Consider the following 137,755-nt stretch of genomic DNA (forward strand, 5'->3'; position numbering starts at 1 on the left):
CATGGATGATCCTTGAAATTATGGTTCTAGTGAAAGAAGCCAGTCTCAAAAGACCACGTATTATATGACTCCATTTAAATGAAACTTCCAGAATAGGCAAGTCTATAGAGACATAACATAGATTAGTAGCCAGCTATGTGGACTGGGGGCGCTGGGGTTTCAGAAATGGGGAGTAGCTGCTAATGGTTATAGCGTTTCCTTTTAGGGTGATGAAAATGTAAAACTGACTCCGGTGACGGTTGCACGATTCCTGTGAACTAAAAGCTAATGAATGATACTCTTTAAATGGGTGATTTTTTTTTTGGCTGTGTGGCGCAGCTAGGAGGATCTTAGTTCCCCAACCAGAGACTGAATGTGGGCCCTTGGCAGTGATAGTGTGGAGTCCTAACCACTGGACCACCAGGGAGTTCCCTAAATGGGTGAATTTTATGGTATATAAGTTTTATCTTAATAAAACTGTTATTAAAAAACCCAAAAAAACCCCACACTGCTCTCTCCTGTCTCCGAGGCCCAGCACAGTCCAGCCTTGCCCATGGCCCGGGTGTGCCCTGATCACTTCGGTCTGTGCTTCCCCTATCACAGGCCTAATAATTCTGCCTGTTTCCCCATCTCAGCTCTGACCACTGTGCCCCCAGGCTTTCACCTCAGAATTGATCCCTCTGGCCTCCACTTCCTCCATCACAATTCAGGTCATGTGGCCTCTGCTTCCCACTTCCCTGCCGTGAACATACCAGGCTGTCAGAGTTAGCCCCTGGGTCCGTCTCCCTTCCTGGACTGAGATCCCCTTGAGGGCTGGGTCCCCAGCACTGCCCACCTCAAGGCAGGACACGAGGCCCCGGTGAGCCACGTACCTACATACATGACGGTGCCCCGGCGAGGGGGCTGCCCAGGCGCCTGCACCTCACAGCGGCTGCCCACGGGGATGGCACTGGCCTGGGCCTCCTCCTCAGTAAGGCGCTGGGAGCTCTCGGCCTCCTGCTGTGCCCGCTCTTCTTCACTGTATCGACCTAGCTTGTTGCGCTTCAGGAAGGAGCGGACTGAGTCTGTGGGTGGGGTAGGGGGTGAGGGTCAGACATGGGAGACCACCTGGGAGACCTCTGGCCTAACGAGATAATCTGCCACCCGCACGGGGCCAACACTCCGAGGGAAACGCTTCCGTGCTAGGTGTTGAAGGGCTGTCACCCAAGCCCCCCAAGTCTCCCACCACAGCCCTGGCCTCTCCCCAGGACCCCTGGGCCTCCCCACAATCCCGAAACTAAAAGGAAGGTGCCTGCTTGCAGTCTTTCGCGGCACCCCATCCTCCCGTCCCTTCAGTATCATGCTTGCCTCCACCCAGGCTCGGAAACCTTCATCTTCCCCACCACACATTCTCACCTGTCCCCACATGCCCGCACCCCATTGTCCTGTCGGTTCCACGTATTCTACCATGCTCTGTCCCCTACACCGTGCCCCCAGCGTGACCCTGACCGCCCCCCTATCTGACCCCACATACACACCCCAGACCTTCCTCTCAGGCCCCCTCTACTTTCTCATGGCCCTGTCTGCCTGCCTGCACTCGGCCACACCCCCCAGCCTCCATTCACACCTCATGCCCGTCCACCCCTGACTGTTCTCCCATGAGCCGTCTGTCCCCACGCCAACCTCACCCCGCCCCCTCCACTCCCCCATGCTTGCCTGCCCCACTGCCCACACCACCGACTCGCCCTCAGTGTCCCCGTCTATCCTGTCTGCTCCCCACCCCCTCCCCTAGCCCCCACCCCTCCTTGTGCACCCCGTACTTTGCCTCTGGTCGTAGGCTTCTTGTGAGATCTCGTATTTCTCCACCTTGGACATGTCCTCATACTCCCCAAGACGGGCACCGCTGTGGTCAATGACCTGTAGTGAGGGGAGGGAGGTCAGTGGGGATCAGGGTCTGGGCAGAGAGGCCTGGGATGCTGCGGGGGGCGAGTGTGGCTGCACGTTGGAGCGTTCCGTAGATTTAAGTCTCTCCTGTCTCGGAAAAACCACATTACTCTACCCTCACCTTTACCCCAGCCTTCTTGCCTGCCCTGAGCCCAGCCGAAGGGGTGAGAGCAGGTGTCTACAATGGCCATCTCCCTCTCTACCACCCATCCAAGGCCCTGGAGGCTGCATCTGCTTCCAGATGACCCCTACATACTGACATCCGCATCACTGATGGCCCCAGGACACTGGAACCGAAGGGCAGAGCTCGGGCCTTGCTCATGAACCCTCCGGGCAGTGTGTCTATCCTCTCTGGACCTCTGGGACCCTCCTAGGCTGACCCCAACTTCCAGATCCTGGTGCATCTCTTCTGTACCACCCCCAACATTTATTCACTCATCACCTGATGAGCTCCTCCAAGGCACCCAGCTGGGCCCCGTGCTGGGTACTAGGGACACGGTACAAAAATAGATCAATTCCTGCCCTCAAGGAGTGCTCATTCTGCTGGGAGGCCAACCAGAAACAAATGCACAGAGATGGGTATTAAACACCAGATGACGACAAGGTTCTATGCAGACAAATACAACAAAGAGGCTTCTGGAAGGAGGGGATGTCTGAGACAGGCCTGAAGGAACAAGCACAAAGTCCCAGATGTAGAAATGTCTTTAGCTCCTGAGAAACAGCAGGGCCAGCACGGCGGCAGTGGAGTGAGCCAGGGGGAGAGTGGGAGACACAATAGATCACTGCAGACTTTGGCTTTTACCTAGAATGAGATGCAGCCAGGGAAGGGCTCAGCCAGGAAGGCTCTGATCTGACACAAGTGTTTACACGCTCCCTCAGCTGAGTGTGGGAAGCAGATGGAGGGGCACAGGGATGGGAGCAGGGAGACGGCTTGTGTGATGGTCCAGGAGGGAGAAGATGGAGGCTGGGCCAGGGTGGGGGCAGTGAGGGAGGAGAATCTGGATTCTGGATAGATTTTTGTGGGTGGAGCCCATGGATCTGCGGACAGATTAGATGTGGGTGTGAGGGAAAGACAAGGGTGAGGAACACCCTAAAGCATTTGGCCTGAGTCACTGGGCAAAACTGAAACGGCCCTTATTTCTGGCTAACGATCACTAAGAAGTTCCACTTTCTATATCAGGGGTTTTTCTAAGTTTGAGATTGCTGTCATTCGTTGTTGCAAGAAATATGTGTGAGGGCTTCCCTGGTGGCGCAGGGGTTAAGAATCTGCCTGCCAATGCAGGGGACATGGGTTTGAGCCCTGGTCCAGGAAGATCCCACACGCCGCAGGGCAACTAAGCCTGTGCACCACAACTACTGAGCCTGTGCTCTAGAGCACACGAGCCACAACTACTGAAGCCCGCGCGCCTAGAGCCTGTGCTCCGCAACAAGAGAAACCACCACAATAAGCCTGCTCACTGCAACAAAGAGTAGCCCCCCGCTCGCCATAACTAGAGAAAGCCGCGTGCAGCAACGAAGACCCAACGCAGACAAAAATAAATAAATAAATTTAAAGAAAAGAAATATGGGTGATATTTATAAACAGAAAAAGAATTTTAGAAAAAATACAAATTCTCCAGAGGCTCCACCTCTGGGAAACTTTCCTTGTATGGCCTCAGAAGTCAGCACCCTGTCTATACCTGAATCCATGTGTGAAACCCTCCTGTTTGAGGAGGCCACTGCCCTGCCTGACCCCCCAGCATCCCAAGGCTGAGACTGCCCAGGTCAGTCCAAAGTCAGTCCTATGGGCTCAGCACAGTCCCAACCTGCTCCCACAATGGTCCAGGACCCATAACCTCAACTGGACTATGGAAGCAGTCTCCTCCTTGGTCTCCCTACTCCTCTGTCCTCCACTGTCTGTTCCCCACATGCAATCAGAGGGAGCCTGTGAACACCTGAGTCAGACCAGGACCCTCCTGGCTCAGAGTCCTCCCCTGGCTTCCACTTCCCACCAAAACAGGACAGGTCACTCTTCAGCCCCTGTACCCCACTCTGCTCCCTCCCACCTCAGAGTGTTTGCACATGTTGTGCCCTCCTCCTGAAGCACGCTTTCCCCTTCTTCAGTTAACTTCAGGTCTCTGTTCAGGCAGCACCTCCTCCAGGAAGTCCTCCTGGATCTCATTGATGGGTCAGGTTCCCCAGTATAGGATCTCCCAGCTCTGTGATCTCCTCCTGCATGGCCCTCATCTCACTAACCCTTTACATTTGTTCCCGTGAATATTTAGCTAACGCCTACCGCACTCACTGGACAGAGCTAAAACACAGACCTTCTCAGACTTGATTCACAGCTATATCCCTGGCATAATGCGGATGCTTAGTGAACAGTTATGAATAATTGAAAGAGACAAAAAAGACCCAGTTCTCTGGGTACACTAACTTCTGGAGCCATGCAGACTGAAGTAAAAATTCTAGCTATGTCTCTCCTCAGGAAAGTAAATTCCATACTGAAACTAAGTTTTCTCTTCCGCAAAATAGGGTTAATTACGCCATTTTCCAAGTATTATTTTATGCATTCAACTCATCATTCAACAATGTTTCACTGAGCATCCTCTCTGTGCCAGGCACTGTTCCAGGTATTGGAGAAAAATACACAGTATGCCACAGGTGATTAGTGAGAAGAACAAAAATCAAAGAAAGTGGGAAAGGGAGGAGGTTTAAATTTTATACTGAGGGCAATGAAGCCCTCACACCCGGAAGGTGACATTTAAGTAAAGACTGGAAGGAAGGAGTGAGCCATGTGGGCATAGAAAAAAGAAACATTCAGGCACAGAGAACAGCACATGCAAAGTTCACCTGGGATGCTAGGACGTCTGCAGAGTTTTGGGGGGGCGGGGAAGACTGAGGACAGAGAGGATGATGTGAGCTGATGCATGCAGAGGTCCTCTGTGTTCTGGCTTCTCCCAATATGTGAGCCTCTTTGCTCACCCTGACCCACCTCACACTCTGTTCCCTCTGCCTGGAATGCCCCTCCTGCCTCTTCTCTTAGGTCATCCTTCAGATCTCAACTCAGGCATCCCTAACTTCAGGAAGTCCCTTCTGATACCCCGAGGTGGGGTCAGGCACCTCTTCTGGATGCCTCCAGTCCCCTAGGCTTTTCTCAGCCCAGTCCAGACCAATCTGGCTGCCAATGTCTGGTGATGGGTCTGTCTCTCTCACTGCTGGACTGGGAGCTCCATGCGGTTAGGGCCTATTTTGGTTATCACACAGCGCAAAGCACATCAAGCATCTATTGAATAAATAAATGAACGGAGGGGAGGGATCCCAGGTAGGGAGGCCTCACATGGATGCGACAGCCGTCATCTACGGGATAAGAGCCCAGCAGTGCATCCTCCTGATCCAGCTTGCTGTAGAACTTGTCGTCAGGTCCATACAGCTCCAATTCCATGCAAGAAGCAGGGCTGCCCACAACCAGCTGTAGTTTACACTGTGGGGATAACAAGATGGGGAGGCGGGGACGAGGTGGAAGGCTGTCAGTGGCCCCACTCGCTGACCTGAGGCTCCGCCCTTTGTATCAATAACCATCACCCATTCCTCGCTCCTCCAAGAGACCTACCATTTAGGACCCACCTGGTTATCCCTGGCCCCACCTCCTCTGGTCTTGCCCCCACTCCCTGAAACCTCTTTTTTTCTCTGGCCCCGCACCCATTCTCTGGAACCTCAGGTTCCCTCTGGCCCCGCCCGCTGAGGTCCAGTCCAGAACCTCTGCAACCTCGGCTTATCTCTGGCCCCTTCCCTGCGCTGGGGAAGACCCTCCATTTCTTATTGGTCCCGCCCCCTCAACACTAGCCCCGCCCCTCAGGACCCCGCCCCCACGGCCACACCTTGAACTCAGCTATGGTGAGGCTGCGACTGTACCGCTTCTGGGAGCGAAAACTGTTGAGTGAGCTGCTGATGAAAATGTTCACTGTAGGCGCCGACAACCCCGTCACCTCCATCTCGCCGCGCCCTGCGGGGTCCCGCAACCCAGTCAGCCGCCTCACACCGGCTCCGCAGCCGCCGCCGCCGCCGCCGCTTCTGGGATATCAGCCCCTCCCCCTGCTCCCGGACCTGGCCAATCGCCGCGTCTCTTCGCCGCCGCCTGGAAGAAGTCCTGGGTAGGCCCAGCCAATCCTGAGAAGTCTCTCACAGTGCACAGTTCTTCCAATAGCGTCACGGGAAACGGCCTGGCGGGCGAAGGCTGAAGCCGAGAGGAAGGACTGGCAAGAGCTACCCCTGTCCGCGCATGTGCACTGGCCTTCAACCTGCAAAGAGCCAAGGCCTCTCCATTTACACTCAGCACTTTGAGGGTTACGTGACGCATCATTTTTCCCGGTTCTCGTACCACACTATTCTGTAAACTGGGGAAGAAAGGCCCAGAAGTTGGAAGCCATATTCTAGGATATCAAACGATTGAAGCAAGTAATTAATCAAACCTCAGCTCAGATCAGCCAGCACAAAGCCACTGGGAGCCATTACATGTGCGCAGCTCCTCCCCTCTTTTGGCGAAGCTAAGAGATCTGACCCTTCCCGCGACCTGTCGCGCGGCTGAGTAAACGCTGAAGGCTAGGCGGGCAGTGAGTCGCCATGGAACCCGATGGGACCTACGAGCCGGGCTTCGTGGGTATTCGATTCTGCCAGGAATGGTGAGACCCGGCCAGCACTGTGGAAGGGGAGCAAGTAGTGGCCCCAGTACTGACCTCAGACCTCCCCCCTCCCCACAGTAACAACATGCTTTACCCCAAGGAGGACAAGGAGAACCGCATTCTGCTGTACGCGGTGAGCGCGAGCCAGCCGGGCGCCCCGGTGTTCCGTGACCGGCCCACAGGTTCCCAACGTGGCCCGGCCCTACTCCCAGTGCCGCCCCATCCTGGTATACCCTCCCAACTGTCCCCCTAGTGAACCCGACTTTCTCGTCTTGCCCATCCGCGACGTGATTCTCGATTACACCCAATGATCCCAACCTCAAGACTCCATCCCCTAGTCATCCCCTCGGGGGAAGGCCATGCCCTCCCAGTCCCATCGGGGATCTCTCTGTGACCCCCTTCCCGCCACTCTCGCCCTCTCGCAGTGCCGGAATTGTGATTACCAGCAGGAAGCCGACAACAGCTGCATCTACGTCAACAAAATCACGCACGAAGTGGAGTGAGTGGCAGGGCCCGAGCTCGGAGACGGGGTTGTTGGCTTGGGAGGCCCGGTCTAAGCATACTTATTCACCCTTTATTCCCTCAGCGAACTGACCCAGATCATCGCTGACGTGTCCCAGGACCCCACGTTGCCGCGGACCGAAGACCACCCTTGCCAAAAGTGAGCGCGCAGCTGGTATTGGGGAGGGAAGGTGGCTCATCCTCACCGGACGGAGAAGGGAGGAGGGAAGGGTATGGCAGGCTCTGAGTGGCTGACTGTCCTCTCAGGTGCGGCCACAAGGAGGCGGTGTTCTTCCAGTCACACAGTGCCCGGGCCGAGGTGAGTGGTGAGAGCAAGGCTTTAGGAGTGACCTGGGCCTGGTCCTTCCCAGGGGTGGGGATACCAATATTGGGGAGATCCTGCCCTTCCAGGCATCTCGAGCTGGACCTTTAGTAGTGGGGAAAGCCCCCTAGTCTGTTCTTTTGGGGTGAGGCTTCTCTGGATGGAGGTTCGTGTTGTACCCAGCCCTGTGGATCCAGACCCTTCCTAACCGTACATCCTTTCTGCCAGGATGCCATGCGCTTGTATTACGTGTGCACAGCCCCACACTGCGGCCACCGCTGGACCGAGTGAACCACTCTCCCCCTTGTGTAATAAATGCTGTGTTCTATGCGTGCCTTTCCTCTGTTTATTTCCCTCTCATGGGTTGGACACAGGGTTCCCAGTCTCAAGCAGCGTGGTGCAGGGTGCGGTGCTGCGCGTAGGCGTCAGGCCTCGAACTGGTGAAGCCGCAGTCCTCACACACATGCAACTTCTCACGGCGCTCACGATAAGCGTAGCTGGCCAGCTGTCCGTGTGCCTTGGCAAGATGCACTTCAAGTGAGCAGCGCTGCGTGAATGCTTTCCCGCAAGCTCCGCAGCGGAATGGCCGGATCCCTGCGCAGGTGGGCCAGAGGGAGAGAGGACAGACAGGGCAATGGCCCCCAGACCAGCACCCTCCGACCTCGCCCTCCGTGAGCATTCCCCCTTTCCTACTCCAGGTTCGCCAGACCTCGGCCTGCTTCCCACCATCTGCTACCTCCACCCCGTGCAAACGTGGGAGCTGTGTGTCCCCACCCTCCTCACCAGGATGTTCCTTCCCCTGGAGAAGGAGGGAGGCTTTCCCTTGCACCCTTCAATATGCGACCTGAATCCTGTAACCAGTACCTGTTTTCTCTTTGTATCCCTCAGCAGGCCCCCACCTTGGCACCACCCCAACACCCACTGGCTGGGAGCTGAGGTGCATGGTATTCCCAGCCTCCTGAAGGCTGAGTCTCTGCCCCACTAACACATGCCCCACTTGTGCACGGAACTCAAGTGCACAGAAACTCCACATCCCATGCACCTCCCTCCATTTCGTTCCATCCCCCCCCCAGCAGCGCCTCCCAGTCGGTCCCTGCCGCCGCTTACCCATGTGAGTCCTCACGTGCCACTTGAGGTCAAAGGCGTCGTGAAAGCCCTTGCCACAGTAGTGGCACACGTGGTGGTGGGCAGGGCTGTGGCACTTGAGGTGCCGGGTCAGCATCCGCTGCAACGGGAAGCCTTGGGGCAGAGGGGGCAGCCAGGCATCCCAGGGCCCCTAGGAGTGGCAGTCAGTGTGCCCTGGGAGGGCTGTGGGAGGGACATGGGAGTTAGGACCCCACCCCACCCCTCCACTGGACCAAATGGAGCACCTAGAACTGGGAACCAAGGAGGTCTGGGAAGGCTGGAGACTGCAGTTTGTGCGTGCTTATGCCACCCTCTCCCCAAGGTCTTCACTGACCACCCTGCCCCCCATCGCCCTTTGTTTTCTATTTCTCCATAGTACATACCATCTTCCAACATAATATTTTTTTCCCCAATTTTATTATCTATACCTGCAGCTCCCACCAGATTATAAGCTTCAGGAAGGAATGAGTTTTTGTCTTACTCCTCAACACCCATTGCCTAGGACAGTCCTGGCTCCCAATAAAAACTGAAATAATCTCCAGCGCATTTACATCCCGCCTAGGGCTTTCCTTCTTCCAGTGCACGCACAGCTGAGTATCCCTTCTGAGAGACCCCAAAGCTCCTCCCCCATCCCCCATCCAGCTCCTGTCACCTTGTCTGATTCTCTGACGTAATGCAAACCACCACCCATTATTGGTTTGAATCCTGTTCTTCTGCCCCACTGGGCAGAGAATCCCTGGGGGCAGGGGCTGTGGCTGCCCACCCTGGGGAAAGGGTACTTGGGGTGAGGGCTAACAGTGAGCCCACTACTAAAAAAGAAAAGGCATTTCCAGCAGAGAGGACAATGGGTGGGAAGGTCCCGAGGCTGGAGTGGCACGAGGGGGTAAGGGGCAGGCAGGTTCTCTGGAGGCTGAGAGCGGGCAGGGGTGAAACTGAGCAGGGTCTTGTGGGCCAGCTGCAGACTCACCGCTGCCCAAGAGTCCCGGAGGCCAGAAGACTGGTGTGCCAGTGGCCCCCCCAGCCTGCTGCAGTCTGAGGAGAGAAGCCAGATGATGATGCTTTGTGTCTCCCCTGCCCCTCACCTCTAGGCCCAGTGAGGGGCCCACCTGGGACATAGGCATGTCCCCGGAGCTGGTCAGGCAGGTGGCCCCAGTTGGGTGGCTGTGGACGCCAACTCCTGACCAGGAAGGCGCGGGGCATCACCACCGGGAACAGCTCCCCCCCACACAGGGCTGCTTCCTCCACCTGCTGTCAGACCTCAGGCCCAGGAGGACTATTCCAGGTGGGAAGGGAGGGGGAAGTCACAGAGAGGTCTCATTCTCTCCATGCAAATTTTGTGACAGGCCCAGGAGGCAGACTTAGCTGGCTCCAGTTACCTCTGCCTTGGGCCCTGCCATTCCTCCGCCTTCTCCTCTGCCAGGTTCCTGAGGGTACTCTCCAGCCTCCAGGGGAAGACAAGCACTAGGGCCCCCCGGGAGGTCAAGCAAGGGCAAGACTGGAACCTAAGCAGCCCTTGGGGGTGGAGAGAGGAAACAGAGACCCCAGTGGGGCTGAGTGTTTTTCCATATTACCAGCAGACCTGAGGGTCTGTTTGCCAAGCAAATCAGTCACTACCTGACATCCAACAGCCTGCTTGGTTATTCAAATCACAGCAGCTGTCTGAGGAAGCAGAGGAGGGGGTGACTGTGATTGCTTGCTCCAGAGGGTGGAGAGACAGCAGGGTCCAATTGGTAAGGTCAAAGTGAGGATCCAGCCTGTGCATCTTCAGGCGGGAAACTCTACCTCTCTGATCCGCAGATGCCCAGAGCTGACGTTCAGCCGGAAGCACTGTTCAAGTGTATGGGGTATCACAATACTGGTTTGTGCCCAGAGCTGACGTTCAGCCGGAAGCACTGTTCAAGTGTATGGGGTATCACAATACTGGTTTGTTACTAGTGCAGCTCCTAGTAACTCCCTCACTCTCCTACGGTCCAGGAACTATAAGGGGTCACCTGACACAGCCAGGGGCTCCCAGGACCCTTACCCCAGCACTCTGGCCAGGCTCCGTTCTAGATTGGTCATTGGCTTCTTAGCCAGGGGTTAAGGATTTTGAATATTCCCCATGCAGTTACTTTCACTTATTCACCCAACAATTTTCTGATCTCCAACTATAGGCCTGGCCTAGCTCAGCACTGAAAATGACATAAAGGTCCATGGGGGAGACACACCAGTGACAGTCCAGAATGACCAAGGCTGTGATGGGGGAAGCACAGGCAGAGTGACCCAAGCTTCAATGGGGAAAAGCCAGGGGGCTCAGGGGACCCAGAAGAGGCTCCTGATCCAGTCTAAGGGTTCAGGGATGACTTCCTAGGTGTGAGCCTTGAAGGAAGAAGAGGTTTCTGGTAAACAGGGAGGGTTTTCCAGGCAGAGGAACAGTCTATAAAAGGCTTGATGGTGAAAGAAGCAATACTTATTCATTTCTTCACATTCCCTGAGAGTCAGTCCGGCTAAATTCATTTGCGGAAGCAACAGGGGAAGCGCTGGAAGCCTGCTGGCCCAGAGCTTTGCCACTTTCTCTCTGCAGGACCTGGGGCAAGTCACATCTTGTCTTGCTGAGCCTGTTTCTTCATCTGGAAATGGGACTGAGTCTTCCTAGTTTGTGTTGAAAATCCATGTAGATCATCCAGGGCGAGGATCTGGCATGCAGCAGACATATAAATGCGGGTTGTTCAAAAGTCTTGAAGGGTGGGGTGGCTAGGCAAGCATCTGAGTTTCAATCAGCCCATGTAAAATGGGTTTTTTTTTTTGGCTTCACTGCATGGCTTGCGAGATCTTAGTTCCCTGACCAGGGATCGAACCTGTGCGCCCTGCAGTGGAAGGGTGGTGTCTCAACCTCTGGACTGCCAGGGATGTCCCTGTAAAGTGGGATTTTAAGTGTCTCCATCTCCCAATTGTTGGACTTAACGCAGCTGTGACTGGTGTGCCTGGCCTGGGCCGGCAGCCCAGTATCTAGGACCTGACCGACGCAAGGCCAGATGCACTGGGGCCAGAGGCACTGAAGAACAAGCCAGTGAGCAGGTTATGGGAGCCATTTTGTTTGTCTCAGGTGCCCAGTTCTCCATGCCCAACACCACATCTCTTGGGACAACTGGTTCCTGAGTTGTTGCTGAAAACACATTAGGGAAAAACCCTGGGGCCGGCTATCTTTACTTGTCCCCAGGTCCCTTTTCTGTCCTGCTCTATGTCCTGGGAAGCTGACCTGGGTGGTCAGTATCATTTGGGCTCCTGGGCCCTCTGGCTTCCAGTGGGGTTTAGACAATGGGGAGCCTGGCAGAAGATGGGGGAGGGGTTCCCCCAACTCCCTCCCTGTGGGGTTGCCAGGAACACAACTCCCCTCAGGGCAGCTGTCTCCAGGATTTGCTCTTCTGGGTTCCACTTTGCTCCCTTGTGCCTTGTGTGGGGAGTAACACCTCTCCTCTGTTACCAGTCTAGGGTCATGCACTGGCCCTGAGGTTTCCCTGTTCCCTGTCCACTTCTCTGCAAATGATCCCTCTGCTAAGCTCTCTTTCAAATATCCCACGTGAGCATGCTGTCCTCTTGCTGCTGGCGCACTGTCGCATGCACACACATTCATCAGCTGTGGTTTCTTAACCAGTCGGTTTGTCTGAGGAAAGTCTGGTCCTTCCAGGGCTGAAGAGCTTGGCATTACGAGGTGGAGACTGGCAGACACACTGGATCCTACCAGCCCACCTTCCTTTTGTGCTGAGAGAACCCAATTTTGTTGCAACAGTAACAGGCCCAGGACAGGGGAGGTGGCTGGTCCAAGCAAATTAAAGGCATCTCCAATCCTGTTGCCTGCAACTGCTCTGAAAGCAGAGGCATCTAAGAAGGCTTTGCACTTTTTCCCCACTATCCTGGTGGCTGCCCTGCTTTGTGTCTTTGCTCCTGGTTGGGTGAAGGTGTACTGCTGGGAGCTATGGCAGCCATGTTGCCACCATGAGGGCCTAAGCTGGAGAGTGAAACTCAGACTCACAGAGGGTGAAATACAGCAGGAACAGAATCAAGAGTAACAAATGTCCCTTTAGCTTGGGGCCCCTTAAGCCAGGTGTTTGCTACCTGGAGTTGAAGAGTTAACTATGATACGGAGTGGGAGGAGGGGTAAAATCAATGAGGGACCGAGGCTCAAGGTGGTCCCCTGGGTGTCCAGGGTCCTGGAAACCAAACACCTCAGAGATCTTAGGCACCTGTGGCCGAGGCAGGCAGGGGCAGGTCAAGTGGGTCTCCAGTCTGCAGGGGTGGCCAGTGGGCCGGGGCAGGGAGAGGGAGCCTTGAGAAATAAACAATACTGGGCATCTTCCCAAACACCAAGATCAGGCATTTTATTTAGGGGAAAAAAACTGTATTGTGAATGTGTCTTGGACTTAAATGTCATGAAGCAACAAGGCCCTGCCCAGTGGGACCCATTCTTCCTCCCACCTCCTCTCCTACCCTCGCCCTGAGCTCACTCCATTCCAGCCTCCTGGCTTCACTGCTATTCCTTTCATGTACGTCTGAGCTTGCCATGGGGCCTTTGCACTGGCCTTTGTCTGCCTGGATACTTGCCCCAGTGTCCACACGGCCTGTGCCCTCTATCAAGCCTCAGCTCCAACATCACCTAAGAAAGTCCTGTAACCAGCACAGGGAATGCCCTCAGTTTACCTACAGTTAGACAGTTATTTTAATTTCTGTCGTGTTTCACTTTCTAGAAGGTGAATGCCACGAGGGCAGATGCTTTGCTTGTCCTGTTCCTTGATCTACCCCTACCGTGTAGAGCAGTGACAGCAGCTGGGACCAGCAATTCCTCGGGGCTGGTAGGATTTTTTTCAACAACTGCATGATTGGTTCAGTGTTTACAGGGCCAACAGAGAGCCACGTCCTCATGTTAAAGAGTCTGGCTCTACCACCAGGCAAGCCTCATTTGACTCTCAACTCTATGGGACCCGAGGCAAGGCACTGGATCTCTCTGAGCCTGTTTCTGGTGGGCCGTGATCACCAAACAGAGCAGTGAGGAACTCACAGGCAAGTGGGGGTTCAGGCCAAGCAGGCTGCACAGTACGACTGTGCTCTAGGAGGGTTCTGCTCCTGCCGGCTTCCTTTTTACAGACTTGGGACAGTGAGGGCTTTTGTTGTCACAAGAGTGTCCTTCTTAGCAGACATGACACGTGGCTAGATGCCTGCTGCCTAGGGAAGCTGGTACCAGTGCTGGGAGCTCATGGGATGTTGAAGCTGGACACAGTCTTGCTGGGGAAGAAATTACTGGTCCCCGCTGCTGGGTGGCCTAGGTATGCTCCCTGGATTTGTCCTTCCTCACTTTACCCTGCTGCAAATGGGAACAAAAGCCTGAAGCTCATAGGATCCAGCATGGGACTGGCCCAGGGGCCGTGAGCCAGTGTTGTGGCAGTATGTGAACTGGTGGCCAGGGTCTGGGACATGGTGATCACAGTGGCTCCAGTGGGTTCTTGCACATCAGTAGGGGGCAGAGAAGAAGGGCTGGTCCCTCCCTAGAGTACAGCTGAGCCCCACTGGGCAAGGACCACACGTGACTCCACAGCAGCTCAGTGGGCTGGGGACAGGTGACGTGGGAGCCAGGTGCTGGGGTCATCATTATTGCAGCTCCCCAACAGTCCTGTGTTGCCCACGACAGAGTCCTGGAACAGGGCCTGGCACTGGGGCATCTGTGAGTTCCCTGGGCTCTCTACCCTCTCTCCCTGCATCCATCTGAAGGGGGCTTTGTGGATGCGCCAGAACAGGCACCAGGAACCACTCCTCCAAGCTGTCAGTTTATTTGCGTAAAGTAACTATTTCTTCAGAAGCAGCAGGGCTGCGGTGGAGGGGGCTGCTGGCTCTCAGTCCCCCCGTGCCTTCCTCCGCACGGCCTGCACCAGCAGCTCTGAGTAGTGTTCCAGCAGGGCACGCAAGTCTGGGCTGGCCAGGGGGCACAGTGTAGGTGGGGAGGGGGGGCCTGGGTTGGGCAGGGCCTGGGCTGGGGCCACATCGGTCCCAACCAGCCAGTCGTTGGCCTCTAACTGGCTGTGGATCCAAAGGAAAGTGGAGGCCAGCTCAGTCCGTGCCTGCCGCTGCTCGGCGCCCACCTCGTCACTGGAGACCATCTGCAAGGGGCGCCCATCTTGTTAGGGGCCACCTGGGCCAGGCAGTGCCAGGGAGCCCCTCAGTCCTTTCCCCTGACCCTGGGGCTTGGCTCACCAGGTGGTAAAGGTCCAGGGCTTCTTGGAAGGTAGTCTGCAGTCTGTGCACGACGGTCCCCACATTGCTCAGCTCAAGGGGATCTGGGGGCAGTACCCTGGCTGGCCCCCTCGGTTCCCCGCAGTGTCCAGGGCAGCCCTGGACTGGACTGAGCGCATCTGGGGGTGGAGGGGACGAAATGAGAAAGACACTTCTTTTTAGCTGGTCTAAAGAGGCCAGTGTTGCTGGGCCGACCACAATTGTTGTCCCTCTGCCTGGGATGCTTCCCTCAGTCCCCAAGGCTACCTTCCCACCCCTTCTGCAGGTCTCTGCTCAAATGCCACCTTCTCCCTGAAGCCTTTTCTCATCATCCTGTTTAAAACTAACCACTGCTCCCACCTGTCACTCCCTAAACCCTTTCTTTCTCTTTTTCTCAGCACACATCGCTTTGTGATACACTGAACACTTTCCTTATTAGATTTAGTCTGGGCGTCTCCCCCAGTTAAGGTGTCAATTCTCTGTAGTCTTGTTTACCACCAGGTCCCACGTCCCCAGGGCCCAGAACAAAGCCCAGCACAAACGAGGTACTCACTAAATATGTAAGGCAATGAATGAATGAGTGGCACAGCGCCTGTGGCCAGGTCAAGTGCCCACCTTTGGAGCTGAGCCAGCTGTTACAATGGGATGAGCTTAGGGGACAATCCCTTGTCCCAAGGATGGTACTCACCAGGGGTGGGCTCCAGGAGGGAGGTGATGCTGCCAGGGACCCCAGGCCTGGCCTCTGGAAGTGGGGGGCTGTTGGGATGGGAAGGGGTATTGAGGGACTCGGTGGCCAGGAACCTTGGGAGAAAGGTGGCGTTGTGGAGTCTTGGGGCACTCCCATCCACAGGGCTGGGGGCCAGGAAGCTGGCTGTTGTGACCATGACATTGGGCTGGATGGCCACAGGCTCCTGGGACCAGACACACGTGGTGGGAGGCTCCAGTTGGGGTGGGGGCAACACGAGCTTGTCACAGATGCTTGGCAGGGTGAGTTTCAGGCTGGCGCGGGCCTCATGGTTGCCCCGGGAGGGCAGGGCAGCTTCTTGGCCCTCACTGTCAGAACTGGGTGTCACTGTGGTGGTAATGACTTGGAGCTCCTGGCCCAGGGAGGCCAGCTCCCCCAGGGACGAGGACCTGCACAGAGGCCTGGCCAGCTCAGCCAGGACAGGGCCCTCACTGTCCTCAATGGAAATGCTGTGTGGTATCCTGGCACAGGAACTGGCAGTGGCCTCCATGCAGGAGCGGGTGGCGGGGGTGTGGAAACCCTGAGCCAGGCCTGGAGTGGGTAGAGCTGTGGGTGTCGGAGGCTTCTTCTCTGTGGGCAGCACAGAGGAGGGCAGGATGCAGGGCGCCAGGCCTGTGAGGCAGGGGGCTAGAAAGGAAGAGGCAGCTTACTCTCACACCCCAGCTCAGAGCTGATGGACAGGGAGCCCCAGCCAGGGTGGCTGCAGGGTCTGAGTGGATCCTGTCCATCCCCACCATGGCTCAGCTAGGCACCCAGGGCCATTTGCTGAGAAGGCTAGGGCTTTTCACCTGGGGGTGGGGACACTCACTCAGTGGGGACCAGGCTTCCAGGGTCTCGAGGGGCTCCTCAGCCTTTCCCCCAGAGATGACCTGCAAGCATAGCCTTGAGGTGAGGATAAGGCCACCAGGCTCCCAGCCCTATGTCTCGAGGGAAGCGGCCCCAGTACTCACATTGGTCCTGCCTGGGCAGGTGTAGCCAGTACCTGCTCTCAGGGGCTCTGCTCTGGGCGGGCTCCCCCTGAGATCCATGAGTTTGACCTCTGGGGATTTCACGAGGTGCAGGGGCAGCCGGGAAGGGAAGGTGTGGGTGAACCTGTAGGGGGGAAAACAGGTGGTTGTGGCTGCCTTGGGGGCGCCTGAGGGCACACAGCCCCTTCCCGCGGAGAGACAGAGAGCTGGAAGGCGGGATGGGGTTCACTAGTTCACCAGCTCCCACCTGGATGTCTTCTGGAGGCGGGAGAGGAACTGGCCTGAGATGCTCAGCCGGGGATTGAAGAAGTTGTCCTCGGCCTCAGAGGCCTTCAGGTCTCTCAGGGATCCGTGGAAGGGCTCTAGGGTAAGATGCCGAGGGCGCCCTCAGAATCCCTCCAGCCAGCCAGCCCTGGGCCCAGGCAGACCCACAGACCAGCAGACAGTCCTCAGAAACCCCCATCAATAGACAACACACACTTTGGGAGCAAATGGAGCAGGCAGAGAAACCATACAGCTGGGCCCCCAAGTAAAACACACGCCCTCCCACCACCCTCGCCAGTCCTGCCAGGGAAAGCCTAGCCCCAGAGAAGCCCACACTGAGCTCAGCCCTGGATGCTGCCCAGGCACGGGTCAGAGAGGGGCATGGTCTACCCTCAGGGTGGGCGTCAGTAAGTGTCTCGAAGTGGTGGCGGAGGAACTTCTCTTGCTCAGGGGTCTGGGGCAGGGAGCCGTTGGATATGCTTGGCACCTCGGGCTGGGACAACTCTTCTGTGGTACCTGGGCATCCTGGGGAGAGGAGAAGGGGGTCTGGGAGAGGGAGTGGGCAGGAGAGAACCATCAACACCATGAATCATGGCAGATGCTCTGAAAAAGCCACTGGCCACTTAACAATGGAGAAAGCTGGACTTGCCCATCACACACCCTGTTGCCACCCGGCGGAGAAGGAAGGGCTAATGCGTCTGTCTTCCAGGGGAGGAAACTGGTGCTCAGTGGCCACCAAATGCAGGGTTGATGTTGGGCCAGTGGTTATCTATCGTGACCAGCCCCTGGCCAGGCCCACACACTGCCCTTCCCCACATCTGGCCCCTACTTACCTGGTGTAGGGGGCGTCACATCAAACTGAGGGTCTGGGTCTGGCTGTGGAGGGGAGGAATGGATGGTGGTAAAGCTGCACTCCAAGTCGGCCTCTGACTCCCCTGAGTCTGGAAAACAGGGTGGGAGGGGTCAGGAGTCCAAAGCTGGGCCCTGACTGACTCAGGTAAGGCGCTCTGGGTCTCAGGGCTTCAGTTTCCTCATCTGCAGAAAGGGGATGATAAGACCGCCCCCTATTTTTATGGACCAGCAAGGCTACACTTCGAGGAAGGTGCAGAGCTGGGCTCCCACTGGTGGGAAGTTGGGCTCCAGAATTCTAGAGTGACAATAGCAGGGACCATGCCTGTCTCTGTGACAGACTCTGGGCTTCAGAAAGGCTTGGTCAAGGTCACCATCAGTGCCCAGAAAGGGACCTGGCCACATGAACAGACTACTGCAGGGTGTACTGCCTGGTGCTCACTCACCCTCAGGTGGCCTCTGGTCCTTCGAGTCGATGGAGGGGGCCCTGAGGTAGGAGTCACCTTGCTGGTCTCCTGGCGCCCTCTCTACTTCTTCCGCACAGTACTTGCTGCAGTGCCCGTGGGCGTGGGGCGAGGGAATGATAAAGTACTGGTTAGTAAACAAGTGGCCCCCACCCAGAACGCCTAGACATCTGCACCTGCTCCTGCTGGGAGTACAGCCTCACCTCTCCTGCCGCCTCCAGGGGCCCCTGCACCTTCTCCTGGAACCAGGAAGACAGGCTGCAGCAGAGGCTGCAGGGCTGGGCTCCTGCACCATCCGGGCTTCACCCCCCGCCCGCCTCCCTCCCACAGGCCCACTGGGAGAGTGGTTCTTCCACGGCGTGCCTACCAGCTGAGGCTTCCTCTCTCCAACTAAGGTTCTCATTGGTGCAAAAGACACCCACCTGTCTGTCCCTGTGACTGTCACCTCTGTCTCCAGGGGGTAGATGATGAGCTCGCTGGCCTCAGAAGACTCCCTCTGTAGGGGTGGTAAGGAGGGAGGCCCACAGCCATTGTCCTGGGGACTCTCTGACTGGGGGGGAAGACAGCACAGACATCAGAGGCAGCTGTGGCAACCAGGGCCCTCCCAAGCTGCTAGGTGTTCCGCCAACACCGACGGTAACGGTAAAGATGTAGGTAGTGATGGCAGCCCTCACTGCTGGATGCTCCCTGTGAGCCAGGGCCTGGGCTGGGGCCATGAGGAGCTCACTCTGTGCTGCCCCTGCATTATCATCAGCCCCTTTACAGATAAGGAATAGGTATGGCTCGAACCCACTAAGAGTCTATTCATATGAAATCCAAGAACAGGCAAACCAATCCATGGTGAAAGAGGTCAGAATGCTGGTTACCAGGGCTTCCCTGGTGGCTCAGTGATTAAGAATCCGCCTGCCAATGCAGGGGACACGGGTTACAGCCCTGGTCCGGGAAGATCCCCCGTGCCGCGGAGCAACTAAGCTGGGCGCCACAACTACTGAGCCTGCACTTTAGAGGCCGTGAGCCACAACTACTGAAGCCTGCGCGCCTAGAGCCCGTGCTCCGCAACAAGACAATCCACGGCAACGAGAAGCCTGTGCACCGCAACGAGGAGTAGCTCCCACTCGCCGAATCTAGAGAAAGCCCGCGTGCAGCAACGAAGACTCAATGCAGCCAAAAAAAAAAAAAAAAGAATGCTGGTTACCTCAGTGGGGGTACTGATTGGAAGAGACACAAGGCGGTCCTCCAAGATCCCCTTCCAAGAGGTAGAAAATGCTCTATATTTTGACTTGGGTGGTGGATACATCTGTGTGTACACAGGTAGCAATTCATCAAACTATATATTTATGAGTTATGCACATAACTATTTATATTATGCCACATAAGCAAACTTATATAATAGAATAAAAAAGAATTTTGTTTGAAAAATAATAGAATAAGAGCTAAAGTTGCTTCAGCACCTTTTAGGGCCCAGACCCTGTTTCTAGAACTGGATTACTGTAAAAGGCCCCTGTGCACTTTTTTTTTTATGACCATTTTTAAAAATGACCTTTCTGAAATCTTTTCTTAGTCACTGTTTTTTTTTTTTTAAATGGTTTTATTTATTTATTTATTTTTGCGGTACACGGGCCTCTCACTGTTGTGGCCTCTCCCGTTGCGGAGCACAGGCTCTGGACGCGCAGGCTCAGCGGCCATGGCTCAAGGGCCCAGCCACTCCACGGCATGTGGGATCCTCCCGGACCGGGACACAAACCCGTGTCCCCTGCATCGGCAGGCGGACTCTCAACCGCTGCGCCACCAGGGAAGCCCCAGTCACCTTTCTTTTTAAAAAATATTTATTTATTTATTTGGCTGCGCCGGGTCTTAGTTGCCGCGTGCAGGATCTGTAGTTGCAGCATGCAGGCTCTTAGTTGCGGCATGACCAGGGATCGAACCCGGGCCCCCTGCATTGGGAGCACGGAGTCTTAACCACTGGACCGTCAGGGAAGTCTCTCTCTCTCTTTTTTGTTTAAATGACCATATTTTTGAAAGTCAAAGCCCAGAGAATCAATCCTTGCTGCAGGTTACAGAGCCGGGAAGGGGTAGGTCCAGGGCTCCACCTGCTCAATTGCCCCCAACTCAGGCACAGGCCTGCCCTCGGGCCCAAGCTCTTAACCCCCGAGCGACCCCATCTTTCCGCTTTCTGGTCTGCCCTGGGAAGTTTCACTGTGCACCAGGTCCGAGGCTCACCCTCCTGCCCTCTACCATCTCATGTAACCCTTTCGCACCCCTGGAGTGGGACAGTCAGCTTTATCTTTAGAACGAGAGCACTGAGGCCCCAGGTCCTGCGCCAGCAGTCATGGTGCAGGGGCTGTAGGCCGGGCTGGGGCAGGCAGTCTATACCTCACTCAGCAGGCCCGCCAGTCTCTGCGGCTCCACTGTATCTAGAACAGAATCCTCTAGGCTCTCGGGCTTCATGGGGGTAAAGTAGCAATCCAGGTCCCGGGCATCCAGGATGGTCTTGAGAGGCTCCTGGTCAGCCCGCTCCGCCCAGCGGCCATGTGGCTGGTAGCTGCGCTTGGCGTGGAAGGCCGAGCTGTCTGCCACATCATCATCTCCTAGCTGAGGGTGACAGGGGACGGTCAGGCAGCTAGCCAAGTGCTCACCAACTCCAGTGAGGGCCCGGGACACTGCATGGACCTGCATCCAGGCTCGTGGCTTTAAACATCAATCAGAAACAACTTCCAGATATTTGTTTCCAGCCTGAACCTTGTTCTTAAACTTTGGAAGTGCACATGCAACTGCTCCACATCTCCACATGGATGTTTAGTGATCTTTCAAAGCAAACATGTTGAAGACAACAACTGACCTTCCCCCTAAACCTATTCCTCCTAACGCCTTCCCTGTCTCAGTGATTCTTTGCAGCTGCTCAGGCCCCAAACCTTGAGGTTCTCCTTCATTCCTCTTATTCTGTCCCTCACACTTCCCATTGTATTTCTTCAACTCTGCCACCCAAACACATCCAAGATATGGCCACTTCTCTTCCACGGTCCCTAACCCTAACCCTGGTCCTGCCCACCACTGCCTCCTACCAAGACTTGCTTGAGAGACAGTGGAGGGTGGGTGCTTGACAACTTAGGCTCTGGAGTCAGCCTTCTAGGGTCGACCCCACCTCCCCTAATTCCTAGCTTGACCCCAGATAAGTTACTTAACCTCTCTGGGCCTCAGTTCCCTATCTGTGAAATAACAGGGGATATGAAAAGCCCGTACATCCAGGAGGATTAAACAATACATATAAAAGACTCAATAGAACCTGTACAGAGTAAGTGTTCTGTGAATATTTGTTGGATGTAACTCCAATTGTAATATGCACTGATAAGGGAAAGCTTGGGGGCCTGAGAGAGCACAGCCACATGCCTGACCTGGTCAGCAGTGCAGGGGCTGATAACAGGGAGGATTTCCCTGAAGAGCTGACATTTAGGCTTTGATTTGAAGTCTGACATTGTCCCTGAAATAAACCCTTCAACCTGGGGTTTAGGATTCTGCTGCCAACTTCTAACCCACCAGTGCCTGGCCTGCCCCTCCCTCAATTAATGATCACTCATTCAATCCTACCTTCATCTTGGTCCCTCTCTTTCTCTCACATCCAGTTGTTTGGCTCCACTTTCAAAATCCATCCAGAATCTAACCACTTCTCCCCTCAGGTCCAGCCTCCAACCTCTCCTGCCAGGATTATCACAGCAGTCTCCTCCCTGGTCCCCCTGCTTGCCCCTCAAGGTCTGTTTTGCCCAGGCAGCCATAGGGACCTGTTAACACCTGAGTTAGAACACGACCTTCCTTGGCTCAGAGCTCTCCCTCCTGTCCATCTCACTCAGCGCTACAGGGGAAGAAATAAGTGGAGAAGGACAATAAGGGGTGTTGAGGGGACACAGCAAGCCCACATGGTTCCTCACCACCTGGCCCCCACTGCCTCTCCGAGCCCTTCTCCCCCATTCTGCCCTCATTCACCCTCGACCCAGGCATCGGGCCTCCCTGCACTTCCTGGAACATGCTAATAAGCATGATCCCGCCTCACGGCCCTCACCCTTGCAGACTGGTCTCTCCGCCTGGGACATTCTTTCCCAGGATCTGTATTTCTCACTTGCTTTAATTCTGCTCAAGTAAGTGAAGTCCTCCTAGTGAAGCCTTTTCTTTTTACCCTAAAACTGTCACCACCCCCAACACTTTGTATTTTCCTTCTCAACTTTTTTGTCCTCCATAGCACTGATTATCAGTTCCCCAAACACTATATAATTTACCTGTTTAATGTGGCTATTGTCCACCTCCCGAAGTAGAGAATGAGCCTGTGAAGGCAGAGATTTCATCTGCCCTGCTGGTTGCTGTATCTAAGGGCCACAGCAAGGCCTAGCCCAGGGTAGGCACTCAGTAAATATGTGTTGCATGAAAGAAGGACTGTCTAAGCGGAGAGTAGAAGGATGACAGGGGTTCTCCAGGGAAAGGAGACATGTGGAGGGGAAAAGTGTTCCCAGAAGAATGAGGAACATGGAGGAGGGCACCCCTTCTTTGTCCGCTCCTAGGCGTCCCACTCTCCGGGCAGACTCACCAGCCGCTTTGCCCAGAGTGGCAGCTTGCCGTTGGTCAGCAGGCACCGAGGATCTGGAGAGACACATGGAAACCATGCAAAGAGAATAAGCAACCCAAGAGACAATGGGTAACATAAACAGCAGTTCTCCAGAGACAACACAGGAAACGACAGACATCCAAAGATGGTCAACCTCACTAACTGTCAGGGAAGTGCGAATTTAAACAGTGGGATATAATGTTTTACCCTAAGACTGACCAAAATTAAAATGCTTCAAACTATCAAATGTTGGCAAAAGTGTGGGGAAACAGAGGGCTTAACACTGACTGCTGGGTGGGGCAGTAACTGGATTTGGAGGGCCGCTGGGGTTCTCTTTTAAAATAAAAAGTATATCCGACTTCCCTGGCAGTCCAGTGGTTAAGACTCTGTGCTCCCAATGCAGGAGGCATGGGTTCAATCCCTGGTTGGGGAATAAAAATCCCATATGCCACATGGCACAGCCAAAAAAAAAAAAAAAAGTGTATTAACCCCAGGATCTAGCAATGCCAGTCCTTGGCCTGAGGCCGAGGAGTGGTCAGCACAGCCTCATTCACAACAGTGTAAAGTTAGAAAACACACAAGTGCCCACCCAGAGCAAAATCACTGGTTATGCTTCTGGTTAAAAGAGGGAGGCCTCTGTTTTGTATTCACCAACCTACAGGTCAGTAAGATAGTTTTGAGAAGAAAAAGATACAGAATGATATCTGCAGTATAATACGATTTGTGGACACAGATGTTTCCTATGGATATGCACACGTGTATATTAATGTTCAGGAAAAGGCCTATAAGGGTTCACACCAAACTCATCAAAGTGGCCACCTGGGAGAGGACGCTGGATTGGATGTGTGGGTGGTGACAAAGAGAATGAGCTTACTGTCTATTTGATTGTTTCCCAAGGCTGAATTGAATCCTCACACTGCTGTTGCCTACTAGTCAGCCATCCAGTTGGCCCCTGCCTGTTTCCTCCTTCTTGGCAGCCCACTACCCTCGCTAAGAGCACCCAGTACTGGTCACTGTTCCCAGCCTCTCTCACAGCTGGAGCAATCATGGTCAATGGGACCTATGAGAAGCCTGCAGGGGCTTCTGGGAAAGAGTTTCCTCTGTACAGGAGATTCCAGGAGGGAATGTCCTCTTTCAACCATGTCTCTGAGGACACAGTGGGGGAAGGGGAAGCTGGGACAAAGTGACAGAGTAGCACTGACATATATAAGCTACCAAATGTAAAATGGATAGCTAGTGGGAAGCTGCTGCGTAGCACAGGGAGATCAGCTCAGTGCTTTGTGATGACCTAGAGGGGTGGGATAGGGAGGGTGGGAGGGAGGCTCAAGAGGGAGGGGATATGGGGATATATGTATACATATAGCTGATTCACTTTGTTGTACAGCAGAAACTAACACAACACTGTAAAGCAATTATACTCCAATAAAGACGTGAAAAAAAAATGTCTCTGATGCCTGGAACTTAAGCAGCCATCTTGTAACATGGGTCTAAGCCAAGGCGATATGCAGAGGGGCAGAAATTTATAGAGCGCCTGGCCTCTCATAAAGTCGCTTAGCTACTCTCCCTTCTGCCTGAACAAGAGAATCTGGTCTGTCTTCTGGTGAACATCACCCTGTTTTACCCCTGGGACACCCCCTTACACCCACCCCTCGCCTTTGGTCAGGTGGTTCAAGTGGAGCTGACTAAAGCCTCCTACCCTCAGGGATGACCACATGACTCAGGCCTGGCCAATCACAGTGCCTCAGAAATGGGCAGGTGACTCACAGCAGGAACATGAGTCATGAACACAGGACTTTGAGCTATTAGGAAAGAAGTGCTCTCTTTTCTAGAATGTTATAACCTTGAGCTGCTGGGGATACTTTGCCCCTTGTACAGGGAGATTCTGCCTGAGAGCAAAGTCAACATGGAGAAAAGCAGAGCCAGGAGACAGAGATACATCTATTTCTTTAACATCACCTGACTACCTGGATCCAGCCATGCCTGAACCAATACTCTCAAATTTTCATTTACAAGAACGAATAAATTCTCTTTCCAAATTAAGCCAGTGAGAGAGTCTAGGTGAAAAAAGTCCTGACTGATATGATTACTGAGCTTCAATATGTGCCAGGCTGTGAAAACAGAGTAGTGGTCAAAACCCAGCAACGATCCCTACACTGAGAGGTCAAAATAGGGCCCCTTTCCCAACCTGGATCCAAACTCTCTTTTGATGGTGTCTTTAGTAACTCTTCAGGTTCACATTCTTCCTCCAGCTTATCCTCCGTCTGCTCTCCAGGGCTTAGGGAGCAAATCTCGTTGGGCATGGATGCATATGTCTCCTGCCTGAAGCCAGGAAAAAGGACAGCAAGGAGAGAAACATAGGTAAATGGGGTGGTAGAGGGGACCTGCCTAGGGCTGGGCCCTGTGCTGGGGTCCATGTGAACATACTCTTGGCTTCTGGTCAAGACGGTGCTGGAAGGTCTCACCTGCCACACCCCCTCTGCTAGAAACATACTGCCACAAAAAATGAGATGTAACAAAGGCTGGGCTCAAGAAATACGACAAACTCTTCAAGGGCCACAGCAATGGAACAAAAAGCAAAGCAGATGATAGTAGGGCATGAGTCCTGAGCTGCTGGCTTCTGTTCTGGGAAGTGGGGTTAGCAATGAGGTTTTAGCTCCACAAGCCAAAGAGCTGCCCACTCTCTTGGTGCCTAGATCTGCATTACCTCAAGATCACTGCAAAATAGATGGCCCATGTCAGGCCTGGTCCCCGTGGGGAAGCAATGCAAAGCCTCAAGACACAGAGAGAGAGATAGGGACAGCTCCAGAGGCGGAAGAGAAGAAAATTCAAAACCTCCCACTCCAACTGAAACTTCCAAACCAAAATCCCAAATCAAAAACCAGAACAGGAATTCACTCCAAATAAAACTGGTCTTGCAACATAAAGACTTAAGAAATACGTTTAGGAAACTCAAAGATATAAGTGAAGGAATAACTTACATTAAAAGATTAAGAAGGGCTTCCCTGGTGGCGCAGTGGTTGAGAATCTGCCTGCTAATACAGGGGACACAGGTTCGAGCCCTGGTCTGGGAGGATCCTACATGCCGCGGAGCAACTAGGCCCATGAGCCACAACTACTGAGCCTGCGTGTCTGGAGCCTGTGCTCCACAACAAGAGAGGCCGCGATAGTGAGAGGCCCGCGCACCGCGATGAAGAGTGGCTCCCGCTTGCCACACTAGAGAAAGCCCTTGCACAGAAACGAAGACCCAACACAGCAAAAATAAATTAATTAATTAATAAACTCCTACCCCCAACATCTTAAAAAAAAAAAAGATTAAGATAGGACTTCCCTGGTGGCACAGTGGTTAAGAATCTGCCTGCCAATGCTGGGGACACGGGTTCAAGCCCTGGTTCGGGAAGATCCCACATACCGCAGAGCAACTAAGCCCGTGCGCCACAACTACTGAGCCCGTGTGCCACAACTACTGAAGCCCGCACACCGAGAGCCCATGCTGTGCAACGAGAAGCCACCACAGTGAGAAGCCCGCGCACTGCAACGATTAGTAGCCCCAGCTCGTCGCAACTAGAGAAAGCCCGAGTGCGGCAATGAAGACCCAATGCAGCCAAAGATTAAAAACAAACAAAAAAAATACCTTAAAAAAAAAAGATTAAGAAGACATCTCTGCTCCACCAGACCCTTCTCTGATCTCCTCCCTCCCCACCACGGGCTGGGTGGGCTGGGTCTGGGGCCTCCTCTGGTCCCCACAGACCCCTGGGGCTTCCCACCAGAGTGCTCATGGGCTCACCAAGCACTTTTGCTTTTACAGTTCAAAACCCTTCTCATATGCATTATTGTAACTTCCTATTCAAAGTACATCTCCCCTTCTAGGCCCCGAGGGCACAAAGGGCAGGGCCGGGGGCTGTCTGGGCCGTGGTTGCTTCCCTAGCCTCACTCCTCACGGGGCCCAGGGCAGGAAGACATCCCTCTGGTGAATGGACAGGTGGCTGCCAGGACCTGGGGTGGCTGCTCCAGTTCCTGCCCTTCGTGTTCTCCTGCTGCTGCTCACGGTGGTCAATCTCCAGCAAGTGCTGCTTCATGCAGCTGGTGATCTCCGGGCCCAAGTGCCAGATGAACACGCAGCTGCAGAGGCCAAGGAGGGATGTGGAAGAGGGAGGAACAGTGAATATGGAAGCCATCTGACCCCAGAGCCACCTGGTTCATCACTGCCAAGACCTTATTTCCTGGCCCGGAAAACAACCCTCATCAGCTTAGCACAGGGCTCCGGACCAAGTCAGGTCTACACCCTGGGAGGGGTCCAGGGCATCCCAGCAAACCAAGGCTGCTCTGAAGACCCTGAGACCCAAGGAAGGGGGCTGTGAGGAAGGAGTGTAGTATTGATAAACTGAGGAGAGCGTCAAAAGGGACTTCCTTGGATACCAACCATGTGCTAAGGAACTTATGTCATCTCATTTGACTCTCACCATACGATTTTCAAGGTAGATGGGGTCATCTCTCTTTTACAAAGTCAGAGAGGGGAAATATAAGTGGCAGAGCTAGGATTTGAACTCAGGGCTGGGCACACACTATCTGAGGAGAGTAAGCTGGCATGCTCAGAGAACTCTCTGCACAGGCAGGCTGTGGGCATGGGGTTCCGGTGTCTGAGCCCTTGCTCTCCCAGCAGGATAGGTCCCACCCACTCCCAGAGGGAGGCCCAGCTGGGGCAGCCTCCAGGCCTTTCCCACCTGTCTCCGGATACTGTGATCAAGTGACGACAATCGTAGGTGAACTTCATGCCGGTGACGATTTCTGCAAGCAGAGCAGAGAAGCCGTGCTGGCCTTCTGAGCCAGAAGGCTGGGCTGGGGTAGGTGGGGAGGTGTCCCAAGCAAGGAGGCAAACCCACCTGAATGGCCAAACATCTTGGCAACGCACTCCCCGGAGTAAAAATCAATCACGGAGATGCTTTTGTCAGAGCAGCTTGTGGCCAGGAAGGTGCCTGAGGGGTCCACATGGACCTGCCGAGAAGAGGACCCACGTGACACTTGGGCTGCCTCCTTCTGGAATAGTCCTGGGTCTCAACACACAACTCCACTAACTGAGGAACACCTTGTGCTGGGCGCTTGGCACATGGACTCAGGTAACCCTCACGACACACACCATGGTAGGCAGAAGCTCCTGCTCCCATTTCACAGGTGAAGAAATTACCAACCACATCAATGGTACTAATGGCAGCCAGGCCCTGTGCTAAGAGCTGTACGTGTGTGAACTTATTTCCCCCACAGAACCCTGTGATAGAGGCAATTTTTATTTGCATTTTACACATGATGAAACAGGTTCGAGAGGAGATGACATTTGCCCAAGGTCACAGTCAGCCCGAGGCAGAGCTGTAAGAGGGTCTGACCCTGGAGCCTGAACTCATAACTCCCCCAGTCCAGAGGCTCTTGAGAAGGTCCCCACCTCATCCTGGATAACATAGACAGGGGCAAGCCTGGAGAGGCCTCTCTGCTTCCTCCCACCACACTCTACTGCCACTCACAATGGAAGCCACTTAAATGTCCCCACGTGGGGAAGGATTCAGTAAGTAAAGGTAGAGCAGTCAGGGCCAGCCCTGGCTCCCAAGCACCCTTGGTCAGCCAGGCCTGAGTAGATGCTGGCCGGCATGTGATCCTTTCATCCCTCTCATCAGGTGCCAAGGAGGACCCAGGTCTCAGGAGGCCCAGCAGGGCAGGAGACAGACAGGGGGGCCTTGTGTGTGGGTGTCTGTGTACGGTTTTCACCCGGGGCCCCAGCTCCTCACCTTCAGCAGGGACCCTTCATCACCCTGGGAGCCCTTGTAGCACTTCTTCTGCTTCCCGTTCATGGTGTTGTAGACTCTGGGAAGGTGAGAGCAGAAGTGGCTAACATGGCCCTGCCCACCGCCCTCTCTTGCTCCCTTGTTCCAACCTTACCTGCTGCCCTCCTCTCCCCTGGAAGCCCCCAGTACCTCCTGTCCCCCACCCGATGCCTGGACTGAAACCCCGTATCAGGGAATGAGACCCTGTCTTGGGCTGAGGTCACAGAGGTTACGTCTTGGGGTGTCCACTGAGCTAACGTCCATCTCCCTGCCACACAGCGAGCTGAGTGCCTGGCACCCAACTTGAATGAGCAAATGAAGGAGATGGAGAACCTCTCTGCACATGCTTATTCCTCCACATCCTTCCCAGTTTAAGCTCAGATGTCCTCCCAGGGCCCCCCAAAGCCCCTGGGTTCTCTGCATCCCAGCCCTGACCACTCTGTGCTGTCACTGTCTGGTCAGTCTGTCTTCTCCTCCACTGCACTGTGAGCTCCACGAAGGCAGGGCCTGTGACTCCCCCACTGTCCCTCCCAGACAGGAGCTCAGGGAACGAGGATGAGTGAGTTTATGAGCCACATCAGCAGCTCTCAGTTGCCCCACACAGGCTCCTGAGATCTAGGAGAACCCTCTGTTTGACCTGGAGACTAGGCCTGGGTGAACCCAGCTCCTAAGAAACACCCACTGGGTCCCACCACTCCACCCAGCTTCTCAGGGACCAGGTGAGCAGGGGGAGGAAAGCAGAGCTCTCATGAGAAGACAGACCCAACCAGGCCCCACTTAGTCTGGCTGACTAAGAGTCCAGTGCAGTTCCTCACCTTACGTTGCGGTCCTGGCAGGCCACAGCCACGTACTTCTGGGTAATGTCAATGTCCATGTCATACAAGGTGGTCTTCTCTGCCACGTGGTGGGTACGGACAAAGTGTAGTCCATCTGAGGCCTGGCAGGGCAGGCAGGGCCTTCAGAGGATACCCCTGACAAGCCCCCTACCCAGCTCCCAAGGAGGCTGCCCCACTCTACCTGCTGGGCACTGCGGAAGTAGATGCTCTTGTCTGCCCCACAGCTGATCATCTGGATGTCCTTGTGGCCTGGAGGAGGAAGCAGTGCCTTAGGCAGGGCTGGGCCACTGCTGGGCCCAACTGGGGCTGGGGATCCTAGCTAGGGAACTCTACTATAAGGGCACTCCGCTGGGGGTCAGAGAGGGTTTCCCGGAGGAGGTGAGGTGAGTGCTGGGTGCCGGTAGGACTCTGTAAACTGTGAGCTCTGTGTGAGGGGGGCACAGATGGTGCAGTGGGCAAGGCAGGAATCTGCAGAGCAAGAGCAGACAGGGAAACAGAAGCCAGGGACACAGCAGGGGCACCATGTTTAATTTGGGATTTGGAGAGGTGACTCTGGCCTCACAATGGAGGCGTCAGTGAAGCAGGGAGCAAGAGGAGACAGGCAGCCCACTGGGAGGCTCACACCATCAAGAAGGATCAGAATATCCACACAGGGGCTTCCCTGGCGGTCCAATGGTTAGGACTCTGCACTTCCACTGCAGGGGGTACAGGCTCGATCCCTGGTCAGGGAACTAAGATCCCGCAAGCCATGCGGTGCAGCCAAAATAAAAAGGAATATCCACACAGACTTCGGGCCAGGTCCTGTGCCACATGTGCCTCCCCTTCCTGACTGTCACCAGCCACTTGTACAAATGTGAACCCAGGGGCTCAGAGTCACACAGTCCTTGTCCCAGGGTGCAGAGAGTCAAGATGGGGCCAGGGCTGATCCCAGGCATTCTGTGGTTAAACACTGTGCTCTGAAGCCAGGCTTCCTCTCCGAGCCTCAGCTCCCGTCTGTTCAATAAGCCTGTATCAGCCACTGCCCCATGGAGCGGTATGAAGCCCTTGGGACAGTGGCTGCTACCTGGTAAGCACGATCGATGTTCTTACTTTTATTCTTCTTTCTTTATAGAGTAAGAATAATCACAGCACAAATACCTTGCAGAGTTGTGGTGAGGAGGAAGAGACAGAACAAATATAAAACATGTACAACCTTGGTACAATAGACACTGCTCCTTCATGACAGGAATTTGAGAGCACCCAGGCCCGACATACAAGTTAAGATGTTACTCGAGCAGAAGTCACTGGTTTATAGAAGGGAACGAGTCCTATGTTGGTGAGGAATCCAGAGAGGGCCTGCAAGTTACTACTGGTAATGTTTTGCTTCTTAACCTGGGGTGGTGAGTCCAAGTATTTAGCAATATTAGGACTAGGACCAATCAGAACAGGTGCTGGCTAGAAACAATGGGTGTGTCTAGTTCAGACCTACTGACTATGAACCTTGATGTGGATATTCATTGTATTATTCTGTATACTATTCACAGATTTTTCTGTTCACTTTTTTTTTTTTTTTTTTTTTGCCGTACGCAGGCCTCTTACTCTTGTGGCCTCTCCCGTTGTGGCGCACAGGCTCCGGACATGGCTCACGGGCCCAGCTGCTCCGCGGCATGTGGGATCTTCCCGGACCGAGGCAGGAACCCGTGTCCCCTGCATCGGCAGGCAGACTCTCAACCACTACGCCACCAGGGAAGCCCCTGTTCACTTTTTTGGATATATGTTTCATAAAAAAGAATTAAGAGACTGATTCATTCTTTAGCTGGATAGCTTCAGACAGTTTCCGACTGGCTGGTGCCCAGTTTATATGAACTATCAATGTTTTGAGTGTAACGCCCAGTTGAGTCAGCCCAGCCAGAGCAGGGCTCACAGGACTGGTTTTAGGATGTGCATCCTCTCAGACCGGCTGGGGCTTTAACAGAGGCCCATGCCTTCAGAAGGTGACCTAAAGGACCGACTCCTGGGCCATCCCCTTGGCCAGTTATCACCTCTCCTGGATCCAGACCATTCATTAAAGGTGAGGTCACTGCTGGCCAAACTGCTAGATTTACCAATCTATTCTAACTACCTGTACACTGTGGAATGGGATGGTCTGAACAGTTTTTTACAGGTGTCTGAGAAGTTTGAGCTGATCAGCTTTTGTCAGGTCCTCATCAAGACATAGCAAACGTGTTAACCTGTTTTTGCCCAGCTCCCGACCACCTGAGTTAGACAGAGACAGGGCAGAAAGTGGGGAAGACCAAGGACATTAATACATTCTCAGCCACAAGATTATATGTACAAAACACTTCATAGTCAAGAACTTGGAGTCAGTGGACGTATTTCCTCCATGAATGGATTCTTCTTGAATATAGTTTTGAACATGTTCTTGGGTTCTGATCAGTTAAACCCCCACAGGGCCTACTTCCCCTCCTCTTGGAATCCCTTAGGGCCAGGGATCTCCGTACTGGATCTTTCGAGTCTTGGAGGGATCCCTTCAACTGCCTGGTTGAGCGAGGGCTATAAAGAAGGACAGCCTTATGCAAAATACCAGGCCTGCACCTACTGGCTGTGTGACTCTGGCTGTAAAGTACAGTAACTGCTGGGGCAGTGCAAGGATCACATCACCCAGCACAGAATTAGTCTCCAGCAATTGTCACCATCATCTATTTTTCGGCCAAGGTCACCCAAACCCATTCCACCTTGGACTGGCATTCTGATTTCTTTCTGCGGACTAGCACTCACCTAATGTCAGTCCTCATGGATCAGGGGTGGAGGCAGGTGGAGGCTGGGGGCACACAAGTCACACCCAGCCCAAGAGGATACTCCAAAGCTCTGGCACCAATAACTGTTCTGGAAAGGGCAGGTGCCTCAAGCCAGCACAAGGTAAGTCAGCTACCAATTTCTGCCAAAATTGACAGGAAGAGGGGAAATCTCTTTCCAGCGGCACAGTGACCACTGAGATCCTGCCCACGAGAGAAAGGCACAGCTGACAGAGGGAGAGAGTCCAGGTAACTTTAAAAAATTCAACCTTTGGGGACTTCCCTAGTGGTCCAGTGGTTAAGACTCTGTGCTTCCACTGCAGGGGGCACGGGCTCAATCCTTGGTCCAGGAACTAAGATCCTGCATGCCAAGTGGAGCGGCCAAAATAAACGATACTCCAAAAGCATTAAAAAAATTAGTCTAAAAAAATTTTTTTAATAAATAAATAAATAAATAAAAATGCAATCTTTGGATCCAGCTGTGCCTGAATCCAGAGCTTGCCTCTCCCTTTCTTCTCTAAGCTAAAGGTGGCTTTCGCTGTTACGTGCAGTCAAAGGAGCCCATCTAATGAGGCACAGGACGCAGAAGGAAAGGGCTCACCAGCAAACTTGATGGCTGTGATGGAGGAGGAATGGTCATCCAGGGTCTGCTCCAGGTTGTAGTTCTTCTCCACGTTCAGCACGTGGATCAGTCGGTCCCGACTGGCTGAGGCCAGCAAGCTCAACCCTGTGGATGGAAAGGTTGCCACTGGGTCTCTGGGAGGCTGTTTGATGGCTTGGCCTCCCAGAGAGCGGTGTGACCGAGCTTTCCTGGCCTTGAAGAAGGAGTTCGGTTTCTTAACTGCAGTCAACTTGCCACAAACCCGGAAAGGGGCCACTCCCCCACTCTGTGCAGTCTTTCCCCAGAGCCCCAAACCCTGGCATTTCACATCCCTTGCCACCAGCTCCTGCAGGATGAATCTTGATGTACACGTGGACACTCCTCCACTTGTGCCCACACCAGACATTCCAGCAGAGCCCAGCATTCCTCCCTACCAAGTCCAGCTACTTGGCAGCCACGTGAGGCCCTGCCAACTTCTCAACCTCCCCAAAACACTGCCCCCTCACTCTCTGAGCTCTGGCTACACGAGCCTCATCTAGGCCCTACTGACCACATGCTGCCACCTTTCCTTCAGCCACTGGATCTTCGTGCTGGCCCCCTCAGACAGTGCCTAGCCGGGACACCTGCTATGTCTGAGGCCTAACACATGACCTGAGACGGAGCGGAGCTCGGGAGAGGTGTACTGAATGAAAAGAAATTTAAAGAAAATTTGGTGGGGCAGAGGGTGTGGGGGAAGGAAGAGCATGGGAACGCACATTAACATTATCAGGACATAACTCCACCTACATTATATTCCTGCCAAAAATGTATCATCGGAATCAAATCATGAGAACAACAAACCCAAATTGAAGGAAATTCTATAAAATGACTGATCTATATTCTGCAGAAAGCCAAAGTCATAAAGACAAATTAAATAAGGCTGTGGAAATACTCCAAAACAAAGGTGACAGGAGAGCCACAACAACTGAAATGTGAACCTGGACTGGATAAACAAAGGTGCTATAAAGGACAGCATTGGGACAACTGGCAAAATGTGAATAAGAACCCAAGACAGATGACAGATTTGATAAGATGCACATTTGATAAGTGCACTGTGGTCATGTAAATAGATGTCCCCCTTCCTAGGAAATGCTCACAGAAGCATTTAAGGGTGAAAGCGCAGCATGCCTGCAACTTACTCTCAAGTAGTTCAGCAAATAATAATAATAATAATATACATGCTTTAATAATAATAATACACATGCTATTATTTTATTACAAGTGTATATATACACAGGTGCGCAAATACACAGAAATGGAAAGAGGGGAAGCAGATAATTCTGTCACAGGTCAGACAGGATTTAAAAGAAAAAACTTGGGGAGCCTGGGTGAAGAGGCTACAGATATTCATTATAATATTCTTGCAATTTTTCTGTAAGCGTCAAACTTTTTCAAAAGAATATGTTTGACTACTGATCTATCTTTATCTTCTCCAGCAGAGGAGGAGCTCATTCATATATTCACTCATTCAACCTTCACCTCTTTAGCCTGAGCTCTGTTCGGGGCACTGGGGACCAGGGTAAACAAGTCGAGTCTTGCCCTGTCATTTACGGTCCCACCAGACACCAACTACTCCTCCCTGTGGCTCTGCCAGGCAGGCTGCTCCCCTGCCATGGGCTCACCTGTCTCAGGCTTGGAGTACTCCAGGCACAGCACCTCAGCATCATGGGCCTCCACCTTGACCAGCTCGTCCATGAAGTGCAGCTCGTGGATCCTGAGAGATACACACTGCCTGCTGTACCCTGCCTGGCGCCCCCACCCCTCAGCTCCAGGTGCTCTGCCACTACCAGAAAAGGTCAGAGCAGCCAGGTAGGTGACGTGGAGAACACCCTACCCTGGCCAAGTAGTCTACAGGTGCCCAACCAGTTTCTCATCTAAAAACCTGCCAAGCCTGCGAGAACCTCAGCGGGCACCCCGCCCCTTCTGGTTCCATGGGTAACACCTAGGATGGTCTTCTGGGGGAACAAAGGTTAGGATAGGGATATATCAGAGGTGATTCCTGGGGCTGGGGCAGGGGTCAGAGGTCATACTCAAGGATAGGACCCATGGGTGGGAACATTTGATTCCAATCTCTCATTCTTTTTTTTTTCTTTTTTCTGGTTGCACTCTGTGGCTTGTAGGATCTTAGTTCTCTGACCAGGAATTTAACCCAGGCCCTCAGCAGTGAAAGCGTGGAGTCGTAACCACTGGACCCCCAGGGAACTCCCTCTCATTCTTAAAGAGTCTCAGATCCAGACTTTCCTCACATTCTTGCCAAATGAAATCAGACAACAGGTCATCCAGGACTGAAATAAGAAATAATAATTCCAGCTTCTCCACTCTCTACCCGTGTGACCTTAGCCAAGCCACTTGGCCTCTCTTTCCTCAGGGAACCCATCTGAAAGTGGAGTGAATAACAGCACCTACGCCAAAGGGTCGGTGAGAGGATTAAATCAGTCAATACCCATGGTACTCAGGCCAGCGGCCAGCCTGGGGGAAGATCGCTATGCCCACGTTACCTCTCCTCACTGTTTTCACCGTTGACAGCCAAGTGCTGTCAACGGGAGCAGCCCCCTGACACGTTCAGTTTGCCTCATGCAGTGACTGACATCACAACAGTTGCCAACATTTAAAAACCATGGAATTTCACAGAAAAAGTCTGCACTTTATGTTCTTCTTAGACAATGGGAAGATATGACAACTTGGAGGCTATACTACTGGTGCTGCGTGGTGGCTGCCCCGTTATGGGGCACATGCTCTTCAGTGCCCCAGTCCCTCCCATTCTGCAACAGCTCCACTACCCAGGGGGTCATAGCTGACATTCGCCACCTTAAACCTGATCCCTGTGACAGGACTCATATTCTGTCAGCACCTATTGGGCCTGTCACATCTTGAAAAACCTCTGCAGGGTGGTAAACAGCCCGAGCCCTCAGATGTCCCATCCTCTGGTCCCTCTCTCAGGGCCACCAGAAATGCCAAGCTCCAGCTGGCATCTTCTCTGATGGTTCAGCAGTGGTACCATGTGGCTGAGAAGGTGTCACCATGCCCGAGTCATGCAAGTTTGCCTGTCCACCCTGCAGGCAGAGTTCACATGGTCCAGCTGCTGAGGCCCCGGTAGCTACCCTGATCTACCCTGAGCTAGCCCTTCTGGAAGCCCCTTCTCAGCTTATGTTCCCAGGGGTGGCTGGCTACCAGATTGCTACTCACAGTCCCTCATTCCCAACAGGCAGCTGGAGGTGCCAAGGCCAGGGCTCCTCCCCACTGCCCTTAGTACCTGAGCCCAAGCTGGGAGATGTACACTAGACAACGCCAGGGCCCACTTGCCTCAGATTTCCACTTCGGTCGCCTGAAGCCAAGTGTTGGCCATCAGGACTGACCTGCATGACTCGTACCCCAGCTTTCATGTCCACAGGCATCCCATTCTCACTCCCCCGGTCTGGGAAGTGTGACATGTTCTGCAGGTGCTGGATGTCATTCTCCACATACACAACCTTCAGCAGGGTCTGCAAGCGGGAAAGGACTTAGGTCAGTGCTATGAGAAGCTCTGGAGCACCTCTGCAATTTTTTCTCCTGATAGTCTCCCATTCTTCATTAGTAACAGAATTCCAATTCTGACCTGGGAGCTTCACCACTCAGAATAATAACTATGTTTCCCAGACTCCCTTGCATCTAGATGAAGCTGTGTCAATAAATTCTGGTCAATGAGGTGTAAAGCAAGTGAAAACTCTTCTGCTTCTTTCCCACTATCCTGCTGCCTGGAACTTGGATGTGATGACTGGAGCACCAGCAGCCAACCTGGACCACGATGACAAGGGCCACTCCTTCAAAATGGGCAGAGTGGAGAGCTGGACAGCTCTTGGGTCTCTAAGGGCTTCCTACAGCTGCCAAAACAGCCTGGACTAGTTACCTCTAGGCTATTTTTACAAGTCAGAAAATCAAACTTTTACCTCGCTTCGGGTTTTTCTATTGTGTGCAACCAAATATAACATGGTTATCACAGATGCAGAAGAGAAGATGTTAGTATGGCAGGGGGACGTGGGGCGCTGGTGAGGGGAGTCGTAAAGGAGCATTTGCTATACACACCCTGCATTAAGAGCTTTTTTTGTTCCAGCCACACTAACCTCTTTTGGGTTTTCCAACTCATCAAGCTCTTTGCAGCCATAAGGCCTTTGTCCCTTGGTGTAGAACACTCTCTCCTCCCCTCTTTACTCCTCCCAATCCTCCATATCTCAGTTCAGTTATCTCCTCCTCCAGGAGGCTGCCCCTAATGCCACAGATAAAATCAGATGACTGACTTTAGATATATCTTACTCATACCTTACAACTTTCTTTCATGGTGCTTATTATGCTTGTGATTATATCATAATTTGTGCAGTTATTGGCTGGCTGCCTCCCCCTACTAGACTGTAGGTGTCACGGGGCCAGGAGAAGGGTCTGCCTTAGTCACTGATATGTCCCCAGCATGCAGCACAGCACCTAGCACTGACCTTAATAACTATCTGTAGAATCAGTGAATGCATGATTCAGGCCTCAGCTCCTCAGAGAAGCTCCTTCACTGACCTAGCAACACCAACCATTTCTTCAGTAAAGTGTTTCTCCCCAGCCTCTCATCATGGCTCTCTTTGGGATCCTGCCAGCACCTCCACCTCAGGCTTCACCGCGTGGCAGCTAGCTAGACAGGAGACACCCCTGCCTGGTTTGGCCCATCAGGTGCTCTCCCAGGGAGTTCTAACTCAAGACTTGGGGAGCAATTTCTTCTTTGTTGAGTATGTCGGGTTGCCTGGAGTGGCTGTGTCCACACACACCGAGACAGCAGGAGCTGAGTGGTAAAGAAAAGCAGAGAGGACCACAACCAAGACCCGACACAGCCAAAAATAAAATAAATAAATAAATAAATAAATAAATAAATATATATATATATATTTTTTTTTAAAAAAGCAGACAGGAAAGACCATGTAACCTAGAAAGAAAGAGAGGGAGAGAGAGAGAAATGAGATAGGAGACAGAGAGTGACCAGCCTTGGTTCCTGGTTCCTGTCCCTAGTGAAGCTTAACACTGAGGTTCCATAAAACTCCCTCCTACCCCCCTATCCTAGATTCAAGTAGGCCTTTGTTCCTCCTAAAAGATGGTTCACAATGAAGCCCCTTACATTACTGAAGATGTTCTTCTGCCAGTGAGAGTCAGGGCTGCCGTCCATGTTCCAGAAGCGGATGGTATTGTCTGAGGAACAAGTCAGAAAAGATCCTGATGGCAGACAAGCTCTCTGATCTTCAAACTCAGGATACACCTACAGTCCCCAGAGAACAAGGCAAAGGAGATTCATTACAAGCACTTCAATGACAGCACTATGATATACTATTGCATGGTGAAATGAAAGTAAGTTGCAGATAAACAGCCTTAGTGTAACGCCTTGCAAGAAAAAAAAGACACAAAATGCTACCATATATTACCATGCCCCATCTTCAGTCCAGTCCATAAAACATCCCCACAAATCAATTTCTAAGGAAAATGGGTAGCGCAAATCACTAAGCACAAAAGGAAACAAGGTACCACGAGCAAGAAGCAGCAGAAACAACAGAGTCTAGCTTCAAATACTGGAATTATCTAACAGACTCTAAAATGACTATGTTTACTATGTTTAAAGAAATAAAAGAACTTTGACAAGATTAAAAGTATGAGTAGCCAACCAGAAACTATAAAGAACAACCAAGCAGAGCTGAAAAGGAACAAAATAGAACTACTCCTAGAAATGAAAAATAAAACATATTAAAAACCAAAGATTTGACACAGTTGAAAAGAAAATTAACTGAATTGAAAGACAGAACTAAAGACGTTATTCAGAATGCAACTCAGAGAGACAAAGAGATAACATATAAAGAAATTTCAAAATATGGAAGCCTGGATTCTGAGATGATGATGACAGCAGCATCACAGATTTTTAATTCAAAATTCCCACATGAAAAAGAGAAACCTGAAGGCAAAACCAAAACCCCATGGACAATATTTATAACAAAAGTAGGTGAACAAGATATTCTCATAACTCCCCAAATACAAGCAGGTAGGAACAAACTACCTCCAGTCATAAGACCTACATGTTCTCAATATGTATATGGGAGAAAGCAGAGAGGAGCAATGAGGCATTCTAACCTCAAAGTAGCCAGCAGGTATTCACTGGAAAGCACAACTGGCCAAACTGAACAGTAGTTGAACTTGGCACGGTGGGGGTGGGGGGTCATCCACTCCAATAGTGGTTGAGTGCAGGGCTCAGCAGTAAGGCCTGAAGCGGCTGGAGAAATCAAGGCCTGGTGAGCTCTCAAAACTAACCTACCAGGGCTCCTTTCAGGACAAAGGCCTATACTGAGGAGAAACTGCTGGGAATGGAAACAAAATTGATCAGGGTAGGGACAAGAGAGACAAAGTAAAGAAGTACAGATAAAAGTAAGGATATAACAGGGCTTCCCTGGTGGCGCAGTGGTTAAGAGTCCGCCTGCCGATGCAGTGGACACGGGTTCGTGCCCCGGTCTGGGAAGATCCCACATGCTGCGGAGTGGCTAGGCCCGTGAGCCATGGCCGCTGAGCCTGCGCGTCCGGAGCCTGTGCTCCGCAACGGGAGAGGCCACAGCAGTGAGAGGCCCGCGTACCGCCAAAAAAAAAAAAAAAAATCCAACTATATGTTGCCCACAAGAGATTCACTTTACATCCAAATATACATACAGGTTGAAAGTGAAGGTATGGAAAGATATTCCATACAAATAGTAACCAAAAGGGAGCTTTGCATGTCTATAGTAATGCCAGACAAAACAGACTTTAAGTAAAAAATTATTACAAGTGACAAAAAAGGGTCAATTATAAAGAAGGTATAACAAATACAAACATACAACTAACACAGAGACCCAAAATATATGAAGAAAAAGTTGACAGAATTGAAGGAGGAAATATACAGTTCTACAATAATAGTTGGGGACTTCAATATTCCATTTTCAATAAAAGATAGATCTAGGGGACTTCCCTGGTGGTCCAGGGGTTAAGAATCCACCTTCCAATGCAGGGGACGTGGGTTCGATCCCTGGTCGGGGAACTAAGATCCCACATGCCATGGGGCAACTAAGCCTGTGTGCTCTAGAGCCTGTGCACCACAACTAGAGAGCCCACACGCCACAACTAGAGAGCCCACGTATCGCAACTACTGAGCCCACGTGCCACACCTATAGAGCCCACATGCTACAACTACTAAGCCCATGCACCACAAGAGAGAAGCCCACATGCCACAACAAAGAGCCCACGCGCTTCAAGGCAAGATCCCACGTGCCGCAACTAGGACCCCACACAGCCAAATAATAAATAAATAAATAAATAAATAAAATGAATGACTGCTTCAGCTTAAAAAAAAAAGATAGATCTAGAGAGATAAAGAACACCCAGTAACAGCAGAACACATTTTTCTCAAATGAACATGGAACATTCTCCAGAATAGACTACATATAGGCCACAACGTAAGTCTCAATAAACTTAAAAGGCTTTAATCATATAAACAATCTTCTCCAACCACAGTGGAATGAAATTACAAATGAATAACAGAGGAAATATGGAGAATTAACAAATATGTGGATATTAACACACCCTTACATAACCAATGGGTCAAAGTAGAAATCAAAAAAGAAATTAGAAAATACTTTGAGACCAATGAAAATGAAAATACAGTATACCAAAGCTTATGGGATGCAGCAAAAGCAATGCTCAGAGGGAAATTTACAGTTGTACATGCCTACAAAAAAAGAAGATCTCAAATCAATTAACTTCTCACCTTAAGGAACTAGGAAAAGAAGAGAAAACTAAACCAAAAGCTAGCAGAAGAAAGGAAAATATAAAGATTACAATGGACGTAAACAGTCTTTTTTGCAGAAATGGAAAAGCTGATCCTAAAATTCATATAGAATTGCAAAGGATCCCCAAATAGTCAAAACAAATCACTACAAAACTATAGTAATCAAAGCAATGTGGTACTGGCATAAAGATAGACATATATCAGTAAAATAAAATTGAGAATCCAAAACTAAACCCATATATCTATGGCCAGTTGATTTTCAACAAGTGTGCCAAGATCACCCAAGGAGGAAAGAACAGTCTGCTCAACAAGTGGTGCTGGGATTATCCATCCACATGCAAAATAATGAATTTGGACCCTTACTTCACGATATACAAAAATTAACTCAAAAGAGATCAAATACCTAAGTGGAAGAGCTAAAATAATAAAACTCTTAGAAGAAAACATAGGAGTAAATCTTCATGACTAGGAATTTGGCAATTTTTTTTTTTTTCTTCTTGCGGTACGTGGGCCTCTCACTGTTGTGGCCTCTCCCGTTGGGGAGCACAGGATCCAGACGCACAGGCTCAGCGGCCCTGGCTCACGGGCCTAGCCGCTCCGTGGCATGTGGGATCTTCCCAGACCGGGGCACGAACCCGTGTCCCCTGCATTGGCAGGCAGACTCTCAACCACTGCGCCACCAGGGAAGCCCGGCAATGGTTTTTTAGATATGACACCAAAGGCACAAGCAACAAAACAAAAAATAGAGAAATTGGACTTCATCAAAATTAAAAACCTTTGTTCATCAAAGGACACTATCAAGAAAGTGAAAAGACGACATAAAGAATGGAAGAAGGGCTTCCCTGGTGGCGCAGTGGTTGAGAATCCGCCTGCCAATGCAGGGGACACAGGTTTGAGCCCTGGTCTGGGAGGATTCCACATGCTGTGGAGTGGCTGAGCCCGTGTGCCACAACTGCTGAAGCCCATGCGCCTGGAGCCCGTGCTCCACAACAGGAGAGGCCATCACGATGAGAGGCCTGTGCACTGCAGCGAAGAGTGGCCCCCGCTTGACGCAACTGGAGAGAGCTGGCACACAGCGAAGAAGACTGAACGCAGCCATAAATTAAATAAATAAATAAAACTATAAAACTTTAAAAAAAAAAGAATGGAAGAAAATATTTGCAACTTATATACCTGTTAAGGATCTAGTATCCAGGATATATAAAGAACTCTTACAACTCAAAAGCAAAAAGACAAACTGCCCAATTAAGAAATAGGGAGGGGGAGGGGATATGGGGATATATGTATACGTATTGCTGATTCACTTTGTTATACAGCAGAAACTAACAACACTGTAAAGCAACTATACTCCAATAAAGATGTTAAAAAAACACCAAAAAGGGCTTCCCTGGTGGCCTAGTGGTTGGGAGTCCGCCTGCCGATGCAGGGGACGCGGGTTCGTGCCCTGGTCCGGGAAGATCCCACATGCCGTGGAGTGGCTGGGCCCGTGAGCCATGGCCACTGAGCCTGCGCGTCCGGAGCCTGTGCTCCGCAACGGGAGAGGCCACAGCAGTGAGAGGCCCGCATACCGCAAAAAAAAAAAAAAAAAAAAAACCACCAAAAAAACCAGGCAGGAATTCCCTGGTGGCGCAGTGGTTAAGAATCCGCCTGCCAATGCAGGGGACATCGGTTTAATCCCTGGTCCAGGAAGATCCTACATGCTGTGGAGCAACCTAGCCCATGAGCCACAACTACTGAGCCCAAGTGCCACAACTCCTGAAGCCCGTGTTCTCTAGGGCCCACATGCCACAACTACTGAGCTCGTGTGCTGCAACTACTGAAGTCCGTGCGCCTAGAGTCCGTGCTCCACAACAAGAGAAGCCACCGCAAAGAGAAGCCCACACATCGCAATGAAGAGTAGCCCCTGCTCACCACAGCTAGAGAAAGCCCGTGCACAGCAGCGAAGACCCAATGCAGCCAAGAATAAATTTTTAAAAATTAATTAATTAAAATAAAAAAAGCAATAGGCAAAAATCTTGAATAGACATTTCTCCAAAGAGGATATACAAATGACCAACAAGCACATGAAAAGAGGCTCAAAATTATTAATCATTAAGGAAATACAAGTCAAAACCACAATACCTTGCAAATACTAAGATAGTTATAATTTTTAAAAAACCAAACAGAAAAATAACCAGTGCTGGCAAGGATGTGGAGAAATTGGAACTCTCATACACTGCTGGTGGGAAAGTAAAATGATGCAGCTGCCATGGAAAAGTCTGGTGGTGGTTCTTCAAAAACTTAAACATAGAATTACCACATGACCAGTAATTCCACTGCTGGGTGGGTATACACCCGAAAGAAGTGAAAACAGGTGTTCAAACAAAGCTTTTACACAATAGCACTATTCACAATAGCCACAATGTTATTTTGGCTATTATTAATAGGGAATAAACCAAAAAGTAACAACTCAAATGCCCATGAACTGATAAATGCACAACAAAATGTATTATCCATATGATGGAATAGTATTATTCAACCTTAAAAAGGAATAAAGTACTGAAACATGCTACAACATAGGTGAACCTTGAAAACACTGTTAAATGAAAGACGTCAGACACGAAGTCCACATATTCTGTGATTTCATTTATATGAAACATTCAGAACAACCAAACCCATAGCAACAGAAACCAGATTAGCTGTTGCTATGGGCTGGGAAGAGTAGGAATGGAAAGTGATAGATTAATGGGTACAGAGTTTCCTTTTGGGGTGATGAGAAAGTTCCAGAACTAGACAGTAGTGATGGTTGTACAACACTGTGAATGTCCTAAATAACACTGAATTGTATATTTAAAATGATTTAAGTGGTAAGTTTTATGTTATGTATATTTTACCATAATATATATGTACACTTATACTCCCCTCAAATAAATGGGGTCAAAAGGGAGAGAATATAGTATATAATGACTATATGATCAGATCATATAGATACAGAATAATTAATCTAAAAATTAGGGGAGAATGGGAAGAACATTTGCAAAAAAAATTGTTTTAACTGTTTTCAGAATTGAATTATCATTCTTAGGCTGTTGTATTATAATGTGGGAACAAGGAAATGATTAACTGGGGCTACTCTAACTCCATCATCCCCCTGTCTTTGAGAACTAGGATTCTGGAAGGATCAATCCAACAGCTATAAGCATCCCCAGCAACCAGACTGTGACTTTGACATGCCAATCCAAAGTGAAAAAACGAAACAAAACAAAAAACAGGGCTTCTTCAAGAAATGGCTGATTCCAGGTTTGGGGCAAGAAATGCACAAGATGAGGCTAGAACACCTTGTCATCCCTTGTCGTTAGCAAGGTAGCTAATCAAAGACTACTGGCATCATGTCCAAAGGACTCAGGAGCCAACCTGAAGAGGCTTCCACTGGCCGAAGATGGGACAATTTGAGTTCCAATAATGTTAATAATTGCAGTCAATTAAAATATATCCAATATATTCAAATATGTGAATTTATAATGATATTAAATAAAAACAACTAGTTACCTTTAGAGGACAAGGAACCAATTCATTATCTTGGAAACTGGTAATTAAAGGGAAAGAATCAAGCATTTATCCTGCCTTTCCTATAGGAAGTGTACCACTGGGTGACCAAATGGTAGATGAAGGGAAGTTTCTCTTCATATAAGCAGTCCAACTAATAAAAAGAAATGATAGAATTAGAATATCACCATATTGCAACCCCAATGAATAAAGGGATCTAGGCATCGAGTGTCAACAGCTGCTAACAATAATCAATCAACTGCACATTTCTTTCGTGTGGTTTTCTAGATCTCTGTTTTATTGAAAAAAATATGAAGGATAGAAAAAGACAGCAAATTAGAGTAACAGAAAAAGAGAGAATGGGGTGGAGGCAACTCTTAAATCCATATTGGCTGAGAACTTTCCAGAACTGATTAAAAGATCTACCCACAGATATTTCTGTTGAGAATATATATATAAATAACCAGCAGATGCAAAGAAAATGAATTGAAAAAAAAACACATAATCAACTGATAACAAGAGTGAGGGTGAGAGAGACAGCAAGAGTGGGGGTTGGGGAGGTGATCAAAAAAGACTTTAGCTTGATCTGTAATATCTCACCTTTTTTTTAAGGATAATATATTTATATATAAATTTCAAAAGTTATTTAAAAAACATTCTTGCTAAGTGAGAAAAGTGCTATCAACAGACATGTCAGATCCACGAAAGGAGATGTATTCAAGCAAAGGGCTGAATAATGCCTATTCAAAAGGATAAAGTTATTTCTCACAATCCTGAACTGGGCCACTGAAAACATAATTTCTCTAGAACAAACATTCCTAATAATAAGAAATTTTCAGGAAAAAAAAAAAAAGCAGACTACAATTCTTTCTCTACCTTATCTTATCTACAAGTCTTATCTGCAAGAAGTATTATACTTAGAACAGCTTCAGAATGAAAAATCCCCACAGATTCATTCTCAGAAAATAAAGGCTTTTTCAACACTTAAATAAAAAAGGCCTTCCCTGGTGGCACAGTGGTTAAGAATCCACCTGTCAATGCAGGGGACACGGGTTCTATCCCTGGTCCGGGAAGATCCCACATGCCATGGCGCAACTAAGCCCATGCGCCACAACTACTGAGCCCGCGTGCCACAACTACTGAAGCCTGCGTGCCTAGAGCCCTTGCTCTGCAACAAGAGAAACCACCGCAATGAGAAGACCACGCACTGCAACGAAGAGTAGCCCCCACTTGCCGCAACTAGAGAAAGCCCGTGCGCAGCCATGGAGACCCAACACAGCCAATCAATCAATTAAAAAAAAACAGTCGTGAACTACGCACACCCTCGACAGAAAGCTCCCTGGGGTACACACGCTGCTGCTGAAGGACCTTTGCACTTGCCGTACCCACAATGGTGGCGCGCCTCACCCCTGACTTCCTGCAGGTCCCCCACTCGAATGTCACATCTTCAGAGAGGCTTGCCCTGACCACTCTCCTTTCTAGAAGAGCACTCTTGAACCCCCTTTCCCCTAGGCGGCTTCGTTTTTCTTCAGAGAAGTATTGTACTTGGCACGTTCCATATTGATATGTTTACAGGTTTACTCTACCACCCGGATGTGAGCTCCAGGAGATAAGGACTTGTGTCAGTTTCCTGCCCAGCTGTGTCCCCAGCACCCAGAACAGCACCTGGCACATAGTAGGGGTCCATGAGTATCTTTTGCAGGTATGGCTGAATGGGCTCCCCAAACTCTGCAGAAGCTTCCTCAGCTGAGCCCCAGCTGGGGGCTAAGCAGGGGGAGGGGGAGGGAGAGAGGGGCTCACCTCCACATTCCAGACGTAGGAGCTGTGGAAGAGCTCTGACCACACCTTGCCTACTTTGTTGATGTCTTTGACATCCCAGATGTAGATGCTGTGGTCCTTATACACACAGGACAGCCACTGGTGGATGGGGTCGAAGATCAGCGCCACTGTATCCGGGTAGATGGCTCCTGCCTTCCTGCTGAAAAGGAAGCTGACAAGGCCACGTGAGTCATCAATGACCATCAATGTCACTGTGAGTAGTAACAGCTGCCTCTGGTGATGCTTGAGCTGCCTCCTGCCTGGCAATGCCATCCCTTATGATCTTTGTGGTGACCCATCTCTCCTACTCCAACTCCACTTCTCACTCCTCCATCTTCTTTCTTTGCTTTGCTTCTAATACAGAGACTGTAAACTGGAAGCTTCTGCCTAGCCCCTAAGAGTGTTTGAATTTTCGACTCCTGTTAACATTTCTCTCCCCTCTTTTCACTCGGCCCAAGCTCCATCCTCTCTCTCTGAGCATAGGATAATGGGCACAAAGATCAGGCCCTCTCTCTCTCAGCCTCACAAACACATGATCAAAATTCCCTGTATAAGGGGGCTGGTGAGCCATCCCCTGGCTTGGGGCCTTCCTACCAAGGCTACAGTTGACTGAGCACTTACTGTGTGCCGAGCCGAGAGCTGCAGCTGTGCTGAATTCCCACAGTCTCCATGAGAGGTAGGTACTATATTTTACAGATGAGGAAACTGAAGCACTCGTTGATACAGTGACCTGCCCGAGGCCACACAGCACACAGCAGAAGGTGGCAGAGCTGAGCGCCCCGGCCACTACAACACAGTACTGTCTGTGGGTTGCTCACCCACCTTCTCTTTCCTTTGCGACATCCAGTAAGCCCCTCCACGCGCTCTCTTAGAAAAGGCACACCCAGGAGGCACTGTCCAGCAACCTACGAAGAGGCAGCCCCAGGCACCCCGAACTCTTTGGTTAGGTAGCCCCCCAACCCCCACAAAACAGACTTACTACAAAAGGGAAGATACACCACAGCTCAGCCCCTCCACCCACTCTCAACATGGCAGCCAGAGGAGCTACTACTCAAGGCCTGACCCAGTAACACCAGTGCCTAAGGTCCCAGTGGCTGCCCAGTGACCTCAGAATAGGCTCCAAGCTCCTCTCAGCAGCTTCCATCAATGCTTACACCTGTCTCCTACCACCCTCCCCACAGCACACTGGGCTCCAGCCACACAGCCCCCAGCCGTTCCTGTGACACATGGAGCCCAGTGTGCTGTCCCCTTAAGGCCTCTGCATTTGCTGTCAGGACCCAGCTCTCCACACAGCTGGCTTGTTCTCACCAGAGGCCTCCCCTGGCCACCCAGTCAACAGCCCCACTCCCAGACACTCTCCTTCTTGAGTCCCTGCTTTATTTCACCAAAGCATTTACGACTATCTGAAATGATCTTGTTTATGCACTCATTTACCATCCAGCACCCTCACTAGACTGCAGACTTCACGAGATCCTGCTGCCTCCTTACAGCCTGTATCCTGCTTCCAGCCCAAGGCTGGCCAGTAGGTAGATGGATCTGGAAGCATAGATGGATACCAGCAGACAGACTCTAGGTAGGCCCCTCTCCCTCCCCGTGCCAGGCAGTACCTGGGCTCCAGGCCCTGGGCCACATCCACTCCAAGGTAGTGCGGCTTGGGCAGGTTGGCGAGGTATTGCAGGCTGTGGGCTTGGAATATGCGGACTATCCCATCTGTGCAACCGCAGAAGATGAGCTCCTGGCTGACACAGAGGCAGGAAGACAGCGAGACCTGTGGGGGCAAAGGGGACCCAAGTGGACTTCGTGTTTCGTGTGGCCCAGTTCAGGGATATGGGGGCTGACAGAACAGCTTTGGGCCTCCAGAAAAGCCTTACAGCTTTGGGGTCTAAGAAACCCATTTTTGCAAATGTTAAGATTTTTGAAATCAGGATATAGTGCTCAGTCACTATTGAAGGAAAGGGGGCAGCAGGCAGACAGAGGCACAAATTGGGACAGAGTTATCATTGTTATAGAGGAACTCAGCTGTGTGTGGAAAATATCTCAGCCGATTGTGACTTCAGATAGGTTGCTTGCAGTAGCAGCGTTGAATTTTAGGCTTAAATTAAATTTTAGGCTTTATTCCTTATTGCTTAAAAATACCTTCATAGAGATTATACTTTAAAGCAGCATAGAAAAAAGTTATTATATACAGGAAGGACTGTCTCTTCTGCCAGGGCATGCAGATAGAAGGGGCAGGAACTGCCAGACCTCTGGATAGAGCTTAGAGGAGCTTTTCCAAATCTAGAGGGACTAAGTTTATGGGTCATTTAAGACACCTGCTCAGGGGCTAAACATCTATCTATCCAAAGCTTCTGACTTGCTTAAAAGCTGCATGAGTTCTAGCAAGAGGATTCAAATGAGAGAAATAAATGATGTTTAACCAACTAGGAAAGACAGATAAAGCTCGGAATTCTTCCACACACCTCTTGCCATGCCATTAACCCTAAAGCTGAGCTCCAGAGGGGAGTCATAAGAGCAGGAATAGGACAAGGAGCACAACTGTGATGCTCCTGCTAACAGCCAAACAGGCATCCAAGCCCAGGATAGGAAGACAGCTTGGATTCAGACCCTCAGATCCCGAAGAAAAGTGGTTCTGTAATTTATTGATATGTCACCTTTTAGTTTAAAATTTTATGTATTTTATATAGTCTTTAACGATAAAAGTAATATAAAAGTTATTACGTCAATGATACCTTAGATTAAAAAAGAAAAAAAAAGCGGTCCTCCCACCAGCCAAGAGTGCCCAGTGAAGAAAAGAAATGTGAACTGGGTCAAATGGCGATGGGAAAGCAATTGTAACCCTGACCCCCATTATAGGGGAACCAGGCACTGTGCTAAGTGCCTTACATATATTATCTCGCATGACTCCCCTGTCAACTCTGTGAGGGAGGCAGCAGTAATTCCATTTTACAGATAAGAAAACTGAGGCTCAGAGAGGGAAAGTCACTCTCCCAGAGTTGTACAAGCAGAACAGGAAGTCAGACCCAGAGCTGTTGTGACCAACTATCACGCAGGGGGACTGCTGAGTGTCCCTGTAGACACATGTCATGGGGAGTGTTTCCCCCACTGAGAGCAGAGAGGGAGGCTGGGGTACCTTTAGGTTGATCCACTTCTCCAGCACCCTCTTCTCGTTGAACTGGCAGAGGAGGCCCGAGTAGGACACACAGAAAGTACTGCCCGTCATCTGGCCCCGGCCACAAGCCACACCACAGAAGACGTTGTTGTGCAGCTCACCCAGGATGCCTGAGCGCCCCACGAGGGGCACTGTGCTTGTCACCTGGAGGCAGAGCAGGGCACAGTGAGACACTGTCCACATGGCCCAGCCCCCAGCAAGGTCACGGCGGGCCTCTCATGACCAGTGGATACGACACAGCTAAACAGGAGAACTCTCAGAAACTCCTCCAAATGGAGAAGGGAAGAACAAAGAGAACACACACTTCCAGGCACAGTGGCTTGAGGCAGCAGCAGGCCAGGGATGAAGTCTGGCCCCAGGGTCCAGCAGGGGAGGTTACCCAGCAGGGCCTACCAGTCAGTCAGCACCTGGAGAGCAGGCCCAGAAGCAGAAGGCAGACCCCTGAGAGGCTAGACAGCCTCTGAGACCACTGCCCCTGAATCTCAGGTAGAACCAGGAGTCCCTACTGCCCCTGACAGTTCCTCCCCTGGGCCCGGATGAGGTGGCAGGGACAGCAACTCACCTTTGCTTCAGTGGAGACTTCCAAGAACCAGAACCTCACATGCCGATTCCCAACAGTGACAAAATAGCTGCTGTCCTCGGAGAAGGAGAGGGCGATGACCCTGCATGATACCTTGTTGGAGGCCACCACGATGTCTTTCTGGAAGAATCGGTGCAGAGAAGTTCATGCCAGCACCCACCTCATCAGACTCTTTGAGCCTTTGCCCTCAGCCCTGCGTCTTTCCACCCTCCCCTGCTCCAAGTCTGTTTTTCTTGGGCCCTCCTTTTTGGGGAAACCTACGTGTGACACTCTTATCATTCCCAACACAGAGGAGACTGAGGCCTGGAAAGGTTCCCACGTGAGAGTAAGTTCCAGAGCTCTCCTCAAGAGGCCAAGCCCTGCAGCCCACACATGGTGTTGAGGACAGCCACAGCTGGAAGGTAAGGACAACACGACCCATGCTGCCGGATATTGGGCTCTTACTCTGGGCCCTGCTGAGCCCTTCACAGGATAACTCGTGAAATCCCCTCAGCAGTCCTACAAGGGAAGTGCATCTCCCCACCACCCTGTCATGCTCAGAGGGGGCTGTCACATGCTCAAGGTCACACAGCAGGTCATGAACAGAGGCAGGACTTGATACCCACTTCTCCCGACTTCAAGTCCTCCCCAAGCTGTTCCAAAGTCCAGCCTTCCAGCACATATCAACTCACTGAATTCTCACAACTCAACAAAGCAGATACTATTATACCCATTTTACAGATGAGGAAACAGACTCACAGAGAGGTTAGGTCCCTTGCTCAAGGTCACAGCTGGTCAATATAAAAAGAATTATATGTTCCCTGGGTTGACAACTTGTCACATGCCCTGCAACAGGTGCCTAGAACCGGCATTGGCATGTAGTAGATGCTCAATAAATATTTGCTGGTTAAACACTTTACCAAGTTACCTTATTTAGTTCTCCCAATGCCCAAGACTCAGGGTGTTCTGGCAGCTGGCTGCCTGTCACACACCTACCAGTCAGCTCTTACCTTCCAGTCCCAGACGTTGAGTACCATGTCGTGCTGGTAGCCCATGGACACAATGTGCTTCATACTGGGGGAGAAGGCCACACAGGCCACACCGTACTTGTGGCCCAGCATCTCCGCCACCTGACTCTTCTCTTCCACGTCCCAGATGCGCACAGCAGGCCTGTGCCCGTTCTGGGGAAGATGGGGCCATTTACTGCTGCCGGGTTCTGCACCCAGGTGGGGCTTGAGGGGCTTGAGGGGCTGAAGTTGGCATTGCTCCAGAGTGCGCCCGAAAGCCACCTCCCCCATCTGTCACAGGGCTTTTCTAGCCCAGGAAGGAGCTATTCCAGGGATTCCTCAGGCCTCCTGGGGGTAGAAGGAATGGCCCCAAGGCCCCTCCCCACCCACTCAGTCATGATCACGACTCACCTCCCCTGTCACTATGTACTTTCCATCAGGGGAGAAGGCCAGGGCACTCAGAGACTTCCTGGAGGCAAGGAAAGGGGTTGATTACTGATTCCACTGAGGGTGGGCAGCCAGACTCCAGCCTGGCTGTGCTCACAGCACTCGGCCCACTCCTCACTCCCAAGAGGCCGGGAGAGGTGAGCGCCTGCAGCTCCCAGAGAGCGAGTGCTATGTCCTTGCCCAGCATAGCACCCAGTGCATTCCTTCCTGCTGGAAGAAGTGGGGGCAGCGGCACAGGGAAATGGGGTTTTGTAAAAGCAAAGGGCCCTTCCTCCCCAAAACCCCAAACCCTGACGGGGTGGATGCTGTATGGAAACCCTCCTTCCCTCTCCCTCTGACAGTGTGGGCTCCCTAAGACCCCATGTACCCTGTAACCCTGAGAAATGTAGATGCAGGAAATGGTACAGATCTGGCCTAACTATGCAGGTGGTACTGATGGAGGATCCTGGCAGACATCACACTGAGACAGCCTGCAGCCTGTGCTCCACTGCTAAACGCTGAAGGTGTCCTGGAAAACCCATAAACAACCAACACATTTCTCTTCGACACTCCCAGCTAGCCTGCAAGAACCCTGAATGATCAGTCTAGTTTGCATGTTTTGTGGCAGCAAGTTTCACTGTTCCCAGACTGTGTTGTTTTTTCTCTCCTCTCTCTCTTTTAATCCTGCTTTTACCTCTGTTCCCTAGCAGTCTAGTAATTGTCCACCTCGAATGAGTAAACTGCTGTGCAGATAACTAAGTCGAGGCCTCTAAGTGAGTCACTGAAAATCTCATAGAACATTTATCTTCATCAACTCAACCCTCTGCAGCTTCCACTGCTCCTTAAGGTAGCAGCCAAGGTGTGCTGCCCATCCAATATCCACTCGCCTCTCTTTCCTCACGAAGGGAAGCCCAGTTTTCATGGGGATGGCAACGGCCCCAGCTGGAGTACATCTCCTCACCTCTCCTGCAGCCACACAGGCACAGCTGCATGACGCAGTCTGGCCAATGAGAGGTAAGCTGAAGTGTTGTGTGGGACTTCCAGAAAAGCTTCTCAAAGGGAACTCTTCGCCCTGCTCCCCACTTGCTCCCACATGACAACCAGAATTTCACCTTGGGCCAGGAGGTGATCTTAAGCCTCCCAATAAGCATGATGAACAGAAAAACAGAAGGAGTGGGGCCCCTGATGCTGGCAGAGACACCAGCCCCCTAAGTGCCCACTTCCTGGTTTTGTCTGTGCAGGAAGAGCACACCCTTGTGTTTTAAGCCATGCCTGTTGGGGGTGGGGAAGAGGGCAGGTCTGCCGTCTGCAGCTGCCCCTAGCCTACTGCACGCCTGAGCCTGCGCCTGGCCCTCTGCCAAATGGGCCCGCGCTACTCTGATTCCTCACGCACACTCCGTGCAGTCAAGACCCTTCCTAGCCAGTTTTGAGATGAGGAGACCTCAACACAAGGAAGTCGTACCAAGGTTACCTAACCAGACAGGGCACATGAGAATTCCCCAGGGAGCTTTTGAAAGATATCAAAGCCATGCTAAAACTAGTGAGTAAAAGTTTGGTAAGGAACAGGGTAGTATCTGCATAGTTTCAGAGAAGCTCCCCTCAAGATACTCACTAATCACAAAGGGGAAAAGGGAGGCTTCCCAGTGGAGAAGCCCAGCAGACACCACCTTAACCAAGGGCTCAAGGTGATCACCACGAGCCACAGGAGAGAACGACATCACGCACCTCCTGACAGAATGCACTGAGCAGAACGCAGCATTCCTTCGGAGGTGGTCCTGCAGAACCCAACTCTACCTATGACGAAACAGCACACAAACCCAAACGCTGGGACATTCTACCCAACACCTGGCCTGCAATCCTCAAAGGTGTCAAGGTCATGAAAGTCGAGAAAAGATGGAGGAAACCTCTTTAGATTGAAGGAGACTGAAGAGACAACTGAAGGCAATGCGTGATGCTGGACAGAATCCTTTTTGCTGTAAAGGACATTCTTGGGACAAATGGTGAAGGCTGAATGAGGAGCAGATGGTAGTGATGTACCAACTTTAATTTCCTGACTTTGCTCAATCTTTGTGGTTTTGAAAGGTCATACTTTTTTTTTGCAGTAAATTCACACTTAAGTATTTAGAGGTACAGGGGTATCAGGTATGCAACTTACTTTCAGATGGTTCAGAAAAAAATTACTATGTATATAGACAAAGAATCAGAGAATGATACTTTTTTTGGGGGGGGGGCGCACAGTGCAGCTTGCGAGATCTTAGTTCCCCAACCAGAGATTGAACCTGGGCCCTCGGCAGTGAAAGGACGGAGTCCTAACCACTGGACTGCCAGGGAATTCCCATAGACAGAGAATGATAAAGCAAATGTGGTAAAATGTTAGCATTTGGGAAATATGGGTGAAAGGTGTACAGGTGCTCTTTGTACTATTCTTGTAGGTCTGAAATTATTTCAATATAAAAAGTTTAAAAATTGGCAGTGCTTAGGTCTTACTCCAGACTAACTTATTCAGCCTTCTCTGGGGGTGAAGCCTGGGATCAGGTGACTCTGAAATGCAGCCACAATGAACACCTCTACTCTGGCCACACTGCCTCCTAAGACAGACCCATCTGTGACTGAGAGTGGATACTTCTATGCTATCTGCTTCGGATCAAGGTTACCTACTCTACCGCCTACAGGACTCAGGGAGGTAACAGGGAGGATGAGAAGAATTGGGCAAGGGGCATTCTGACAAATGCCACCAAGCTCCAGCCCATCCCTGCCATAGGAGAATGTGGGCCCCGGAGATCTGAATCTCTCACATTTCTAAAACGAGAGGGCATCTGAATTTTTGTGCAGAAAACTTTAAACGTTGTCAAGTAAGTCCGATATTTAAAACATACTGTCAGATAAGTCTGTGGGCCCCTAGTTTGTGATTATTGACAAGAAGTATTTCACCTGAGATCACATAGTGAATAAACACTTAAGTCTGGATTGGAACCCATCTCTGCCCTCACCACCAGTGACAGAACCCACAGTCAGAGTCAAGGGTCCAAGAAGCCCCTTCTGAGAGGGAATCTGTATCTACCAAACCGTATCTTAGGGACCTTGCCTTAGGGATCGTAAGGGAAGAAGAAAACCCACAACTTATCCGTCCACCTGGAGAGCCCGGCCAAAGGAGCTAAACTTGAGCTATTTGTGCAGTATTTGTGGAATAAAAAGTTGCAGTGAGGTGCCTCCCAAAGGTCACAACCCGGTTGGGACCAAAGCCCCAGGAGGACACAGTGTTCAATCAGCCCCAAGGCAGACCCGGGCATCATCTTGGGCCTGCTCAAAGCCAAGGGCCTTCCTCAATAAACTGGCAGCTGGAGAGATCTTTCTAAAACCCAAATCACACTCATTCACTCAGGAAACGATAAGTGTTATCAATGTGCTAGACACTGACCCAAGGTATAGGGACACAGAAATTAACTAAGAGAAAGTCCCTGCCGTCAGAGAGCTCACACTGTGAAAAGAGACAGTAAATATCATCGCTGAGGAAATCAGACAGCATATCAAAAAGGAGTGCATTTTGTGGAAAAAAGTAAAGCAAGGAAGGGAGATAGAGTGTACTGGAGGGCTGGGGTGCGTGAAGTATATCCTTAGCCTGCAAATGCCCTCTCGTGGCTTTTCTTTGCAATCAGCATGAGAGCCAACCCCTCCCAAGGTCCCTGTGATGTGGCTTCTGCTGGTTCCAGCCCCACCTCCCCCTCACCCATGGAACCCTGACTGCTCCTCAAACATCCTGAGATTCTTAACCACTGCAGGTCCTTTGCTCTTGCTGTCCCCTCTGCCTGAATGCTCTCCCCACACCTTCACATGGGTCACCCCCTCACTTTCTTCAGCTCTCAGCCTCAGGGAGGCTCTAATAAGACTCTGACGAGAGTCCTTTGCCTGCGAACCTGCCCTAACACATCCTCGTCATTTCCTCCATAGCAACAGTCATGGTCTCATGGTCGGCTAGGAATTGCCAACTAGTTTAGTCTGTCCCTCCCCCCACCACCCAAGCTGTCAGCTCTACGAGAGCAGATTCTCATCTCTTTTGTTAACTTCCATGTCCCCAGCACCTGGAACAGTACCTAGCGCTGAGCAGACCCTTGGTGAATGTCACTGAACCACCAGGTGAATGAATGAGTCACCCACCCACAAGCACTTCCAGGCAGTGTGGGGAAGGAGGGATGTGCCAGGACCCTGGTCCCACCCCTACCCCATGCCCGCGTCCCAGCTTACCTGGCTGTATTAAAAATGTGCTGCTGCTTGTTCTCCTTGGGGTTCAAAATCACCACCACACAGCTGGGGAGAAAGAGGAAAATGTGCCCAAACTAAGGGGAGTATTGGGGTCCAGGGATGATTCTATTCCCAACACAAGAGCCCACATATAAACAAGGCTCTTTCTGAACAGATGCTTCTCTCTTCAGTCTCCTTCTCCCCCATTATCTATGCTGAGGATTCTGGACACTTAACATTATTATTATTGTTATTATTTTAAACATTTATTTATTTATTTATTTTTGGCTGTGTTGGGTCTTCGTTGCTGCATGCAGGCTTTCTCTAGTTGCAGCGAGCGGGGGCTACTCTTCATTGTGGTGCGTGGGCTTCTCATTGCGGTGGCTTCTCTTGCTGCGGAGTGCGGGCTCTAGGCGCACGGGCTTCAGTAGTTGTGGCACGCAGGCTCAGTAGTTGTGGCTCGTGCGCTCTAGAGCACAGGCTCAATAGCTGTGGCACATGGGCCTAGTTGCTCCGCGGCATGTGGGATCTTCCCGGACCAGGGATTGAACCCGTGTCCCCTGCATTTGCAGGCGGATTCTTAACCACTGCGCCACCGGGGAAGTCCCAACATTATTATTAATATCAATATAATCTTAAATAGAAGCCAACACTTCCTCTGTGGTAACTGTTAGGTTCTGGGCTAATAAAGACATACTGTGCACAATCTCTTTAAATCCTCACAACCGCCAGATGAGGTCAGGAATCTTTGTTGCTTTTCATAGATGATGAAACTGAAGCCCTTTACAGAGAGGGAGGTCCTTTACCCAAGACTCCCCAGCAGGTTGGGGACAGGGTGGGTAAGTGAATCCACACCTGTCAGATTCAAGAGCCCAACCCTGTCCTCTATTCTGGCTGCTTCCCAGAGACTCAGTAACAGATACTGTTCATCAGGAATTACTATGGCCCTGCTCTGCCCTGCCCTGTGGGGGTGAGGGGTCCCTTCGGTGCCTAGAAGAGTGCCAGGTTAGACCAGTATTTGTGGAATAAACAGTTGCAAATGTCCTTCAGTCCTCTCAACTAACTACCCAAGAGGAGGGTATCACTAGTTCTGTTTTACAGAAGCAGAGGCTTGGAGAAGGGCACACACGGTGGAGCTGGGACACAAATCCAGATGGCTGACACCAACCATGGCTTGGATCTTAACCACCTACCTTTCCCAGAATCACTGCCACCTCCCGCCTGCAGTCACAATAAGGCTTTCTTAGCACTCACGCATGCCAGGTACTGTTCTATACACAGAAGGGCCCATGGAACCCTTCCCACAGCCCTCAGAGGTAGGCAGCATTATACATTCTACAGACGGAAAAGGCGAGAGATTCACTGAAGACTTCAGGCTCTGAACTCAGGATCAGTGATCAGAGGCCGAGGCCCACCCACTCACTCACCCTGCCAGGTAGGCCACGTGGCCTGTGCTGGGGTCACAGGTTAGGCCATTGCTGTTCTGGGCTGTGATGCCAAGCACCTTCTCAAGTGATACCTGCAGGGAAAAGGCCCAAATTAGAAGCAGCTGCCCAGCAGGCCCCACGTGGCACAGTCACCTCAGCCACCCATTCAATCCCTGCCACTCCAACACATTCACTGAGCGTCTAGAGTCATCTACCAGCAACTAAAGCTTGTCTTCCTCAAATGCTGCTTTGATAAATACAGTGCTAGGTGAAGGGCACAGAATGGTGAGGAAGATAGACAAAAAAAATCCCTGTCCTCCTGGACCTCCCATTCTGGGGGTGATGGGATGGTGGACATCGAAAATGAACAGAACAAATATGTAAAATAGATGTCAGGTGACGATGAGAGCATTAGAGAAAAATTAAGCAAGGAAGGAGATTGAGAGTACAGAGGAAGGGGAGAAGGCCTCACTGAGAAGGTGAATAAGACTCTAAGTATTTTATATGAATGAAAGACTTGACAGCCCACAACACTGCAAAGAAGGTGCTATTATCACCACTATTTTACAGATGAGGACAGAGGCCCAAGGTCCCACCCCCGTGGAGTGGCAAGGTTGGGATACAAACCCAGGTAGTCTCTGGCTTCAAAGCCAGCACTTTGTGCAGCACTTTGCTTACAGCAGTGAACAAAACTGGACACTGTCCGTTCCCTCAATAAATTCACAGTCTAGAGGTTCAACGAGTAAAGAAACAAGCGAACTTGAACAATCGCATTTAAAATTTTAAAATTCTCTAAGCAAGATAAGTCAGATAAGCCAGTCCCCATCATGGCTGATTAAACAATTTAGAGGATGAACTAACAAACTGTGGTATTTTCATATTCTGAAGAGACTAGTTTCTAATTATTATAAAGTAAAACATTCTCAAGCAAGGTGGTGGGCCTCAGAAATGAAAGACAAATATAAGATAGTAATAACTAATATTTATTGAGCATCTAACCAGGAGACAGGCACTGTTTAAATATCTATAACTGTATTAACTTATTTAATGCTCACAACAACCCTGTGATGTGGTCACTATCATCATCATCATCTCCACCTTACAGATGAGGAAACAGAGGCCCATGAGGGTAATCCATCTGGAAGGAGCAGTGCCAGGACTAACCCAGGCAACCAGGCAATGGCAGTCACGTTTTTTTAATCTGTTAATCAGCATTACTGGGCATTAGCATAGCTGGTAATTTTTAGACTAGGTCTTTCGCAAGCTGGATGGACCCCTACACCACCAAACAAGAAAAATAAATGACATCAATCACCCAAAATATTGAATACACAATCACAGCAGTGACTAACACCAAGAGAGTACTTACAGTGTGCCAGCTGCTGTTCTAAGTACTTAAGATATGTGAGCTTACTTAATCTTCACCAGTACCCTACAAGGGAACACTTATATTATTATCCTCATTTTACAGATGAGGAAACTGAGGCACAGAAAAGATCAGGAAAGGAAGAACAGAACTAAGGTTAAAGCCCAGGCAGTCTGGGTTCAGAGGCGGTGCTCTTAACCACCTTGTTATACTGCATCTCTGAAATTACTATTGTTATTCCTCTCCTTTATACACTTTAGAGCCCACAAGGCACTTTCAGGAACATACAAGATAAGGGCTATGAAGTACAGGGTCCTGGGTGAGAGACTTAGGTGGGGGTCTGCTTTAGGCTGGGGTTCAAGAAGGCCTTTCAGGGTAGGGATATTCAGGCTGAGACTCGAGGGATAGGAGCCAGCCAAGTAGACTGCAGCAAAAAGCCCAGAGAGAGGACTCACCAAACACAAAAGCTAAGAGGCGAAAAAGAGATTGGAGCCTCAGGAAAACAGAAAGCAGGCCAGTGTGACTGAACCTTCATGAGAGGGAGGCCAAGGGAAGTATGGCGAGAGAAGTGGGCAGAGGCCACTTGCCTAGCGCCTTGCACCCAGGAGTGGGTGATATAATCAGAGTGTAGCAGAAAGCCACGGAGGAGGAACAAGACCCACAGCAGCTACCAAGTACTGACCCTCTACCTGGACTTTGTGCCAAGTAGGTCATTTTCACAATCTTGTCGCATCTCCCTGCAACACCATGGTTATCGTTATCTCCATTTTATAAAAACAGACTTTGCAGCTCAGGGAGTTGGAAAACGATTTTTTAAATTGCTGCTGTGCTACTGGAATTTCTTCTACCTACTCTAAAATCTTCGTTTCTGTGTCTCAGGATTTAAGGAACTGTTCCACACGCCGTCTCCCTAACTCCGGCAGTGCTGCTGAGATTTTACAAATATTACCCACATCCTGTCCATAATTTAGGGTGGCAATATGGACTAAGAATCCCACCTTGGTAAAGGAGAAGGAAAGAGAAGGCAGCGGATGAAGGAAGGCAGGCTAGAGCTGAGGAAGAGTTGGAACAAGTAGGACTCGGGACTGAACCCTGGTAGGGACCCTAAAGACCAAGAGGGGGGTGAGGTCAACAAAAGTGGAAGGATACAAAAGTGGCCCAGAGATACGTCTAAAGGTAACTAAAGGGATAAACAGAACTAGGAGGTGATTAGCAAAACTAAAATGCGCTCCAAAGTACAAGGCCAGGGAGGAACCCCGGCAACGCTCCAAGGGCTAAGGGTGGGGCCAGGGTTTGCGAGGTGGGAGTAGGAACGACGGGCACTACCCGAGAGAGGAGGAGACAGGGCAGTGGGATGAGCCTTGGCTAAGGGGGCGGGGTTTAGAGGACTAGTCGGGTCAGAGAGCAACTAGAGGGGGTACCAACCGGGGGCTGAGAGGCGGGGCCAAAGATCTAAGGGCGGGACCAAGGGAGACCCAGGGGAACCTGGAACTGAGATGGGCAAGGCAAGCAGCTCCTCACCCGGTTCTGCACCGTGTCCTCGGGCGCCGCCGAGAGTCTCGTCCGCCGCCGGAGGCAGAGCGGTAGAACGGGGGGCGGGGAGGACTGGGCCCTCCGCGCCGGAACTCCCGCCATGATGGATGGCAACTTCTCGACTGCATCGTTCCGCGCGTAGCCTCCGGGCCCCAAGGCCGCCATCGTCACTCCGGAGCCCGGCGACCGTTACACTCCTCAACTGCCACCGAACAGCGAACGGCCGCGGGAAAGCCGGCGCCGCCGCCCATTGGACGCGGCCGGCTGCCGGTCTGGCCAATCTCAGGGTTGCCAGGCGGCGCTTTTGACCAATGAGAGCTAAGATTCGGAGCGGAGGTTCTGGCAGGGTGGAGCCACGGCTCCTCAGCTTGATACTTGATCGAGCGTTGTGGAGTTTTTTTTAAATCCCGTCTGTGTTTTCATCATTCAATAAATATCAGGTTTTAACTTTTACGAAGCTAATGCCAAAGCCTCCTCGCCTCGCTTTTTGCTGCCCCCCCACCCTCACCCAAGGGCGACTATCCGCGCAGTGGCAGTCGCCCGGATGTAAGCGTAGGGTGGAGCCGAAATAGACTGAAGAGTTGGCGCAGACTCAGAAACGCCTTGACTCCACCTCTCCCCCATCATGTGATGAGGTCCGGGTGGCTAAGAGCCGGCTTTGCGCAGACATTCTCGCTTGTCTCCATTTGCCACGCGATGAGGTCGTAGCTGTGGTAACACGGCCTGGCGCGCAGTACGCAGGCACGTGACGAGGCCCCTTACGTCAGGCACGCTGCAAGCGTGCGGGCGGGGCGGGGTTCTGCGGCGTCCGGCGAGGACCAAAGTGCGACTTCAGACCGAGCAAAAGCCAGTTGGGTTGGACAGCCATGCCCAAGTACTGCCGGGCTCCGAACTGCTCCAACAATGCGGGCCAACTGGGCGCGGACAACCGCCCGGTGAGCTTCTACAAGTGAGCACAAGCGAGGGGCGGGCCTTGCAGGGAGGCGGGGCCCTGTGGGGGCGGGCCCGAGGGTAAATGCAGCAGGGCGGGGGACCTAGTCCATCTTGCCGGTGTCTGGAAGCAGGGTTAGCAGGTTGAAGAGACCGTGTTCCCAGTGTTTCACTAACAGTAGACACCGCACATGTAAAGGTGCAGATGTGTGAAACAGCAGGGGTAGACGATTAACTGCAGGTAGTGAACGGGGCGAGCGGAGGAATGGGAGGGCCGTGAAGACAGAAGTGAGGTTGGTCCAGGCTCAGAAAGAGCCTACAGTTGCCCACTCGCCATCCCCACGGATTTGAGGCATCTCAAACTCAAAACATCCGAAACCAAGCTCCTGATTTTGTCTCTCCTAAAACCTCCCATATCCTTTATTATCCTAGTTAATAGCTTTCCATCCTTACCGTCTTTCAGGCTAGAAACCCTTAGAGTCATCTTTACTTCTTCTCTTTTCTCACACTTGAGAAAGTAAAAATTAGCTTGAACTGTAAAACAAAAAAAACCCAATAACAAAAAACCTGCTCTCATTTATTTGGCTGGAATGACAGACACGGGAAAAGCTAGCTGAAGAGTTAATAGGAAAAGAAATTTTCTGTATTTTTCTCAGGGACGTGTTGCAGATGTAAAGTGACAAAACTCCCCTTCTTTTTTTTTTTTTTTTTTTTTTTTTTTGCGGTACGCGGGCCTCTCACTGTTGTGGCCGCTCCCGTTGCGGAGCACAGGCTCCGGACGCGCAGGCTCAGCGGCCATGGCTCAAGGGCCCAGCCGTTCCGCAGCATGTGGGATCCTCCCGGACCGGGGCGCGAACATGTGTCCCCTGCATCGGCAGGGGGACTCTCAACCACTGCGCCACCAGGGAAGCCCAAAACTCCCCTTCTTTTGAGTGACTGCTGCTTTCTTACTAGGAAGCTTTGTTCTCTAAAATCGTAGGCCATCACAAACTGCTGTTTGAAATTACATCAGTAAGAATGAAACATCTTACTTAAGGTTTGGAGAAGTTGAGTCACTTTGACACAGAGAAGCAACCTTGATTTACAGTCCAGGTGCAGAGCTTCAGGTAAGGGGTTTCTGGACACAGTATTCCTCATCTATCCAAACTTCATTGCTTCCAAGGAGACGGACCCTGGGTCTACTTTGTAATCCAGGTCTGATATTGATCCCTTTACACACAGTTCTGCTTTGCTTTGAGCCTATCCAAACACTGTTTCACTTACATTTCACCTAAATTTCACCTATTCACCAAACCCAAATAATAATTATTTTCCTCTGTTTGATGAAACTCCCCACAGTATCTCTGGTGTACAGTTCCCTTATTGCTGTGGTAAATAAACGTGACTTCCCTAGACTACATGTTTGTCCCTGGTGGCCTTAGTCTAAGTTGGCCAGGACACATTTCCTCATCCAGTCCATTAGCAAATCCTGTTGGCTCTCCCTTCAAAGTCTATCAAGAATTTACCACTTCTGGGCTTCCCTGGTGGCGCAGTGGTTGAGAATTCTCCTGCCAATGCAGGGGACACAGGTTCGTGTCCCGGTCTGGGAAGATCGCACATGCCGCGGAGCGGCTGGGCTAGTGAGCCATGGCCGCTGAGCCCGTGCGTCTGGAGCCTGTGCTCCACAACGGGAGAGGCCACAACAATGAAAGGCCTTCGTACCGCAAAAAACAAACAAACAAAAAAACAAAAAACAAAAAAAAAAGAATTTACCACTTCTAACCCCCTTCCTTGCCCCCACCCTGGTGTTGGCCAGTGTCACCTCCCGACTGCATGACTGCACTATTTTAGTAGCCTCTCCATTTGTCAACCTGCTCCCACAGTCTGTTCAGGGCTCAGATCCCCTCCCCAGCTCCCACCTGACTCTGTAAAGACAAGAAGGTGAGGCTGGAGCAGGCAGAGAACAGGTCTACAAAGCCCTACAGGAGCTGGGTCCCCACTCTCTGTCTGACCTCATCTCCTCCCTCCTGCCCCTTACTTAACTCCGCTCCAGTGTCACTGGCTTATTCGATGTTCCTCTAGCATGCCAGGCACAGTGTTGCCCCAGGGCCTTTCCCTGTTCTGAACAGCCTGTGCTGTTCCCTCTGCCTGGAAAGATCTTCCCTTTATGACCACCACTCTGTAAAATGATAACCCTCTCCCGTACATACATATTCTCCCTATTCGCCTCCTGCTTTATTTTTCCCTTTAACATTTACCACTTTCTGGCATACCACATATTTGATATATTCATTTATTGGCTCCTCCACTAGAATGTCAGCTCCATGAAGGCAGGGATGTTTTTCTGTCTTATTCCCTGTTGTGTCCCCACCACCTAGAACAGTGCCTGGCATGTAGTGGGTGCTCAGTAAATATTTGTTGGATGAATTCGATGAATGCATTTCAGGTGGGCTCCTCAGGAAACTCAGAATGCTATGTCCCAGCTATCCCTAGAGGGACCCTGGTTCAGGGGAGGAGGAGGGCAGAGGAGTCTTTGAACCTAAATCAGTATGTCCAGACTTGCTTTTTAATATATATCACTCTGACATCGTTTATTAAGTCAGCAACTCCGAGTGTCTCCTGTAGTAAGTAAGCTCCTGCTGGACACAAAGGACCCTGACAGATCTTGTTCCTGCCCTGACAGAGCTCATGGATAGGTGCGGGGTCAATCATTGAAGAACTGAGGACACAAGTTGATCCTTTCTCTTCTTCAGCACCACTGCCCCCAATCTAGTCCATTAATCCATCCTTTGACTCTACCCTCCAAAACAGTCCCATCCTGCAGCAATCACAACAAAAGCCCTAACTCCTTGGCAATACAGTTATAAATGCAAATGGCAGAATCCTCACTAAACTATTAGGAAATAAGGAAAGAAAGAAAACCCACCACATTCCTAGTCTGACCACTTCTTATCACCTCTGCTGTCACAGCATAGCCCAGGCTGCCATCATTTCTTTCTTTCTTTCTTTCTTTTTTAATATTTCTTTCTTTATTTATTTATTTTGGCTGTGCTGGGTCTTAGTTGCAGCATGCGGGATATTTAGTTGTGGCATGTGGGATCTTTAGTTGTGGCACGCGGACTTCTTAGTTGCAGCATGTGGACTTCCTAATTGTGGCATGCATGTGGGATCTAGTTCCCTGACCAGGGGTCGAACCCGGGCCCCCTGCATTGGGAGCGCAGAGTCTTACCCATTGGACCGCCAGGGAAGTCCCCATCATTTCTTAATGAGACGCTGTGATAGATGCTTGCTGGTCTCCCTACTTCTACACTTGCTTCCCTTACAGCGATGACAATAATAACTTGGTTAAAGAGCACTTACTGTATGCCAGGTAAGTGTTCTAAGTGCTTCACACATAATAATAAGGAGAACAGTGAGAACTGTGCATAGCAGCCAGGCGACCGTATAAAAATCAGTTCATGCCTGTGTTGTTTAAACCCCACCAGTGGCTGCCAGGCTGTTCCTCACACAGGCTGACCCATTCCCACCTCAAGGTCCATCCCTGAGTCACTCTTGAAGAAGCCATTTAGCTAAGAGTTTGGTGAGGAGCAGTCTCCAAAGGAGATTCAAGAGAGGGCATGGATGCTAGGAAGGAACAAGGTGAAACACTGAGGGAAGTGGCTGCTAGGAAGTAACTCAAAATTCCTGCCTGGGTGCCAAAGGAAACATTCATTAGTTGTGATTTAGGCCCTTTCAGGAACAAATGACAGTCATCTCTCATAGCAGGGGGAGGTGTCTCACAGGTAGGAATTGCATCTGTCTGACAGTAACAAAGTCCTGAAATAATAATGGCTTTACCAAATTACGGGGTCTATAGGAATCAGCGTGGTTAGGTAATGCTACAGTAACAAATTCACAGAATCTCAGTGGCTTACCACAACAAAGGTTTATTCCTCACTCACACCAATGTCCTTTGTCGGCCATTTGTGGCCCTTCTCTACTGTATCTTAATTGGGGATTCAGGCTGAAGGAGCCTCCCCTACCTGGAATATTGGTGGTCTTGTGGGAGGGGGGAAAAGAGAAAGTGGGGAGAATCACCCAATGGCTCCTGGTAAATTGCATACTTAGAAGTGGCCCATATCACTTTTACTTTTTGGCCACAGCAAGTCTATGGCAAGCGTCAGGTCAGTAGAGTGGAAATGTGTATCTTCGTGTGGGGAAGGGCAGCAAATGTCTTGAACAATAATACAGTCTACCGCAAGGTTTATTTTTCTCTCACATGAAGCAAGTATAGAGGTTGGCAGATGAGCACTGGTGTGGCAGTTCCACAGTCATCAGGGATGAGGGTCCCATCTTTCATATCCATCCAGTGGCTGCCAAGTACCTCAGCCATCATGCCCAACCATTTCTGGTAGGGAGAAAAGAGAAGGGATGAAGAGCAAAAGAGACACAACTCTAAACTGAGCTGGTCCCCTTTACAAAGCCTCAGAAATCCCACCCAACGGTAGGTTCTTCATCATTGGTCACCCCCCAAAAAACTGCAAAGGAGCCTGGGAAATGTAGTCTTTGGATGGGCAGTTAACCACCCTGAAGACATTCTGAGTTATGTTAGTAAGGAAGAAAAGAAGAACTCTTAGCAGTGCTGTAGATAGAATGGCCAACAAGACTAAAATATTCTATAAAAAAAGGAGGACACTGGCTGTGCACTTAAGGTAGAATTTTAGAGAGGGACATTTCCTATCATAAATGTTGCCATCTAGAGGAACAAAAGAGAATAAAACCAAGACCAAATTAGGAAGAGGTTTTCTATGATATTACTTTCCTCCTTTGCGCCTTGAGCTGCTTCTGATTCCATTTGAGAACCCTCTCACATTTAAGGTACCATCCTAGATGTCTCACCCAACATGGCCAGAACTTAGTTACGTGGCCCACCTACTGCAAAGGAACCTGGGAGACAGTCGTCTAACAGGGCACATTATGGCCTCAAAAAAGTTGGAGTTTGTTAGGAAGAAGAAGAGAGTGGACGTGGAGTAATCAGTTGGCAGTCTCTGCCCAGGAGTAGGTGGGAAGTGCTGGTACAAGGGATTTCATGTTCGTGTCCAGGCAGAAGGAGGCTGGTGAGAACATTTGGATCTCAGATTGAGGGTGAAGGAACTGCATCGGCCAGAGTTCCTGGCTCTGTGCCCTGGGGTTCTGCTCTTTGGATGCCACACTCTCCTCTGAGTCAGCCCTTCTGTCCTCATTCACCAGCTATCCCCCACTTCCCTCTCTGTCTGCCTTTCGCCTGAGAAGCCTTCCTTTGCTCCCCACCAACAACCTCTGTCCATCCCATCCACCTCCTACCCACTGGTGGCCTCTTTACTTTCTTATGTGTCTTTCCCAGTGTTTCTTTATGCAAATGCAAGCAAATCTGAACATATGTTCTTGTTTCCCCCTTTATTACTTTGTTAGTTTCCTATGGCTGCTGTTACAAACTCCTGGTGGCTTAAAACAATAGGAATTATTCTCTCACAATCCAGATTGGTTTTACTGGGCCAAAAATCAAGGTGTCAGCAGGGCTGCATTCCCCAGGAGGCTCTAGGAGAAAATCTGTTCCTTGCATCTTCCAGTTTCCGGTGTCCGCAGGCATTCCTTGGCTTCTGGCCACATCACTCCAATCTCTGCTTCTGTCATCACATTGCGTCTCCTCTTTTATCTGTGGTAATATGTTCTTCTGCTTCCCTCTTAAAAGAATACTTGCAACTGCTTTTAGGGCCAACCCGGATGATGTAGAGGATAATTTTACCCATCTCAAGATCCTTAACTTAATCACATCTTTTGTCATGAAATGCAATATTCACAGGCTCTGGGGATTAGGACATGGATGTCTTTTGGGGGACCGTTATTCAGGCTGCCACAATTACGAAAAGCTGATATACTCTATTTGGAACCTTGCTTTTTTCACATAATGTATGCCTGACAATAGCATATCAGTTCATACAGTGCCTTCAGCCTATTTTAGAGCTGCATGGTATTCTTTGTGTGCATATGCCTGAGTTTATTTGTCCTGTCTCCTATGGATGGGATTGCCCCCCACCCTCTAACACTCCTTACTCTTCCTTTTTAACAAAGAGAGAGCAGGCCTTATAGCCCTCAGCAAGTAAAGGTATCAGGTGTTTTTATGGTTAACTCCTATTTATGGAATTGATACTGGTATTCCATTTTCAATTGTGGTTTAAAGTTTCTCTTTTAGGTATCTTCATTTAATACTTAAGTTGGTCAATTTTAAGAAAAATATTAAGTAAATAATGTCACAGGGCTTCCCTGGTGGCGCAGTGGTTGAGAGTCCTCCTGCCGATGCAGGGGACACGGGTTCGTGCCCTGGTCCGGGAAGATCCCACATGCCGCAGAGTGGCTGGGCCCGTGAGCCATGGCCGCTGAGCTTGCGCATCCGGAGCCTGTGCTCCGCAGTGGGAGAGGCCACAATGGTGAGAGGCCCGCGTACTGCAAAAAAAAAAAAAAAAAAGTCACAGATATGGAAGGCATTGTGAAGGTGGGATGTGGATGACTGACTGTATTAGTTACCTAATGCTCCATAACAAACTATCCCAACATTTAGCAGCTTAAAATAAACCTTTAATGTTTCACAGTTTCTGGCAGCTCGCACAGAACAAACTGGCCAGAACTTAATCATGTGGCCACCTCTAGCTGCAAATGAAGCTGGGAAATGAGGTCTTTATTGTGGACAGTCTTAAACCAAGGTCTAAATAGAAAGTGTATTGCTATAAAAGAGGGCAAAAAGAGACGTTGGGGACAGTGGCACCAGTTAACGGGTGGCACTACTTATGGACACAGAAGTAGTTGGGCGCCTGTAGAGGGTGCCTTATCAGATAATCCCTATCCACTCCCACTGGGAAAGCTTTTATTTAATTCATTAAAAAAAAAACTTTAAAATTAAAAAATTTTTTAATTGTGGTAAAATACACATAACATAAAATCTCCCCTCTTAACCATCTTCAAATTCAGTAGTATTAAGCATGTTCACATTGTTGAGCAACCAATCTCCAGAACTTTTTCTTTCTTTTTTTTTTAAAAATTTATTTATTTATTTTTGGCTGCATTGGGTCTTCATTGCCATGCACAGGATTTCTCTAGCTGCGGCGAGCAGTGGCTTCTCTTGTTGCAGAGCACGGGCTCTAGGCACACGGACTTCAGTAGTTGTAGCACACAGGCTCAGTAGTTGTGGCTCGTGGGCTCTAGAGTACAGGCTCAGTAGTTGTGGCTCGTGGGCTCTAGAGTGCAGGCTCAGTAGCTGTGGCGCACGTGCTTAGTTGCTCCGTGGCATGTGGGATCTTCCTGGACCAGGGATCGAACCCATGTCCCCTGCGTCAGTAGGCAGATTCTTAACCACTGCACCACCAGGGAAGTCCCTCCAGAACTTCTCCATCTTGCCAAACTGAAACTCTATACCCATTGAACAAGAACTCCCAATTTCCCTCCCCCTCCCCCCAGCCCCTGGCAACCACCATTCTACTTTCTGTTTCTCTGAATTTGACTACTTTAGATACCCCATATAAGTGGAATCATACAGTATTTGGGTTTTTTGTGACTGGTTTATTTCACTTACCGTAATGTACTCAAGATTCATCCATGTTATAGTATGTGTCAGAATTTCTTTCCTTTTTAAGGCTGAATAATATTTCACTGTATGTATATACCACCTTTTGCTAATCCATTTGTTGATGGACCCTTGGGTTTCTTCCCACTTTTGGCTATTGTAAATAATGCTATTATGCACATGAGTATGCGCATATCTCTTCGAGACTCTGCTTTCAATTTTTAGGGGGTGTGTATCCAGAAGAGGGATTGTTGGATCATATGGTAATTCTATTTTCAATTTTTTGAGGAACAGCCGTACATAGAGGCTGCTCCATTTTACATTCCCACCAGCTGCGCACAGGGTTCCAGTTTCTGCTCGTCCTTGCCAACACTTGTTATTTTGTGTTTGTTTGTTTTTGTATAGTCGTCATTCTAATGGTTATGAGGTGATATCTTGTGGTTTTGTTTGGCATTTTCCTGATGATAAATGATGTTGAGCATCTTTTCATATGCTGGTTGGCCATTTGCATCTTCTTTGGAGAAATGTCTATTCAAGTCCTTTGCCCATTTTTTAATCGGGTTATTTGTTGTTGTTAAGTTGTTTTAAAACTTTTTAACATGTTTTCAAGCATACACAAAAAATAGAGTTGTTTAAATGAATCCTCGTGCATCTATCACTCATTTACACCAGTTGTCAACATTTTGCTAATGTTTTTCATCCACCTTCCTCCCAGGTACATCTTTAATGCAGTATTTTAAAGTAAATTCCAGACATTAGGTCTTTTATCCATAAATATTTCAGAATATTTTTCCAACAGATGACTATTTAGAAGGTTAAACCAATATAATTATCACACCTAGCAAAATTAACTTCTTACAATCATCTAATACCCAATTCATGCTCAGTTTCCCCCAATTGTATTAAAATGTCTTTTTACAGAATGGCTTGTTGCAGACAAAGTCCACATCTGCCTTTGGACTGATGTTTCTTAAATCTCTTTTAATCTATAATCCCACCCCTACCCCCATGAATATGGGATCTCCCACATTCTAGATTTGTCCAATTCTGTAAACTGCCTCCTGAGATTCATATGGAGGAACAGACTGGAGGGGAAGGGAGAGTGACAGTGGGTAAAGAGACCAGGAAGGGGACTGTTGCAAAAACCCAGCCAGGGGAGGCTGGAGGCTGGATGCGAGGGTCAGCGGAGGTGGGAGAGGTGGGCTGATGCTGGGTGTTTAAAAGGTGGAGCCTGAAGAACTGGATGTGAGTAGGAGGTTGAGAGCCTGGTTGGGAGGCAGGGCCAGATTCTGGCCCAGGGGAGGCAGAGGTTTGGAGCTCAGGGACCTCTGGGTGTGCGTATCCTCATGGAGGGGTGGGGTTGGACCTGATCTCGCTGACCCCGCCCCCCGGCAGGTTCCCCCTGAAGGATGGTCCCCGGCTGCAGGCCTGGCTGAGGCACATGGGGTGTGAGCACTGGGTGCCTAGCTGCCACCAGCACCTGTGCAGCGAGCACTTCGCCCCCTCTTGCTTCCAGTGGCGCTGGGGCGTGCGCTACCTGCGGCCGGATGCTGTGCCCTCCATCTTCTCCGGAGCGCCGCCCGCCAAGGTGAGCTCAGGAGAGTCCCATTGCTGGAGTCTGATCCCCCGCCCTCCCCTCTGAGGGAGGTCCCTCCTGCAGGCTGACTCTCAGCCCTCCAGTCCTGAGGAATTTTCCTTGGAGTCCGGCCCTGATGTCCTCGATCCCCCATCCCTTGCCTTGTCTTCCAGAGGCAGACGAATTCCCGAAGCACCGAGAAACCAGTCGTGCCTCCAACTCCGCAGGAGGCCACGTCCCTGTCCCCTGGTCCAGCCGTCCCGGCCCCTGGCCCCGTACAGCTTGTGGTGTTGGGGCCAGCATCCGGGGGCCCCGAGGTCCCAGCCACCGTGTTCCTGACTCCCCTGCCGCTTCCGCCGGTTCCCACGGGGCCGCGCCCTGGAGTGTCGGCCCAGCACCCCTGGCCCGGGCTGGGCGCGGCGCTGGGAGCGCTGCAGCGGCGGGTGCGGAGGCTCCAGCGGCGCCACGAGCGGCACCAGGCGCGGCTGCGGGCTCTGGAACAGCTGGCGAAGCAGCTGCGCGCGGAGAGCCTACTGGCGCCGGCGCACCGGGGCCGGCTGCGCGCGGTGAGTGCCCTGCCTGGCCCACACAGTGGGTGTGCTTTCAGCTAAACTAGAGTCCAGAGTTGAAAGTCAGAACATTTCACCCGTGTTTCCAAATTTCTGGCTTGAAAAAAATCAGTATGGCAATGCCAAGCAACTATCGGTGGGAGCTGAGTAGTGGCTGCTCCATTTATTAATAATATTATAATATTTAAGCAGCCCTTACTCTCTTCTAGACACAGAGTAAATAACTTATTGAAAACTCACTATGACCTTGATATTGAAACTGCTCTTGTCCCCATTTTCCATATGAAAAAACTGAAGCACAGAGTGGTCCAGTAACTTGCCCAAAGCCAGGCAGTCAGTAAGTTGCAGAGCCAGGATTCAAACCCAGGTGTCTGGCCCCAGAGGAGGCCTGTGCTCCTCTGTGGGAGAGCTCCCTGCCTGGCCCCTATAGAGCTTGAGTTTGCAACTCTATACTAGAGTCTCCCAGGCCCTATCTAAGGCCCTTTTGCCCCTATGTTTTACTGCTGAGTATTTTCTGGCGTGGGGAGTGGAGGGGATCATGTCTTTTTTTATTTGGCCACACCACGCGGCTTGTGAGGTCTTAGTTCCCCGACCAGGGATCGAATCCATGCCCCCTGCAGTGGAAGCACAGAGTCCTAACCACTGCACCACCAAGGAATTCCCAAGGGGACCATGTCTTTAAAAATCAAAATTCGACCAGGCCTTTTTCCTGCTTAAAACCCCAGGGTCAAGCTTGAGGTCCCAGGGCCCTTGTTCCTGCCTGGACAAGGGAGGTGGGAGGGGGTTTCAGAAAGCCCCTGAGGTACCTCTGTAGCTAAGGTGTCTCAACCTGACAGCCAGTGGGTTGGGCCTGACTCACAGATGTTATTCTTTTGGCCTCAGTAATGCTGTAAAATATTTTCTGGTCTTTCCTGAAGGCTCAGCAAATCTAGCAGCACTGGGTTCACATCCCCAGATAGTAGCAGTCAGCTAGAGCTGCAGTGGCTGTCCCCGGAGGCTTCATGTTTGAGACTGTGGCCTGAACCATGCTGGAGCACAAGAGGGACATACGAGGGGGAGGGGGTGGGGGCAAGGACATAACTCAGACTCAGGCCTGCGGCTCTTCATGGAGCCTGCCAGGGCCCCTGGGCTGACAGTGTCTCTCTCTGCCTCCCCTGTCCCCATTCCATCCCTGTCTCTCAACCTCTTCCTTTCTCTCCCACATTCATCTTTGTCTTTCTGCCCCCTATGTCTCTGTCATCCCATCTATCTCCCCACTTCCCATGTCTCTCTTCTCTCCCACATTCATCTTTGTCTTTCTGCCCCCATGTCTCTGTCATCACATCTATCTCCCCACTTCCCATGTCTCTCTTCATCTGCATCTTTATCCCCCATATCCATATCCCTGTCTCCCTGCCCCTACATTTCTCCCACCCCCCATATCTGTCTCTCTGTGTCTCTCTTCCCCCACATCTCTCTCCCTGTTTCCCCATACCTCTTTATACCCTCATGAATGTCTCTCTGGTTCTCACATCTCTCTCCTCACATCTCTCTTTGCCCATATCTCTCTCTGTCTCCTGACACCCCCCTCCCACCTCTACCTCCCTGTTCCTCACCATTTCTCCCCCTGCCCCCACTTTTTCCTTCCCTCCTTCCCTCCCCTCACTCCCCTCATTCCCCTGTGTCCTCCATCTCTACTACTTCTTTGCCTGGGACGGCCCAGCTCCCTGGACCTGAGGAGTCCCAAGCCTTCACCATCATCTGTGGAGGGCCTGACATAGCTGTGGTCCTCGCCCAAGGTCCTGCACCTCCCACCCTGGACGCCAAGCCTGAGCTCCTGGACACTCAGACTCCCAGTGCATAAGGACCAGGACAGATGACAGAAGACAGAGGAAGAGAGACGCATCAAACGTGGGCTTGGCCCAGCCCCATGACCCATGCCTGGGGCATAGCAGTGCCTCCCTCAGGGCCCTGGCTCCCACCACCTTCTCCTAGGGACCCCTTGAACCTTAGGGCTGACCTGGGCCCAAGACCCCTGTCAGCAGTGATTACCCTGGGAACCAGGTCCCAACCCCACCTTCAATCTTTGCGGTCAGTAAAACATTCTGAGAGCAGAGCAAGGGTTGTTTGTTTGGAGAGAGTTGTACCTGGTTCTGAAGAGCCCCTTGTACCCTTTGCCAAGGCTGGTGCCAAGCTGGGGATACAGCAGTGAACACAGCTGACAAAAGTCCTGTCCTCGTGGTGCTCACTTTCTGCTTGAGCAGAAGATGAACTAGTAAATTAATAAACAGTATAATTTCAGGTTGTGATAAGTGCCGTAAAGACTGAATGAAAATGTAATGGGCTGGGTGGGAGGGAGGACTCTCTAAGGAGACAATGTTTGAGCAGACACCTGATGATGAGAAGAAGCTGGCCTGGAAGGCACGTGGACTGGATGTTCCAGGGAGAAGAACGGCCTCTGCACATACCCTACCATCTAGGGTATAAGCCGGAGGAAGACAAGTGTTGCTATGGCGAACACTGAAGCAGGGAAGGGAGTGTTTGTGTGTGAGGAGGGTGGGGTTGGGATGCAATGTTAGATAGAGCAGAAAAGGTCTCATTGGAAAGGTACCAATAAGCGAAAGCCTAAAAGAGAGGAGTAAGGGAACCAGGTATCTGGGGAAAGAGCATTCCAGGCAGAAGGAACGCCAGTGTAGAGGTCCTGGGGTGAGGAGGAACAAGGAGGCCAGGGTGGTTAGAGTGGAGTGACTGAGGGGGAGAGTGAGAGGAGGTGAGATTGGAGAGATGACAGGGAAGTTCCCACAGGGACTTGTGGGTTGTGGTTGAGACATTGGCTGTTACCTGCAGTGAGGTGCAGCAAGCAGATGCCTTTAGGAAGGTCCTGATGTGATAGGTGTTTTTTCTTTTGGCGGTACGTGGGCCTCTCACTGTTGTGGCCTCTCCCATTGCGGAGCACAGGCTCCAGACACGCAGGCTCAGCGGCCATGGCTCACGGGCCTAGCCACTCCGCCGCATGTGGGATCTTCCCGGACCGGGGCATGAACCCGTGTCCCCTGCATCGGCGGGCGGACTCTCAACCACTGCGCCACCAGGGAAGCCCAGATAGGTGTTAATAGGTCCCTCTGGCTGCATATTGGAGTGTTGTGGGGAGCTGCCATTGTCCAGGTGGGAGAGGATGAAGGATGGACCAGGATTAGGGCCTGGGACTGGGGTGAGGGATGAAATTCTGGAAATATCTTAATGGAGCTACTGGGCCTGCACATTAGAAGGATGAGAGGTGGAAGGCAAAGTCAGCTAGCCCTGTTCAGGCTGGGATGATTGTGGACAGTGCAGGCCACAGCCAGTCAGGTGTGACAGCCCAGCCAGGATGGTGGGGCCGGGAAGGCCTCATCCCTGGGCTGGCTCCTGGAGGCCTTTCTGGGGGGAGGAGTCCATTGGCAGATCTATCCCCTAGGCACTGCCAAAGCCATGTAGCACGGTGATTAAAAGCCCAGGCTCTATAGCCAGGCCACTGGGATTCAAGTCTTAGCTCCATTACCTGTTTGCTGTATGCCCTTGGGTAAATGGCTTAACTTCTCTGGGTCAATGCTGTGTGCGCACTATGTGATAATGACAATGACAGTGATTATAGGAGTCTCCACAAAGTCATCCCTCTGAGACATCCCTTGTCTAGGGTGGACATGGAGTAGAGGTCAGGTCTGATATGTCAGAGAGAGACAACACCCACCACTACCACACATCGAGACCCCTGCCCAAACTGGTCTGGTTTGCAGGCCTTCGCAAAGGCGCTACACAGCGGGATGGACAAAAATCCATGCGCCCGTTTTCCCATCCCTCTCTTTTTGCCCTTGTCCCTGCTTCCTCTCTCTCCTGTCTCCATGCCTCACATCCTTCTTCGTGGCCATTTCTTCTACTCCCCGTCCTCGGTGTCTATACCCTTCCCACCGCTGCCTTCAGCCTTTTCATCAATGCAAGCAGCCTCGCAGTGTCTCCGCCCCCGCGCCTGGTTGGGGGTGACAGCGCATGCGCCGTCAGCGCCCCTCCCTCTCCACCCCCATCCCCCGTCGGCGTCCGGGCCTCGTCCCCTTCTCTCTGTCTTCTTCTCCCCCATCACTTCCCCAGACACTGGCACCCCATTACTCCAGTTTCCCCGGTTTCAGCTTTGGTCTCCAGCCCCAGACACCCGAGGTAAGATGGGTAGAGGGGAGGCCCGCGGAGAAGGGGAGGGGCAAAGCATCCTGCATCCTGAGATAAACAAACCGGGGGAGGGGGCGGCCTAGACTAAGGGCCCTGACGCGGGAGGAGAAGAATGGGGGACTGGCTTGGGGGAAGTGGTAGGCGTTGGGCCCACAAACCAGCGTCCTCTGATGGGTGACTGGCGTCCCTATGATTGCCCAAAATCCAGAGCTGGGGGCGTGGGAGCCACCCGGAGCCCGGTGAGCGTCTGGGTGGCTCAGATTCCGGAGACTGGGGCACCCTCTCTAGCTGACCTCTGCCCCCAGGATTTGCCTGAAGGCCACCTCCAACTCTGCACCTGCCCACTGAGGGCCACCAAGGACCATGACTAAGACAGATCCCGCCCCGATGGCCCCGCCGCTCAGGGCGGAGGGAGAAGAGGAGGAGGAGGAGGATGAGCCTGTCCCAGAGCCCCCCAGCCCCACCCAGGAGCGCCGGCAGAAGCCTGTTGTGCACCCCTCGGCACCTGCCCCCCTCCCCAAGGACTACGGTAACCACCCTCCCCACTCAGCAATTGGCCTGGAGCCTTGGGTTGCCAGGGAGGTTTGGCTGAACTCTGCTGGTGGAGATGGTGGGAGGAATCTGGAGGATCTGAAGGTGTTCTGGAGGAGTCGTGGCCCTTGGATTCCCCCCCCTCATTAATTCATTCACCCATTGGAGAATGGAATTGGGATAATCGTAATATTTGATTCATGACACATCATTCAGTCATTTAGTCATTAAACAAGCATTTTTGGAAAGCCTGCTATGGACCTAGGAACTGGGGGCACAGCATGGAGCAAGACAGATCTAGTCTTTGCCTAAGAGAACTCACAGGCCTCAATGATAACCACACAAATAAGTATAAAAATATAAGTACATAATTACAAGACTTGATGAGAATTGTGTTTGCTAAGAACCAAATTCTGCAAGAGCTTTTTAAGATATGCTTTCCCTGAGGAAGGAACATTTGAGGGAGACTCAAGGATGAATTGAGGGTTAACAAGGGAAAAGATTAGGGGAAGGGGGTCCCAGGCAAGGTAACCGCAGGAGTAAAGGCTCTGAGGTAGGAAGATGTGGAGCTGAGAGGGTGGCCTCTTGGAGAAAAGGAAAGTGTCTACTCATTCACCAAGCACTGTTTATCCATCACTACTACTCTATGACAAGCCTTGTGCTAGGAGATGAAGATTTAATGGTGAGCAATCCAGGCATGATCCCTGCTCTCAGGAGAGAAGGCAAGACTAAGCAAGTAACAGGTATATAGATCGGATAAGTTCAGATTGGAGTGGATGCTATGAAAGAAATAAAAGATGGAGATATAATAGAGAATGGCTAGGGGGCAGCACCTGGAGACAGAGTGGTCAGGGTGGGTCTTTGACGAGGTGGCATTTAGGCTGAGACCCAGAGCATGAGGAGGAATCAGCCATAGGAGAGCTGGAGAAAGAGTGTTCCAAGCTGTAAGCAGCAAGTACAAAAACCCTGAGGCAGGACTGAGCTTGGAGCAGAAGGAAAATCTTGGTGTTGCTGTTAGGGAGTGATTGGAGCTGAGATGAGAGGTTGGCAATGGCTAGATCTGGAAGGGCCTTAAAGGCTACTGTGAGAACTTTGGATATATTCTAAGTGTGATGGCGGGGGAGAGCAGTTTGCGGGGGGGCAGGTCTGATTTATATTTTTAAAAGCTCCCTCTGGCTACTGGGTAGAGAGGGTGGAGCTCAGCCAGAATTAGATATAGGAGGAGGCTTTTAAGAGATGTTGGCTGGGAATCCCCGGCAGCTGTAAGTTCGGAAATGAGGTTCCAAGTTCAGAGAGTAGGTGTCATCAGGATAGGGCAGGAGGGGTGGCATCTGTGGACAGGTCACCCACTAGAGGTGGGTCAGAGAGGCCATAAGTTGCTCTCAGTCTGATAGAAAAATAAGAACGTTATCTGGGTGTCTAGGGCCGGGTATCCACCCTGGGACACTGGAAAATCTCCACTGGAAATGTGGCTGGATGTGGCTGGGACCTGTGGCCTGCTGGGAAGTCAGAGAGTCTAGGGTATCTGCCCCCCGCCCCCAGGAATCCTGCCCGTAGAACAAGGAGGGTTTGGTCACAGAATGTGAAGGAATCTGAAAATGTAGTCTAGGACAGAGAGAGGGCTAAGGTGGACTCCAAGAGAAACTCGTGGATTTATTAAATTTGTACATTAATTCAGCTAGACTGACAGAGCACCTCCTGCATGGATAGGGGAGTGAACAAGCCAGCCTGGAAACGTCCTAGTGAGGGGGACAAGCAAGAAAGGAAGAGAATGAGGAAGAAGAGAAAGAGAGGAAAAGAGGGAGGGAGGAAGGAGTAAACAAGTAATATTAAGTAGTGATTTTTTTCTTCTTTTTTTTCTTTTGGCCACGCCGCGTGGCATATGGGGATCTTAGTTCCCTGACCAGGGATCGAACCCAGGCCCCCTGCATAGGAAGCACAGTGTCTTAACCGCTGGACCACCAGGGAAGTCCCTAAGTAGTGATATTTTTAAAGAAATGAAAAAGGGCAAGAGATAAAGAAGGGCAGAGGTGCTGATTTAGCCAGGGTGGTCTGGGGAGGCCTCTCTGAAGCCTTAGGAAGATCTCAGGGAAGACGGGCCCAGGCAAGAAGAACAGCAAGCACAAAGCCCTGAGAGAGGAATTTGCCTGGCGAGTTGGAAGGACAGAAGGAGGTCAGTGTGGCTGGAGGGGAACGAGTGAGGGGGAGAGGGCAGAGAACAGATGAGGCCAGTTTGTTTAGGGCCTGCGGACCAGGCTGAGGATTTGGGTCTGTACTCTGAGTGTGATGGGAGCCAGGGCAGGCTTAGCCAGGGAGAGCTGTGCTGTGACTGGGGTTTTAAAAAGAGCACACAGGCTGCTTCCGGGAGACACCTTCTATGCGGTACGTCCCTGGGCTCTGTGTCATCTGGTCATTCGTTTGCTCATCCATTCAACACGCACTGGGCTCCTGCCTTGTGCCAGCCCTGTGCTGCGTGCTGACGTTACTACAGGGCAACACTCTAAAGGGGGGAGATGGAAGTTCCTCTGGGCACCCCCTGGCTGGCCACAGGTTGGATCCTGCCCATGGATCCATTTTATGTGGACTGCACAGTAACTGAAATTCGGGGAGATTTTTCTTAAAAACCGTGACTTCTGCCTTTTTAATTTTCTTTACCCTGGCGATTTGGCTAAAGCATGCCCTGACAGGGTGACATGCGCTAGAGCAGTAGCAGCCCCCTTGGGCATGCAGACTCCTTACCACTCTTGTTTCATGGGGTGGAGTTTGCTGCTATATGATCTTCCAATTTTTCAAGACACACCAGGCATCCACATTTTTATGTGAGACCTGATTTTGAAACCTCACGCTGGCCACACAGAAAATGCCTGTGGCCCATGTGCCACCAGTTTGAGACTCTGTATTAGAAGGTTTTAAAGGTCTAGAGCTCCTCTGCCTTAGGATGGAAGGAGGGGGGGGGTCAGTCCACAGTTTGCCTGGGGTGATCTTGGACCTCTCACCACCCCAGCCTTCACCTTCTTCGACCCCAACGACCCTGCCTGCCAGGAGATTCTGTTTGACCCGCAGACCACCATCCCTGAGCTGTTCGCCATTGTGCGCCAGTGGGTGCCCCAAGTCCAGCACAAGATTGATGTCATTGGCAATGAGGTGAGAGCGCTGGGGAAGCGAGGGAGGAGAGGAAGGGCTTCCTCACGTGTTTGGGTAACCCTCCCTGGTCCCCTGGTACTCCCAGATTCTGCGTCGAGGCTGCCACGTGAATGATCGTGATGGGCTGACCGACATGACACTGCTCCATTATGCGTGCAAGGCGGGGGCCCACGGAGTCGGTGAGGGTCCAAACCCCCAAACCTAACTGCCACGCCCAACACTCTCAGAACCCCGGCCCTCAGACCTCCATCCTGGACCCCACAGCCTAAGATCCCAAAGTGCAGTCCCTAAAGCCCTGGGCCTTCCCCATGCTCTGGGCCCACACTCTGGAGGAGGGAACCCAAGCTGACCTGGGCTGTCGCGCAGGGGACCCCGCGGCGGCTGTACGCCTCTCGCAGCAGCTGCTGGCACTGGGCGCAGACGTGACCCTGCGCAGCCGCTGGACCAACATGAACGCGCTTCACTACGCGGCCTATTTTGACGTGCCGGATCTCGTGCGCGTGCTACTGAAGGGTGCACGGCCCCGAGGTGAGGAGGAAGGGCCGGGCTGGGAGGGGCAGGACCTAGGCGAGGAAGGAGGGCTGGAAGCAGAAGGAGGGTACCCAGGTGTGGGGGGAGGAGACAAGTGAGAAGGCAGGGAAGGCGACTGATGGGGCCTGGCATGGGAGGCCAGGGTGGGAGGCGGGAGGCGGGCGGTGCGGGAGAAGGAGTTCAGGGGTCCAAAACGTCAGGGCCTGGCGGGAGCTGGTTGGGAGAGGGGTGGCCGAGGAGGGGCGGGGCTCTGTGTCAGAGGCTGCCGTGGGGTGGTGGGGCCTGGGGCCTGCGGGTTAAGAGATGGATGAAGAGGTGGACTTCGGAGGCTGGAAGGCAGCGGGAGGGCTGGGGTGCTGAGGGCGCTCACCCGGAACCCTCCTCTCACCCACTTCCCAGTGGTGAACTCCACGTGCAGTGACTTCAACCATGGCTCAGCCCTGCACATCGCTGCCTCCAACCTGTGCCTGGGCGCGGCCAAATGTTTGCTGGAACACGGTGCCAACCCGGCGCTTCGGGTACTGCCACCCTGGCCCAGTCCTGTTACCTTCCTTCTCCTTCCTCCCCAACCGCTTTCTGGCCAGCAGGCCTCTGCAGAGGATGGGAGCGGGGGAGGGGGCGGGGCAGGACCACTTGAGTTTCTTGAAACTCTCATTCCCCATTGACCCAGTTGGATCCTTAACCCGGTACCACAGGAGCCCATTTTCAGTGTTTGTCCTTCACATGGCCCCATTCCGGGCTTGGGGTCTTGGCCCTGAGGGCATGACCTACAGTACTGAAGTGGGACCTTCATTCCCTATTGGCTCCATACTTGACATCTCCAGCCTGAGGTCTCAGAGGTGGACTTCCCTGGGGATCGTGGGCTGTACCTTAATGCCCCACCCCTTCCTCTTTCCAAGTTGGCCCAGGGTATGACCTACTCCCACCTCTGCCTCACCTCGACCCGGGGTCTCTGGGGGCATGGGCTCAGTGGGAGTGCAGCCTATGCCGCTGAGTCTTTGCTCCCTCTCTTCCTGTTGGCCCCCAGAACCGAAAGGGACAGGTGCCAGCGGAGGTGGTCCCAGACCCCATGGACATGTCCCTGGACAAGGCAGAGGCGGCGCTGGTGGCCAAGGAGCTGCGGACGCTACTGGAGGAGGCTGTGCCGCTCTCCTGCGCCCTCCCCAAGGTTACGCTACCCAACTATGACAACGTCCCAGGCAATCTCATGCTCAGTGCACTGGGCCTGCGCCTGGGAGACCGCGTGCTACTGGATGGCCAGAAGGTCAGGGACTGGAGCAGGGAAGGGTGGGCAGGACTCAGCCCTCATCCCTCAGAGCTGGGTCTTTGGGCAGAGTGCAGACTCTCCCCTTTGCCTGCCCACCCTCCCAGTCATGCACACAGTATTCATTTTGTCTAACAGTTGTTCTGTGAGTGCCTCCTTTGTGCCCCACCCAAGCTGAGCTCTCAGTCCAAGGGGGAAGACAGATCCATCTCCTGACAGTGACAGCCCAGAGCTGTCATGGCTCACGAGGAAGCACATGCAGAGTGATCAGCGCAACTCTGCCCCATTTGGGTCCCCCTGGGCCTTGTGGTTCCCATCCAGGGGCCACTTGTGTTCCCAGAGTGGTCAATACTTTGCTCACTTGAAGATGCTGAGGAATGAGCCAGGAGAAGAAAGGGAGAAGGGGGCCCTAGGGAGGGGGAGCAGGTATAAGGTCCCAGAGGACAGAGAGATCTTTATTCATTCAATCATTCCAAGTTTGATTCATTTACCTGGTGTCCCTCAGGCTCCATGCTGGACCCAGCCTGTCCTTGGGGATGAAGGCCTGTGTTAGCCCCAGACCTGCTCTCATAGAACTCCATTTCTATTGAGGAAGAGACAGTCAATAAAGTATATCCATAGTTAAGATAATTTCCAGTAGCAACAAAGGCTTTGAAAACCATTAAATGCTTGCATTTAATAAATTGGCCCTAGCTGAGGGCCGAGGTGGTTTTAGCTAAGGTCTTCTGAGAAGGCTTCTCTGAGGAGGAGATATCTGAGCTGAGAGGGGAAGGAGCTCACCTTGCAAAAATATGGAGACAGAGGAGACCGCAGGTACAAAGTCCCAGAGGAGGGGAGGGGTAGTGTGACTGGAGGGGAGTTATCTAGGGAGGGTGAAGTGGCGATGTTAGCAGGGGCTGGATCTCACCAGACCTGCAGGCCACTGGAGTGAATTTGAATTTTGTTTCTTTGTACAGTGAGAAGCCATAAAAGTCACATTTTGTTTCGTAATCAAGAGTTTTGCATGCATCAGCCCCACCTGGAAAGTTTCTGTACATGATTTAATCAAATCAGTGTGACAATTTTGAGAGCAGGATGGGTTGATTCTCTCCATTTTACAATATAGAAGACTGTAAGAAGCCCAAGAGGTGAAACTCTTTGTCTGAAGACATGTAATAACAATCTCTGCCTGTAGAGAAGCAGCATAGCACAGTGGTTATGAACTCAGGCTCAGGGATTTGCTCAGGCAAACCTCAGCTTTGCCACTTACCAGCTGCGGGCCCAGTGATTTCACCTCTCTGGGCATCAGCTTCTTCATCTGTAAAATGGAGCTGATAGTACCCACTTGAGGGGGGTTGTTTGAGGTTTATTTTATTTGATTTTATTTTTTTAAATGAATTTGTATTGGCATATAGTTGATTTACAATGTTGTGTTAGTTTCTGCTGAACAGCAAAGTGAATCAGTTATGTATATATCCACTCTCTTTTAAGATTATTTTCGAGGTTTAAATTAGTTAAAATGTGTAAAGCCCTTAGAATAGGGCTTGGCTCTGTGTGCCAGGCACTGTTCTGATCCCCACGCCAGCTCTCCAAAGTAGGCACTATTATTTAGCCCATTTTATAGATGAGGAACTGAGGCTTGGAGTAGTGAAGAAGCCTCACACAAATGATAATAACCACACTCGCTGCAGCTAAGCAACTTCACATATATTAAAAGTGTTTCCACCGGATAACCAGCCTCTGAGGTGGACTGTTATCCCCATTTTCCAAATGAAACTGAGGCCCCGTGAGGTCCCTTTACCAAAGTTACAGGATAATAACAGGCAACACTTACTGATCCCTTACTCAGCACCAGGCCCTGTTCTGAGGGCTTTTGTGTCTCTATAGCATTCATGTCCAGTAGACCTTTTTGTGAGATTGGAAATGTTCTATGTCTGTGTAGTCCAGTGAACTAGCCATGAGCCACATGTGGATATTAAGCATTTGAAATGTGGCTAGTGTGATTGGAGAAATGATATTTTAATTTAATTTTAGTTAATTTAAATTGTCACGTGTGGCTAGTGGCCGTTTACTGCGTCGGACAGCGCAGCTCTGTAACCATCCTGTAAGGTGGGTGAGATTTCTGTTCCCATTTCGCAGATGAGGACATCGAGGCACAGTTAAGTTATACAACCAGTGAATGGTGATGTCCAAGCTGAGATTTAAGCCTGGGGCTCCCTCATCCATCCCACCATGCTACCTGTGTGCCGGTGATCTTATCGGCCTCTCAAGGTGCACCCAAGCCATATCCTCCCTTGTTTCCTCAGACGGGCACACTGCGGTTCTGCGGGACCACGGAGTTCGCCAGCGGCCAGTGGGTGGGCGTGGAACTGGATGAACCTGAGGGCAAGAATGATGGCAGTGTTGGGGGTGTCCGGTACTTCATCTGCCCTCCCAAGCAGGGTCAGTCCCACTGGGGCCCAGAAGGTGATGGTGGGGTCCACTCAGTAGTTCTGCTGCTGAGTGCTGGGGTTGGGAGGTGATGAGGGGGGTCAGAGGGCAGAGGCTTGGACAACTCCCAGCCCAGGCTCTGTCCCCCCAGGTCTCTTTGCCTCTGTGTCCAAGATCTCCAAGGCAGTGGATGCACCTCCCTCATCTGTCACCTCCACACCGCGGACTCCCCGGATGGACTTCTCCCGTGTCACAGGCAAAGGCCGCAGGGAACACAAAGGTCAGAGGGGGAGCCCTAGGGGTGACGAGAGCCATTCTTGAGGATATTCTGTGGATAGCCCAGCTTCTGTGACTCAGTTTCTCCTCAGGCTCAAACTCCCATTTTAGAGGATGACCTCTGAGTTCCTGACTTTTGTGCCTCAGTTTCTCCTTTGTCTCAGTACTGGTCCCACCCAGTTCTTGCAAGGACCTGTGTGTTCCCTGCCCCCTATGACTTAGTTTCCCCTTAGACCCAAAGGTTTTCTCCCAGTTTTAGGGAAGAATCTATGGGGTTCCTGGCTTTAGTGACTTGATTTATCCTTAGACCTAACTCCCCCCTTCATTTTAAAAGGACAGTTTCTGGGTTTCTGACTTCTGAGACTCAGTTTTTCCCTTGGCCCAAATATCTTCAACTTTGAGAAAGAGTTTTGAGGTTCTGTAGGTTCTTGACTTAGTTGTCCCTCAGGCCCAAAGCCCCCACCCCCATTCTCTGGCAGCTGGGATTGTTTCCTTTCAAGCCCACCCCCCAACCCCATTTCAGGGAAAGGCTCGTCTCATTTGAACCAGGATAGTTTCTACCTTTTGGCTTTCTGGGTGACACGGGGCCCCCAGGGCTGGCATCTGGAGGCCTCATCCTCACCCCTTGTCCCCTTCCCGCCAGGTAAGAAGAAGCCCTCATCATCCCCATCTCTGGGCAGCCTGCAGCAGCGTGAAGGAGCTAAGGCTGAGGTTGGAGACCAAGTGCTCGTCGCAGGCCAGAAGCAAGGGATCGTGCGTTTCTATGGGAAGACAGACTTTGCCCCAGGTGAGGATAGCTATCTGGGCTGGGGGCAGGCAGGGCCTTGAGGCATCCTGACACTCTCCTGTTGCAGGTTACTGGTACGGCATAGAGCTAGACCAGCCCACCGGCAAACATGATGGCTCTGTCTTTGGTGTCCGGTACTTCACCTGCCCCCCACGGCATGGAGTCTTTGCACCAGCATCTCGAATTCAGAGGTGAGCCCAAACTGTGGTCACAACTCAGGGCACCACCCAGAATCCTGATCCCCTGCTTGGATGTCTCCTTCTCTTGGACCAGGAGGACAGTGTGGATATCCACCCCCACACCCTAGCTCTTTCGTTGTAGGCCCCCCGGGGCTCCGCTCCTGGTCAGACCCTGGCCTCTTGTGGCTCTGACTCCTCCCACTCCTCGTGTCTCCCCAGGATTGGTGGATCCACTGACCCCCCTGGGGATAATGTTGGAGCCAAAAAAGTACATCAAGTGACAAGTGAGTTGGGGGCTGGCTGTGGGAGGAGTGTGGATTTGGGGATAGGAAGAAAGGTCTTGGGTCCTCAGGTATATGCTAGTGACAGAATCTCCAGCATTTAATTGGGGACACAGGGTCCAGGAAAATGATGAGACAGGATCCCAAAAAGGATGGGCGCTATAGGGATGGGGATGTTAACGACAAGGCTCTGAGCAGGCACCGGGGACATGGGTAGGTCTTGGAGGACACAGGGAATATTATTGACAAGAGGTCTAGATGGCTATTGGGAATGTAGGATATTGGGGACGTGGATAAATATTAATGAAAAAGAGTCTGGGTAGATATTGAGGACAGAGGTGGGTCTATCATCCCCTCACCTGAGACCTTGCCCTTCCCTTCAGTGACGCAGCCCAAACGCACCTTCACAACAGTCCGGACCCCAAAGGACATCGCATCAGAGAACTCCATCTCCAGGTACGTAGCAACCCTTGGTCCCCCTCTCCTGTGGGATATTCAGGGAGAGGCATCCACCAGGCCATTGGACACAGGGAGTCTGGAGTTCTGGGTTGGGGGTGGAAATAGAAGTTAGGAAAACATACGACTAGTTAGCTTACCCAGAAGAGTCTTTAGGGAGTGAGGCCCCATAGTGAATTCTGGTGACTTCAACTTTTATATATATATATATATTTGGCTGCGCCGGGCCTGGGCCCCCTGTGTTGTGAGCACAGAGGCTTAACCACTGGACCGCCAGGGAAATCCCTGGTGACTTCAACTTTTAAGGGGCAGGTAAAAGAGACAGAACACCTTCGGCTCCACGGGAGCCTGAGAGGGCACAGCTGGAATCCAGAAAGGCCAAATCCCAGACACTCGGGGAAGAGCTGGGTGGTGATGGATCCAGATGCTCCCGCATGCTGCACCAGCGTGTGACACAGTTCTCTTCCCCAGGTTGCTCTTCTGTTGCTGGTTTCCCTGGATGCTGAGGGCGGAGATGCAGTCTTAGAGGCTCTGGACATCTGAGAGAGACACAGAGCCTCCTCTAGCATCTCCTGATACAAGGAGCCCCCGAGTCACCCTGAGATAGAGATTCCCAGTAACACATCCAGAATAGAGACCCCCATTAGCCAGCCCTCGATCACTGAGGCCCCATTATTAACAGATTCCCTGATAACCCCCCAAATACAGACCCTATGTTACCCAGAAAGAGATTCCCTAAGTGTAGTACCTTCAGGCTAGTCCCAACCCCTCAGAGGAGACCCCCCAATAACAGATTTCCACATCACCCCAAATGACGGTGACTTTCTCTACATAATGCTCCACAGCAGAACATTCCTGAGTCACTAGTCACTGGATCAGAACCCTTCCCTGTTAACAAAGGCCCCCCCCCATCAAGTCCCCTTGAAAGAAACACCTCCAAAGCAAGAGTAACAAACCCACATTTAATATCAGTCCCCTCAAGATGTTGTGACCCCCGTGGTCACCCCAAACCCCCTATACTGCAATCAGAGACTCCCTCCATTAACGAACCCCCCTGCTCTTACCCCTCAAGAAGAGACCCACATTAACCAGCCCACTGTCACCCCCAATTTACAGATACCAAAACAGTACTGGAAGTGCTAATTACAGGACCCCCAAGTCTTCCTATCCTCTGCACCCTCAAGAAACCCCCAGTGCCTTGTACAAAGCCCACCCCATGCAGCCCACAGCACCTGTGCTGGCCAGGCTCCCAGAAAATTCTCTATTTTTAAAGTAATTATTTCCCCCTTTGGGGGGGCCCCAAAATTTGGAGGTCCCATTCTGGGACTCTGAGGATCCAAACCCCAGAGTACATGTCCTAAACTCCCCTGTGCCCGCAAGTCCTAGAGCCCCTAGGAGACCCCAAAGCCCTAACTCCCAGGATCCCCAAATCATGGAATCCCCAAATCCCCAGGGAATCCCAAATTAAAAAAATCCAATCCCAACCCCCCAGGAAACCTCAATCATGGAGGTTCCTGTGCCTGGGATGGAGGAGATATGCATCCTGGGCCCCCAGGGCACCTCAAGCCCTATTCACAGGCACCAGAAACCCCAAACAGGAATTCTCATCCCTGGAAACCAGAGGACTTCAATGCCCTGAGTCCACGGATCTCAAGACACCCAAATTCCAAGAGCCCCAGCCCCAAGGGAACCCCAAATCCTCAAGCCTCCATCTCATACATGAGGGGCATCAAGGCCTTGAGGGGATCCCAAATCCTGGAGTCCCCATTTCAATCTACATTCTGGTCACAGGTCCAAAACACCAAATCTAAGTTACTGGCCCTGAAGGACCTCAGAGCACCCTGGCCAGACTAACAGCCCGACGGAGACCCTGAAGGCCCAGGGGTCCAGGGCAGACCTGGGGCCCTGAAAACCAAGGACAGCTCACGACTGCCCCTTCACTGCATGTCCCCAAACTCAGCATGACCCCTACCCCCTTCAATAAAGACGTTTCTACGGCTCTCTGTGTCGGGTCGGTGTTTAGGGAGTTACGGCCCTGCCTCCGTACCCTTGCTGGGTACAGCAGTCTCGCGTCCCTGCGGCTTTATATAGGATGGCCTAACCTGCGGGGAGTCCTTCCAACCATCGCGTTTTTCCTGTGCCGCCACGGCTGCCCCTCCTTTCTGGGCTCTCCGCAGCGTGGACAGGTTCGATTCTGGAGCTCTGATTGGTCGATGCCAGACGAAGACCCGTCTCTGAAGGGGCCCCAGTGGCTCAGAGGCCGGGAGGCACAGCCTGTCACCGAAGGATGGCGAGGGGGCGGAACAACAGTGTGTGAGAGCGCCGATTGGGTGGAAGGAGGAGCCTTAGAGCCTTTGAGAATTCCCATTGGTCTGAGAATTCCTGCGTCGGCCATGTGGGTAGGAAGTGGCTGGGAAGGGAATGGGGGTGTTGAATTTGGATTTTGGAGGGGTCACTGGTGGACGGTCAGTTTGGGGCGCCGAGGGCGGAGATGGGGGTCCAAGAGGGCTGAGAGTGGGGATCCGGGGAAGCTCAGATGGGAGTCCGAGGAAGCTAAAAGTGTGGGGTTCTAGAAGACAGAGTCGGGGGGAACCAAGGGGTTCAGGGAGGGAAGGTGTGAGAGGGGTCAGGCTCAGGGTCAAAGGTCCAAGGGGGCTGCAGCGAAGGGGCGCTCGGGAAGAGAAGTCTGAGGGGAGTCTGGAGTGGGGAGGATACAAGGAGACTGAAAATGGATGTGTCTGAGGAAGCTTAGATGGGGGCACAAGCGTGCTCAGAATGGGGCGTCTGAAAAGGCTTGAGGCGGGAGGAGGGTCTATGAGGACCTCGAATATTGTTAGAGAGCCGGGCTCGGGATTGCAGGTCTGAAGTTTTTAGGATGAGGTCTCAAATGAAGGTGTTTAAAGGGGGTCTGGGGTGCAGCCCTGGGGGATACGTGTGGAGCTCTTAAGAAGGGCTCCCAGTGGAGTCTGAGGCTGTTCTCTGTAGAGGCTTGAGACGGCAGACGTGTAGTTTGATGGGTATTTGGTGGACGGAGTCTGGGGGGAGTACTGTGGGTGCTCACTGTGTCTGGGCAGGGAGCCTAGGGGTGCACTGTGTGGCTTTTGAGATGCTGAGGACGTCTAGGTTTTCGAAACCAAGTGAGTTTCACTAGAGGACTGAGGTGAGGCCCTGGCCCATGATGAGACCAGAAAGCTGGATCACAGTCTGCGGGTGGGAGGCTTGGTGATTTCAGCATGTTCTCCCCTCCCCACAGGAATGACCGGGCACACGGACTTGATGTCAATGGAGGATCAGGACGCCAGGGTTCCAGCTCTGGAACCATTCAGGGTGGAGCAGGTTGTCAGGACCGGGGGTGCAGAGGGTGAAGGTGGGAACTAGAGGGCGGGAGATAGAGTGGGGATAGGCAGGCTGACTCCTGGGTTTGTGGGCTGGGACTGCCCCCTCCCTCTCAATTCATCCTTACCCTCAGGGTCTAGCCCTACCCTCACCCCCACCTCCCCATCCCCCAAATAGCCATTGGTTCCTCGACTTAAGGCCCTGGCCTGTCTGGGGACATCCTGAGCTACGCTCCAGAGGAGGGGCTGCTCATGGATGGCAGCATTCCTGTGTGGGTCCAAAGGTCACACCTTCAGGGGGGATCTCTCTATCCTAGGCACCACCTGTAATCTACTATGTCCCTGACTTCATCTCCAAGGAAGAGGAGGAGTATTTGCTTCGACAGGTGACCTGTTTATCCCCTCTTCCCAGAACCCTCTTCAACCCCCAGTTCTCGTAGGAGAGCCCGAAAGGTCACAGTGAGGATTCTTGCAGGAGGGAGAGTGCCACCTGGCACCCATCCCTCACCACCTTCCCTATTCCTTTCTCAGCACCTGCTGGGGCCTGTCAGAAAGGGCTTTTCCCAGGAAGCTTAGGGGAAACCAAACTGATTCTTTTTTTTTTTTTGGCCACGCCACGCGGCTTGTGGGATCTCATTCCCCTAGGGATTGAACCTGGGCCAAGACAGCCTGTACTAAGACAGCCCTATCCGGCTACCTTAGAGAGAAGGAGGTTACAACATAGGCTGAGATAGCCCAGTTCACTCCCTTGAGATTTGGGGAATGAAGAATTTACAGTGTTCAGATTTCTGTGCTGAGATAACCCAGGCCTCAGAATGTTAAACGCTTCCCTGTGCTGATAGCTCAGCATAGACCCAGAGTCTTGGGAACAAGGTTACCAAGCACAGACCACCTGTGTTAGATAGCCCAGTCTGTACTCTATTCTTAAGGTCTGGGGAAAGGAGAATTTTACAAAGCTCAGAGTCTGTGCACTGGGATAGCCCTTTGCAGCCCCAGAGCCTTGGTTACAGAGCACAGATCTTCCCTGTGCTATCCCAACTAGTCCTGTCTAGTTTGAGTCCCAGGAATGAGTTAGCTCCAAAACTCAGACTCTCATACTGAGACAGCCGCTTCCAGCCCCATAACAATGAAGGAAATAAGGAGATTTCTTAGACTTTTTGAGATAACCCTTTTTAGACCCTTGGGGTCTTGGCAGTGGAGAATTTTCAACGTACTCTCTTGGCTATACTGAATAGCCCAGTTGAGCACGTTTTCTCCCCCAGGCAAGAGGAACAAGGAGGTTCCAGGACTCAGACTGTGCTGAGATAGCCCAGGAATCACGAAATTACAGAGTGCAGACTGTTTGCTGGGCTGAAAGAGCCCAACCCAGCCCAGAGCTCTGAGTAGACTCAGACCCTGATTGTGTAGCTCTGGTTCCCTCCCTCAATCCCTAGACACAGAGGGGCTTTGAGGCCAGCGGCCTCCACAGGGGGAAAGGGCAAGAACAAAATCCTGGGAACACTGTCTCGGAGAATGATCCCACAGACAGTGAGATGACCCATTTCCACCCTAGGTGAAAACCCCTATGTTGGCCTGGGTGGGAGAATCAGAGAGGGTGGTCCTGGAAAAGGACTGACCCCCTTCCCACCTCCCAGGTCTTCAATGCCCCAAAACCAAAGTGGACCCAGCTCTCCGGGAGGAAGTTACAGAACTGGGGTAAGTGTCTCCGGCTGTGGGCATGGGTGATTTAGGGCTGGGGACTGGGGTAGGCAGCTCAGGTTGGATAGTCTCGGGACATTGAGGCGTCAGGGTGCGGGGGGAGGTCCTTGAGGGTTCAAGGGGTCCCAAGGGCCAGGAGGATTCTCAGGGGTCAGTGGAGGTCCTGAGGGCTTAGGGATTTCCTGATGAGTTGGAGGGTATCTCTAGGGGTTTGGAGAAGTCAGGAAACCTTTGAAGGGTGGAGTGGTGATCTCCAAAGAGTTAGGGGTCCCCGAGGAGGTCAGAGTGCTACCAACCACTGGGATATCCCTAATGGGGGCTCCACATGCCAGAGCTCCTTGTTGGGTGCCCTCAGCACCCCATTTCCCTCCCCCAGGTGGGCTCCCCCATCCCCGGGGGATGGTTCCTGAGCGGCTGCCACCATGGCTCCAGCGTTACGTGGACAAAGTGTCTGACCTCAGCCTTTTTGGGGGTCTCCCAGCCAACCACGTCCTTGTGAACCAGTATCTGCCTGGGGAGGGCATCATGGTAACCACACTCTCACCCCGACCCCCAGACCTCGGATCCATCATGGGGCAGGGCATCCTGTCGACCCACAGCCACTCTCATTAAGCAGCCACGTACCCCAACCAAACACTCACCTCCCTGTCCCCAGCTGGGGAGCCCCGCTTTCACCTGAGGGTGGGGGTGTGTGGACTCCTGCCCTGTCCAGCCCTGGTACCCACTCCCCAGCCCCACGAGGATGGGCCACTGTACTACCCGACTGTCAGCACCATCAGCTTGGGCTCCCACACCATGCTGGACCTCTACGAGCCTCGGCAGCCAGAGGACGATGACCCTACAGAGCAGGTGGGCCCTGAGACGTTGCCCCATATCCTCTAAGAGACCCCATATCCTCTAAGAGGCTCCAATCCCACCTGCCTGCGGGGTACCCCGATACCCTTCCAGACATCTTCCTCTGTCCCCTCATGGAGGGCACCCCCATCCGCCCAGATGCCCAGCCCATCTGCCTGCAGGGTGCCCTAGAAATCATGATATCCACGGATACCCCAGTACCCCCATCTGCTGAATGAATATCCTGACATCCTACAGATCCCCTGGCTCCATACATTCAGAGCGCTCCAATACCGCATGCAGGGCTCCCCAACAGACACTGATATCCTCAGATACCCCAACACCAGCCACTCAGGGTTGTCGCTGACATCCTGCCAGACACCCTTTCAGTGGCCACTGCACAGGCACCCCAACACTGACTTCCTACCTCCCCCTCCACTAATGTGATCTGTCATGCAGGACACCCCCAGATTCTCCTTGGCACCTCAACACATGACTTGCTGCTCAAGGGCCCCCAGATATCCTGCCTCCCCTCTGTGTTGCATATGACAGCAGCTTCCCTGACCTCTTTCTTTGCTGTATGTCTGACACCCCCTGGACACCCTGACACCAACTGCTCCTTACGGCTGCCCTTTTTAATCCTACACGCTCCTAGATGCACTGACACCCCCTCCCACTCTGCTGGTGTCCTCAGAACATCCTGATATCCGCACATCCTCCCAGACCACACCTGTTCATCTCTTCCTCCCTTCCTGGCTTCAGCCAAGTCCTCAGCCCAGTTCCACTCAGTTTCCTGGGACCACTGATCCCTCGGTCCCAGCCCCAGCTCCTTGCAGAGCCCAGCTGCAGTTCCCTTAGGCCCTTAGACACCCCCATCTGCAGCATAGTCCCTGCCGAGGGGCTGCTGACACCCCACCACCACCCCGTCTCCACTTCCCTGGAAGCCTGGCCCTGGCCCTGGCCCCCGCAGGATTTTCACTCCAAAGCCTCGATCCCTAGGAGCACACTTGCCCCTCAGCCTTTGCCCCTGGGACTCGCTGACCCTCGCCCCCTGAACCCCCAAACCCGCTGACCTCTCGCCCACCCCACTCCTAACTTCTGGGAACCCGCTAACCTTCAACCCGCCCCGCAGCCCCGGCCCCCGCCCCGGCCGGCCACCTCGCTGTTGCTTGAACCGCGCAGCCTGCTGGTGCTCCGTGGCACCGCCTACACGCGCCTCCTCCACGGCATCGCAGCCGCCAGCGTAGACGCGCTCGACGCCGCCTCCCTACCGCGCAACGCAGCCGCTTGCCCCTCGGCGCAAGCTGGAGCCCGCTTGGTCCGCGGCACCCGCGTCTCGCTGACCATCCGCCGCGTACCCCGCGTGCTGCGCGCTGGCCTCCTGCTCAGCAAGTGACGCCAGGACCCAGGACCCGCTCGGATTCCCGAGCTCTCGCCTGCTCTGGACTGCTGGCTCCCTGTGGGCAGAGGCGGTTCCCCCCGGGTTATTTTCCCAGTACCTGTGAGGGAACCACAGGAAAAGGCCCCATTCCAAATAAACCACCAACAAAACAATCTTACTCTGGTTTTGGACATTTGGGGGTGGGGGGCCAGATGTTTGGGTTCCTGAGGGGCGCTGCGTCCGGGACCTTAGATGGATGGTGTGGGCTGCCGAGGTCAGATGTTCGGGTCACAGAGTGGAGAAGAACCCAGGGCTCTTGAGGGGCAGGGTTATATCTGGAAACCCCTTAGGTGGGTGGGGTGAGCTTGGGAGGTTCAGCTACTGGTCCGCTGGGGAGGAAGGAGTTAAGTGGTGCTACTATCACCTGAGCTGGGCATCAAATTACCTGGGTCCAGGTTCCTCCTAGAAAGAGGTGGAGCTGAGCCTGCCCCTGGGCTTCTGGCTGCCTCAGGCCTGGGTGAGTCCTACTGAGGAAGTCTGGGAGGATAGGAAAAGGGCTTCTACTCACTGACTCTCTGTCCTCAGGCTCCCCAATATGGCCCTGCCTCCACGCCTGGGCCCTACACCCCCCTCAGAGCCCTTCAGCCACCCGCCTGGAGCCCCTAGGGAACTGAACACATCTGGATGCACCATCTGCTCCGCCTCTGGAGAGGAGAGAATCAGGTACGAGCTGGGGCTTTTGAAACTGTGGTCCCCAAAGGGTGGAGGCAGTAGCAGGGGCCTTTTGAGGGTAGGAGGTATTGTAGCTAAGATCACCTGGGGACATGAGAGAGGTAACTGGGGACAGGGGTAGGGTAGGGTGGATAACGGGCACCTAGGCTCACCCAGGGGCCTGTCAATGCCCCCCCCCACCATCCCAGGTCAGAACAGGCCCAGAAGCTGGGGCAGGACTCCTTGGACCCTCCCGAGCCCTTCCAGGGTGGGCCGAGGGGCACTGAGCTTGCTGCTGGCCTCCCCAGATTGCCAACGCCCCCTTCTCATGAGGACTCGGCTGGGGCCAAACACCGTGAGGTGAGCTGAGGTGAACTAGGCCCCTGTGCCAGCCCCTACTTCCTGTCTGTCTCCCAGGATCTGGCTTCCACACCGGGGATGAGGTGATGATTCTGGAAAAGTGTTGGGCATCTGTGTGGGGAGGGATGCTCTAGACAATGATTCTTTAACTATCACTATTCAGTATTTTGCCAACTGAGAGAGAACTCTTTCATCATTGGCCCTGGTGTAGCCCCATTCCTCGTGGGGCTATCCAGCTCCGTCACCCTCTCCCTCTCCAGAGCCCCAGGCCCTATACGTACAAGTTTCTAGGAGCCTTGAAAACCTGGAGAATTTGAACTAGAGGTTCTCAGGCCTGGCTCCACTGGGAAGTTTCTCTAGGTGGGAGCAACCCTGGTGCAGACCCAGAGATGGACTCTGCTGCAGAGAAGCACCCAGAGGGCAGGAGCCTGGGTGCAATGGGTGCGGGCCAGGCCTTGGTTGGCTCACTGGCTCTGACTCAGCCCCCTGTGTTCCCCAGCGCCCCATCTCTGGCTGGGGATTAGAGGCTGAGCAGGACAGCCTGCATCTTTGCCTTTTGGGGCTGGGCCTCCGGCTGCAGGACCTGGAGCAAGGCCTGGGGCCCTGGGCATCAGCCCAGAGCAGGATGGTCCAGCTGCAGGTGAGCAGTGGGAAGCCAAGACGTGGGAGGGTGGGCAGGGCCTCAGGAGTGGGTGCCAGCTTCCCAGGGTGGGAAATGGGTTTATTCCATGTTCCAGGTGTCTGGACGGCAGAGGGGGTGGGGATAGTGACTCCAGGTCTCAGGTCTCTGGTGCCCCTGCTGTGTGTGTATGGAGGCGGGGGGTGGGGATGGGCTGGTGTGGTGTTGGTGATGTCCAACCATGTGTACCCAGGCCCTACAGGCAGACCTGCGTGGGGCAGCTGAGCGTTTAGATGCACTGCTGGTGTTCGGTGAGGGGCTGGCACAGCGGAGTGAGCCTCAGGCCCGGGCATCCCTGGAGCAGGTCCTGAGGGCCTTCAGAGCCCACCGAGACAGCGTCCTCCGGCAGCTGTGGCGGCTGCAGGCCCAGCTGGTCAGCTACAGCCTGGTATGGCCCACCCTGGCGGTCCCTGGCGCAGGCGCCGATCCCAACCCTCATGACCTCTGTCCTCTGACCAGGTGTTTGAGGAGGCCAGCACACTGGAGCAGGACTTGGAGGTCGAGGGGGACTCAGACGGGCCAGGACCTGGTGGGGTCTGGGGGCCCTGGGCACCCAGTAGCCTCCCCACTCCCGCAGAGTTGGAGTGGGACCCGGCGGGGGACGTTGGGGGCCTCGGGCCTTTGGGGCAAAGGACAGCCTGGACACCAGGGACTCCCTGTGAGCTGTGTGGCCGCAGGGGCCCCCAGGGCAGGGGACAAAGCCTTGAGGTGAGAGCAGGTGGGGTCACCTCCCCCCAGGCACCCAAGGGACCCTCTGTGTGTCTCCTAGCAGGGCCCTTTTTCCCTTTCGAGGAGGTCTTCATGGCTCTGTCTCTCCCAGTGTCTCTTTTGCTTTTGGTGTCTCAGTGGTCTCCTCCCTCATCCCTCTGCCTCTCTTGGCCTCCAGGTGTCTCTGTTGTACCTATATTTACTCATTTCCTCTCACTCTCCCCCTCACTTACCCCACCACAGCCACACTAGCCTCCTGGCTCTTCAAATATTCCAAATACACTCCCATCTCAAAGCCCCCAGAGACACACCGAGCTCACCTCCTCACTTCATTCCATCCAGTCTCTCCTCAAATGTTACCTCTTCAGAGAGGCCTGCCCTGGCCTCCAAACATTATCACTCCTTATTCTCTTATTTTATTTCCTAACAGCACTTACCACATCTTGACATTATACATTTATTAACTTACGGTCTCTCTCTCTCCTACTAGAATATAAACTCAATGGACGCCAGGACTTTGCCTGTTTCCATGCTCACAGTGTCCCCAGCTCCTAGAATAGCACCTGGCATGTAACAGATGCTCATTAAATATTTGTTGAATGAATGAATAAATAATGTCTCTCTTCTCTTGGTTTCTTTGGCTCTGCCCCTCTCTTCGTCTCTCCCTGAGATCTCTCTCTTCCCACAGAATCTAATCTCTGTGACACTTCTCCCCTCTTGGCCCTTCCCCAACTTTGTGTCTCTTTGTCACTGATTCTCCAAAGACCCCACTCCTCTCTCTCCCCACAGGACATGCTCATGTCAGGCCTCAGCCACCGGAAACACTTAACAGGTCACCGAAGACGGTCCCTGCTCCAGAAGTCTCAGGTGAGTTGGTCCTCGGCCAGGTGTATCACTCAGGAATGTTGATGGCAAGTGACAGCTACCCGACCCAAATTGAATTACACACAAAAAAGAGGATGCTGTTTTTTTCATGTAACTGAAAAGTCCAGGTGGTGTTGAATTCAAGACCTCAAATACTGTCAGGGCTCAGTCCCTCCCTGTCTTGGGCTCTACTTCTCCAAGGTGGATTCCTTCTCAGCAAAATGGCTGCCCCAGCAGCTACACACTCACTTCCCACTGGCTTACCCACCCCAGGAGGAGAGAGTGCCACTGACCTACGGCAGCCAAGTCCTAGGGCTGACTTCTGCTTCCCCAGCTTGGGTCATGGCCTATACCCTGAACCGATCACAGTAGCCAAGCTGATGGAGGGCTCTGGTTGGCCAGATCTGGGTCACATGCCTAACCATGGAGGTGGAGTTTTGAGTTCAGGAAAGTAGGGAGGTATGATACCCTTCTCCCCAAATTGAACCACTGTTACCAGGAAAAGGGAGACTGTCTGGAGGGCAGGCACTGACAGACATCCACTATACCTGGAGATATTCCAAGTCCATGTGGGGTCTTGGGGATGGAGGGAGTGCTAGGAAAGGAGGAGAAATAAGCCCAGCTCTGTAGGTCTGTGGGAGTAAGGTAAAGACCACATTAAATATCACTTCCACCCATTCTACTGCTGGCTGCTCTCTACCTTTAGGACAAGATGAGGCAAGCATCTCCCAATGTCCAGGATGTGATGCTGGAGGTAGACCCTGGGTGAGATGCCTGGGAGATGGGTCTGGGGGTGTGGGGGTAGGGCTCATGGTGGCAGCCCACCCATACATTGAACACTGCATTTCCCTTTGCAGATCCCCCACTCCTGCATCCAGGCGGCCCCTGACCTTCCTCCTCCTCCTCCTTTTCCTTCTGCTGGTGGGTGCCACATTGCTCCTGCCCATGTCAGGGGGCTCCTGCTGCTCTCCTGCCCGACTGGCCAGGACACCTTACCTGGTGCTCAGCTATGTCAATGGTCCTCCCCCAATCTGACTACACAGTCCACACATATGTAATAAATGGTCACTGTCAACGGATGTGTCTTAGTCTGTTCGGGCTGCTATAACAAAATAACATAGACTGGTGGCTTATAAACAATAGAAATTGATTTTTCACAGTTCTGGAGGTTGTAAAGTCCAAGATCAAGGTGCCTGTAGATTCAGTGTCTGATGAGGACCCACTTCCTGGTTCATAGACGGCTGTCTTTTCACTGTATCTGCACATAGAAGAAGGGGCAGAGAATCCTCTGGGGGGGTCTCTTTTATAAGGGCACTAATCCCTTTCATGAGGGCTCCATCCTCATGACCTAATCACCTCCCAAAGGCCTCACCTCCTAATACTATCACTTTGGGGGTTAGGATTTCAACATATGAATTTTGAGGGGACACAAACATTCAGTCTATAGCAGGATATGTGGGGATATTGGGTGCTTGAGTACTGAGAATCTTGGGTATGGCCCTGGTACATCTGGACAGCCCCCTCCACAGATCCCTTTGCCTTGAGCACAGAACATGAAACTGAATCAGCCCATCTTGGGTTGGGTTCCCCCAGACCCTGAGACAAAGATTCAAGCACAGGTAGTTTTTTAGGGAGTTGATCCTAGGCAAATGGATAGGGAAATGGGAAGTGAGCCATGGAAAGGAGTTAATGAGCTGGTTGCTGCTCTGGGCACCTAGAGTGCCATCCCTCTAGGGACCTCTGGGAGACTGTGAGACACACTCAAAGTTGTCCCACCCAAGAGGTGAAGAAGTTGTGGCATATATGTACCAGCTCCCATCTTTCATTGGTTAAGGATTATTCCTAGAGATATTAACTCCCCAGCACTTCCAGCCTCTCCTGCCTGTAAACGACCCTCGGGCAAAGAGGCACAGGTGCTTGCTACAGGATGCTAGAGGAGGGGTGCAGGTGATGTTGGTGCTGGGTTGCCGACAGCACTTGCTATAGCCCCTGACCTGCATTCATCCACGTGCTCTGTTCAAACACTCCACGTGGTGGGCTCCCAGGCTGGCCATCACTGATGCACGACTGTGAAAGCCCCCTTCTCCCAGGTCATCATGCTGAATTGCCAGGCTTCAGTCCTGAAGTCCAGTCCCCAGCCCCAGGTGTCTAAGCTCATCCTCTCCCCAGAGCTTAAGGTATCAGGACAAGGGGTAGAGCAGAACCGGACTCAAGAACAGAGGCAGAAGCCCTGTGCTAGGCTCCTGGATGTGCACTTAAGACAGATCCCTTCTCCTTTAATTCTCACAACCACCTGATGATGTGGCCCTGCTTAACAGAATGGGAAACTGAGGCTCTAGACGGGAAGCCACCAGCCTGAGGCCACACAGGGAGCAAGTGACTGAAGCCAAATCCGCACTGATTTAAAAAGAAATGGGAATTTGTTTTCGTGGGTAACTGAAAAGTTCAGGACTATAAGCACAGCTGGATCCAGAGGCTCAGTTCTTTCCTCTGTTTTGGCTTCACTCTTACGCAAGTGATCGCCAGAGTGCCCCTCAAAACCTCCAAGCCTACATCCCACCAATTTAGCAGCCAATAGGAGAGTTACTCTTCCCTTACAGTTCCAGCCAAGGACCCAAAGCCAGTGTCACATACTTCACTGGGGGCTGCAGTCAGCCTTGACTGAACCATGTGTACTGAAAACAGGGGGAGAAGTTGTTCTCCAAAAAAAATCAGGGAGCTGTCACCAGAAGGGGGGATGGACACTGAGGGAAGGGGCAGGAAGCAGCAGATTCTGGGAGTGACTCCAAGTTCGGGGAGAAGTCAGGATGCAAACGTAGATCTGTTTCAAATGCCAGGCCAGGTCCTGTCCCTGAGGAGGCGTGGTGTTCCTGGGGTTACCAGCAAATGGGACAGGCAGAGTCTTGGCAATATTGACCCAACCGATTGGGTAATGGAGCAAATCCATGCCATTCATTCATTCATTCATTCATTTCATATTGACTGAGTCTGCTATGAACCAGGTCCTGGTCAAAGAGCAGGGCTATGATCGTGAACAAGTCAGGCTAAAATCCTGGTCCCTGTGGAGCTGACATTCTAGTGGGAGAAAGCAACAGTAAGTAAAAGAAACAGGTAAAATACGTAACAGGTCAGAGAGTGGTTAAGTGCTAAGGAGAAAACTAATGTGGGCAAAGGCAAAAGGGGAGGGGTACAATTAGGATGGTTGAAGAAAGAATCAGGGAGACAATTATATCATTATGCTATAATTAAGTCATTATACCAAATTGCAGTGAGAACACAAACCAGGGGGACTCCTAGAGGGGTGCTGTCCAACAGAAATATAATGTGAACCACAAATATACTTTTAAATTTCCTAGCTGTCACAGTAAAACCGTAGAAACAGGTGAAATTAATTTTAATTTAATTTATACTCTAACGCAACATATCCAAAATATTATCATTTCGATATGTAATCAATATAAAAATAATGAGGTATTTTACAATCCTTTTTTCTTACTAAGTCTTTGAAGTCTGGTATGTGTTTTATACTTTATAGCACATCTCAATTCAGATGCTTAATTTTCAACGCATAAAATGAAATGTAGTGCTACCAAAACAATACAGCTGTGTTTAATGACAAAGTATTTTACAGTTTAAAATTTTAAGTTACTTAAAATTTATAAAGTTAAAAAAAATTCCCCAGTTGCACTAATCACATTTCAAATGCTCAAGTCACAGGTACTTCCCAGATACCATACTGGACAGTACAGGCCTGGAGGAAGAGCATTCTAGGTAGAGGGGACAGCAAGTGCAAAGGCCCTGAGGTAGAAGTGTGCCTGGCGCGTGGGAAAGCCAGTGTGGTTGGAGTGCGAGAATGGAAGGAGGTAAGGTGAGAGAGGCAGTAGGGCCAGATCAGGTGAAGCCTTGTGGACCACAGTGAGGACTTCTAGTTTGAGTAAGATGGGCACTGGAGGGGCTTTTGTTGTGTCAGCTTTCATTCTGATAATTTTTGAACTTGTACAAAAGGAGAAAGAACAGCATTACAAGTCCTTGTGAACTCATCACTGGCTCCAAATATTATCAACTCAGGGCCAATCCCGTTTAATGCTCCCAGGTGCTCACTCCCCTCTTCCTAGATTACTACTTTGAAGTCAATTCTAGACATTGTATCTTTCTATTCACCAGCAATTCATGGACCATCTCCAGAAGATCGATTCAGTTTTAAAATTTAATCACGGAATTCCCTGGCGGTCCAGTGGTTAAGACTCCATGCTTTCATCGCCGAGCTTGCGGGTTCAATCCCTGGTCGGGGAACTTAAGATCCCACAAGCTGTGCTGCGCGTGCCCCCCCCCACCGCAAAAAATCCAATCACAACGCTCTTACTACTATAAAAAAAATTCTAGTCATTCCTCTACATCACTTACACCTAGGATGTCACTATTTGAGGAAGGGAGCTGAGCAGGAGTGCTGGGAATCTGAGGGTATGGCTGGCTCCTCATCCTCATCAGGTACTGTGAGTTTCCCAGAATTCCCCAAGGCCCCACTGGGCCACCTCATGCACCTGGTCGCCCCTTTGGGACCACTGAGCTTGTGACCCAAGACAGGAACATATTCTAGTGACCCATCACTCCCAATAGGGTGGAGATCAGAATCTGTAAGGGAGAGCAGATGTTATTATTTCAAAGGTCAGAAATTTAATTTAAACTGATTGTTAAATCTGCGAAGAAGGTATGCATGAGAGATTTATAAAGTCTCAGAAGATGCAGGCTTTACTCTTCCTAAATCTCTTGTAAAAATGTATCCTCTGTGTGAAGATCTCTGGTGCCCAAAGAGGAATGACCAGTGATATGACCATTGTCTTTTTTGTAACTTTTTGTTTTGTTTCAAATTACTGAAAAGCTTTAAGACGAGTACAACAAACCCCCATATACCCTTTACCCACATTCACATAAAATGTTAACATTTTACCCCATGGGCTTCACCATTCACACTCTCACTAATATATATGTGCACATAATTTGGAACCATTTGAGAGTAAGTTGTAGACATGATACTTTTAATTCCTAAATACTTTAGTGTATAGTTCTTAAGATCAAAAGTACAGATCTTATACAACTAGAGTACAGTTATTGGAATCAGGAAATTTAAAAACTCAATTCAAGTCTATTATTAACCCACAATCCATATTCCAAGTTATTCCAAGCCCCTAAGTCCTTTATAGCAATTTTCTTAGATCAGGAGATTCTTTTAACAGACAGGTTGAGAGGCACTGACCCTGTGCCTTAGAAGAGTGAAAAACACAGCAGCAGACACAGAGATTACCAACGGGGGGACTTTAACGTCAGCACTGAAGTGAGGTGGTTTATTTGGGATGTGATCCCAGGAGGCAGGAGTTAGGGAGTGGGGAGAGTGAGACAGGGCAGGGGAAAATCAAAAAACGTGCTCATGGAGTGACAGCCACTGTGAGCAACTGGGGCTCAGTCCCATGGGGGCACCTTGTAGAACACATTTCATTTGTCCCACCAGACAACAGGCACTTATCCAGTGACTGCTGTCCCCCACAGGCTGTAGTTTGCTCCTAAGGGTATTAACCCACCCCCCATAATTCCCCAAAAGCCCTCAAGCAGAGAAGCAGAGATGCAGGGGCTCAGAGCAGGAAGCTGGCTGCCTCTTGGGAACCCTCCTCTGCAGCTACAAGTGGGGTTGGGACATCATCACCTGCTGCCACATGTATTTAATTCACTGTATCATTATAACAGCCACAGGAGGGAGGCACTATTAGTATGCCCATTTTGCAGATAAGGGTGTTGAGGCACAAAGAGGTTAAATCACTTGCCTCCGATCATGTAAGCAGTAAGTGTTGAAACTGCGATTCAAACCTAGGCATTCCAGTTCCAGGGTCCATGCTCTTAATCACTGCTCACTCACCTACAACCTCCTCCCTCAAATCAGGCAATCCCCTCCCTCATCCTCTCTACCAGACAAACTCCATTCCTCTGTAATACCCGAGTGAATGTCTCCCTTCCTGACCGGGATACCCAGCCCCAGTGAGAACTCAATCATTGCCTGCAGCCCTGCCAGAAGCTCCCATCCTGGAGCTTATTAAGGCTCAAGATCTTGGAGCCAGGAGTGAGCAAGAGGAAGAGGAGGGAGATGCAGGTGGAGATGTAATGGGGGCTGGATAGGTAGGACTTAACCCCTTAAGCCACTTTCAAGACTTTGGCTTTTACTCCAAAATGGAGTCAGGCCAGGATTAACAGCATCACCCTGGCCAAAGAAACTGAGGCAGAGAGACGAACATGGCCGTGGAGGCCAAGCACCAACCAGAGACAAAGCTGAAGTAGAAGTCACTTGCGTGAACAGCACAGCCTGTGCTCTGGGGCGCTCCAGGCCCCAGCATTTCTCCCCTTGCCCTCTCCAGGCCTTTACCCACACTGGTCCCCCTGCTTGGAAGCCTGTCCCTACATTCTGGCAAACATTTTATAATTCTTTAAACTGCACCCCAACTTTATTACTATTTGGGTTCCTGCCTCCCCCACTGGGATTGGGGCAGAGACTGTGTTTCTCTTCTGTCCGTACTACCTTTGATCTGAGGTCTGGGCTCCTTTCCTGAGGTCCTCCTCCTCCTCTCAACTGCATTCAACTGCTTTCCACTTATTTAACCGACATCAGTGCAAATACAGCTGAGGGCTGCAAAGTGCAGTACTCCAGAGAATACCTAGGGCAGGTCTATGGGGGGAGGTATGCCTGTGGCCTTTGGGTCCACCTCTCCTCCCCAACCCCTCAGCCTTGCTAACAAAAATCCCAGCTTGTAGCTGAGGCTGGACTCCTCAGCCAGGTTTGAGGGCCCCACTACCACCTCAGGGGTTACCAGCCAGGTCTCCTCAGCTCCACTATTCCTCTCCTGCCTCATTACCCTCCATTAAGGAGTCTACTGGGGCTTCTTTGGGGTCAAGCCAGGCTGGGTCCCCTCCATGGATCTGCCCAGGAGAGAGAACTATGCTGCTCCAACCAATCTGCCATTCTAGAGGGCTCCAGAGGGGAAGAGACAGCTCCCCACACCCATCCCTTGCCAGAGGGTCACTAGTTGGTGTGTGTGTGCGCCTCTTCAAAAATCCCCCCAAACATTAAATCTTTAAGACCACCAACAGGGAAGTAAGCACATCCCCAATTTTATTGCCTTTTTGTCCAACAGTCCTGAGCAGGGAAAGGGGCAGGAATCGGGAGTCCCCCTCAGAAGTATCACGTAGAGGTCTTGAGGGGGTCTTTAACTGATTAGCTGGGGTGAGAGACTCCCTACCCGCTTCCTCATCGATCCCAGTTTGTCACAATGGGCGAAAGATTTTTCTAAGGGGATTTCAGGCTTCTCACCGGCCATCAGGGCATCTTCCCAAACTCCTCAGCAAAAAAGTCTGCTCTCCTCATAGTTACAACGAAGAGCCTCCTTGAGGAGCCAGGAGTGGTATGTTCTCCCGGGTCTAGAGAAGGGCGTGTCTGTCTCTTTCTGTCCAACAGCGGGGCGTCCTGGTTCCCCAAGGCCTTCGGGTAAGTAGCTCTCAGCTTGACAGTCCAGCCAGCCGGCGACCCAGGCTGCCCCAAGCCCTCATGGGTAAGTTTGACCCGTTACCATACAACGGGCAAAGTCGGGCATCTCTCGCCATCGCATCCTACGTCGCCAGGAGGGCTCTTCAATTCCCCCAATCTGTCGATCTGGTCTCTCAAGACCTCTCACCTTCCATCAGGCCGGTTCCCCGGTCCCCCCACGCAGTCAGGCGGGCCCCCGGTTCCCCTGAGCCACCGGGTGACGGTCACCGTCCATCCGGCGCGGTCTTCGGTACCCCCATGCTGTCCAGCGGTCTCCTTGGGCCGTCACCTTCGTCAGGTGGGGTTCCTGGGGCCCCCGCGCCGGGGGACTCCTCAGTCGGGTCCCGCGTACTCACAAAGGCACCCATGGCCGTGGCGTGACCCGAGCGTAGCAGCTGAAGCTGGCGCCGTCCGCGGCGGTACAGGTACTCGATGCGCAGTACGTCGGAGCGTGGCAGGCGGGCGTGCTGCCGGAACTCGGCCCGCACCCGCGACTCGGCGCCCGGCTTTCCGTGCCCGGCGCGCAGCAACTCGCGGTACAGACTCAGAACTTGTCTCTGAAGCCGGCTGTGCCGGCTCATGGTAGCAGCTGGGCCGCGGGCTCACACAGCGGACGCCCCACCGAGTGGCGCGGCAGAACAGTTGGGCGAAGCGGTGAAACGCGACAACTGACGCTTCCGCCACCCACCCCCAGCTTTGCGGCGCCGTCGCGTCCCATAGGTTGTCGCTGCTGCTACGTCACAATGTTGTAAGGGGCGGAGCTTCTGGTTCACTGGCCCGCCCCACAGGAAATCAGTGTCCTTTAGAGGACTGTACTTCTGAGGGCCTGGATGAGGAGGGCGCTAGGCGCTGAGGCTCTTAGGTTTGGGGTCGGAAGGGACCAGGGGATCCTGACCTGACTCTTGGGTCCTGCGAGTGGAGAGAGCTAGAGGTTGGAGCCCTTGTGAGCCTCAGGGCTCTGGGGGCACTGGGAGAGAGAAGACAGGCACAGGCATGCTTTTGTCCTCAGTTATTTTTTAAAGCAATCTCGGGAAGCTCCATGCGTTCCCACCCGCAGAGCAGGTGTGCGTCGAGGGTCCCAACCCTGGGGACGGGCAGAGGGACGGGGTCACGCGGTGAAGTGTTGGGTCACAGCCGGCAGGACAAGCTTCTCGGTGCTGAGAAGATGGCGTGAGAGATGGTGTGGACTGTAAGCCCCCAGACGCAGCCTGTAGCGCAGGGAGTTGGGCTCTTAGCGCCCTCTACCGACATGAGTCGGGTCCGAGGGTAGGAGAGGGAGCGGCCTCCCCAGCTGTTGAAGTCCAGAGTCCAGCCCACATGGCACATTTCGACTAGGCTGGCACCCCGATGTCCAGGGGGTATCAGGTCAGCCTCAATTCCGTTAGAGTCCCCGCAGGCTACGCGGAGGCGTACTCGTAGGGCTGGGAGACCTGCAATGCCACGACCCCCTCGGACCCTACCAGCACCCGGAGCGTGGGGGGCCGCTGGACAATAACCCAGAACCCTCCGCCCAGCGTGCGACCACGACCCGGCACACCTGGGCGGCGAGCTGCGCTGGGCGTGGGTTCTTATGCTAGAAGGGAGGCGGGTCAGGGACTGGGGAGAGGGTCGGAGTTTGGGAGTCAAACGGGAGATCTGAAACCGCTATGAATCCCCTCGGTGTCTCTATCAGAAATACATATCCAGGTCTTTGCTAGAGGAATAAGGTCTGCGATTTGCTTTAAAATCCTCCAGCACAAACAAAACAAAAAGAGCGAGAGGAGGTGCTTCCCTGGTGGTGCAGTGGTTGAGGGTCCCCCTGCCGTTGCAGGGGACACGGGTTCGTGCCCCGGTCCGGGAGGATCCCACATGCCGCGGAGCGACAAAGAGTGAGAGGAAAAGAAAGCAAGAGTGGCAAAATATTTGTAACTGTAATGGGGTTTCATAACACTATTCTCTCTTCTTTTGTGATGCTTGAAATTTTCCGTAATAAACACTTTCTTAAAAGGGAGATTTAGAGAGAGAGAAAAAAAAGCCTTTGGATCCTGTCACATCTCTCTCACCTGTGTCTTCGTAATCTAGTAACTGTTTACTGAGCACTACTCTGTGCCAGGCACTCTTTCAAGTGCTTTAATATTTTATTTATAAGATAATGTATGACACAGTATGTTAATAAAATATGCAATATAATATGATGCTATTTTAATATCTTGTCACCTAATTTATATTATGTAATACATTTATTTGAAAATAGTGAATATTTAAAACAGTTTATTTTTAAAATAGTGAATATTTAAAACATTTTTTGTTTGTTTTAAGTTTTGGCCGTGCCCGATCAGGGATCAAACCTGCGCTCACTGCATTGGGAGGCAGAGTCTTAACCACTGGACTGCCAGGGAAGTCCCTAAACACTTGATATTTTAAGTGACATTAAATCCTCACCAACACTCTGACAAGGTAGATCTGCAGGACCATATGCCTCTTGCCTCTTAGGAAACCAAGGCCAGAGCAGTAACATAGCCTGCCCAGGTTCACATAGCTGGTAAGTGGCAGAGCCAGGTTTCAAACCCCAGGGATCTGATTTTATGGCCTGTGTTTTTAACCACTCTGCTATACATACTGCCTCACCAAAGATAATATAAAAATGGCTGCAAGAGCAATCACAGCTTATACTTACTGGGCACTTACTTATACCAAGCACTTAATTTTTTAAAAAATTTATTTATTTTTGGTTGCGTTGGGTCTTCGTTGCTGGCGCCAGCTTTCTCTGGTTGCGGAGAGTGGGGGCTACGAGTGGGGGCTACTCTTTGTTGCGGTGTGTGGGCTTATCGTGGTGGCTTCTCTTGTTGTGGAGCACGGGCTCTAGGTGTGTAGGCTTCAGTAGTTGTGGCACATGGGCTCAGTAGTTGTGGCTCCCGGGCTTAGTTGCTCCATGACATGTGGGATCTTCCCAGACCAGGGATCGAACCCGTGTCCCCCACATTGGCAGGCAGATTCTTATCCACTGCGCCACCACAGAAGTCCCCCAAGCACTTTATATGTATCTTCACAGCTACCCTATGTGGTGGGCACCACTCTTATCACCACTTTTTGTGGATGAGCAAACTGAGGCACAGAGAGAGGTTGAGTCACTTACCCAAAGTTACACTAGAAGTTTAAGAGACATAGTGGGGGTTTCTTGACCCTTTAACCAAAGGTTCTGGCTTAGTTTACCTGCCAGGTTGTGGCAGATACCCAAGCTGTTCTCTTGCTGGCCCATCCTCCCACTCCTACAATTAACCTTGAACTCATAGATGTTTCTATTTCTCATCATGAGATTTCAGGTTTGTTTTCCTCTTACTTAGAAATACTATCCATTTTGCCTGCCCAAATTTCAATTCTCCTGTTGCTCTCCTGCTTCCAAGTTCCTTGGGGAGCCATGCATCCTCCACCCTGGCATCTCTCCCTGCTGGATTTCCAACCTCTCCTTGTCTGGCTTCTTCCCATCAGCACTTAAACATCCCTGAGTTTCTCCCATCTCAAAATCATCATCATCATCATCGTCATCATCATCAATTCTAAGATACCTTTGCCCCCTGGAACTTTCTAGCTGATCTTTATTCTCCCCTTTCTGCATGGACAACTTGTCAAGAGAGGTGTCTATACCTGCTGTCTCCAGCTGTCTCATTCCTCAACCCTGCAATCCAGGAGCTGACCCCTGCTGTGTTGTGTGATAGAAGGAGCCTGTGTTCCTGACTTGGAGGAAACAAACTGGTTATACTTGGATTGTTCATGAGAAATAAGCTTTTATCAAGTTTAAGCCACTGTAATGTTGAGCCTCTGTTATAGCATTTGGATGTAGAGCCTACTTAATATAGATGCTAACACAGAAAAAGGAAAAGGCAGGGATGAAAGATGGAAACTTGAGTCCTAGTGACATTATTTGGGTCCCTGAATCCAGCCATGTCTGAAGGCCTCAACTTTACACAAATAAAAGGATATAAATTCCCTGTTGTATTTAAGATAGTTGGCATCATTTTCTGTCAGTCACAGCTGAAAGTCTTACTGATATGGTGTGTTTCAGGGAACATTTTATGATGAGGTACGGGAGACTCTGTGCCTACCCACCCAGGCCTGGAGGCCTCTCTGACAGGGATGTCGCAGCCACAGTGGTCCTGGGATACACAGTCTGTGCCATCAAAGATGAGGCCAGGGTCACACTCACAGCCCCCATGGCATTGGGTAGAACAGTGAGCAGGGCTGAGAGGTGGGACACAGCCCCCATGACAGGTCCATGCACAGATGCTGTAGTGGCTTCAGGTGGACAAGTCAGGGCTGCAGGTGGATGGCAAAGGTGAGTGCTTGGTACTCAAGTTTCCTTTTCCAGTCCTACTGCCTCCTGCATCCAGTCAGGCTAGCTTCCCTTTGGTGTTTTCCAACCTCCACAACTTTGCAATTACAGTTTCCTTTCCCTTGGATGCCCCTCCCACACACTCTCCAGCCAATTCCATCTATGTCAGGTCTTCTCTGATCTCCATCAGGAGAGAGGGCTCTTCCTGCCAGCCCACAACCTGCCCGGATGCATCCCAGACCCAGCCAGAGCACTCACAGCAAAGTTGGGGACCCCTCCAGGGTATCACGGGGATCCCAGCCTCCTGGCGAGCCTGCAGTGTAGGCTGTGGGGCAAAGGGGAGACAGACAGTAGGAAAAAGAGACAGGCACAAAAAACAGAAAGACCTTGTTAAACTGCTGTCCCTCCAGGTCTGGCTGCTTCTTCAAACGTAGTCTTAACTCTTCAAGTCCCACCCTTCTTCACCTGGCCCCCGCTCACCCAGGCTTAAACTTCTCCATTGGTCCTCCAGCGTCCATCCTCTGGTGGCCCAAATCTGAGTTTCCAGAGCTTCACCCACTATCTCCAGCCAGCCCCACACACTCACAGCAGAATTCAGGCATCCTCCAGGGCCCAGGCGCACGCCCAGAGACTGACAGGTGACAATGTAGGTGACCAGGGCTTGGTCGACTGTGCAGCGGACGCCGTGGGGCGCACACGTAGGGCAGGCATCCCTGGCGGTAGGCGAGGAGGCGGCAGCTGTGAATGAAGGGTGGTGATTCCAGAATTCCAACCACCTCCAGGGAGGGAATGCGGGAGGGGAGAACAGCCAGGGAAGGGGGTAGTGGCTGTCAGCAGACATTCTTGGAAATGTCAATGAAGGATCAGAGAGGGATCAAGGAGAACATTCTGGTTGGTTAACGGGGGTTTAGTCATCAGGGATCAAAAGAGACTACAGTGGGAGGTCAGTTGGAGGCTAAATGGAGGGTCAATAAAGAACCCAATGAGGAATCAATGGTAGAGTGACTAGATCGTCAGAATTAATGAGGGGTCAATGGAAGATCAATGAGGGGTAAAAAGGATAATTAGGGAGTCAGTAGGGAGGGGTCCGTGGGAGATCAAGGGGAGGATCATGAAGAGGGCAAATGGAAGAAGTGGATGGACAAATCCATGCATCACTGAGGGTCAAGAGAAGGCTTAGATGGCTTTGGGTGGCAATGGGAGGACTCAGCTGGTGGGTAAATTCGGGTGGAGTCAGAAGGTGAGTCGATGAATTAATAGGACACTTTGAAAGTCTCAGTGAATGAGACAATTAGTCAAAGAGGCTGAATTAGGATAACAGAAAGGTCCAAGAATTCAATGGAGGAGTCAGTATCACTAGGAAGCTCAATGGGAAGCTCCACAGGGGTGTAAATGGGGCCATTAATGGGCCAGTCATGGATCCCTGGGAGTGTCAAATAGATAGCTCAGTACAGATAAATGGGGGAAGGGTGTGGGGTGGGGTCAACAGGGCAGTAAGTAGGGTTAATGGGCAAGTGGATATAACAATAGAAGCATCACTTGGGGAGGCAATGGCTTAAGGGGATGTTAAATGGGGAGGTGAAAGGGAGGGTCAATGGGGAGGTCAGGGCTGAGCCTGTGGGTTAAAGGGGAGTCAATTAGGGAATCAAATGAAGACTCAAAGGAGAGTTGTTAATGGGAGGGTAATAGGAGTCTCAATGGTGGTAAATAATGACAAGTGAAAGTCAGTAGGAAGGAGTCAACAAGCAAGTCAATGAGGAGAGGGGGGTCAGTAGCCATTGGTAGGGGATGAATAGGGCCACTAGGGAATTGGAGTAGATATCTTTCAGGACCAGTGGGAGAGTCAATAATGGGGGCACCAGCAGGAAAAAGGGGTTACTATGGGTTACCTGAGGGTAGTGGGGACAGTGATGGGTGGTGGGTCAGTGTGGGCCTTAGAAACCTCACCCAGATGTGGTTGAGATCTTTCGGACTCATGTCCAGTATCAGACTGGCTGAGAGGGTCTGGCCCTTGGTGCAGCCACGTGGCTGCAGAACAGGGATCAAATCCAGACTGAAGGGGTCAAGGTTGGCATGGGCTATGCCACAGAGACCCACCAGGCGGTAGACACAGGAGCCCGGGGATTCACAGCGGGCTCCTCTGAATGTGCGGAAGTGGAAGTCTCCAGTAGCAGTGGAGACCAGCGGCTCCTCCAGGACAGTGGGGCTGGGTGGGGACTAGGCTAACAGGCAGGGATACCAGCCACCTGTGGCAGCCTTGCAATGACCACAGCACTTCTCGGGCCATCACTGGGGCATGTTGCTTACCAGGGCCCCAGTGGCCAGGCAGTGGCCATGCTGAATACAGTTGTCTGTCCAGAAAGTGCAGCCTTGGTGCAGGAAGCAGGAGCGGTGGGCACGGGGCACGCATCAGCCCTCCAAGGCAGCAGATGACCAGACAGGCACGGGCAGGTAAGGGCACGGGGGCAGCTACAGTGCTCTGGGGCTGAGGGGTTGATACACGTGGCTGTTTGTGCAGAGCCACAAGGGACAAAGCGGGAGTTAGCTGGGCACTGGGGACCGGGGCCGGGGAGTAATGGTGGGGAAACCAGCAGTGAGGCCATGGGTCTCAGAGCAGGGGCCAAGGTCGTTGTGGGGGAGAGAGAGGGTCAGGGACCCAAGAGTCCTAGGAGTCTGAGTCACCAGTCCCCTCCTTCCCAAGACCCAGAAGTCATGCCCCAATCTCTGACCCCTCAGACCACAGCCCTGGTCACCTTGCAATTGACAGCCTAGGGGTCCATCTGTGACCCACAAACCTACTTTGTAGGGCCGCTGCAGGTCACACTGTCCCCCAGTTGGCAGGTATAGGAGGGGCAATTCTTTAAGAGGATAGTCTGGCCAGGCTGTGGAGGAAGGGAGGGAGGGTGAAAGGGGAGGTGGTACTAAAAGGAAGGACGTCTAGAGGTTCTGACATGAGCCCCATTCAAGGAAGTGCATCGGAATCAAAGGCAAAGTGGAAGGATCCAAGTGAAACTCTAACAAGGACCCAAGAGGATGTGCTCACAGGGAAGTATTGGCCATTGTGGAGGCAACAACAGTGGTCCACAGGGATGCAGTCAGCCCACGCCTGGAAGAATCCATCATCACACTTGCGACCCTCAGTTCAGGGAGTGGGAAGCTGCACCCCCTGAACGCACGGACAGGCCACGGGGCAGGGGTTCCACACAAGCTGTAGAGGCTGTGTTTGGGGACAGGGGTGGGGGGGGGGGAGACTGCATGGCTGGAAAGAGGCAGCTTGTCAGGCTCAGGCAAGCCAGGGGCCTACCGTCCATCCCACCAGCACCCTGAGGCTGCATCCTTCTTGAGGGACCTCCCCCGCGGATTAATCATATCTGCAATAATAACCAGCAACGACTGAGCGGTGTCTACATACCACGTCGTGTGCTGGCTACTTTAATGGGTCCTAGATACGACTGACATGGCTTCTCTGCTCTTTGTCTTCTGGGGTTTTGCCCCACCCGCCACTCCCAGCCCCTACTGAAAGGGTTGACCATCTCTTGAACCACCAAGTGATCCTACCTCTTATCCACCTGTTTGGGCCTGTGCGGACCCTGTCAGTAAACTCTAGTAGTGGATGTCTTTTTTGTCCTCCCACCCTTCTGATAATGATACCTCCTTTTTGACAGCCACCCATCCTTACTTTCAACATGTAGGTTGAGATGACTCCACATCCAGGCTCCGGGGTGGGTACAGGAATCGGGGCTGGCTAATCAGATTATTCCTCTCTCCTTTGGCCCCAATAATTGGTCAAGCAAAGTCTATGGGTAGGGACTCTAGGACTTTGGCTGGGGCCAGTGGGGAAAGGGTGTTACATTTTGGAAGAGGGATTTGAAGCTGGTAGAATTGTCAGCCTGAAGTTGCAGAAGCCTTGCTGTTACCACAAGGGAAGAATCTGCTTGAGAATAAAGCTAACACAGAGAGAGGAGGGAGGGGAAGTCCAAGACACAGAAGAGAGACCAAGAGAGAGAAGGAGAGAAACAGATTTCTTCTAACTGCAATTGAAAATTCTTAATCCAGCTAAGCCTGAAAATAGAAATACCCTCTGTCTTTGCAGTTATATGTGCTTCAAGTCCTTTTTTTTCTTTCCCCGGTTTGGGATTCTGACACTGCCACTAAGAGTCCCGCCTGATAGGGCTTCCCTGGTAGTGGTTAAGAATCTGCCTGCCAATGCAGGGGACACAAGCCCTGGTCTGGGAAGATCCCACATGCTACGGAGCAACTAAGCCCGTGCGCCACAACTACTGAGCCTGCTCTCTAGAGCCTGCGAGCCACAAATACTGAGCTCACATGCCACAACTACTGAAGCCCATGCGCCTAGAGCCCGTACTCTGCAATAAGAGAAGCCACCGCAATGAGAAGCCCACACACCGCAATGAAGAGTAGCCCCTGCTCACCTCAACTAGAGAAAGCCCGCGCGTAGCAACAAAGACCCAACGCAGCCAAAAAATAAATAAATAAAATAAAAATCTTTTTTTAAAAAAAGATTCCCACCTGATACAGGGGCCTCATTGTGTGCCCATGACCCCACCTCTGCCATAGCTAGTTGGGCCAAGGCTGGACAAATGACCATGGCAGGCAGAGGTGGGAATGGTCATCAATCTATAAGTAAAAAGCAAGCCAAACAAATTCCCACCAGGTGCATTTGAACCTAGGGGCAGGAAGGGGTCAGAGAGGGATGGACACTGACAGAGAAAGTCAAGGTGGGACCAAGAGTCCATGAGGAACATGGAGGAGACATGTGGACACAGAGACTCAAAGTTGATGAGAATCTGTTAAGTAAGTGAACGAATGTTCAGATGTCAGATAAGTCATTTTCTAGGTGTATGACATTGGGCAAATTCCTTAACCATCGATGACTTGGTTTCCCTCATCCATAAAATATATCTGCTTGGACTTCCCTGGTGGCACAGTGGTTAAGAATCCTCCTGCCAATGCAGGGGACACGGGTTCGAGCCCTGGTCCACGAAGATCCCACATGCCGTGGAGCAACTAAGCCCGTGCGCCACAACTACTGAGCCTGCACGCCACAACTACTGAAGCCCATATGCCTAGAGCCCATGCTCCGCAACAAGAGAAGCCACCGCAATGAGGCTGCGCATCACAACGAAGAGTAGCCCCCACTCACTGCAACTAGAGAAAGCCCGTGTGCAGCAACGAAGACCCAATGCAGCCAAAAATAAATAATAAATAAATTAAAAAAAAAAAAACCTGCCTGATGGGGCTGTTGCGAGAATCAGTTAAGGTAATAACAAGGCTTATCACTGAGCAAGTACTCAATAAAGTCAGCTGCTCTTTTCATGTTATTACTGGAACTATTTTTACATTATTGTTGGAAAGATACTAAAGCATAGAGGGCCAGGAGGATTCTGGAGCCAGGTGGGAAGGCCAGGTCTGCTGCTCACTGGCTGAGATCTAGGGAAGTACTTAGCTTCTCTGTGCCTCAGTTGCCTCACCGTAGAAAGCAGAGAATGATTGTCCTTATCTCCTAGAGCGGTTCAAAGATGGAGTGAGCTGACTTAAAGCAGGTCAAACAGAGGTTCTCAAACCTAGCCTAGCATCCGAATCTCCTGAAGGGCTCATTACGAAAGGTTGCTCGGTCCCACCCACTCCAGAGTTTCTGATGCAGTAAATCTGGGGCAGGGCAAGCGTTTGCACTGTAAACAAACCCTGTGTTGCTGATGCTGCCGGTCTAGGGACAATAATTTGAGCCCCACTGTCTCAACACAGGGTCCGATATAGAATGGGTGCTCTGTAAATGTAGCTAAGAGATAAGATCTGTTTTCCCAACAAGAATGTGTGCAGGATTCTGTCCTATTTGGCGCTGTATCTCCCTCGTGGGCCTGGCACATGCTGGTCCTCCACTAGCACCTGTGGGATGACAGAAGACCAGACATGGTCTTGCACTGCCGACCCCACCGGCAATGACTCACAGCGAAAGCCAGGCGCCGTCCAGGGCTGCACACTGACACCAGCCGTCTGGCAGGCGGCCATGGAGGCCTGCAGGCAGGCACAGAGCACTTTGAGGTTCCTGTGGGCAGGGCCCTTGTCGGCCACACAGGCCCAGAAGAAGGGCTCTGGTGGCAGGCATGGGTGGCAGGGTACCAGCAGGTCACTGGGCTCACACAGGAGGCCGCAGGTGCTGGGTCTGCGCCCCTGTCCTCAGTGGCTGCTGGACAGCTGGCATCTGGGCAGGAACACAGCGCAGCACAGACCCGGGCCTCGGTTGCTGCAGGTCATCTGTCATGTTGCTGTTGAAGTTGCCCCAGAGGCTGCATGGGAAGCTGCAGGAGGTCACAGGCAGCGGCAGGCTCACATGGGAGCTGCACTGGAAGAGCAGCCACTGGCCTCCAAGCCACGAGCACCACAGACGGCGCCCCCGCCACACGAAGGTGCGCACCCACCTCCGGTCAGCGGGAAGGGCAGGCCGCCAAAGGAGGCCTAGAGTGAGGGGCGATATCAGGGCCTGGGGAGCATCAGGGAGAAGACGGAGTGGTGGTGCGCGTGCAAAGGCGGGAGAGGTGGTGTGCCAGAACAGGGGAGAGGGCGGAGGGGTGGGGGGGCGAGCGGACTGACGAGGAGGTGAAGGAAGCGGGACAGAGGGGTCAAGGGGAGAGGCGTTCAGGGCGGCGCTTGGGAGTGGGTGCCGTGGGCTTGGGAGTGGGTGCCGTGGGCTTGGGAGTGGGTGCCGTGGGCTTGGGAGTGGGTGCCGTGGGCTTGGGAGTGGGTGCTGTGGGCTTGGGAGTGGGTGCTGTGTAGGAGGAAGGCCAGAGGAGGGGGAGGACGCCTGTGGAGACAGGAGGTGGGGGAAGGGAGGGGAGGGAGAGTGGTGGGGTGGGCATGCGGGTGAAGGATGAGAGGGGAGAGGAGGACAGGAGACAGACCTAGAGGGCATCCATGGACTGGGGGATGGGGAGGCAGTGGAGGGCTGTCGAGCCAGGGAAGAGGAGGGAGATGCGGGGGGCAGGAGGCGGAGAGGGGATGAGAGGCCAGAGGAAGGGCAGTGGTGAGAGGGGCACGCAGGGAAGGCGTCTGGGCAAGCAGCAACCAGGGTCAGGGGAGGCTGGGTTGGAGTGGGGAAAAGGTGATGGTAGTTGGGGAGCATGGGAAGGTGCAGGGAAACCCAGGCAGAGGAAAAAACTACTCGGAGATGAAGACTGGAGGATGGGAGAGACAGGTGGGGTGGGCGTGCTGGGGTGAAGAGGGAATGGGAGGGAAGTGGCAGACACAGGGCAGGAGCTCACCCTGACGCATCCCCATCCTTGCAGCGGGTCGAGGCCGAAGCGGTGGCCTTGTGTGCGGAGCAACACGTGACGGAGTTTGAGCATCCGTGAGCCTATCTCCGGTACCACCTCGAAGGGCCACATACCCCGAAGGCAACCCGTGCCTGTGCCCACCAACGAATAGGTGCTGGCGACCAGAAGGTGGAAGGTGACGCCCTCAAAGGTGGGGTAATAGAGCTCGCCCGAGGCGAGGCAGAGGCCTGGGCTGCCCCCGGGCTGCGCGGCAGGGCTTGCAGGCCACCTGCCCGCCAAGGTGGCAGCCGCGGCAGCGGTGCACCGCGTGGGAGGTAGCAGCCGGCCAGCGCTTGAGCAGCTGCACTGAGCCGTGAGCACGCAGGTGACACCACTCAGCACAAGGCCCGCGTTGCACACGCAGCCCCCGTGACAGCGTCGGTCACCCTCCCAGCCAAGCGGCCCCTCCAGCCCCGTGCAAGTGTCTGGCCGTCCCGGAGTGCACAGCGAGTAGTGTGGGCGTGCAGGGCATAGCCGGCCTGAGGGAAGGAGTAGGAATGGAGGGTTCCTTGGTGGCGAGTGGCTGCTGGAGTCTCACCCCCCACCTCTGGGGCTGGGATGGGGCATCTGGGGCCCTGCCGGGGTAAGGGCTGGAAAGCTTGACTTGGGCAGAGCTGAAGCTAACCCTCAAAGGGATAAATACCAGGTGGCCAACCATGGATCAGTGGCACAGCTGACCCATAAGGGTTTGGGATGGATAAGGCCTTGGAGGCTGGACCATGAACGGCTCTGAGCTCCTGAGAGGTGAGGGTTGAAGAGCTGGACCATAATCAGGACTGAGAAGTGAGAAGGATAAGAGCTGGGGGCTGGACTGCCGTCAGAGCTGGGCTGACACTTTAGGATGGGCAAAGGTTGGACCATAATGGGCCGTGGAGGGGTGGCTGGAGGCTGACACAGTGGGACGCACAAGGTCTCAGGGACTAACCTGTGCAGGGAGGGGCTGGCACCCTGAGATGGGCAACAAGGAGCTGAAACTGGGTCAGGAGGGGGGCCCCAGATGAGCAAAGATGGAGAGGTTGGACCGAGGCCCTGGACACCCACTGCACTGGCTCAGTTTCTGCCAGCGGAAGACTTGGCCACCCAGCCACTGGCGGGTTTCACAGTAGACACTTAGCATTGGGCATAGTCCAATGCCCAGGCATACGTCCACCATGCAATCTTGGACACAGGGGTTTGGTGCAAGCAGCTTAGGGCGCAGCTGGAAGGGCCCCGAGGTGAAAGAGGACGTCACACATGTGGGCAAAGTGGGCTGGGGTTCTGGTGGTTGGCAGAGTGACAGCATGGTGGCAGTGACAGCATCTTGCCAACAGCGTCCAGACACTCGCTCAGCGAACCCACCAAGAAGCTATGGCTGAAGGCCCAGGCCAAAGCATCCTCAGGTAGCTTGGTGGCCCTAGGGTGGAAGCTTTCCAGCTCCCAGCCCCAGCAAACTCCATCTCACAGAGTAAAGTTTCTGTCTTCAGAAACCAGAAGTCCCTTCTCCAGCACATAAAAGTCAGGCCATGGGACACAGAGCCCTCACTCCAGAGCCTGGAGTCCTCACTGCCTAGAGGACTTTTTCATGCATCAGGTCCAGGAATCCTGCCTTTTAGAACTGAGTAGTTCTGGACCCCAGGAGCTAGAATTCTCTACCCTCAGGACCCGCAGACCCCGACCCCAAGACTTATGCGTTCCTGACACGGACACCCAGGCGCTGATAGGTGTGCCCATAGACCTGGGGGGCCACGCACAAAGTGCAAGTCGCAAAGCACAAATGGGTAGTTGGGGAAGCTGTCTCTTCGTTGCAGATCCAAGCACTGCTGCTGGTCTCTAAAGGTCTAGGTGGCATCAGGTCATGGCAGTGGCTAAAGGGCCCGTTCAGACCTATGAGGACAGCACAGGGCCCTGGGGTCTCTGGTGGGGACACAGGTCTGATGCAGGGCACAGCCTAGGGGGCTTGGCACGGGGCATCAGGCGGCTGCAGGGCACAATTATGCAAGAAGACACGCAGATCGGGATGCAGATTTTCACTTTAGGCACTTGTTGTTCCCTCTGCCTGGAATGCTCTTTTCTCAGATACCCACATGGCTCTCTCCCTCACTTCTTTAAGACTTGGCTTAAGTTACATCCCTCCTATTTAAAACCGTACTCGCAGAAATCCTGATCTCACTTTCCTTGCTCTATTTTTTTTTCTCTTTAGCACGTATCATCTTCTAACATACTATGTAATTAACTTATATTTATTGCTTATCTCTCTCTGCTAGACTATAAGCACCGTGAGAACAAGGGTTTTGTCTGTCTTTGTTGCTGACGTGTCCTCAGTTTCTTGAACAAGGTCTGGTACATAAGAATAAAATATTCCTTAATCAAGGAAGGAATTCAGGAGTGTCGGGTCCCTGGGAGATGGGGGCCCAAGTGGTGAGGGTAAAAATCTGGAGCCCTGGGCTTCCCTGGTGGCGCAGTGGTTGAGAGTCCGCCTGCCGACGCAGGCGACACGGGTTCGTGCCCCGGTCTGGGAAGGTCCCACATGCTGCGGAGCGGCTGGGCCCGTGAGCCATGGCCGCTGAGCCTGCGCGTCCGGAGCCTGTGCTCCGCAACGGGAGAGGCCACCACAGTGAGAGGCCCGCGTACCGCAAAAAAACACAAAAAACTGGAGCCCTGAGAATTTGAGGGTGCTGGATACCTGGAGTGGAGGCTGCTGGATGCTGGGGAGCTATAAGAGCACTTGGGGAACTCCTAACTCCTAAGAGGCAGGGTGAGCTCTTAAGAGATGTGGAGAGGAGTATGGACCATCATGGGCTCACGCATCAGGTCTTAGCAACATACACCTTCTGAGCTTTCCTTATATTATCTCACTTAGTCCTCACTACAACCCTATGCGTTAGGTCTTTACATCATCCTGATTTCACAGATGAAGAAACAGAGGCCCAGAGAGGTTAACTAATTTGCCGAAGATCATATAAATAACAAGTGGTCAAGTTGGGATTTGAACCCAAGCCATCTGGCTCCAGAGTCCATTGTCTTTCTATAGTGATGAGAAGTGCTGAAAGGTGTCTTTGTACATCCATAACCTCCATCAGTTTGCCCCGCTAGCAACCACAATTAAATATAGTCTAGCTCCCACAAGCTTCCAACCAGAGCAATGTCCCTAAACCTTCCCTGAGGAAAAATTTGGGACATGCCAGTGGCTGCATGAGTCCTAGGATATGTCCAAAGCTCAGAGAATTTGGAGGTTCCAGATGCCAGGGTTAGGGGACAATAAACACAGCAAACATTCCTCATATGACACTTACCACGAGCTGGACTCTGTTCCAAGTGCTTTTCATGTGTTAACTCGTTCCCACCTCACAGGAGCCTGACGAGGTAGGTGCTAGGCATCCACAATCCCTTATCTACAATCCCCCAATGCAAAAGTGGTCTGAAGACTGAACGATGTTTTGTGTGTTTGATGCTAGAACTAAATTAGCAGCAATAGCCCCTCACGTGTGGCTGCTTGTAGTCTTAATTTATCCCATTTGGTATGAATATTCAGACATGTCACTGCAGAGACGTTAATATTTGTGATTTTGTAACACCCGCTGGGGTATTATATAATATGTGGCATTTGCATGGTATGACCCTTTGAAATTCTAAGATCTGAAATGCACCTGGCCCCGATCATTTTAGCTAAGGGACTGTGGACCTGTATAATTGCCTCCATTTTACAGATGACAAAAATGAGGGAGAGAGAAGGATGGGGTTTCCCGGAATTCCGTACAGTGTGATTCTTACCCGAAAAAACGGAACTCCTGTTTGACAGCAGTGATGGTGACGTCAGGGATGTGCGTTGCGACAAAACATGAGCTGTCTCCCTCCAGAGCAGGCGACCCACAGCCGGAAGGAAGGGAGGCTTCTGGGTAGGGTCTGAGGGCAGTTGCTCAGGATGTAGGCGCAGCCCCCAGGCATGGGGAAAGAGTAGCCATCCAGAGTGTAGATGTGTGGTAACCCAGAGGCCCAGCAGGTTCCCCCTGTGATGGTCCCCTGCCCATTACTAGAGACAGCCACTGTCTATTTATTTATTTATGGCTGCGTTGGGTCTTCATTGCTGCATGGGCTTTTCTCTAGTTGCGGTGAGCAGGGGCTACTCTTTGTTGCAGTGCACGGACTTCTCATTGCGGTGGCTTCTTTTGTTGCGGAGCACAGGCTGTAGGCGCGTGGACTTCAGTAGTTGTGGCACTGAAGGGCAACTACTGAGCCCACTGCCTCTCAAGGCAGTGGGCTCAGTAGTTGTGGCGCACGGGCTTAGTTGCTCCGCGGCATGTGGGATCTTCCCGGACCAAGGTTTGAATCCCCTGCATTGGCAGGTGGATTCTTAACCACTGCGCCACCAGGGAAGTCCCAGCTGCTATCTCTGATTTGGTCACAGACATCATTTTGGACCCAGATACAGTTTCAAGTTCTGGTTTCCCCACAGCCACAGCCTCTAAGCTTGGTTCAGTCACTGCCACGACCTTGAGCCCCGGCTTGGCCACTAAGGCAGTTTCTGACCCAGACCAAGACACTATCTTGGATTTGGACTCTGGTTCAGCCATGAGCATGGGCAGGGAGACAGGTGTAGGTGCTGGTTCAACTACAGCTACAGATTCAGGCCTGGCTCCATTCACGGCCCCTTGTGCAAGCCCCAGCTAAGCCATGGCCACAGGTAAAAGCCCTGGTTCAGGTGTGCTCTCAGATCCTGGATTGGCCATTACCAGGGTTTGAGAGTTGGACACTGTTTTGGAGTCCCTCAGAGATACCGAGTTGGAACTGGACATGGTCTTGAATCCATATGTGGCCTGTGTGCTAGGCACACACTTAGCCTTGTGCTTTGCAAAGGTGACATGTGGTCCCACTGGAGCATGCATAGTCCTTATAGGAGACTGGGAACGGGAGTAGCATCATTAGGGAAGACGCTAGGAGGGAATGAGATTCCATGGGAGGGTCCACAGCCTCCTCAGTCAGAATATCTGGAGATGAGATGAGGCGAGGACGCCACAGAATTGAATCCTGGCATTTAATCTTATCCCTGACCTGCCTCCACACCCTTGGCATCCAGGCTCCCTGGCATTAAAGACTCAGCATTCAGAAGCTAATAGGGTTCCCAGTCTAAAATGAACTGGGGCCCATATCAGCGGAAAGAGAAGGGTGGGGCTGAGGGACAATACAGAAATGATCAGCACAGCCTGGGTGTAGAATAGGACTTTGATGAGCGGGCGAGCACAGGCTTCATCTAAAAACGCCATATCAATTATTTAAAAATATCTGTGCCCATAAGTCCAATCACATCTGTAGGTTGATTTTGGTCAGTGAGGACTTGCAACGTGCCCTGTTAAGCAGCCTTAAGAAGTGTGTGTGTGTGTGTGTGTGTGTGTGTGTGTGTGTGTGTGTGTGTGTGTACATATCCTGTGGGAATTAGAGACATATATCCCCCCCTAATTCCCAGGGAGGGGAGTTATTTTTTCATAGCTGTTAGTTCATGAAGTTAGCCATCTACAAAGTGAACTTTAAAGAAATAACCTTGTTTGTTCTGTAAGGCTTTGCACATTTTCCATCAAGATGGGATATAGAGTATTGGTGTGAATTAGATTATGAGCTTACATGTCAGCTCCCCAGGGTAAGGGTGTTGTCTATGTTGTTCATTGTTGCATCTCCAGTGCTTAGGACAGGCCTGGCCTGAGGTAAATATTTTTAAAAATATTGAAAAATAATAACAGCAAATATTTACTGCATGCCAGGCACTGTTCTATTAACTCATTTTTTAAAATGCCATAAAATCTTATAATGTTGTTGGTGTTATTACCACACTTCAGAGAGGAGAAAATAGAGGGTCAGAGGGTGAAGTGATGGGCCCAGGATCACATGACTTTAAGCAGGATTTGAATCCAGGTCTCTTGGCTCCAGAGCCTGGCTCTAAGCCGTTATGAATAAAAGAATTAAAGTCCGTGTCTTTGTTTCTAAGAAACCCCAGCCTTTGAGTATCCCTCACTTTTCTCTCATCTTCCTGTTCTCCTGTTGTTTTTCAGGACAGAAAGAGATTCGATGGTAGCTCCTTATTCCAGCGTTACGGGAAAATCCCGATTCCCATAGCATAATTCAGGACTATGGTCAGCATCCGGTTACACTGAATCTGCGTGGAGGGCCGCGTTCTTGGTGGAGAGGCACATCTTCCTTAGCATCCTGAGCGAATTTTGGGATCACAGCTGCCACCTGCTCCGTGTGCAGATTTGGGTGGTGATTTCTTGACCTCAACCTTCAACCGCTTCCTATATAAAACGGGAGTAATAGAAAGATCTGCCTCCACGGTGGCTATGAGATTTACATTACATAATGTACATATATATAAAAGCACGTATCACTCAGCTCATAAGTCTTGACTATAAGTCTTTGTGAGGCAGTACAAAAAGCAAAACAAAACAAAAAGGTGGTTAAAACCTTGTGCTCTGGAAGCAAGTGGACTGGGGTTCAAATCCTGGCTCTGCCACTTTCTTTCTGTATGAATTTGGCAAAAGATTTGAATTCCAGCCTTTCCGCCTCCCTTCTCCAGGAAAAAAAAGGAATTATTACAATATTATTATAGAGCCTACCTCAAAAGCTAGCAGGAAGGTTAAACACTCAACATTAGCTATTATTATTTTATCCCATCTCCCACCCCATTGTTCACATTTCATACTGTAATAAAGAAAAAGAGCGTGTGACCTTCAGCAGTAACTTCCTGTTTGAGCCCGGTGCCTGGAATACAATGTGGTGCACATTTAACAAAGTATAACTATTATTATTGTTATTCATTCCATAAATGTTTAATGAGTGTTGGGCACTTTCATAGGTGCCAGCGATACAACAGTGCAAAACATTTTTGTAAAGATCTGACGTCATGGAGCTATTTGGGGTGATGGAAATGTTCTATAGCTTGATCTAGGTGATGGTTACATGGGTGTGTACGTACATGCGAAAATTCACCAGGCTGGATACTTTAAAACTGTGCAATTAACTGTGTATCATAAAACTATATTACCCTCAAGGAATAATATGTAGCAAAGAAAGAGAATAAGTAAGTATATAGAAGGTTTTATGTGCTATGAAAAAAAGCAGGGAAGGGCTAGAGATTGTAGAGGTTGGGGAATTGAGATTTTAAATTGGGCAGTCAGGTTGGCCTCAGTAGGAAGGTGATGTTTGAACAAAGACTTGAAGGAGGTGAGGGAGCGACCCATAAGGATATCATGGGGACAGCCAGTGCAAAGGCCCTCAAGCAAGGTGGCCAGTGTGGCTGGAATAGAGTGAGGGAAGGACAAGAGAGGAGATGAGATCAGGGAGGTAATGGGAGCAGATCCTGTGGGGCCTTATGAAACACTTTGGATTTGCTGGGAGTGAGGTGGAATGATTGCATGGGAGGTACGTAACTTGAATTTAGAAACTCTCTCTCTGGCTGCTATGTGAGCAAGCGAATGTATTGTTATGATTTTCTTCGACCCTCAGCCCCAGAAATCCCATCACGTGCCCACCTCCGGACTCTCTTGGGCCCCGGGGTTGCTCACTCACCGCCGGCTACCCACCGGCCTGGATCCGGAAGCCCCCGCCATGGGCGGTGCTTAAGCTGAACACTCAGAAGGACGCCTCGCGCGCGTCTCCAGGCTGTGCACCGCGCTGTGCCCGCGACCCGGTTCTTAGGCCAGCCCGGTTCAGGCGAAGCCCTGAGCCGGGGCTTGGCTGTGGCCAGAATGCCGCCCGTGATGCGGCTCAGGGCCGGCGGGGATGAAGCTCCAGTGCAGGTTGGGCAGCGGCCGCCGGTTGGGAAAGCCTGGCAGCTCCTTGAGCGCTAAACTTAGACCGAACGCGCCATTGGGAGCCCGAGAGAAAAGAAAGGATCGTAGGCGACGCCGCCGAGGGCCGCGGCCCCGCCCAGAAAAAGCACCTGCAGACAGACGGGCCGAGGAGCGCAGCACAAGCGGGCGCACCAGGTCCACGTCGAAGTGCAGTGAGGAGACAGGGCGCAGAGCCTGCGCTCCTCCGGCGCCGTCTCCTCCACAAACGTCGGCCGCCGGGGCTGCCAGCCGCCAAGTACACGAGGTCTCGGGGCCCGGGATACGCCAGCGCGAACGGAGGCACGGCGTAGACGGGGCCTCAGAGACCCTGGGACAGCAGTTTGGACACGTGGCCACAGGCCTTGTCTCCCACTTGCAGGCAACTGTGACCAGTCAGCAGCACGACGGGATGAGTGGCCACCACGCAGGTGCTGACGGGTCTTCTGAGCTCTGCAGCTGCAGTGCCTGGAAAGGCTCAAGGTGTACGAGGAGGGGCCGGCGGGCAGCGTGCTTGACGCCGTCCAGCAGGACCCGCACGGGAGGCTTGAGGCTCAGGCACGTTGGCCGAGCGCCTGCCACCATGGCAAACTCCTTGTGCGGGTCGTGGGGCTGCAGCGACGGCGTCACCACGACGTAATGGGTACTCAGCAGGTGGCGCGGAAAAGCCAGTGCCGTGTCCAGGGAGGCGCGCCTACTCGCGGTCATCACTGTCACTCCCATCGGCCGCGACGCCTCTAGGCGCACCTCGCTGCCCGCCGCCTGCCGCGAACCCACGCAGTGGTGCATCGGGTGCGCCCTCACTAGCACCAGGGGCCCCTTGGGCGGTGGCGACACGTACAGCCGGAAGTTGGCCTTCTCAGCGCCGGTACTCCAAGAAAGCCATGATGATGTCACGACCCTGGAAACCTACAAACGCAGACCCTGGGCCTGAGGGAACCGGGAGGGGATAGGAAGGAGTCAGCATAATCCGGTGGATTTTGAGGCCAAACACATTATATTGTAATCCTGACTCTACCACTCCCTGGCCATGTGAACTGTGGGCAAGGTATTTAACCTCTTTGGGCCACACTTGCCTCATCTGTAAGAGGTAGTGTTTAGCCCACACTTCACAGAGCTATGGGAAGATTAGACGAGATAATATACGTAAAGGCCACGGAACAATGGTACATAAACATTAACTTAAAGTTGCCTCCATTGGGCCATCGTCCCAGAAAGGCCTGACTGTTCCCCTTCCCACAAGCAGTTTGGCCAATTCTTTGTCACAGAGTCTGCCCAAATAGTCCTTTGTCCCAGCTGGCCAGGACCCTGTCCCAAGAAGCTCCACTGTGGCCAATCCCCTGTTGCAGAACTTGCCAGGCAGCCCCCCAACCCCAGACGGCACAACCAGTCCTCTGCTGTAGATCCAGACCAGCTCACCAGCCTTATGCATCTCCCACGGGTCACTCACCCCATAGGAAACTCAGGGCACCGAGGCACAGCGGGGCAGGTGCTCACACACGGGGCAGCCACGGCTGGAGAGGGAGTGGACAGATCCAGGCTAGTCAGTGCAGTCTCTCCTGCCAGTCTGCCCTCCAGCCCTCCTACTGCAGGAGTGGAAGGAGACACAAGAGGAATCCCAGAGAAGGGCTTGGACCTCCAAGCCCCAGGAAAAAGGCAAGATTGGGGATCTCACCTGCCAGGAACTAGACTGAGGCCGGGCACATTGTGGGGGCATTTATAGTTCCAGATGCCTGGGCCTGGCCCTCAACACTCTCCCAGGGTCAGCACACTGCGGTCCCCATTAACACTGGCTCCAGCCTGACCTGGTGCCATGGATCGTAATGAGGCCTAATTATGTGGGCGGGGTCAGGGAGAAGGGGCAGACAGAGAGCGGAGGGAGAGGGATAGAGAGGGAAGAGGGGAGAGACAGAGATGAGCAGAGACACTCAAAGAGGGAGAGGAAAAAATACAAGAAAATTACAGGGAGATGGAGAGATGGGTGTGGGGAGAGAGACAGGCAGAGTAAGGAATGTAGAGAGAGCTGAGCATGGTGGAGAGATGTAAAGGCCAAGAGAGACAAGAAAGATATTTCTTCAGAGGAGGGCCTTCGAGTGTGGAGGAAGTGGTTGTGTTTGGAGGAGGTGACGGCTCCAAGTTTGAGACAGGGGATTACAAATCAGGGGCTGGAAGGGAGCAAGCAAGAATACCAGGGCTCCTAGGAGGAGAGGAGCAGGGCTCCTGAGCCTGCTGAGGAGGGAGGAGCTTCAGGCTTGGACTTTTGGGATCCTGGGAAGGAGGGCGCCAGGGTGCCAGGAGCCTTGGGGATTCTGCAGAAGGAGGGGGATAGAAACTGGTTTTCTGTGTGTGAGGGAGAAGGACTTGGGGACCTGAAGGTGGGGACTGGGGCCTGGACCCCTAGGACTGGAGCCAGGCGGGAGAGGACACCATGTGCCCGATGTGGAGGTCTGGAGGATTGGGGGGTGGAGTTCCCCAAGGGAAGACAATGGCTTCCAGTCACTCCCATCCTCCCAGAATGTCCTGAGCCGGAGAATAGTGGAGCCGCACTGTCCATGGAGGATCTGGGAGGAATGGCAAGCAAGCCTGGGGCTCTAGACAGGGAAAGGCAAGGGACCTTGGATACAGTTTCCAGCCCCTCCCTCCCTCAGGTCCCAGGAGCCTGCACCCCTAGTCCCTTTCCCCCCAGAGCCCTTGCCTTTGGTGGGAGGAGTAGGGGGAGAATTCAAGAAGGAACCGACTTTCTTTCAGTAGCTTCATTTCACACCTGCTTAAGATCCTTCCCAGGCTCTTCATCACAAGCAGAGGAGGTGAGGGAGGGCATAGGGATCAAGGTGAGGGAAGGGGTGGGCCTTTCAGGGAGCAGCGATTCCCTTCCAGCCTGAGGTGGAGAACATATGTGCTAGCCTTTTTTTTTTTTTTTTCTGGTCACGGCACACGGCATGTGGGATCTTAGTTTCCAGACCAGGGATGGAACCTGTGCCCCCTGCAGTGGTAGCGTGCAGTCTTAACCACTGGACTGCCAGGGAGGTCCCTGAACACATGTGCTAGAGATGGAGCTAGGCAAGGGAGCAGGGGAGGGGGCAAGGCCTGTGCCACCAGGCTGAGGAACTGGGACCCTGTCCCGGGAACCCTGGAGAACCATGGAGGGTTCCATGCAGAGGAGGGCCAGGTTTGGCTTTAGGAAGACTCCCTGGACCAGAGAGTGAGACTGAGGCCAGAAGCCCAGGGGGAGGAGATGAGAAGCCCAGGGGGAGGAGATGCAGGGACCCAGGTGGATGAGGCCAGAGCTAGAACAGGATGGGACCTGAGAAGGGAGGAAGGGGAGGTGCGCGGGCTGTTCAGGAGGCTGGGTGGGGGTTGCCCTGAGACAGGACCCGGGAAGAGGGGCAGGTGTGGGAAGCAGCTGAGGCCAGTGTGAGACCCAGTGTGTGTGAGAGGCCTGGGGGATGTCCAGGAAGCCAAGGTAAGCCAGGCTCGGGGTTTAGGAGAGGGGCCAGGGCCGGGGACAGCGATGTGGAGGGCCTCAGCAGAGAGGGAAAACGGGGGCATTGGGGTGTGTTGGGGGTGATGCCCCAGAAAGAGGTGAGTGGAGAAGCAGGAAGGCGGTGAGTTCCCAGCCCTGGGGACCATAGCATTCAGCGCTGTGGATGAAGAGGAAGTTCCCAAAGAGCTGATGTTTCATCCAGAGTGAAGCGTACCCCGGGGGTTCCACAGAGTTGAAGCCAGAATATACCGAGAATAAAGTCCTTTGAAGTCTCCCATTTTATGCTCTAAATTCTCATCAATTTTGCATTCACCTCCATCAGTCTATGCACGTGAGTTCTCATATAAAAAGATTTTCAAGTACTTACCAGTGACACCCTTTAACCTACCCTTGTGTACTCCCCTCCCACCCTCAACATTGAAAATCTTCAAGTGAAAATGAAGCTCTGGGTTCAGCCTGTGACTGTGGAATCTCCCCAGCCAGTCTCCTGGTACACTGGGGTGTCTGTCACCCAAGCATTCAAGGCTCTTCAAAAGCCTAACCAGTGGCCAGACACTCCCAACCCCTCCTAAGGCAAATGAGCCTCCCACCCTGACCTTGTTCTGTGCCATGTACCCCTCCCCACCATAGATCTAAGGTCCAAACCAGATCCTGCCCCTCCCGTGGCTCCAGTGCCCCTGGCGTGGAGTCACAGTTCGTAAGCCTGGCAGCAGGCGTCCGCCCACTTCTTAAGCTCGCCTGTCACCGTCCCCGCTTCTCGCACTCTGTGCTCCAGCCGCACAGAACTTTGGCCAGCTCTCCAATGCACAGTCCTCTCTCTTCCCTTCCTATCTTTTGCATACGATGTTCTCTCTCTTTGGAAGACCCTCTCTTCTCCCAGCTCTCTTTGTATATCCTTCAAGTGTGCAGGGCCCAGTGCAAAGTGAAAATGTGGAGTCCCTTGTTCAAAAATCATTAAGAATTTCATGACGGTGACCGCAGGGCATCAGCCTAGCACAGCGTCCTTTTAAACACAGGGCACTGGGCGACTACACAGGGCACGCTGCCATGAAGCCGGCCCTGCCTTCAGGAAATCTTGCATTCTCCCCACCTCCCATTCCAGGCTCAGTTAGGAGCCCCTTCTGGGCTCCCAGAGTCCCTTGGGCTTAAACAGGCCCTAATCATTTTTGCCTGTGCTTCCCCCATCCCAGCCCTGACCACTCTGAGCTGCCACTGTTTGGTGAGTGTTTACTTCCTCCACCAGACTTGAACTCTATAAGGGCAGGATCTGGGGCTATGTTGGTCACCACTGTGTTCCCAGCATCACTCTGCACAGGTCAGGGCAACACTGAGCTTTGATACTTAACCTTGCTTTTGTGAGGCATGATCAGGGAGGAACCAAAGGCTGGACCCATGCCCAAGTTCAACCTAGAAAAGAAACATCCCCTTTCTGAGGACCCTTTGTCTGATTCTCCCACATATGTGCCCAGGTAAAGAGCTGTGAAGTCTTGGCATTAGCTGAGGCCTCTCGAGGGATCACAGGTATGTCCAGACACTCAGGGCCTGTGGGGGATTAGCCACAGCCAGACACATGGGTTGGATCTGGTAGGACCCAGACAGGGGAGAGTCCTGGTATCAGGACTACAGTGTCTTGAAGAACATGCTCCAGTAGCCTGGAGCTTTGGCCCCAGGAAAGCTGGTCTCAAAAATGTGCAGGGCATCCTCAAAGCCAGATGGAGGATGGACAGTGGAAAGAGTAGCACTCTCTGAGCTCAGGAAACTGGTGGGCTCAGCCAGGCAATGTTGGACAAGCTACATTTTAACTTTAAATTCCACACACGTCACCATTTGTCCACAGTTGTATTGTTTCTGCCTGGGGGTGGGGGATGGTCCAGGCATCCTGTGCAGGAGGCAGAAGGGGACCACGTTAGAGGGACCAGCCTGCCCCCATGGGCCTCCTCCCACATCCGACTTCTGAATGTGTAATAAGCTACTGCTGGGTGTGTGTCCGCCTTCTGGGCCTGCATTTCCTGTGTCCACATTCCCCCCGACCAGCCATGGCCTCAGTCCTAGCACTTGAACCTAGAAAAGGTCCTTAATTCCTGCACTACAGGGAAGTCAGCTCCCCCTTCTAAGGAATGGGTCCTTGGATATCAGAGACCTAGTTCTACCACTCTTCTTCCCAGTCTCTGCAATCTAGCCTGAGAACAGGGTAGCTGGACAGTGGTCCACACTGTCCCCTTCTGTGTAGGGGATGGAGGCCTCTGGTGAGGTAGTTTCAAAGCTCTGAATCCATCCACTTCAGGTCCGAAACTCGTCCGGCCACTTTTCGGCCTGGACCATCACCGTAGCCCCCTCCCTGGTCTCTGTGCTTCACCTTTGTCCTGAACATGCAAACAGAACTGCCAGCTTCCTTGAGATCAGGGAGCACTACTCTCCTCACTGCTCAAAACCCTCCAAAGGCTTCTCGTGCCACTGAGAATAAAACCCAGGCTCCTCCAAGCCACCTACAGGGTCCTGTGTCATCTGCCCCCTTCTGGCTCTCCAGCCTCCACACGGCAGCATTCCCTTTATCCTCACCCCACTCCAGCCCCCTGGCCTCCTGCAGTGCTGTTCCATTTGTATGGAATGTCCTTTCCACCCATTGTGTAGTTAACTCCAACCTGAGCATCTCGGCAGAGGCGATACTTCCTCCAGGAAGCCTCCTTCAACCTTTCTTCCTGGGTCAAGTCCCCTGGTTATAGGGTCTCACCGTTCCAAGGCTCTCTCCTGCATGACCTGTCTTGTCACCACACGTGCTTTACACTTGTTAATTTGACCCTTGTTTCCCCCACCAAATGGTGAGATACGGGAGGGCAGGACAGGCCCGTATTTGTTCAGTATTGAATCCCTAGCACGTTGCACACAGTGGGCACACAATAAATGGTTCAGATTTTAAAAGGAGGGCTGAGGGATGGCGCACTCTGGCTCCCCCTCATGGCAGAAACTGGTATTTTGTAGCTTGGCGCTAGGAATCCATCCCATCCTCCCACCCCCTGGGCCCTTTTCCCCAAGACACCTCGCTCTCCCTGATGGCTTCACCTGACCTCAGCCACCGAGGGTAACAAACAAGAAGAAGAAGGAGGACTCCGGATGCTGCTGGAGGACTCAGGAGTCAGATCAGGTCCCTGGCACTTAGGTTGCTCCCTTGGCCGACATAGGATCATTTCCAAGGCCTACACCCATCTAGAAACTTCGCCAGAATCTAGGATGTTATCCCACGAGGACAAGTCAAGCGAGCCAGATCACGAGAACGGCCCAGCCAGTCTTGGGCTCCCTTCACCATGCCCCTCACACATCACTTCAGAGAAGAATGACAGGACCCGACTTCCCTCCACATCTCTGCCTCTGGACCACGACAGGTGGGCTGAAGTCAGGGAGCGCCATCCTCTTACTGCCCATCCCATTCCTGGATCTCCAGTGAGGTTCAACATGTCCAAGGCCCAGGGTTTAGTCCTGCCAACCTCCAGGCCTGGTGTCTGAGTGGGGGAGCCTAGAGCAGACCTAGACTGAGTGACGACCAGCCCTGGAGAGACGTGGGGCAGAAAGGCCCAGATCAACCTGAACCAGGCCCTAGACCCCGAGAATCACAGGGTCTACACTCCCTGTCCACAGTTTCTTCCCTCCTCCTGTCACATCAGCTGGATTTGGCAACCGCCCACCTGATCCCCTAACACTGCTCTCGCTGAGGTCACCGCAGCCTTGATATCATTAAACACAAGAGTCACTTGGGTCTGACTTGCCTGGTTTGCGTCAATCCATCCCTTCACCTACTGCTCCTAGTTAGTCTTTGTTTTTTAGTCTAGGGTTTTATTTGCCTGTCCCTTAAATATGGGGAAATTGGTGGCCTCAGTTCCCCATCACAGCTGACAGAGCCTTCATTTCTGTCCCCAGTTCCAGTCTTAGACCAGGGGTCCTAAGGCCTCCTGGCTGCCACGCCTTGGTGGCATGCCGATCCTCTGGGCCCCCCCATATCCACCAAGTCCCAGAGGCACTGGTGGTACAGTGGTGAGCACAGCTGCCTTCCGTATCCACCAAGTCCCACACTGGCCTCAGCATCTTCCCCAAACCTGCCCCTCCTCCCCGGTCCTGTATCAGGGCAGCTCCACTGTCTCTCCCCTGGCCAGAGCCCTGGGCCTTACCCTGGACACTTCTCTCCCCCACAGCCCTTCAGCTCCATAACCCATCCACTCAGCTTCTTGAATGTCTCTCTCACCCACCCCCTAGTGCCCTCCCCCAGGCTGGCTCTGGTCCAGCCTTGTCCTCACCCACCCAGGTCCCTGCCCTGGTTTCCCCCAGGCTCCCAACCTCAGTCTTCTCCTCTGATCCACCCTCCTCATAATGGCTAGAAGGATCTTCCTAAAGCCCAAACCTGACCCTCTCCCTCCCTTGCATAGACTCCTCCGTGGCTCCCCAGTACTATCAGGTTAGAGTCTGAGCTCCTCAGCCTGGAGGTCCTGAACCCTGCCCCCCCTTCCTGCCTCACTTCTACCACGGCACTCCCAGTGCCTGGCACTCCCTAAGCCCTTGCTTGGGCTGTCCCTCTGCCTGGAACACCTTTCCCACTGCTCTTTGCCCATTTATCTCCTTCAGACGTCATTCTCAGATCACGTCTCCTTCATGAAGCCCTCCCTGACCACACCCTGGGCTGAGACAGGCCCCTTTTCTGGGCTCCTGCAGTCTCCTAGGCTTCCCTCCTCACCACGGCTCTGCTCGCTCTGAGCTCTCACTGTCTGAGGGGCAGGGCTGGGGGCTGCCTGAGGCATTGCAGCATCACCCAGCACAGGGCAGGCCCAGAGAGGACACTCAAGGACTGTCTGTTGGTTAAAGGGATAACCATCCTTAGCCTCATCCAGGGACTTCAGACAGAACTGGGGGGTGGTTCTCTCCCCAGAGGGGGCATCCCAGCTCCAGACCCCTGAACGATCCCCCAGCCCCAACAGACAGAGACAAGGGCAAGGGCCCAGGCCCAAGCTTAGAAAAATAGGACTTTCTTGTTGTGTCCCGGTGCCCGCGACACCCTCCCCATCAGAGTTTTAAAAACCGTGAGCAATTTGGTGAGTCTGAAGCCAGGTCCCACAGGGTGTCCGGGTCCTGCTACCCCTGGAGCCAGAAGGGCCATAGAGGTGGGTGCGAAGCTAGGGTCCCGTGGGTTCATGGCTGGGCCGCCAGGGCTCACAGTCCAGCTGGACCACGGTGTGGGCCCTGGGTGCGGCCGGCTCAGGAGCCGGCGGGGCCAGCGTGGGGCCCAGGGCGCCATTGGTCTGGGAGCAAACGCTGCTGACAGGCGCAGGTGCCTTGGTCTTGCCCGGGGGTTGGCCACCGTGCACCTTGTAGCGCATGAGCAGCACGAAGATGAAGACCAGTACCGAGGCCACGATAACACCACCCAGTGCGATGATCATAGTGCCGCCCAGGAAGGGTGCGTGCGGGGCCCCGCAGGGCCGCAGCGCTGGCTCAGTGGAGAAGCGGTGGCAGCCCACAGGCCGTGTGGCTGTCAGCCCCGTGGCGCCGTCCTCGTACACGGCTAGCACACACAGATCGTAGGTGCGGCCTGATGCCAGGTCCGTCAACAGGAAGGAGCTGCTGTCGGCTGGGATCATCCTGGAGGGACAGACAGGTGGGAGTCAGGCCTCCGGCTGCCCAGTACCCACCCTGCACTCTGCCCCAACCCTCCGAGCTGGAGGATTTCCCCCCAGGCCACTGTCTCATTTCACCCTAGCCCCTGAGTTCCCTGTAACCACTACCGGAATTCCCTTTGGTCTGATACCCGTCAGCTGCCCAATATCCCCCCGTTCTGTTAGCCTGTTTCACCCGAGCCCACCCTCTCATTTTCCCACTGCTCGAATACCCATGTGATCTCCCTGTGGCCTTAACGCCCAAATTCCCTCTAGTGCCGCTGCCCGCTACCCCTCTGCGCTGCTGCCCAGCTTCCCGCTAGCCCCACTGCCCCCCATGTGGGGTTTCATTTTATACCCCACTGCCTGGTTCCCATCCTGCACTGCCCCCCAATTTCCCACCAACCTCCAAGTTCCCTCTAGCTCTGCTGCCCAGTTTTTCTCCACTCTCCTGCCTGACTTCACGCTGGTCCCCCCACCCTACTCTCCCCTAGCTCACTGCCCGAGTCTCTCCAGTTTACTACCCCATTTCCCGCCAGCCCACCACCGAGTTCCCTCCAGCCCTACTGCCAGACATCTCTCCAACTCAGCACCCAGTTTTGTTCTAATGCTGTCTGGTATCCCTCTAACCGGATGCCCATTTCCTTCTAGCCACACACCCCCCCACGCCCATCCAATTTCCCTCTAATCCCACCTCCCAGTCTCCCTCTAGACCTTCACCTAATTTCCCTCTGCTCCTCTGACTTTCCTCCAGCAGGTGCCTGGTTTCCCTTTTCCAGCTGCCTGACCTTCCTCTAGTGTTAAACCTAGAATTCTCTCTAATCTAACCACCCGATCCCCCCATACTGCTGATGCCCGATTTCCTTCTAACCTGCCAATGAATGTCCCCCAAGCCCCGCTGCCGCTGCTGTGTTATTATTACCATACCCACAGCCTGCTTTCCAGTGAGTCCTGTCATCTGGCTCCATTTTCATTAAACTGATGTGCCTCAGTCATCACTGCTGAGTTCTTTTTCTCCCTGTTGCCTTATTTCTTTCCACTTCTGTCCCGATTCTCTTTTATCTCTCTAGCCTGGTTTCTATTTATCCTTATTTTTCCCATTCCCTTTTACCCTTAGTACCCAATTCCACTATATTTCCTTTTGTAGCGTGGCGCCCTGTTGCAGATTTAACTTGTTTTATAATCTGTTTTATTCTTAAACTGCTTTAATGAGGGAACTCCATGATTATCTCTAGGAGGGTGATGATCTCGGAGAGCATTTGTCCCGTCCCCTGACAGGCAAGGTAGATAGGACTTGTGTGATTTTCAGGGGTGGGCCCTCCATGGAATCTACTGAGTACCGCTGTCTACGAAAGGGAGTGGAAAAAGCTCGTTGGATTTCCGGGACTGAAAAGGAAATCAAGTGACTATCTTTTGAGGTTTGGGCTTCTGGGGAGGCACAGGGAACCCAGGTACTGGGTTTACAAGGTGAAGACCCCAGGCCTTGGGAGGCCCAGTCCTCTGCAGCCAGGTGTCAGGGACTGTACCCTTGGCCCAGCCTGGCAGTGAGGACAGGGAGCCATCCACAGGCATCCATGCAAGCCTGGACTTGGGCGGGATGTGTCAGCACATCTGGATGAGAGCCCACTAGTGACCACATGTAGCCACAGCAGATGTTCCATGTGCTCTCCGGCTTGGGGGCAGAAGTTATGTAACCCGCCTCTTGGAGTGTGTAAACCCCAAGTTTTGTGTTTGTAACGAGAGAAGGGAGAAGGGAGCCCCCAGCAGTGGTCGACTGAACATTCCTGTTCACCCAGAGGTGGAGCTTGAACTAGGTTTAATTTGATTTAGAAAACCAAAAGTTGAGATGTCACCACGTTGGAACTCCAAACGCATGGAGCAGGTCGCACCGCACAAACGCAAAGCCTAATCTCTATGTAACGTCCTCCCCCGTTTTCCTTTTAGCCTCTGGTCTGAGTTCCTTTGCAGCCAGGCTGCCTCACTGCATTTTTCCCATGATCCGTGTACTCTCCCGCTTGATCTCTTTTTCTTCCTGCAGACTGGCTTGAGTCTAGCCCTGTCATCTGGAAATACCCGGCTTCTCTTTACTACTTAAGTTGGTTTGTATCCCCTCAACTTTGCCCCCACCCCCAATTATCTTTTTACTCTTCTGGCCTGATTAGTATTTATTCTTGCTGCCTTCTTTCTTTTTTACCACTGTTGCCAGATTTCTTTCACCCTCTCTGCCTGATTTCTTTTACCTCTGCTGTCTGATTGCCTTTGTAACCTTGCAGCCTCATTTCCAGTGCTGCAACCTGGGGTATCAGTAGGTGTTCCTCCAGCCCTCCCTCCACCTCGCTCCCCCACCCAACCTGCCCGCCGCCTGGACCCTGCACCTGTAGACGAGGATGTCGTCGGCTGAGCTGTTGTACTGGATTTGGTACATGCGGATGCCTGGGATAGGCCGCTGATCTGGCCACTGGACTAGAGCAGCTGTGGCCCCATGCTCAGTCACCTGGACGCCACGGTCGGTAGGGGGCCCGGCGTCAGCCGCCTTGGAGGAGGCAGAGACCGAGGCAGCAGAGGGCGGGGTGAGGGCATCAGGATCCCCGTCCCGCGGGGGGTCGCAGCTTGTGCTGTTGGCTAGCTGGGGGGGCGGCGGGGGGCCCACGGTCAGCTCCACAGCAGCCGTGGCCTCGCCAGCTGCATTGGCCGCGATGCAGGTAAAGATGCCGCCATCGCCCGGCTCGGTGACCAGCAGCTCCAGCGTCCCGTTAGGGAAGGCGCGAGCTCGGCTCGAGTTGCCCAGCAGCCGGCCCTGGGGTGACACCCAGCGCACACGGGGCTCGGGGTCGCCCACCGCCCGGCAGCGCAGGGCGGCTGGCCGACCGGCAGGCACGGCCAGGGGCGGCGAACGGTGTGTCACCACGGGGGGCTCGCACACAAACTCCTCCTCACCCACAGCCCAGAAGTAGCGGCCACCTAGGGCCGGCGGGGAGGCGCAGGCCTCGAGGTCGTCCTCCCGCGCCAGCCGCCGGAGCCACACCAGCTCGCAGTTGCAGTGCAGGGGGTTCCCGCCGAAGGCCAGCACCAGGGCGGACGCGGGGGAGCCGCGGGGCCTGGCCAGCAGCGGCAGGCGGGAGAAGAGTGGGTCGGGTGGGATGGTGGTTAGGCGGTTGGAGGTCATGTCCAGCCGCGCCAGCTTGTGCAGGCGGGAAAAGGCGCCGGCGGGCACGGAAGCCAGTAGGTTGTGGTCGAGGCCCAGCGTGTTGACGTTGCCCAGGCGGCCCAACGCCTCCCAGGGCAGCTGTTCGAGGTTGTTGTAGGAGAGGTCGAGGTCCTCGAGTGTCTCAGCGCAGTCGTCCAGGGCCCCAGCCGCCAGCGCTGCCAGCTGGTTGTTGCTCAGGATGAGGTGGCGTAAGTTGACCAGGCCGCGCAGCTGCCCCTCACCCAGCGAGGTCAGCCGGTTGCCGTCCAGGTGCAGAGCGCGCAGGGCGCGAAGGTCAGCGAAGGCGCCGGCGGCCACGTGGCGGATGGTGTTGCGTGACAAGCTCAGGTGCAGCAGGCCCGTCATGTTGGCCAGGTCACGGCGCCGCACGGTCGCGATGAAGTTGTCCGCCAGGCGCAGCTCGGCCGCCCGGCGGTCCAGCGAAGGTGGAACGAACAGAAGGCCTGCCCCCGGGCACAGCACGCTTAGGGGCAGGGACTGTGTCTGGCAGCGGCAGCGGCGGGGACACGGGCTGGGTGTGGCTGGCTGGGGTGGAGACGAGGCGGGGGCCAGCGGCAGCAGGCAGAGGAGCAGAGGGAGGACGGCCATCGCGGGCAGGGGCGGCCTGCAGGGAAGAAGTGGGGAGTTAGGGCGGGCTGAGGCCAGAAGTGGGGGGGGGGCTAAAGGGGGTTGGGGTGGTCTGAGACCAGAAGAGAAGGTCACAGAGCAGAAGACTTGGTCAAAGATGGTCAGAGAGAGGACTGGTCAGACAGATCAAAAGCCAGAAGTGACGGTCAAAGACTCAGAGAGATGTTTCCCAGGGGAACCCAGGGAGCAGACATGTGCAAAGATGGTCAGAGGGAAGGGAGGTGATTAGAAACAGTTAGCGACAGTCAGAGAACAGGATCAGTAGTCAGGGTGGGTAGAAGGTAAGCCAGAGAGCTTTAGACGTGGTCAGAGAGATACTCAGAGATGGCCAAAGAGACAAGAGTTGGTCAGGGTAGTGGGAATGATTAGAAGTAGCCAGACGTGACCAGAGAAGAGAGGTGGTTAGAGATGGTCAAGAAGATCAGAAGTGGACAGAGAGGGGAAGTGGCCAGGGGTGGTCAGATCCAGGAGAGATGGTCAAAGATGGTCCAAAATGGTCAAAAGGCAGAGAGGCAGTCAGAGAGAGGAGGAGAGGACAGACACGTCAGAGACAGCTGGACATGGGACAGCTGGTTAGGATGATGGGTGTGGGGAGAAGTCATCAGAGAGAGGAAAGGCAACCAGAGATGTTAGAAATGATCAGAGAACACCAATGAGCAAGAGAGACAGAGAGAAGAGAGGTGGTCACTAATGGTCACAGACTGGCAGCTGGAGTCAGGAGTGGGTGGAGGGCAAGAGAGATGGTGAAAGATGGTCCGAGAGAGGAAAGGCGGATAAAGGAAGTCAGAGAGGAGAGATGGATGGAAGCAGCTGGAGAGAAGAGTGGTAGAAAAAGAGGTCAAAGATGGTCAGAGACAGTCACAGGTCAAGGCTTAGGGTCGGGGTAGACACGGTCACGAGAGCTGCTGAAAGATGATTAGAGAGCGGTACCTTGGACAGCGATGTCAAAGGCGGTCATTGAGTGAAACAGTAGACAGAGGTGGCTGGAGAGAGAAGCTGTGGACAGGGGGGTTAAAGATGATGATCAAAGACAGAAGAGGCAGACAGAGATGGTCACTGAGAGGAGTGGTGGCCGGAGGTAGCCAGAGAGAAGAACAGTGGACAAAGATGATCAGAGAGAGGAGAGGTGAATAGAGACGGTCAGTGAGAGGAGAGGCAGAGAAAGGAGACTGGAGAGCGGAATGGTGGACAGGAGAGGCAGCTGGAGATGATCAAATAAGACAGATGGTAGGAAGACACTGGAGAGCCGGCAGGGGGGGAGGGGGTGGTGGTGAGTGGGTCACAGACCTGGAGATGCCATCAACTGGGGAAGAGGAGGTTAGAGAGGGGCAGGGCTGGCCAAATGTCCAGAGAGTGTTTGAAGCAGAGCAGGAGCTGGAGGCAGACCCTTGTGAGGGGATATCTGTTTCCTGGGGAAACTCCAAAGGTGCCCAGGGGAACCTGGTAATCCTTACCTCCACCCCCAGTCACAAAGTTCCTCCCAAGTCCCTCCCCACCATGGGGTCTCCCAGTAGTCTTACCTGAGCTGGAAGCAACCCCAGGGAGCAGAGTCCTCAAGCTCCAAGGGGGTCAGGGGTCTGGAGGGGGTGCCTGGTCATTCCTTCCCCGTCCCCAAGGCCTCTGTAGAGGGACCGTCTGTTGTGTCTCAGCTCAGATTTGTGGCCACGGAGTCTTGATACTTTGATATCCTCGATACTTTGGGTCCTAGATCTCCAAATACTGGGCCCCTAAGGGTCCAGTTTTAGAGACCCAGGCCCCAGTTTGGGTTGCTTGGAGTCATGGTCTCCCAGCTCCAATCCTGGGATGCTCAACAGTCAAGTGGAGAGTTTAAGATCTGAGTCCCAAGCCCAGTCTTGGGATCCGATACTGGGGTGCTGGGTTCAGATACTGGGGCTCTGAGATTTGCCCCAAATTTCAGTATTCGGGTTTGCAGCAAGGACTTCAGGCCCAAACTCAGGTTTAGGCCCTTTGGAATGCCAGGGTTCGGATCTTGGGATCTGAGGCCTAAAGTCTCAGGGTTGGGGTCCCAAATAGTGGGTTCCACCGTATAGAAATGAGAATCCAGTCCCAGATTCCAAGGTCCCAGGCGCAGAACTCAGAGTTCAGCTCCAGATCTGGGGTTTTAGATGCCAAATCTTGAGGTTCAGGCTCCGAATCTTGGGGTCCATATTCCAATTCTTGGGGTTCAGGCTCCAAATCTTGGGGTCCCAGGGACTGATGTTGAGATTTCAGCCCCAGATATTGATGTTCAGGCTCCAGGTCTTGGGGTCCCAGCCCCAAATCAGGCTCCCAGGCTTGGGCTTCCAGATCTCTGGAGCCAATCTCGGGGTGCAGGCCCCAGATTTCGGGGTGCGGGTCCTGGATCTGGGGTGGTGGCGTCCCGACTTGCTTCCCGGGCTGCGGCGGGGGCTGGCCCAGAGGGAGGGGGGCGGCTGCGGTGGGGGCGGGGGGGCGGCCAGGCAGCCCCGGGGGCCGGGGTGGGGCGAGGCCTGGACAGACACGGACACGCGGGGTGGGGGCACCGCAGCACAGGCCGGGGCGCAGGGGGGAGGGGCCGCGCTCAGAGACCCCTCCCCCGCCGGGGCCGGGGCGGGGGCCGGGCAGGTTCGGGGCAGGCGGGCCGGGTCCGGGCGCTCCCGCGGCCTCCTCGCCGGGAACCCAGGGCCGTGCGCGCGCCCGTGCTTAAAGGCGCAGGCCCCGCGCGCGCCCGCACTTAAAGGTGTAGGCAGGTCCCCTCCCTCAAAGGCGCGCCCCTGGCCTCACCTCTCACGGAGTCGTTCTGGCTTTGCTTCGGAGGGAGAATCCTTGGATAAAGAGAGAGTCAGAGAGATAGAGAGAGACACAGAGACTGAGACAGAGAGACACACAGAGATAGAGAAAGACAGATAAAAAGGCAGGCTTAGATTGAGGGACAGAGAGGAGTAGAATGAGAGAGAGGCAGATAGAGAGACAGAGAGATGGGAAGAGACACACATATTCAAGGAGAGATGGAAATACAGAGACA

The 137,755-nt window shown here is 52.5% G+C and overlaps 9 protein-coding genes and 1 long non-coding RNA gene across 27 annotated transcripts in view; 4 read left to right on the forward strand and 6 right to left on the reverse strand.

The window, feature by feature from the left end:
* The window catches only part of TBCB (tubulin folding cofactor B), an 8,356-nt gene extending 2,200 nt beyond the window's left edge, over nt 1-6,156 (reverse strand). Inside the window, exons 1-4 of the mRNA XM_060130603.1 lie at nt 5,763-6,156; nt 5,222-5,365; nt 1,779-1,875; nt 852-1,043 (exon numbers count right to left, since the gene is read on the reverse strand). Coding sequence (XP_059986586.1) covers nt 852-1,043; nt 1,779-1,875; nt 5,222-5,365; nt 5,763-5,876 — 547 coding nt within the window. The 5' untranslated portion in view covers nt 5,877-6,156. The remainder of the gene's footprint in view (nt 1-851; nt 1,044-1,778; nt 1,876-5,221; nt 5,366-5,762) is intronic.
* A 122-nt stretch (nt 6,157-6,278) lies between these two features.
* POLR2I (RNA polymerase II subunit I) lies at nt 6,279-7,716 on the forward strand. Its single transcript, XM_060130605.1, has 6 exons — nt 6,279-6,563; nt 6,642-6,696; nt 6,989-7,062; nt 7,150-7,224; nt 7,332-7,383; nt 7,615-7,716. Exons 1-6 carry the CDS (start codon nt 6,505-6,507, stop codon nt 7,675-7,677), a joined length of 378 nt encoding a protein of 125 aa, XP_059986588.1. The 5' UTR covers nt 6,279-6,504; the 3' UTR covers nt 7,678-7,716.
* Nucleotides 7,717-7,771: 55 nt separating this feature from the next.
* OVOL3 (ovo like zinc finger 3) lies at nt 7,772-9,711 on the reverse strand. The gene is given in 5 exon segments (XM_060130604.1): nt 7,772-7,980; nt 8,494-8,625; nt 8,628-8,694; nt 9,479-9,543; nt 9,618-9,711. Coding segments are annotated over 5 exon segments (567 nt in total).
* A 4,585-nt stretch (nt 9,712-14,296) lies between these two features.
* WDR62 (WD repeat domain 62) lies at nt 14,297-60,435 on the reverse strand. 7 transcript variants are annotated; one of them, XM_060129663.1, is made up of 32 exons: nt 59,554-60,408; nt 56,667-56,758; nt 55,243-55,305; nt 50,986-51,043; nt 50,578-50,748; nt 49,571-49,708; nt 48,970-49,152; nt 47,447-47,607; nt 45,822-46,011; nt 37,821-37,958; nt 35,996-36,174; nt 34,315-34,406; nt 32,654-32,779; nt 29,460-29,527; nt 29,258-29,379; nt 28,407-28,482; nt 27,513-27,624; nt 27,354-27,417; nt 26,626-26,751; nt 24,818-24,951; nt 22,615-22,667; nt 20,415-20,633; nt 18,464-18,537; nt 18,024-18,127; nt 17,562-17,669; nt 17,119-17,274; nt 16,712-16,826; nt 16,447-16,588; nt 16,305-16,365; nt 15,440-16,123; nt 14,734-14,891; nt 14,297-14,639 (listed from the first exon to the last, which is right to left on the reverse strand). In XM_060129663.1, the coding sequence occupies exons 1-32, from the start codon at nt 59,728-59,730 to the stop codon at nt 14,376-14,378; spliced, it is 4,608 nt and encodes a 1,535-aa protein (XP_059985646.1). In that variant the 5' UTR covers nt 59,731-60,408; the 3' UTR covers nt 14,297-14,375. The 7 variants fall into 7 exon arrangements, with proteins under 7 accessions (XP_059985646.1, XP_059985644.1, XP_059985645.1 ...); XM_060129661.1 differs by having other exon boundaries at nt 18,464-18,591; nt 45,822-45,999; nt 59,554-60,407; XM_060129662.1 differs by having other exon boundaries at nt 17,119-17,253; nt 18,464-18,591; nt 59,554-60,407.
* Nucleotides 59,542-72,475, forward strand: THAP8 (THAP domain containing 8). 2 transcript variants are annotated; one of them, XM_060129668.1, is made up of 4 exons: nt 59,542-60,514; nt 69,446-69,638; nt 69,800-70,192; nt 71,898-72,475. In XM_060129668.1, exons 1-4 carry the CDS (start codon nt 60,432-60,434, stop codon nt 72,036-72,038), a joined length of 810 nt encoding a protein of 269 aa, XP_059985651.1. In that variant the 5' UTR covers nt 59,542-60,431; the 3' UTR covers nt 72,039-72,475. The 2 variants fall into 2 exon arrangements, with proteins under 2 accessions (XP_059985651.1, XP_059985652.1); XM_060129669.1 differs by having other exon boundaries at nt 59,542-60,500.
* A 688-nt stretch (nt 72,476-73,163) lies between these two features.
* Nucleotides 73,164-86,228, forward strand: CLIP3 (CAP-Gly domain containing linker protein 3). 2 transcript variants are annotated; one of them, XM_060130780.1, is made up of 14 exons: nt 73,167-74,362; nt 74,677-74,900; nt 77,907-78,046; nt 78,132-78,225; nt 78,413-78,574; nt 78,977-79,095; nt 79,605-79,841; nt 82,127-82,262; nt 82,402-82,530; nt 83,170-83,313; nt 83,381-83,504; nt 83,712-83,776; nt 84,157-84,229; nt 84,701-86,228. In XM_060130780.1, the coding sequence occupies exons 2-14, from the start codon at nt 74,735-74,737 to the stop codon at nt 84,753-84,755; spliced, it is 1,644 nt and encodes a 547-aa protein (XP_059986763.1). In that variant the 5' UTR covers nt 73,167-74,362; nt 74,677-74,734; the 3' UTR covers nt 84,756-86,228. The 2 variants fall into 2 exon arrangements, with proteins under 2 accessions (XP_059986762.1, XP_059986763.1); XM_060130779.1 differs by lacking the exon at nt 84,701-86,228 and having other exon boundaries at nt 73,164-74,362; nt 84,157-84,359.
* Nucleotides 80,284-86,396, reverse strand: LOC132509594 (uncharacterized). The gene is made up of 3 exons (XR_009537068.1): nt 86,332-86,396; nt 84,176-84,768; nt 80,284-82,199 (listed from the first exon to the last, which is right to left on the reverse strand). It is a non-coding gene; the product is annotated as an uncharacterized LOC132509594 (long non-coding RNA).
* Nucleotides 86,397-86,621: 225 nt separating this feature from the next.
* LOC132509592 (alpha-ketoglutarate-dependent dioxygenase alkB homolog 6) lies at nt 86,622-95,874 on the forward strand. 10 transcript variants are annotated; one of them, XM_060130773.1, is made up of 15 exons: nt 86,622-86,694; nt 87,483-87,565; nt 87,882-87,950; nt 89,199-89,259; nt 89,618-89,790; nt 89,995-90,111; nt 91,279-91,751; nt 92,063-92,200; nt 92,398-92,548; nt 93,048-93,188; nt 93,421-93,615; nt 93,687-93,935; nt 94,725-94,802; nt 95,506-95,564; nt 95,657-95,874. In XM_060130773.1, the coding sequence occupies exons 2-15, from the start codon at nt 87,485-87,487 to the stop codon at nt 95,832-95,834; spliced, it is 2,163 nt and encodes a 720-aa protein (XP_059986756.1). In that variant the 5' UTR covers nt 86,622-86,694; nt 87,483-87,484; the 3' UTR covers nt 95,835-95,874. The 10 variants fall into 10 exon arrangements, with proteins under 10 accessions (XP_059986756.1, XP_059986760.1, XP_059986761.1 ...); XM_060130772.1 differs by lacking the exon at nt 86,622-86,694 and adding an exon at nt 86,917-87,366 and having other exon boundaries at nt 92,497-92,548; XM_060130768.1 differs by lacking the exon at nt 86,622-86,694 and adding an exon at nt 86,918-87,366.
* Nucleotides 95,875-101,935: 6,061 nt separating this feature from the next.
* On the reverse strand, nt 101,936-103,071 carry SDHAF1 (succinate dehydrogenase complex assembly factor 1). The gene has a single exon (XM_060129950.1). It carries the CDS (start codon nt 102,942-102,944, stop codon nt 102,588-102,590), a length of 357 nt encoding a protein of 118 aa, XP_059985933.1. The 5' UTR covers nt 102,945-103,071; the 3' UTR covers nt 101,936-102,587.
* Nucleotides 103,072-130,273: 27,202 nt separating this feature from the next.
* On the reverse strand, nt 130,274-137,137 carry LRFN3 (leucine rich repeat and fibronectin type III domain containing 3). The gene is made up of 3 exons (XM_060130305.1): nt 136,272-137,137; nt 133,292-134,728; nt 130,274-130,902 (listed from the first exon to the last, which is right to left on the reverse strand). The coding sequence occupies exons 2-3, from the start codon at nt 134,710-134,712 to the stop codon at nt 130,437-130,439; spliced, it is 1,887 nt and encodes a 628-aa protein (XP_059986288.1). The 5' UTR covers nt 134,713-134,728; nt 136,272-137,137; the 3' UTR covers nt 130,274-130,436.
* Nucleotides 137,138-137,755: the final 618 nt, after the last annotated feature.

This window comes from Lagenorhynchus albirostris, chromosome 19 (genome assembly GCF_949774975.1).
Source record: "Lagenorhynchus albirostris chromosome 19, mLagAlb1.1, whole genome shotgun sequence".
Taxonomy (NCBI): Eukaryota; Metazoa; Chordata; class Mammalia; order Artiodactyla; family Delphinidae; genus Lagenorhynchus; species Lagenorhynchus albirostris.

Bases quoted from the DNA above. Each gene is read 5' to 3' on its own strand.
- POLR2I (XM_060130605.1), top strand. From the start codon at position 6,505: ATGGAACCCGATGGGACCTACGAGCCGGGCTTCGTGGGTATTCGATTC. The intron at 6,564-6,641 runs GTGAGACCCGGC...CCCTCCCCACAG, and splicing joins ATTCGATTCTGCCAGGAATG to TAACAACATGCTTTACCCCA. The intron at 7,225-7,331 runs GTGAGCGCGCAG...CTGTCCTCTCAG, and splicing joins GAAGACCACCCTTGCCAAAA to GTGCGGCCACAAGGAGGCGG.
- SDHAF1 (XM_060129950.1), bottom strand. From the start codon at position 102,944: ATGAGCCGGCACAGCCGGCTTCAGAGACAAGTTCTGAGTCTGTACCGC.
- CLIP3 (XM_060130779.1), top strand. From the start codon at position 74,735: ATGACTAAGACAGATCCCGCCCCGATGGCCCCGCCGCTCAGGGCGGAG. The intron at 78,226-78,412 runs GTGAGGGTCCAA...GCTGTCGCGCAG, and splicing joins GGCGGGGGCCCACGGAGTCG to GGGACCCCGCGGCGGCTGTA. The intron at 83,777-84,156 runs GTGAGTTGGGGG...CCTTCCCTTCAG, and splicing joins AAAAGTACATCAAGTGACAA to TGACGCAGCCCAAACGCACC.
- LOC132509592 (XM_060130768.1), top strand. From the start codon at position 87,243: ATGGGTATTTGGTGGACGGAGTCTGGGGGGAGTACTGTGGGTGCTCAC. The intron at 92,201-92,397 runs GTACGAGCTGGG...CCACCATCCCAG, and splicing joins TCTGGAGAGGAGAGAATCAG to GTCAGAACAGGCCCAGAAGC. The intron at 93,616-93,686 runs GTATGGCCCACC...TCCTCTGACCAG, and splicing joins AGCTGGTCAGCTACAGCCTG to GTGTTTGAGGAGGCCAGCAC.
- THAP8 (XM_060129668.1), top strand. From the start codon at position 60,432: ATGCCCAAGTACTGCCGGGCTCCGAACTGCTCCAACAATGCGGGCCAA. The intron at 60,515-69,445 runs GTGAGCACAAGC...GCCCCCCGGCAG, and splicing joins CGCCCGGTGAGCTTCTACAA to GTTCCCCCTGAAGGATGGTC. The intron at 70,193-71,897 runs GTGAGTGCCCTG...GGGACGGCCCAG, and splicing joins ACCGGGGCCGGCTGCGCGCG to CTCCCTGGACCTGAGGAGTC.
- WDR62 (XM_060129660.1), bottom strand. From the start codon at position 59,730: ATGGCGGCCTTGGGGCCCGGAGGCTACGCGCGGAACGATGCAGTCGAG. The intron at 17,670-18,023 runs GTGAGTGAGCAC...CCTGTTTTCCAG, and splicing joins GGACCAGAGGCCACCTGAGG to ACTCAGGGGAGTCAGAGGCC. The intron at 16,589-16,711 runs GTGGGAGCTGGT...TCCCCCCTACAG, and splicing joins CGCCTCCAGAAGACATCCAG to GTTCACCCACACCTTCCCTT.
- LRFN3 (XM_060130305.1), bottom strand. From the start codon at position 134,712: ATGGCCGTCCTCCCTCTGCTCCTCTGCCTGCTGCCGCTGGCCCCCGCC. The intron at 130,903-133,291 runs GTGCAGGGTCCA...CTGTCCCTCCAG, and splicing joins GACGACATCCTCGTCTACAG to GATGATCCCAGCCGACAGCA.